Source organism: Sciurus carolinensis, chromosome 4, assembly GCF_902686445.1.
Source record: "Sciurus carolinensis chromosome 4, mSciCar1.2, whole genome shotgun sequence".
In the NCBI taxonomy this organism is placed as follows: domain Eukaryota; kingdom Metazoa; phylum Chordata; class Mammalia; order Rodentia; family Sciuridae; genus Sciurus; species Sciurus carolinensis.
In genome coordinates this window covers 5134950-5277766 of record NC_062216.1, presented here as the reverse complement: position 1 = coordinate 5277766, position 142817 = coordinate 5134950, and the positions used below count along the sequence as shown (strand labels likewise).

At 48.1% G+C, this 142817-nt stretch overlaps 3 protein-coding genes across 8 annotated transcripts; 1 reads left to right on the top strand and 2 right to left on the bottom strand.

Moving 5' to 3' along the window:
- Window positions 1–20610: 20610 nt before the first annotated feature.
- On the bottom strand, window positions 20611–22223 carry LOC124982234 (proline-rich extensin-like protein EPR1). Its single transcript, XM_047548539.1, has 3 exons — window positions 22203–22223; window positions 20933–21844; window positions 20611–20868 (listed from the first exon to the last, which is right to left on the bottom strand). The coding sequence occupies exons 1-3, from the start codon at window positions 22221–22223 to the stop codon at window positions 20611–20613; spliced, it is 1191 nt and encodes a 396-aa protein (XP_047404495.1).
- A 5167-nt stretch (window positions 22224–27390) lies between these two features.
- On the top strand, window positions 27391–56432 carry Xkr5 (XK related 5). 4 transcript variants are annotated; one of them, XR_007108377.1, is made up of 8 exons: window positions 27391–27460; window positions 29249–29432; window positions 36774–36958; window positions 37954–38163; window positions 39667–39836; window positions 45712–45823; window positions 49268–51388; window positions 52300–56432. XR_007108377.1 is itself a non-coding variant. In XM_047550277.1 (7 exons), exons 1-7 carry the CDS (start codon window positions 27403–27405, stop codon window positions 50386–50388), a joined length of 2040 nt encoding a protein of 679 aa, XP_047406233.1. In that variant the 5' UTR covers window positions 27391–27402; the 3' UTR covers window positions 50389–56432. The 4 variants fall into 4 exon arrangements, 3 of the variants coding, with proteins under 3 accessions (XP_047406233.1, XP_047406234.1, XP_047406235.1); XM_047550277.1 differs by having other exon boundaries at window positions 49268–56432; XM_047550278.1 differs by lacking the exon at window positions 27391–27460 and adding an exon at window positions 28476–28733 and having other exon boundaries at window positions 49268–56432.
- Window positions 56433–88642: 32210 nt separating this feature from the next.
- On the bottom strand, window positions 88643–141691 carry Agpat5 (1-acylglycerol-3-phosphate O-acyltransferase 5). Of its 3 annotated transcripts, none has more exons than XM_047550211.1 (8): window positions 141122–141691; window positions 126471–126540; window positions 121390–121505; window positions 119787–119876; window positions 107540–107630; window positions 95668–95826; window positions 92842–92965; window positions 88643–91114 (listed from the first exon to the last, which is right to left on the bottom strand). In XM_047550211.1, exons 1-8 carry the CDS (start codon window positions 141338–141340, stop codon window positions 90832–90834), a joined length of 1152 nt encoding a protein of 383 aa, XP_047406167.1. In that variant the 5' UTR covers window positions 141341–141691; the 3' UTR covers window positions 88643–90831. The 3 variants fall into 3 exon arrangements, with proteins under 3 accessions (XP_047406167.1, XP_047406168.1, XP_047406169.1); XM_047550212.1 differs by having other exon boundaries at window positions 88643–91149; window positions 141122–141690; XM_047550213.1 differs by lacking the exons at window positions 126471–126540; window positions 141122–141691 and adding an exon at window positions 124010–124079.
- Window positions 141692–142817: the final 1126 nt, after the last annotated feature.

The window sequence follows — 142817 nt, the reverse complement described above, 5'->3', positions numbered from 1 at the left end:
CCGTGGTGTCCTGCACATGAGCTGCAGCCTCCTCTCCCAACGCACCTGACAGCGTGACCGCAATGTCCCAGGGGCCACACGCATCACCCACAGGCCTCTTCCTTACCAGTCTGTCGGCCCATCCTGTGGTCACGTTCTGCCGGCTCCAGGCTCTCATCACACCAGGGCTCAGTCTTCTTTGCTACTAGAAATGGAGTCTTGAGAGTCTTGAATTAATCAGATGAGTGCCCATTCCACAAACCCCAGCCCAACTCAGAACAGACCCTGGCCACCCTGATCCTCCACAATCACCCCGCTTTTGATGCCAATATCTGCATCCCTTGCGGTTTTCCTGAGAAAATCAAGGTGCGTGCACAGAAAGACAGAAGCCCTTTCAAGGGAACACTCCCCAAGGCTTTGAGGCTGTGGCTGAGCCCTGCAGAGGGTGGAGCCATGGCAGGCTGTGGACCAAGAGGGACTGCAGGCTGAGTCAGAGGGTGGTCAGATGGCAGAACCCCTCCTCTCCTCAAGGAGATGAGGCTCCCTCTCTCAAAGTCGTCAGCTCATGGCATGAGGTCCATGCACACAATGCAGGTAATCAGCTGTGCTGAGCATGCACCAGTGACAATGGGTTTTCTACAATGTTCCATCTTCTACACCAGGTGATTAGACATTGGCAAAGGCAGAACCACAGCAGGGTTCTGTCTGTGGAGAGAGTGCCCCTCCAGGGCCCACCAGAGCTTGGAGGAGCACAAGGCCCCTCCAGGAACATGCCTGTGACATGCACCCTGCCTGGCCCACAGACAAGGCCCCTCACTGACCACACCCCAGGAGACAGACCCACTCTCCCTTAGTCATGCAGGACCAGGAGACAGGCATCCAGGGTCCACCACACCACCAAAAACACACAGATATCCAAACCAGCCTGTGCGTGGATGAGGAGTACCCTCAGATGTAGGAAGAGGAGGACATGAGACCTGAAAAGCCTGACAGTAAACAGGGATATGAAGGGAAAAGTTCCCCAGAGCTCAGAATCCTTAGTGTGCTATGATTTGTTTTAAGAAAACAGCCTTCCGTGACAGTCATTCCACATGAGGCTTTATTTGCTCTCACAGCTACGGCAGTCCCGTTAGATATGGGCTTCTAAAGAGCTGTGACCCCAGGCAGACAGAGTGCAGTCCCCAGCTGGTCAGGGCCCAGACCTGGGGAATTCACAGAACGAGCTGAAGAACGAGGTTGGAGCGGCAGAACTCATGGTGTTTGGTCCTCCCTACTGAGGATTCTTTATCTTTGGACTCAAATGTGAGTCAAAAATATTAGAGAACAAAAAAATAGCATCTTTACTGAACACGTATATATAGAATTTTCTCTTGTCATTGTCCCCTAAGAAATGCAATATAATAACCATCTGCAAAGCTTTCATGCTGTGCTAGGTACTGCAAGTAATGCAGAGATGATCTGAAGCATCCGGGAGGAAGTGCAGAATTTTTATGCAAATACTGTGCCATTTCCTACAAAGCACTTGAGCGTCCATGGATTTTGGTGTCTGTGGGGGTCCTGAATTCAAACTCCTGGGGACACCAAAGAATGACTCTACTTGGGGATGAGAGGCACTCCATGCAATGGGTTGTTATTAAACACCAGGACCAATCTCACAAAATAATAATGAAATACACAAAAAGGATGTGCAAAAATCTCTGGAAAGCATTTCAGTGATAATTCTGTGGTGAAAATAAACTTACTCCTTACTTTTTAAGTTTCAAAATAAACCATACCCATGCACAAGTGTTTTTATGGCTACAGATTGGAATATAATTGTTAATGATCTGACACCTCCAAGCATAACCGACAGCAGGTAGAGGGAGACGGGACAGAGAGATGCAGGCAAGAAGGGGGTTGGCATCTTGTTGTGACAGCTCTGTAATCAAGGGTATTTTCTAAAGCCGTAGCCTAAGAAATAGATGTGAACGTAAGTCAAGTGCCCCATCACAACATGCTGGTGGACAACAGACAGCAGGCGTGGGTGATCCCACAGATTGTATACACAGTGTGTGGTACCCATCTCGGCTGTGTAAGTTCCCTCTGTGACATCTGCAAGTGGAATCCCCCAGTGACGGATTTCTCACACACGTCCCCTTTGTTAAGCAACACCTGACGGCATTTATTTAGAAGCATAAGTGAAGGCACTAAATAGTTTAAAAGTGAAAATATACCTATCCCTTTTGGATGCAGGAGGGAAGGGAGGTCAGGTTGTGTCTTAGTCTGTTTAGGTCACTATAACCAAAAAAAAACAAAACTAACTGAGACCTTAGCCACACGTATTGCTGAGCACAGTGGCCCACACCTATAATCCCAGCAGCTCAGGAGGCTGAGGCAGGAGGATCTCCTGTTCAAAGCCAGCCTCAGCAACTTATTGAGGCCCTAAGCAACTCAGTGAGATCCTGTCTCTAAATAAAATACCAAAATGGGCTAGATGTGGCTCAGTGGTTAAGTGCCCCTGGGGTCAATTCCTGCTACCAAAATTTTTAAAAAGTACTACCCCTCTGGAGGCTAGCAGTGCCTCTCCCAGGACACGCTTCCTGATTCACACACAGCAGGCTTCTGTCTGTCCTGATGGGACACAAGTACTGTTCTTCAAAGACACAAGACAAGGGAGCTCCCTGGGGTCTGTTTCTCAGAGAGCTCCCCCCGCCCACTCCTCCCTCCACACCTGTCACCTCCCAAGGCCCCACCTCTTCCTCCCACCACACCCGACTGTTCCCAGCATGAACGTGGGCATCATGAACATTCAGCCCACGGCAGGTAGGATTGACGGATGCTGGTCCTCGGTGTGCCAGCAGACAGCGTTTAGAGTGAAGGAGTCACAATCAGAGGTGCAAGAGTGCCCCCGTGTCAACTCTTGTTAACCTTATTATGTCAGCATGTCTTATTCCTTGATATAAAAATAAAACATTTTCTTTAAAAAAAAAAAAAAAAAAAAAAAGAGGGCTGGGGAGATAGCTCAGCTGGTAGAGAACTTGCCTCACAAGCACAAGGCCCTGAGTTTGATCCCCAGTACCGCAAAAATAAAATTAAATTAAAAGAAAGAAGGAAAGAAGGGGGGCAGAGTGAAAGCAATGGCTGGTGGGGACAGGGGACAACTGCTCTGGTAACACTTTTTAGATTTTCAGTTTCATAAACTACACATATTACCTGTGTAAAGTTTTGCAGAGTAAGGAGTACGGATTTTAAAAGCACAACACGTCATGACTCAGATCAAAGCCGTCATGCTTTTGACTGAGGGTGACCACGCCCGTGCAGCTCTCTTGGAGGATGCCCTATTCCCAAGAAAAACAGGTTGAAGTCCTTAGGGCATGTCCAGAAGCTCACGATTTCCTCCCCCACGGATCAAGCAACGTGAGGTCGCAAAACACATTTTCCAGGCATTTCTGGGTATCTTCTGGACCAGACTGTCAAATATTTGTGTGCATTCTCCCCATTATCTACCCAAATATCACTGTCCCATGAGTCAGTGCTAAGATGCCACCATGCACTCCATCATCCAGGTCTCAAAGAGCTGGCTTTTCTGCTGCTCCGACTCTGGCACAAGTCTGACTCAGGCATGAATCAGAACACCAGGGCAGGCGGGGAATCGTGCCTCTGGGGACTCAGGAGACTTCAGAGTTGAAAGGACAATCACGGTCTGCTCTGGTGTGTGTGCCCCACCAAAACCCATGTTAAAATGTACCATTGCTGGGTGTTAAGAATGGACTTTAATCCAGCCATGGCATTTGGAGGCAGAGCCTCAGGGAGGTATTAGGTGAAATGGGTCCACAAGGTTGGGGTCTTAATTCAATGGGGCCGAGGTTTTACAAGAACAGGAGAGCATGCATCAAGGATGCTCTCAAAGTGCAAGGCTCTGTGCTTCCCTGGGACTCTGCAGTTGCCCACCAGCAAAAAAGTCATCCCCATATGCAGCCACCAGATCTTGAACTCCCAGCCTTCAGAATCATGAGTCAAATAAACTTATTTTTTATAAATTTCTGAGCTTGTGGTCTTTAGTTTTTGCCACAGAAAATGAACTAAGACAGTTGAAGCCAAAAAATGGAAATCCTGGGCCTGAGTCCCCACCCCACCACCCACCTGTGGTGGCTTCTTGGACAAGCGCTTACAACTCTCAGGCTTTTAATATTCCTCTCCTAGAGTCATGGCAAACACAGTCATTAAAGCAAGTATTTCTGAGGCTTTCCTCAGCAAACTGGGTCACTGATTTGACTGAAGCAATATATTAGGTCACAACTGGAAGTGGTTTCCTCTTCCAAAAACTGGTCATGGCGTCTCAGTCCCATTCCGTAGGTTTTAGTAACTCTCAGTTGCTAACGAGCCTCCCCTTGGTCCTCAGCCGTGGGACTGTCCGTTCAGGAACGTCCTTGCTTCCTATTCCCAGTTCCCCACGCCCGGTGGGCGAGGCCAGGCTGCAGGCTGCTAGGAGGTAGGGACATCGCCCGCCTCACTCCTCCTTCTTCCTCGACTTGGTCCTCTGGGAAGGGGGTCCTAAAGTTGTCCCATCCAATGGGCCATGTCTGCAGGTCAGCAAGGCTGGGTTCCGATGGGCTGCTGACAACATTGCTCCCGACAACAAAGCCCGTCCAGGTGTCCCCAGCTCCCAGTGAACTGCACTGCTGGCCCCAAGGCCTGCTTTCAGCAGGTGGGATTGAGGCCGCCGGCTGCTTTCCGTCACTCTGGCATCCAGACCCACCAGTCTCGCGGCAGTGGTCACAGGAACCCACCCATTAAAGCCACTTGGTGGGACTTCTTAGCACCAAGCATTCATAAAGCGGGTGCAGATACCGCTGGCCAGTAGTGTCAGTGGAGGGCTACTAGGAAACGCGCCACAGCCGTGTCCGACACAGCGCCCGGCACTCAGCAGCTCTTGAGGAAGGGCTGCAGCCATTGGAATGCATGAGAGATGGCCATTGACTGAAATAAGTTCAGGTTAGTGTCTGGGTCACAAAGTGAAAACGTAAAATTCTAAATTTCTCTTAGAGGATCTGGACTTCCGACAATGTATCTGTAAAGTCCCAAGTACCTGTCCCTGCTGAGGGTCACCCAGCGTGCTCTCCAGAGGAGGTGGCCCTCCACGGCGCCACAATCCCTGCCTGGGAACTCTGGAAGGAGCTCTCCAGGGACCCGCCAGCCTCCCGCCACCTCCCCTTGCAGGTTCACAAGATCCATGTCTTCTGTGACGGACACACGCACTCCAGTCCAGTCCCCCAACACTGCCATTAGATTTTTATTTTATTTTACTTTATTTATTTATTTTGGTACTGGGGACTGAACCCAGGTGCTCTTTACCCCTGAGCCACATCCCCGGCCCTTTTTATTTTTTATTTTGAGACAGTCTCACTAAGTTACCTAGGGCCTCACTAGGTTGCTGAGGTTGGCTTTGAACTTGCAATCTTCCTGCCTCAACTTTCCAAGTTGCTGGGATTACAGGCAGACTCCATGGTGCCTGGCTGGCCATTAGATTTTTAAAGGTTTCTAAACTCATGGGTGTCCAGGGACAGTAGTCACTGTGGTTTTGCATACCAAGGTAGTACCAGCCATCCTGGGCCTCTCAGGCCCAAATCTCAAATATTCCCTAGGCATTTGCACCTCTGTTGAAAGTCAATTTATGTCTTTAAATGAAGATATATACAGAGATAAATATAGATAGAAAGATCTCTGTCTTTGAAGTGATTACAGATCCTTTTGTAGATTTTTTTATTGTCATCTGAAAGCTAGCGTTTTGTGACTACATGTATAAAAATATTTTCCCCCAGTTTTGAACTGATTTTCATTTCCATGTGATATTTTTTGGATAAAAGAAATTTCTTAACCTTAAGTTAACTTCTCAGCCTTTTTCTCTATGATTTATACTTACATCTTAAAAAAAACACCCTTTCCTACCTTGAGATGCTCAAATCATACCTCGTTTTATTCAGATGGATTAAAAGTTCTGCCCTCACTTCCATACCCTTAATCCATTCAGACTTGATTTTCTTCCCTTTCATATGTATTCCTAATCTGTCTACTATAAAAAGTGGGTTGTTATTGTAATTGACAAGGAACAAACAAATTCAAACAGGGTAATTATCCCATGCTACATATGCCTCCTTAGAAGTAAGACAAAATAATGCAAAATCATTTCAACGGTCTTGAGTTCTGTTTGAGGTCTGAGAAGTGAGACGTGCGTCTTGGTCACCTTCCTGTTAGGCAGTTAAGACCTCGCAGGCTTTCCACAAACACGTGAGGGTCCAGCATGTCCCAGGAACTGAGCTGCACTAAGTGTCAAGGACACAGAGTAAACAGTAACAAAAATGAAAATTGCTTTTCTTGGAGAATTCACTGGATGTGAGATACTGAGTAGTAAATGTAATTTCAGGTTGTCACACAGAAGGCAGCTGGCTGGGGACGTGGGCAGGGTTTTCTGCAGGCAGTGGGAGCGGCAACTGCTACAGACCAAGAAGACTGGGGGGTTGGAGGAGGCCTTGAGAGCAAGGCAGACAGATAAGGGAGTCTGGGGACCGGCCACAGCTCCAGGGGACAGGCACATCAGAATGGTCTGACCTCACTGCATGGAGGGTCCTGGGAGGGTCCACCACTGAGTCACGCTGCCTCCGGAGCAAAGCAGCCTGGCACGGTTTGCCAGCGATTCTGCACCCTTCTCAAGAGGCCAGCACGTCGCAGCCTGACCAACGTCCTCCACCAGGAAAGGAGGACCAGCAACAGACCCACTGCCAGCAGCCCACAGAGGGCGCAAACCCACACAGGGAAGCCAGGAACATCTCCTGATGGTCTGCAAACACATGTCCCCTTTCCATCCTGTGCCATCCTCCTGTGTGTCAAGACTACTTCTTATGAATCTGGGAGAACAGGTGACACTCTGGGGGGACAGGTTTCCAAAGCCCCAGCAGACAGCTCTGATGTTTTGGAGGGTAGAGGGCCAGAGAGGTGACAAGGCCTGGAAGGATTTCTATGGGGGAGGCAACACGATCAGGCGTGAATCTCACATGGGTTATATTATGGGATGGACTGTGCCCTCAAGAGACATGTTCTAGTCCCAACTCCAGTTCCTCATGTGGAGACAGTCTTCAGAGGCAGAATCCACTTAAAATGAGGTCATTAGAGCGCAATGACATATGCCCTTATAGGAAGGGGAAATTTGGACACAGACAGACACAGGCAGACGCAAGAAGATGGGAAGACTCGCAGGACCACGTGGCTGGACGGATGCACCTAAAAGCCGGGAAGACCAAGAAGGTGGCACACACCTGAAGCTAGAAGAGGACCCTTTCCCAGAGCTCAGAGCGCATGGCGCTGATCACACCTCATTCCCTGAGCGCACTGAGGACATTCAGACCAGGGTCCTGAGCCTGCCCACCCTGGTTCACCCGTCCATCCCACAGAAACCACAATGCAGACTCAGGCCCACAGTCCCTCACTCCCTCTGCAGGCAGACTGATCCAGTGGCCCCCATGTGTGGAGCACCCCTCTTCCTGGAAACTCTTAGTAGCAAAGTGTCTTTTCAATGGCAATCATATGATCTGTTGGTAGTACCCACCTACTGCATCGATCATGCACTGTATTTTAAATAAGAAATCTAAGTCTACAACGGCATCCCCAGAATCTCACAGTCTTTGGAGACACCTAGAAGACAACTGGCCATCTAGGGACAGCCAAAGCCTGTCTCACCCAGCTGTGCCATCCTCAAGGAACCAAAAACTGAGCAGTCATTTCTAAGGTCATTGAAGTATTCCAAACTCACAGCTCCCTCCAGGTCAAGTGGCTTCAGGAAGACATTTGAGGCTACTGAAGATGATGGATTCCCCCCAACCAAGTCCTAAAGGCTTTGTCCAAAGGCCATAGGAAGCCTATGGATTTGGTGGGGAGGTCCTGCCAGCCTAGCCTTTCCACTGGAACCCAGTGGAGAGCCCCCAGCTCGTGCTGCCCCTGGGAACAGCGTGGGGCTGTTCTGAAGGCAGCTGTCCACCTGTCTGGTCAAGATCAGAGGTCATCCCTGGGAAACAACACACAGAACACCATAAGTACGTCTCCCTGAGGCTGGCCGTGCCCAGGAACCTGGCAGGGGGTGAGTGGGAAAGTGGTCCAGTTGTGGGGAAGCAGAAAAGACCCATGGAGTTAGGAGAGCTGCACCCTAGTGCCCGTGAAGCTGGACGCCACAGTGCTGCCCTGGGATGGGGCGACTCTAGGTCCCTGCAGGCCCTAAATCTTCATGGGCTCTGGAAAGAACACAGAGTCACATGTCAAGTGATTAAAACTTAATAGCTATAAACCAAACTATCAAACTGCTAAATAAAATGTTGTATCCTCCTACCTTGAACAAATACACTTCCAAAACAACTTGCAAGGCCAGGTAAAATTTAGAATCCTTAGACTCCTGAAAGTAGAATAAGCCAATAAGGGGGAGTGGGGGCCTAGGCCTGTTCCTCTTTCTACCCCCAAGGCTGTCCCACTGGGGTCTCGTGTGCTCCCACAGGGACTCTTGGCTTGTACCTCTAAGCTCCGCCCACCCTCCCACCAGCCAAGGACATGCACCCTGGCAACAGGGTCTCTCCTTGAGGGTCAGACCAGGAAAGAAACTTCTGAAGGCCCAGGAAGAAGGCAAGCAATTCTGAAGTCACAGGAACCTAGAGAATAACCTAGAAAGGGAAAAGAGACAGAGGTGTGGCCAGAGAGGAGACCTCTTGAAACCAGGCCCCAGCAGGACCCCTCTCACCCAGGTGTGCAGCTGGTCCAAAAATGGGAAAGCCCAAAGATGTTTCCAGCTGGCCCCCAAAGTTGAATCCAGAAAACTCCCAGGTTAAGAGAGGGAGCTCAGGAAGTGGAGGACCCAGGTGCGGTGGGACCAGAGCCCCGTAAGAAGTGCGAGCATGCCAACCACAGCCCTCCTGCTTGTTACCAAACTGCACACTCAGGCGTGTGTGGGTGGGCATGGGTATATTTGTAGGCATGTGCATGCATTGGCTGTGCATGCATATACATGTGTGTGAGCATGCATGTGTGGATGTGTGCATGCCCACGTGAATACAGTATTGTATGAATGTGTATATGTGTAGAGACACGTGTGCACACACTAGCATGCATGAGTGCGGGTATGTGCACATGTACCTGTGTGGTGTGGAGTATGCATCTACCTGTGTAGCAGTAGGTCGGGAGCCATTTCCCCTCCCAGGAACCTGGTCCCAGATTCCCCTGCTGGGCTGCCTCAGCGGCCGTCTTTAAAAGCTGAGCTCTGTGGTTCGGTGGGCACCGGGCTGTGATGGAGGCCACTGCAATGCTTCATGCCCACGGTGAACCAGCGCTCCACGTCAGCCTTCTGGCCGCTGCCACCTGTGTTCTGGGCAGCAAGCTGAAAGGCCAGCCAGATAGGAGCCGAGGCCAGGCTTCGGGCTCACCCTCCGAAACTGCCCTGGCCTGGGTCTGTGCTGACTCTGCTGCACAGTGGGGCACACACCGCCCTCCTTAACGCCCTCCCCTTTCTTGCCCAGGCGTGTGTTTTCCTAAGACACTCTTCTTGCCACGCCGTGCTGCTGTGGACATGCTCTGAAGTTTCAGCCCTAATTTCTGAGATTCCATTACATATGCTTTTGGCTGGACATATGATCTTGTTTTTACATTTTGGGGAAAGGGGTATGATTCATCTATAACCGTAGATATAATTAGGTTACATGCATGGCTAATCTAACTCAAGGTCACTAACCTTCGGTTGAACCCACTGTTCCCCACTGCTCACCATGTCCACCAGTGGAGGAGCCACGTGGCAAAAACCTCTGACCATGCTGGCAACATTTTTAGTTCCTCCTTGTGTGTCTGGATTTGTGGCCACTGTACTTTGTCACCACGTTCACCACCCCAGGCCACTTCAGGAGCTACCGCCAGGCTGCAACAGATTCCTATTAAAGTTAAAGAAGTCAGGACAACGGGGCCCACACAGACCTGCTGGTCTGGCAGGTCACCCTATGTGGGGCAGCGTGTGGACACCCGAGATGTTTTTAGACAGGTCTCTGGTCTAAAATGGAAGATCGCGTCTTTCATTCGTCATCATTATTAGAATGGCTCTTCTCTTGGCACATGGTATGAGCACATGGGTCAGCTTGTTTTGAATGCTCTCATTAAGCAAAATACAATGTTGGCCACCTGCTGTTCCTCCCAGTGCCTCCTGTGGGCCTGAAGTCCCCTTGGGTCTTGGGTGCCCACCTCCCAGCCTGGGGGAGGCAGGGCAGTGCTGGAGATGCCAGCAGGTGGGTGCAGGACTTGCTCAGGTGATCCTCCCTGCTATGGACTGAATGCTCAAGTTCCCTCAAGCTTGAGCCCTGCTTCCCTGGGGCTGTTGGAATCAAAATGCCTCCCTCTGAAAGCCCTAGCTAGCCGAACCCAGCCACTCAAGGTATCAGGCCTAACCTGTGGAACCTGCAAAGTGGTCTTTGCAGATGTGTTATTGTGGGATTTTGAGATGACATCTTCTGGATTGTCCAGGTGGTCCTAAGATGACCATACATCATAAGGAAGAGTCAGGGGACATTAGACACACAGAAGAGGTGGAGTCAGAGTCCAACAGGGGTCGTAAGTCCAGGTGTGCAGGCAGCCACCTGCACAGGAGTCAGGGAGCTCCCCGGAGCTCTGAAGACAGCATGGTCCCGCCAATGGCTTGATTGGGGCCCAGGGAAACTGGTTTCAAATTCCTGGCCTTCTGAATGCTGAGAGGTTAAATTTCTGTTGTTTTAAGTCCCCCAGTTTTTGACCTTTCGTAGCAGCAGCCTCGGGAAACTAAACCTGAATCCAAACACAGAAGTGACTTGGCATCTGCTGCAAAGAGTCCTGCCATGCACACCTCAGAGCAGAAACAAGGAAGGACGTGTTAGTCTCCACCGACCACTTTCACATAACTTGCACTGTTAGTGGCCTGCAGACTCTTAGAGTCCAACAAAGTGTGCACGAGAACTGCACACCAAACCTGAAGCTGAGGACACCTTCCCTGCACATCCAGGATTCCCACGATTTCTAAAGGAAATCTAAGGATTCCCTGCCTCCCCTTTGAGATGTCGCTTGGCTGACTAGTATGCAAACACAGCGTGGCCCCAAGGCCCACTGCCAGCCAGGCCTGCCCCACCATGGCCATGGGCTCAACAGGAGGCAGGAGCATGTGGAGGCCAGCTTCTCCAGCTTGGAGTCCAGCCCTCACGCCCTGCCAGCCAGCACACCCGCAACAGCAAACACCCAAAAACTCAGTTCAGCCAAGATAAAAAGTAAGGGCAGCCACAGGACACTCACCTGAAGGTCAGGCTGCAGGTTCTCTGGACCTGGCATGGACGAAAAGTCTCCAAGAACCCAGGCAGTTGTAACCAGTGTCTCTCATTTTCAAACCCACTGCTAAAATCTTGGGATGCATTTTTTTTTATACCTTTACACAGAAAAAGAACATTTCTTTCTGTAACAATTGCACAAACATATGGAACTTCACGTCAATGGAAGCCACCTTGCCCGTGGCGACCATTTTGGCCAGGGGAATGTCCTATCTTGTCTGCTTGGGACTAGATTACAGGTTCCTTCTTGTGCAAGCTGGGACCAGGTGTGTGGGATGCATCCATCCCTGGAGCTGGATATGCAGCCATTCCCCCTTAGAATGTGCAGCAGACTTCTTGGCAGAGGGTGGGGGTGGAGCTGCTCAGCTGGAAAGCACCCTGGCTCGGGTTCCTTCTTCAGAATTGGTATCACAACAGGCAATCTTACCTGCTGAGCAAGTGGCCAGGAGCTGTATAAACAGAGGGGCTTCCCGCCAACCTCAGTGGGTCTGTCTCACTACTCCCTTCCTGCCCAGGATCCATGCAGCCCTGTGCCATGAGGACTCCCTAGTGCCTGCTCCTGGTCATCTTCATTCTCTATGTTCCGGTCACCCCAGGTAAGACCTGAAGCCCAGAACACAGCTGGGCATGAGTGTCTCCCGCCCAGGGAATGGTGGAGGAGCTGTTTGGGCAGTGGCTCAGCATCCAGAAATCCATAACAAACCTGACCATGCAGGAGGATCAGCCACAAAATAGCAGAGGAATTCTTTTTATTTTTTAACTTACTGAATCTCTCTTCCCCAGAAACTCCTTGGGCTAAGAATGAAGCCTGTTTCCTGCACCAGGCGTGGAGCATGAATGTGCCAGGTGTTCAGGAAAGCAGGTGTGTCCAGCACTGAGACAGGCCTTGCAGAGAACTACAGGCAGGTGGCCTGCCCAGGGCCACTTCCCATGGGATGTCTTTCCTGGGCAGAGCACAGGGTACAGAAGAGGGCTGGACTTGGGGATCAGAGCTCGCGTGTGTCATCGTCACGCTGTCACTTGTACTATACAAGTACTATACAAGTAGCTCAGTTGTCCTAAATCTCCATCCTGTCCTTTGTGAAACGGCAACAGAGGCCAGAGTGGCAGCGAGCGCGTCGCAGACGGCAAAGGAGGCCCTGCCAGGAAGGCCTCCTGGTGCTGCGCACAGCGGAGCTCGGAGCTCGGTGCGCCTGTCCCATTTGGTCTTCTCTGGCTTCTCGCCGTGGGGCCATGGTCTATCCACCCAGGTCCCCACCCAGTTCCAGGCTGTGGAGTCAGCCCAGTGGCCTCTGAGACCAGTCTGCTCTTTCTTCCCAGTTCCTCCCTGTCTTTTGGGTCCAGAGTGGTTTTTACCAGACTTATTTAGGATGCAGAGGTTCCAATCATGACCCCGCCCTCCCAACCTCTTCCACAGGGATGGGAAGCTGGGTTAAGGGTGGGGAGCCAGGAACCAGTGCCTGGCAGACATGACGGCACCCGACATTTCCAGAGTAGAGCGCTCCTGCAGCAAGAACCAGTAGCAGCACTGCCTTATCAGAAGGGGACACGGGAACAGGATTAGAAGGGAGGCAGTCATCTGCAGAGGGAGTGCCTCGGCATGGTCTGCAACTCAGCGAATGCCACGCTCAACCAAGTAACCGAAATGTGTTTTCTTCTCCACAGGTTATGGCCACTCTATTCTGCAAAATGGTGGTCAACATAAATTTTCCCGTGCAATCCACCAGATAACCTTCAGCTGCCGTCACAGTGGAAGAAATTCTGCAGTGGGTTGTAGGACACAGGAGGACAAGGAGCCTGGAGAACGAGACCCAACGCTGAACTTCCACTCTAAGAATGCGACTGGATTATCTCCTGAAAAGAAAGAAGTGGAAAGGTGCTGAAAAGGAACGACAGTTACTTTGTGTAAACACGTTTGGAGAGATGAGTGTCTAGAGGCTGAGAGAAAGTAACAGGAGTGCATGACCACGCCCACAGGTGCAGAGGCTGGGCGGCCTGAGGCGTGAGATGCCTGTGCACGGAAACGCTGAGGCCTTAGTCACAAACAAGGCCACGTATGTGAGAAGAGAAGCTTCCACGTGCACAACCGTGGGGGAAGGTAGTTTTCTGTGTTTTACCTATGTAGGCGTATGTGCATGTGGGGCTGGCAGAGAGTATTAAATTATGAATTTGCCTCACTTGGCTTTCTCCATAGTGCTGAACTATTTCCTGGACCCTTCAAAATTTATCAGCTGACTAGGTAAGAAACCACTTTCAATTCTTAGCTTAAAACATCACCACCAGTCAGGTGTGGTGGTGCATGCCTCTAATCCCAGCAACACGGGCGGCTGAGGCAGGATCGCGAGTTCAAAACCAGCCTCGGCAAATTGGCAAGGCACTTAGCAACTCAGTGAGACCCTGTCTCTAAATAAAATATAAAAAAAGGCTGGAGATGTGGCTCAGTGATTAAGCACCATCTTTTTTGGCGTGTGATCCATAGTTTGGCAGGTTGAGCCGAGCTCGGGTGAAGGGTTCCTCTGGTCTGGTCTGGTGCGTGAACCTGCTAGGGCTCCATGGCAACGCACCACAGGCTGGGCAGCTCAAACAGCACGCATTCACTTGCTCTCCATCCTAGAAGCTGGAAGTCTGACATCGAGGCACCGGCAGGGTTGATTTGGCCTCAGAAGGCCATCTTTCCCTGTGTCTTCACATGGTCTCCCCTGTGTGTGTGCTTATGTTCAAATCTCCTTTTCATATAGGGATACCAGCCATATTGGATCAGGGTCCACTTTAAAGGTTTCATTTTACCTTAATTACCTCTGTAAAGACCCTATCTAAACATGGGTACGCTCTGAGGTACTGGGGGTTATGACCTCAGCATACAAATCTGGGGCTCACAATTCAGCCCAAAACACCTGGCTTGCTTCCGCATCTGTGGCAGCGTGCACAGTGGCTGGGTGCTGGCCAGCACCCCAGGCCCTGTGAGTTGCAGAGTCACGGGCCTGCCATCATGGGCTCACCCAGGCTTGCTCTCACAGTAGCTTCCAGAGTCCCAACAGAACAAGCGGCAGCATGCTCGGTGTCTGGAGGGCCAAGTGAGCAGTGGCACCTTCTGCTGCCTCTTGTTGATCGAAGCGAGTCTACAGGCCAACTGAGATTCTGGAGTGGGAGAAACAGATGCCACCTGCTGACGGAGACCCTGCAGAGTCACGATGCAGGAGTGTATGGTGGGACACTCTGTGGGTACTCTTTGTGGCCCGTATTGCAAATGACCACAAAGAGTAGCCAGGGTCCTTCCAACCTGGGTGTGGCTTGTGTTGTGTGAGGACCTTAGCTTAGCTCCATGCGCCTTTGAAGACCCCTTAGAGGCAGAGGATTCTCTGGCCAAAAATCCATCCCAGTCAAGGCTGCTCTCTGGTAGGAGTTCTTATTGAAAAATACAATGCATGATGAATTATCAAGGCAAGATCAGAATTTTCTGGACTTCTTTTTCTTCACCATTTATATTGTATTGGCTATTGTTTAGAGAGGAGGAGATCTAAAATATTTTCTCTGGAAAGGGCCCCCAAGGGTCCCAATGTGGACCTTGCCCTTTGCTAGTGGCCTGTGTACTGCCCCAGGTGCCAAGCCTCCCTACACGGGGTAGCGAGGCCAACGAGGGCGAAGAGGGCATTGCCACCCCCGTGACCTCCTCCTCACGGCCACCCAAATAAGGAGATCACACTAAAAACAGAGCTGGCAGAACAAGCACGACCTCAAAACCATTCCCCAACCCGCCAACCCCACTGCGGTCTAAGTGCTTCCTCGGGCCATCTCAGAAACACCCGCCTTTACCCAGGCCTGCCATCTGCACCCCCTAAATGTCCCCTCCTGGCTTTCCTGCTGCATCTTCCATCTGCCTCCACATCCCCAGCACCCTCCCCACGACACGCAGGGCATCTCGTTGCCTTAACCCCGCTGACCAGGAGGGCCTTCCCCCTTCCCCCGTCACCTGACTTGGAGCTAGCCCCTTCCTCCTAATGGGGGCCTTCTCTGTGCTCCTGGGCTATTCGCTGCAGCAGTCATTCAGTCTGAACTGGCAGAGTCCAGAGAGAAGAGAGCTGTCTCACGGCTTCTGCCCAGGGGCAGGATTTCTTTCTTTTTTTTTTTTTTTATTGTAAACAAATGGGATACATGTTGTTTCTCTGTTTGTACATGGAGTCAGGCATACCATTTGTGTAATCATAAATTTATATAGAGTAATGTTGTTTGATTCATTCTGTAATTTTTTTCCCTTCCCCCCACCCCTCCCACCCCTCTTTTCCCTCTATACAGTCCTTCCTTCCTCCATTCTTGCCCCCCTCCCTAACCCTAACTCTAACCCTAACACTAACCCCTCCCACCCCCTATTATGTGTCATCATCCACTTATTAGCGATATCATTCATCTTTTGGTTTTTTGAGATTGGCTTATCTCACTTAGCATGATATTCTCCAATTTTGTCCATTTGCGTGCAAATGCCATAATTTTATCATTCTTTATGGCTGAGTAATATTCCATTGTATATATATATATATATATAACAGTTTCTTTATCCATTCATCAATTGAAGGACATCTAGGTTGGTTCCACAATCTGGCTATTGTGAATTGAGCAGCTATGAACATTGATGTGGCTGTATCTCTGTAGTATGCTGATTTTAGGTCCTTTGGGTAAAGGCCAAGGAGTGGGATAGCTGGGTCAAATAGTGGTTCCATTCCAAGTTTTCTAAGGAATCTCCACACTGCTTTCCAGAGTGGCTGCACTAATTTGCAGCCCTACCAGTAATGTATTAGTGTACCTTTCTCCCCACATCCTCACCAACACCTGTTATTGCTTGTATTCTTGATAATCGCCATTCTAATTGGGGTGAGATGGAATCTTAGAGTGGTTTTGATTTGCATTTCTCTTATTACTACAGATGTTAAACATTTTTCCATATGTTTGTTGATTGCTTGTAGATCTTCTTCTGTGAAGTGTCTGTTCATTTCCTTAGCCCATTTGTCGATTGGATTATTTGCATTCTTGGTGTAGAGTTGTTTGAGTTCTTTATAGATTCTGGAGATTAGTGCTCTATCTGAAGTATGATTGGCAAAGATTTTCTCCCACTCTGTAGGCTCTTTCTTCGCATTGCTGATAGTTTCCTTTGCTGAGAGAAAGCTTTTTAGTTTGAATCTATCCCAGTTATTGATTCTTGCTTTTATTTCTTGTGCTATGGGAGTCCTGTTGAGGAAGTCTGGTCCTAAGCCAACATGTTGAAACTCTGGACCTACTTTTTCTTCTATAAGATGCAGGGTCTCTGGTCTGATTCCGAGGTCCTTAATCCATTTTGAGTTTAGTCTCGTGCATGGTGAGAGATATGGGTTTAGTTTCATTCTGTTGCGTATGGATTTCCAATTCTCCCAGCACCATTTGTTGAAGAGGCTATCTTTTCTCCATTGCATATTTTTGGCCCCTTTGTCTAGTATGAGAAAATTGTATTTATTTGGGTTTGTGTCCGTGTCCTCTCTTCTGTACCACTGATCCACCTTTCTATTTTGGTACCAATACCATGCCGTTTTTGTTACTATTGCTTTGTAGTAGAGTTGAAGATCTGGTATTGTGATACCCCCTGCTTCACTCTTTCTGCTAAGGATTGCTTTAGCTATTCTGGGTTTCTTATTCTTCCAGATGAATTTCATAATTTCTTGCTCTATTTCTGTAAGGTACATCATTGGGATTTTAATTGGAATTGCATTGAATCTGTATAGCACTTTTGGTAGTATGTCCATTTTGACAATATTAATTCTGCCTATCCAGGAACATGGGAGATCTTTCCATCTTCTAAGGTTTTCTTTAATTTCTTTCTTTAGTGTTCTGTAGTTCTCATTGTAGAGGTCTTTCACCTCTTTTGTGAGATTGATTCCCAAGTATTTTATTATTTTCGAGGCTATTATGAATGGGGTAGTTTTCCTAATTATTCTTTCCAAAGATTCATCACTTATGTATAAAAATGCATTAGATTTATGTGCATTGATCTTATATCCCGCTACTTTACTGAATTCACTTATGAGTTCTAGAAGTTTTCTGGTGGAATTTCCTGGTTCCTCTAAGTATATAATTACGTCATCAGCAAATAGGGATAGTTTGAGTTCTTCTTTTCCTATTTGTATCCCTTTAATTTCTTTGGTCTGTCTAATTGCTCTGGCTAGAGTTTCAAGGACGATGTTGAATAGAAGTGGTGAGAGAGGGCATCAGGGGCAGGATTTCTGCACTAACCATCCCACATCCATGAGCCACCACTGCCTTCACCCCTCAAGACACACTCGGGGCTTCCTCTGGGCCCGAGGCAAACAAGGCAAAGGCAGTCCCTCCTCTCAGGTGCTTGCCAGTTAGTGGAGGAAGACTGATTATGAAAACAGTAAACAAGTTAGATGACACGAAGCAAAAGGAGGCAGCTGAGAGCAGTCTGGAGGCGCAGGAGGTGGGGTGCTGTACCCCCGCCACCGCCCCGAAACCCTCAGGCGGGATCAGAAAGTCCCGGGCCACGTCTTCTAGGAGCCCTCTCCCTTCCCCACGTACACAGCCTGCAGGACTTGGGGGAAGTCGCCCTGATGCTGGGCACAGCATGCGAGGCAAAGGGGGTCACTTTATTAATGACCACTCTCGGCAGAGAAAGTGCCCTCTGCCCTGGCTTTGTGCCTGGTGTGTGCCCAGCCCCAGGGGGCAGGAGGAGGAAGGGGAGGAAGACAATTCCTGCCACACCACTGTCTAAAGACTTTCTTGTACACCCCACGACACTGTGAGGCATCGGTTACGAAACGCCACACTTTGCTGGGGATGCTTGGCTGCACGCCTGGTCTGCGTCTGCTGGCCGAGCAGACGCCTCTCGGAATCTCAGGAGCATGTAACAGGCAGGGCCTGTGGAGACAGGGTTTCCGAAGCATTTGGAAGTTACCCAAGATGCTCAAGTACTAAGGATTATTTTAATGAAATTAAAATACATTTACCTGGGTGTAGTGACACACACCTGTAACCCCACAACTGTAATCCCAACAGAGGTTGAAGCAGGAGGATCACAAGTTCAAGGCCAGTCGGGGCAACTTAGCAAGACCCTGGCTCAACACAAAATTTAAAAAATCTGAGGACATGGTTCAGTGATGGTGTGCCTGTGAGTTCAACCCCAGTACCAAAGAATAAAACGCATTTCTTTCCACATTGATTTGTTTTACAAGTATGTTTTGAAGACAGGTTTCCCCGCTTCTCCCTTCAGACTGGATTGGAATGCGTGGTGCAGTACTGCCACCTACTGGACCTCTGCATGCACTGCGGGACTCCTGTGCACACGCCCAAGGTTTGCTGTGAATGTTCCTATGGCAGTGAGTGTGTTGTGGGCCACGCTATACGGGCAATGACCAAACAGACTCCATTCTCCCCTGAGACTCAATGTCACGTAATTCCCGTGGGGACTCCCTGCCTCTGTACCCATCAACAGTTGCCTAGCATAGCATGTTTGGCAACACAAAATGGTAATTCATATACAATGTAAGATTGTTCTCCCCCTGGGTTCCATTTTTCTTGGGCAGTGTACCCTAACAATTGTTTAAGTGTTAGTAACCATTCTCTGATTGTCATAGCAACAGCCACTTATGATCAATGTACTGACATGCTTTACTTATGTATAAAGGGTGTACTCTAACCCCTGGAGGGGGTTGAAGGGTACAGACTTGCAGCCTACCCCTCCTTCCCACCAGCTAGAGAATCCACACCACCAGCCGGTGCATAAAGATGTTTCCCTCTCCTGCTTTAAGATTGACTCAGCAATCTCACCATAAAAGGTGCACCCTGTTTATACATAATATCTGCAACTGCAAACAGTGGTTCTGGTGTTAAGGGGCTCAGAAGGCAACGAGGGAGGATTCCTTCCAGGGCTTGGGGTGGGAACAGGGAAAGTCCTGGCAGATAGCACGGACTCCCTCCCTAGCACCAGCAGAGACTAAAGCCTAGTGGCCCAGAATGGTTCCTTCACAAGTCATTCCAGGGTCATCCCAGGGTTAGCAACAGCAATATGGAAAACACTGTGGTCTTCTTGTCCAAGTCCAGGCCCTCAAAGGACTGCTACAAACTACCAAGGGTTGCAGGATTCTTTACACTCTTGGCAAGGAGTGTAAGATCTAATAACCTACACCTGGAAATTAGTCTTTCAATAAACTGTCCAGCAGAAGGGCCAGGGGAGAGCTAGGTCCAAAAACTGGTTATTGTAGTGCTATTGACACTACAAAAATAAAAACCAAGTACATGTTCAGCTACAGGTAAAGAATCAGAGCAGGCAGGGCTGGGGTGTGGCTCGGTGGTAGAGCAGTGGCCGAGCTTCCAGCAGGCAGTGGGTTCCGTCCCCAGCACCACGCAGACACAGAAAAATCCCTGCCCCCCAACACTGCTGAATACAGAGCATATGCCAATAAAAATCAGAACCAACTATGTGACCATGAGCCCAACTAAGTGGAAAAGCAGAATACTAACTTCAAGGCACATTTTATTCCAATAATGTAAGAAGAAAAGCATGATCAAAGACTCAAAGGTGTATATCTGAAGTTAAAATAACAATTACCTTAATTCTGAAGCACTATCTCACTTTGACCAGACCACAGGACTTTTCCTCAGACCGGATCTGGACTCCTGAACGGGGGCCGCCCCATGCTCTGGACGCACACCGGACTACCGTGCCACTTCATACTGTTGACCTAACTAAAGCAGTAATGTGATTACATTGCACTTTGTATTCCTCTAAATACTAATGGATTTGAGTATGACTTGAATTCTCTCTGGTTTTGGGTTGTTTTCTATAGTAAATTGGGCCTTTTCAGGTTTTTCTTTTCTGTAAATTCCCTCTTCCCACTTTTTCCAATAAATTGCTTATTAGAATTTTTATCAGGGTTAGTACCACATTCTACTGGTGAAAGCAAACCCAAGACCAGCAAGATTCAGGAGTTAGGAAGCAGTTCCACTGCATGGGATGTGCACAGGAAGAGGGGAGAAGCAGAGTGGGGCGGGGTGGGTATGTACACCCTAGAAACAACTTCCCCAGCTTCCAAGAGATTTCCACGAGACACTACCACCTACTCTCTCTTCCCACTTGCTTAACCTCATGGCTGCCATTTGGGGTAGGAGTCACTGTTACCGGAGTCCTTGGCTGAAGGCCCTGGCCCCAGGGGGCCCAATAGACCAGCTCAGCCACCAGCCCCAATATGCCAATCAAAGAGACAGAAAAGCAATGGTGAGGGGCAGGAAAGGAAGAACAGGGACATCTTCAAGGGGCTGGAGGTGGCAAGAAGGAGAACAGAGACAAGGGCAGGTGCTTGCAGGGAGGGGGCTTGCAGGGCAGGGGCTTGCAGGGAGGGGGCTTGCAGGGAGGGGGCTTGCAGGGAGGGGCTTGCAGGGAGGGGTCTTGCAGGGAGGGGGCTTGCAGGGCGGGGGCTTGCAGGGCAGGGGCTTGCAGGGCAGGGGGCTTGCAGGGAGGGGCTTGCAGGGCGGGGGCTTGCAGGGCAGGGGGCTTGCAGGGCGGGGGCTTGAAGGGAGGGGCTTGCAGGGCAGGGGCTTGCAGGGAGGGGGCTTGCAGGGCGGGGGCTTGCAGGGCAGGGGGCTTGCAGGACAGGGGCTTGCAGGGCAGGGGGCTTGCAGGACAGGGGCTTGCAGGGCAGGGGCTTGCAGGGCAGGGGCTTGCAGGGAGGGGTCTTGCAGGGAGGGGGCTTGCAGGGCGGGGGCTTGCAGGGAGGGGGCTTGCAGGGCAGGGGGCTTGCAGGGCGGGGGCTTGAAGGGAGGGGCTTGCAGGGCAGGGACTTGCAGGGAGGGGGCTTGCAGGGCGGGGGCTTGCAGGGCAGGGGGCTTGCAGGACAGGGGCTTGCAGGGCAGGGGGCTTGCAGGACAGGGGCTTGCAGGGCAGGGGCTTGCAGGGCAGGGGCTTGCAGGGAGGGGTCTTGCAGGGAGGGGGCTTGCAGGGCGGGGGCTTGCAGGGCGGGGGCTTGCAGGGCAGGGGGCTTGCAGGACAGGGGCTTGCAGGGCAGGGGCTTGCAGGGCGGGGGCTTGAAGGGAGGGGCTTGCAGGGCAGGGGCTTGCAGGGCAGGGGGCTTGCAGGGCGGGGGCTTGAAGGGAGGGGCTTGCAGGGCAGGGACTTGCAGGGAGGGGGCTTGCAGGGCGGGGGCTTGCAGGGCAGGGGGCTTGCAGGGAGGGGCTTGCAGGGCAGGGGTTTGCAGGGAGGGGGCTTGCAGGGAGGGGGCTTGCAGGGAGGGGCTTGCAGGGCAGGGGCTTGCAGGGAGGGGCTTGCAGGACAGGGGCTTGCAGGGAGGGGGCTTGCAGGGCAGGGGCTTGCAGGGAGGGGGCTTGCAGGACAGGGGCTTGCAGGGAGGGGGCTTGCAGGGCAGGGGCTTGCTGGGAGGGGGCTTGCAGGGAGGGGTCTTGCAGGGCGGGGGCTTGCAGGGCAGGGGGCTTGCAGGGAGGGGCTTGCAGGGCAGGGGTTTGCAGGGAGGGGGCTTGCAGGGAGGGGGCTTGCAGGGCAGGGGGCTTGCAGGACAGGGGCTTGCAGGGCAGGGGCTTGCAGGGAGGGGTCTTGCAGGGCGGGGGCTTGCAGGGCAGGGGGCTTGCAGGGAGGGGCTTGCAGGGCAGGGGTTTGCAGGGAGGGGGCTTGCAGGGAGGGGGCTTGCAGGGCGGGGGCTTGCAGGGCTGGTGGAGGAGGTCTTCCCGGGCAGGACTTGGTCTGGCTGATCCTTATCTGGTACTGGCTCTGTGAAGCTCTGGGCAGGTCATGGTGGCTTGAGGGGGACATTTGAGAAGGCAGGCTCTCTGGGGCAGGAGACAACCTTGGCTTCCTCATGGGGAAACGGCTCCCACTTAGGGAGCAATTACTTGGCAGTAGTTTCGGTCCATTGTTATAAAGCTGCTCGTGAACCAGGATTGTTGGAATAGTCACCTTGGATTACAGGAGTGATTACAGGAGTAATCCAAGGCGACTGCAGAAGACAGTGGCTCAGGGAAAAGAGCTGAGGCGGTAGATGGAGGTGGAGAGGGACAGAATGGAGTTGGAGCGGCGACTGGACCCTTCTCCCGCGGTATTCCGAGCTGAGGCTGTTCTCCAGGACCACTTTCTCCATGACTTTTTTCTGCTTCTTCCAAAACCCTTCCATTAGCTTCAAGGTCAAAGACAATGATCCTAGCTCTCATCTGACCTGCTGCTATCCCAAGACAGAGCCCCACCGTCCAGCTTTTAAATCATTGGCTTTTTAACCTATGAACTGTAGGATACACGTGTAGTACTCAGAGAATACCTAGGGTGCGGAGAGGACGATTTTCTAAAACTTGAAATGCTGACAGAGGTGCAGAACACCACCCTGATCTCTTACCAGCCGAGAAGAGCCTTTATTTTTCGCCCAAATTTCCACATATGATTTCAACTTCATCTTCCGATTCTAGAACATGATAGCACTTCTTCCCATACGCATGTTGGCCACGTGACCCCTTTGATAGGCAACCCTGAAGAAGGGCTGCAGGCAAACACAAGGTGGGGAGGGGGTGGGCAAGAACAGGGCAATGAGGTCGGGAGAGAGGTGAAACTGACGGACTGAAAGGCAGGCCTCGGGACGGGTCTGGTCCAGAGCAAAGGGCACCACAAGGTTTACAGGAGATTCTGATCACCTGTGCTTTAGAATCGAGTCTCTGAAATGAGGAGAGGCCTAGAAGATTAGAATTAGAATCTGAAGGGAGTTGAAATGGAATAGAAAACTGGAGAAGGGGGACCTGCAGGATAAAGAGACATTATCTCCAATGAAATAAAGGAAATTATGATTCACTGTGAAACTGTCAAGAGTCAAAGATGTCTGACTGCATAATTTTGTTTTAGTAAATGAGCAACCCATCCTAAGAGTTGGATAGGTTTCCTTGCTTTGTAGGTCCACCTGGGACCCGCAACTCTTTTTCAAGATGTATATTCTTCAGTGTAGATTTTTTTCTCTGTTCAGTTTTTGCAGGGAAGGAGGGAGTGCACGCCATTATCTAATGAAACGAATAGGGATGGAGAAACAAAGACTCAGTCTAGGCTCAAGGAGAGCCTCTGGAAACCCCTCCCCCAATACAAAGAGGAAGAATAGTCAGCTAATAACTGGTTCTGGAATTCAAGACCTCCACATCCATCGGCACCATGCCTAAATGTCTTTTCCTCCTTGAAAGAAAATGACAGAGATGCTGGTACTAACAGAAGTATACACAGTGTGTGACAATCTCTCCTTGACCCAACTATAGTCTGGCTCCTCTGAGCTCTCAGTTCAAATCTGGGCTTCAACTCTCTGCCCCTCTAGAATCTAATTTTAGCAAGAATCCTGCTGTATCAGTTTAATCAGAATCCCTCCAGTTGAATGTCTGGTTGCTAGGGGACAGACAGATGAGGATGGTGGAAACATCATTAAGACTGATTCTGTAAAATGGGCCCACAGTGCTGACCCCCACATGCTCTTTCCCAAGAAGCCATTTACCTGCAGCCCTACCTGGCCTATGTGAACAGGCTCTGTCACATTCCTCAGCAAACCACCTGTTAACTGCAGGAGAAATGCAAGCCCAAGAAAATGCTGATGGGAGGAACCCAGATTTTTGTGACCAGATTCTGAAACTCTGGGATATAATGACAGTTTCCCCTAACCATAAGATCTATAAGCATGTATGGTTAAAAATCCAATTAGAATTGGCCAGGGGCTGGGGTTGTGGCTCAGTGGTGGAGCACTTGTCTAGCATGTGTGAGACCCTGGGTTCAATTCTCAGCACTACATATAAATAAATGAATAAAATAAATGTCCAAAAAAATTAAAAAAATTAAAAAAAAAGAATTGGTCAGCATGGGCCCAAGGTGACCTAGAGTTGCCATGACAGTGGGGACTTGAAAATTCCATCACCCTCCTCTCAATCAAAAGTCAAGAGTCGGACCTGGTGGGACGCTCTGGAAACTTCTCTGAGATCCCCAATAAAACTGGAGTGCAGGAGAGGCGCACAGTCCCTCTCCTCTGAGAGTACCTACCCTCTCCCTTGAGAGTGTCCCCTTCTCCTTTCCTATCCCTTCAGTAAACCCCTTCCTGTTACTCTGAGCAACGTCTGAAATCTCTGACTTGATCACAAGAATCAGTCAGGGTTTTTTTTTTTTTTTTCTGGAATTTGAATAAATATGTTTATTTGTTTCAACCTTTGACATTTCTTTTTTTGTTATTGTAAATAAATGGGATACATGTTGTTTCTCTGTTTGTACATGGAATAAAGTCATACCATTTGTGTAATCATAAATTTACATAGGGTGATGTTGGTTGATTCATTCCGTTATTTTTCCCCTTCCCCCCACCCCTCCCACCCCTCTCTTCCCTCTATACAGTCCTTCCTTCCTCCATTCTTGCCCCCCTCCCTAACCCTCACTCTAACCCTAAAACTAACCCCTCCCACGCCCCATTATGTATCATCATCCACTTATCAGCGAGATCATTCTTCCTTTGGTTTTTTGAGATTGGCTTATCTCACTTAGCATGATATTCTCCAATTTTGTCCATTTGCGTGCAAATGTCATAATTTTATCATTCTTTATGGCTGAGTAATATTCCATTGTATATATATGCCACATTTTCTTTATCCATTCATCAACTGAAGGGCATCTAGGTTGGTTCCACAATCTGGCTATGGTGAATTGAGCAGCAATGAACATTGATGTGGCTGTATCTCTGTAGTATGCTGATTGTAAGTCCTTTGGGTATAGGCCAAGGAGTGGGATACCTGGGTCAAATGGTGGTTCCATTCCAAGTTTTCTAAGGAATCTCCATACTGCCTTCCAGAGTGGCTGCACTAATTTGCAACCCCACCAGCAATGTATGGGTGTACCTTTTTCCCCACATCCTCACCAACACCTGTTGTTGCTTGTTTTCTTGATAATCGCCATTCTGATTGGGGTGAGATGGAATCTTAGGGTGGTTTTGATTTGCATTTCTCTTATTACTAGAGATGTTGAACATTTTTCCATATGTTTGTTGATTGTTTGTAGGTCTTCTTCTGTGAAGTGTCTGTTCATTTCCTTAGACCATTTGTCGATTGGGTTATTTGTAGTCTTGGTGTAGAGTTGTTTGAGTTCTTTATAGATTCTGGAGATTAGTGCTCTATCTGAAGTATGATTGGCAAAGATTTTCTCCCACTCTGTAGGCTCTTTCTTCGCATTGCTGATAGTTTCCTTTGCTGAGAGAAAGCTTTTTAGTTTGAATCTATCCCAGTTGTTGATTCTTGCTTTTATTTCTTGTGCTATGGGAGTCCTGTTGAGGAAGTCTGGTCCTAAGCCGACATGTTGAAGATCTGGACCTACTTTTTCTTCTATAAGATGCAGGGTCTCTGGTCTGATTCCGAGGTCCTTAATCCATTTTGAGTTTAGTTTCGTGCACAGTGAGAGATACGGGTTTAGTTTCATTCTGTTACATATGGATTTCCAATTTTCCCAGCACCATTTGTTGAAGAGGCTATCTTTTCTCCATTGCATATTTTTGGCCCCTTTGTCTAGTATGAGAAAATTGTATTTATTTGGGTTTGTGTCCATGTCCTCTATTCTGTACCATTGATCTACCTGTCTATTTTGGTACCAATACCATGCCGTTTTTGTTACTATTGCTTTGTAGTAGAGTTGAATTCTGGTATTGCAATACCCCCTGCTTCATTTTTCCTGCAAAGGATTGCTTTAGCAATTCTGGGTTTCTTATTCTTCCAGATGAATTTCATGATTGCTTGTTCTATTTCTGTAAGGTACATTGTTGGGATTTGAATTGGAATTGCATTGAATCTGTATAGCACTTTTGGTAGTATGGCCATTTTGACAATATTAATTCTGCCTTTCCAGGAACATGGGAGATCTTTCCATCTTCTAAGGTGTTCTTTGATTTCTTTCTTTAGTGTTCTGTAGTTCTCATTGTAGAGGTCTTTCACCTCTTTTGTGAGATTGATTCCCAAGTATTTTATTTTTTTCGAGGCTATTGTGAATGGGGTAGTTTTCCTAACTTCTCTTTCTGAAGATTCATCACTTATGTATAAAAATGCATTAGATTTATGAGCATTGATCTTATATCCCGCTACTTTACTAAATTCACTTATGAGTTCTAAGAGTTTTCTGGTGGAATTTCCTGGTTCCTCTAAGTATATAATCATATCATCAGCAAATAGGGTTCTCCCAGCTGGTTTAGTAACAGCCAGCTCCACATGATCACCCCCAAATGGGACCAAATTCCTCACTTCCCACCAGCCCAGGTGACCTCCGGCCAGCCAGGCCTGCCTTGAGCAAGAGTCCTGCTGTGTCAGGGGAGCCAGAGTCCTCAAGCCTGAGGTCTCCTCTTTTTAGACCCCACCCCAACCCCACCCTGCAGCTTGCCTATAAATCCCTACCTTCCCCTGTTGCACTGGGGATTAAGACCGGTTCTCTTTCCACCAGAAATTCCACTGCAGTTATGCTCTGGACACAAGGGTCCCCACATTTATGGCCGTGGCTTGGATAAAGTTGGCCTCACAATGTTAGCAAACGTCAGAATGACTTAATCTACTGACCCGCGGTTTCCAGAGCTCAGGTTTGCAGCAGAGATTCTGCTTAACCTTCAAAGACATCAGGGGAAAGCTTCTGTGCAGATGGAGACTGGGAGGGACTTGGAGGTTAGGTGCCATTGAAGTGCACTGCGTTTTTCTGGCACATAATTGTAAGATTTCAAAGACCCAATTAAGGATTCTAATGCAGTTCCTTCTTCCCCCCCGCCTCTCTCCTGGACCTGCTTTCTGCTGCACTCCAGGAGATACAGAGAAGAGCGCGCTTCTTCTTAGATCCACTTCAGGGGCCAGAACAAAGCGGGACTTCCCCACTCAGAACCTGTCCTTCCTCCCTCCCTTGCTAGCAACTTGGCATAAACCAGACCCCGCCGCGCGTCCAACTGCTCTGGCCGAAATGCCTCCCGCAGTCGGGCCTCAGGCCGGAAACTTCCCCGACTAGGGGCGGCTGGCAAGGGAAGGGGCGGGCGCAGGCGGCGGGACGGCGGGGCAGCGGGGCGGCGGGGCGGCGTGGAGGATGCACGCGGGGCTCCTGGGGCTCTCCGCCCTGCTGCAGGCGGCGGAGCAGAGCGCGCGTGAGTGCTGCGCAGCCTGCGGCTGGCGCCGGCTAGTGCTCACCCCTCCAACCCCCACCTCTCCCCAGCGCCGACGGGGGCGCACACCCCATCCCTGTCCCCTTGGGCAGCCGGCGGAGCGCCACGCACTGTGCTTGCACGGTGGCTCCCCTCCCTGCTTGCCAAGCATGCCCGCCAGTCCTTCGTGGGCGCCCACGGTTGAAGATCCCTTGCGGATGCGTAACCCGCCGCCGATGCATGACAGCCCTCATGGATGCAGGATCCCCGGGCGGTTGCATGACTTTCTCCCCCTTCCCCCACCCATGCATGGCACCTTCCGCGGATGCACGGTTCTCGCACGGATGGGGGGTTACCCCGTGGAAAAGGCGGATGGGCATCCCGCCCCTCCCTCCAGAAAGAGCTCTGGTAGATCCCGCACACGCTTTGCCGAGTGCTGCTGGCTCTAGATGTGCCCCGCCTCTCCCCTTCGGCCCCGCCGGAGCCGAGGGTTTAGGGGACGGAGGGCCCGAAGGACAGTGGCTCCCCACTGGGGTTTGGGAAATGCGGCAGACGGGACCTGCTAGGGAGACCAACGTCGCGCAGAGAAACCCAACAACCGAGTGCAGGCGAATCAAAATGGCCATAACTTTCGCGCCCTTCGCGTTCGAACTTGTAACTCCTACGAAGCGGGAGGGCGGTGCCCCGCCCACTTCCGCCACGCCCCCTGCTCCCCGTCTTCCGGGGCCGGGTCTCTGGGGAGTGCTGGTGGGGCCTTAGGGAGGCTCCATCTTCAAGACCCCCAGGGCTCGGCGCCCGCTCCCAACGCACACCCTTCGGGACCCACCGAGCGCTGACTCGCAGTGTCCCCTCGGGTTCCTGCCAGTCCCCGTGCGCACCCGCTGCGCCTTCTCAGAGCGGCGCTGGAGGAGCCGGGGTGGCGTTCTACCTGAGCACTCTCAATTCCTGCGCTGCAGCAGGGGAGGCCCAGACGGGAAAGGGAGGCGCTGGTTGGCCGAGTGTGTGGCGGGAGGCGCAGGGCGGTGAGACCGCTGGACAGAGCCTGGGATGAGGGAGTGGCTCCCGGGGCCCAGACTCCTCTGCCCAGAGCTGCAGGATTCCAAGCTGTTCCTCAGGGCAGTGCATTTGCCACTGACCTGTCATGACCTGTCATGACCTGTGCCCGTAAACTTTAATACTGTAAAATTCAAGTAACACTAATATAAAAGAACTACTAGGTATTCCTGTGGCTACCAGAGCTGCCGCCTCCGTTGCCAACCTCCTACGATCCTCAGCAGTGAGTAGCGCCGCGGTAGGGTGGTTGCTGACACTTGCACAGCTGTGAGGGCCCCTTTGGAGAAGCAGGAGGCTACAGAGGGACCCGGAGGAAGCACCACGGTCAGGAGGCAGAAGACAGCAGCTGGGATAGAGAAGGCCAGGTTGGGGACTCCTAGACAAGGACTGAGCCCAACGGGGGGGGGGGGCAGTTTAGGACAGGCTAGTGTGGATAAGTTGTGTGGGATTTGGGCTCTGTGGTGGCCCCTGGATGCCTGGCTCCTGGCACTGAGAGGACTAAGGCAGAGCAGTCCTGTCTCCTGGGTGTGGGACAGAGACAGGAGAATGACTCTGGACTGGGCAGTGTGCCTGTCACAGGCAAGTTCCTGGAGGCGCCCGTGCCACCTCTAGAGAAGCAGTCTCTTCCCACCCAGGAGACTTTGTAAGATTTCAGAACACGGTAACACCCTGAAAACTTAAAATATTTACCATACAGTTACCCAGTCCAGACCCTCTGGTCTTTTCTCTTCCCTCCAGGCCTCTACACTATGGTGTACTACTTCACCACAGGACAGCTCTTCTGGGGGTGGCTGGCCTCTTCTGTCCTCCTGCCTGGCTGCTTGGTCCAGGGCCTGAGCTATCTGTGGTTCCGAGCAGACGGGCATCCAGGCTGTGGCCTGCTGGTGGTGCTGCACCTCCTGCAGCTGGGCGTCTGGAAGCGGTAAGAATAGCCAGCCTCCTTCCGCCTCCAGAGGAAGGGGCGAGAGGAGGCGCCTCTGTCCTCTGTCCATATACGTTCTGTCCATAGGTCATGGAAGTTCAGGATCCCACCCCCGCTTGATGCTGACGTCCCCTCATCCAGCATCTCTAACAACAGGACCGCTCCTGGCTGCATCTGTGACCTTTAGAAAGCTTTTTCTTGTCTTCAGCCAAATTCTGTCCTTATGTGTTTCCATCCTTTCGTCAACCTTTGGAGCCAAATAAGGCAGCTCTGTTTGAACACCTATTACCTTAGGCCAGGAAGGTGAGGTAGGTTAAGTGAGCCTCAGGCTAGACAGTGAGCACCCCACACCCTCACACCCCACAGTAGCATCTGTTCAAGCTTTTGTGAAAGGAAGAAGTGAGCTGGGAGCTGGGACCAGTTGTTTTGCCGCAGAAAGACTGCCAGGGCTCGGGGCTCGCTGGTGGTCCGCAGCCTCCTCTGCAGGCAGGGTATCATTTCTCCCTGGAGCATCTGGATGCGGGAGTGTTCAGGAGAGGTGTGGCACTGAGCTTACACACATGGCACACTCCAGCTCTCAGCAGCCTCCATGAACCCACAGGGTCGAAGGGACTTTTGAGCAGAGTTCAGGGACCAGGTCAGGAAAGCCTGTAGCTCAAGTGTTTATCACAGGCTACGAGAGTTCAAGGGTTCCAGGTGTATTTAAGGAGCCCTTGCCAAGCGCTGCTCTGTTCTGGGGGTTTCTGCTGTCATCGTCACTGTCCCTAGGAATTTCTCCAAAGGCCCTGCAACAAATGTGTGGTGGGGTCTAAGGTAGGAGCCCCCGTGTCCAGAGAGAATGTGTGCAAGGACCCTCAGGCTGAAGTGGAACGTGCCTCTGAGAAAGCCATGGGGCAGCCACCGCAGCGTCCCAGGCCCCAGAGTCGGGCCTCTGTGTCAACAGGCACCAGGAACACACCCGCAGCCGTCTGAGAGGCTCTCAAGCTGGGCCTGCATGTACCGGCCGCCCGAGGAGGACTGGACTCTCAGGAGTGGGAGGCAGCAGAGAAGCCTCCCACTATGGGCCTATGAGAGACGATTAAAGTTGCAGTGGACGCATTTTCCTATTTACTTGTTAGTTAGGAAAGACTAGCTTACTGAGAAAATTATTTCCAAAGACATAAGTTAGGCTGATGGGTTGTGTTTCCAGACTTCAGTTTGTGGCCTGTATTAATGCTTGGGCGTGGGGCCTGCAGCCTCTTCTGAGCACTACCCAGCGTCTTCATAGCCTCCCTGATCAGCCTGGCCTCGTAATAAGACCAAGAGGGCTGTGGGTCTCTTCCTCACCTTGGCCGTCGTAGCCATCAAGTGTGAGGTCGCGAGGGCAATGACCCATCAAAAGACTGAACCAGCCTTCCCGTGAGTGAACACTCGAGGACCTAAAGGAGGGTTGTTGATCATGTGGTCGCTCAGGAGAAGCCTTCCAAGTCATTGTCAGGTGGATGTGCCTTCTGAGGCTCTGTGGGGAACCTCAGGCCCACCGCATCCAGCACCTTCCTCAGCGATGGGGATGCAAGAGACCCGTGGCATGTCCTGCTTCATGGTGCTGACATTTGACAGTGGACTCCACCCTCTTGTCTTCTCCTGGGCTCTCAGAATCTCCATTACGGCACTGCTGTTCTGATATGTACTGAAAATTAGCATGGGTAAGTGAAGGGAGACATGAGAATTAGGAACTGGGAAGGACAACTAGTGTGTGTCTCGTCATTATAAAGAAGTGAAGGTAATCAAAGAAATGTACACATGATTTAACAGAACAAACAAATGAAAAAGGGGTGGTGGGAAGAAACAAGAAGATCCAGGTAAAGGGGCCAAATATTAGAACATAGGATAAAGCCAGAGTGCACTCTTTTTAGACACGAGATGCAAATTAGGTTCTAACTTTATGACAGCACAAGCATCAGAAACTACCCAGTTGACAAGGTTTCTGAGATTTCAAATTAGCCAAAATTCAGAAATCTGCTTCCTCAGCAGGGGGACTTGAAAGTCAGAATAGAAAGAGGAATTCTTATTCTGAAGCTAGCACTTGGAGTGCTCACATAGCAAATGTGGTTAAAGTAGTCTTGTAAAGCAAATCATTTTTAAAAATCACAGTTTGGTAAAAGCACCAGTAGGCGGCGCCAAAACAGTGGTAATTTTGCACAATCCCAAAATGGACCAAAATGGACCTCAGGAAGTGACTCCATAAGGAAATGCGGAAGAGCCTTCAAAAACAGAAAAAGCAGTAAAAACAACCCTCTTGAGGTCAAGTTGCTTATAAAAATTCAGGGCTTTAAAACAAAATTACTCCACTTTTTAACAAAAATAATACAAAATATATTCACGTTCAGTCTGACTGTTGAAAACCTGACAGTAGCAGCTTTTTTAAACAAAGAGTTTCTTTTTTCTTTTGGAACTTTTTGTTTCCATTCTACTGCTATATGTTACCAACATCTTTTTAAAGCCTGTAAATTCAGTTGGAAACTCAGTATAAAATTGTAAAAGAGTACCTACCGAATCTCTTCGGCATGCATTCTGGCTTAACAAATTTTATTAGAAGTGAAAAGTTCTTAAAAGGAAAGATGAGGCACACTTTAAGGGTATGTAAGACAAGCTCAGTATAGATGGGTGGAGATTTATTACTTAAAAAGTACACAAAACACAATCATAGTCAAAACCTTGAACTGTTGACTGACAGCGCTAATATCCCCAGGAATGTCACATTGGAGAGAAAAATCACTTATTCTCCTAGTGGGCCTATGAGAGACTATTAAAGTTGTAGTGGACGCATTTTCCTATTTACTTGTTAGTTAGGAAAGACTAACTTACTGAGAAACTTATTTCCAAAGACATAAGTTAGGTTGATGGGTTGTGTTTCCAGACTTCGGTTTGTGGCCTGTGTTAATGCAATCAGGAATCCTGGACCATCATCCACACGGCTCAGTCTGCTCAGAGTTTAGCCGTTCATATTAGTAACTCGTGTGTGCCTGAGGGACTGCAGACGCATACTTAAGTACAGTGTCTGAGGCTGAATTGGGAACAGAGCTGAAAATGTTATTACCAGCACAGAGAGGGGTATCGGAAATGCCCAAGAATCAGAGGATCTGCCCTCCACAGGAAGCAGGAGCACCATCCCTGCACCGGCTGGGGTCTGGTCCTGGTCCCCGGGTTCTCACCGTTGTGGGAGGGGAGGCCACTCTGACCCAGGAAGCTGCCAGAAGAGGCGAAGTCTGTTGTCAGTATAGATCAGAGCTCTCTAGAGTGAGGAGTGTGCAAGGAACCCTTGGTCGTGGTTTGAGGAGACTGGGAGAGTTGAGCAAAGGAGCACTGTGCTGGGGGAGCCCCGGAGAGAGGCCCTCGCCACAGGCCGAGGCAGCCAGCACCCAGGCCAGAACAGGTGGGGGCCTGGGGTGGTCTGTGGCCAGGACAGCTAAGGTTGGGTCTCAGGACCAGGTGGCCAAGCCTCTGCCCCTTCTGTATCACCCCAGCTTTCCCCGGGGCTCCCCAGTGACCTACTTTCGTGAATCCTGGGAAGCTGCCCTCCCACAGCCCCCCGCATCCCATGGGGACCCTGCCTCAGCAGACCCCAAGAGCCTTTCACCGCTTGGCCCCAGCCTTGTGTTCCACCAGACTTCATGGTTCCAGATGTGGACCGTCCCCAGTGCCCCTGCTGCCGTCCCGTGGACCCCACACGCTCCTGTAGGCTCCCCCCCTCAACTGCCCAACCCGGGCCTTCCCATCCTCCCCCAGGAGGCCCTCCCAGGACTCGGGTTCCTCCTCCGCCCTCATGGCTCCTTCTGGTGTTCCTCCCTCCAGCCTCTCACATGGGCTCTCTTTCACGACGGAGGCATGAGCTCCTAGCAAACGGCGTTCATTTTCCAGGTTACCTTTGTTGGTTTCATGTTTTTTCTTAACGTGGAGTTTGTGTCAGGAATCGGAGCTTCAAAGACTCAGTAAGAGATAAGTTCACTCCAGGGCCTCAGATCATGGAAAAGGAAAATTGTTTTCCCTAAGCAACTTTCCTGGGCCCTCAGCACCGAAAGTAAAACCCTTTCAAAGAGGACCCCCCACCTCCGGCTTGGACTTAGCAGTGCTGGCCAAAGATCAGAGTCTGCCTGTCATCCACGGAGTCTAGGGAGCATCTCTGGGAAGCTTTCCCGGGTGGCATTCCAGGCACATGAGCTCTGGCCCAGCAGTTGCTCGGCTGAAATCCCGGCCAGTGTTTCTGAACTTGGACAAGACAAGGAAGTTCTGCTCCTACGTGGAGCTATGGGGCACTATGCCCACACAGCAGGCAAGTGGTCACCCCGAGGGAAACTCACATCCATAGAACCCCCAAGTGTGACCAGGGAGTGGCATCGTTGTCAGATATTCCCTGTGTCCCTTTGGCTGTGAGGAGGTGACCCATGCCACTTGCTGTGGCCCTTTGGCTGTGCGAAGGTGACCCATGCCACTTGCTGTGTCCCTTTGGCTGTGAGGAGGTGACCCATGCCACTTGCTGTGTCCCTTTGACTGTGAGGATGTGACCCATGCCACTTGCATGGCCCTTTGGCTGTGAGGAGGTGACCCATGCCACTTGCTGTGGCCCTTTGGCTGTGAGGAGGTGACCCATGCCACTTGCTGTGTCCCTTTGGCTGTGCGGACGTGACCCATGCCACTTGCTGTGTCCCTTTGACTGTGAGGATGTGACCCATGCCACTTGCTGTGTCCCTTTGGCTGTGAGGAGGTGACCCATGCCACTTGCTGCAGCCATTTGGCTGTGAGGAGGTGACCCATGCCACTTGCAGTGGCCCTTTGGCTGCGAGGAGGTGACCCATGCCACTTGCATGGCCCTTTGGCTGTGAGGAGGTGACCCATGCCACTTGCTGTGTCCCTTTGGCTGTGAGGAGGTGACCCATGCCACTTGCAGTGGCCCTTTGACTGTGAGGAGGTGACCCATGCCACTTGCTGTGGCCCTTTGGCTGTGAGGAGGTGACTCATGCCACTTGCTGTGGCCCTTTGGCTGTGAGGAGGTGACCCATGCCACTTGCTGTGTCCCTTTGACTGTGAGAATGTGACCCATGCCTCTTGCATGGCCCTTTGGCTGTGAGGAGGTGACCCATGCCACTTGCTGTGGCCCTTTGGCTGTGCGGAGGTGACCCATGCCACTTGCTGTGTCCCTTTGGCTGTGAGGAGGTGACCCATACCACTTGCTGTGTCCCTTTGGCTGTGAGGAGGTGACCCATGCCACTTGCTGCAGCCATTTGGCTGTGAGGAGGTGACCCATGCCACTTGCAGTGGCCCTTTGGCTGTGAGGAGGTGACCCATGCCACTTGCTGTGTCCCTTTGGCTGTGAGGAGGTGACCCATGCCACTTGCTGTGTCCCTTTGACTGTGAGGATGTGACCCATGCCACTTGCATGGCCCTTTGGCTGTGAGGAGGTGACCCATGCCACTTGCTGTGACCCTTTGGCTGTGCGGAGGTGACCCATGCCACTTGCTGTGTCCCTTTGGCTGTGCGGACATGACCCATGCCACTTGCTGTGTCCCTTTGACTGTGAGGATGTGACCCATGCCACTTGCTGTGTCCCTTTGACTGCGAGGAGGTGACCCATGCCACTTGCAGTGGCCCTTTGGCTGCGAGGAGGTGACCCATGCCACTTGCAGTGGCCCTTTGGCTGCGAGGAGGTGACCCATGCCACTTGCTGTGTCCCTTTGGCTGTGAGGAGGTGACCCATGCCACTTGCAGTGGCCCTTTGACTGTGAGGAGGTGACCCATGCCACTTGCTATGTTCCTTTGGCTGTGAGGAGGTGACCCATGCCACTTGCTGTGTCCCTTTGGCTGTGAGGAGGTGACCCATACCACTTGCTGTGTCCCTTTGGCTGTGAGGAGGTGACTCATGCCACTTGCTGCGGCCCTTTGGCTGTGAGGAGGTGACCCATGCCACTTGCTGTGTCCCTTTGGCTGTGAGGAGGTGACTCATGCCACTTGCTGTGTCCCTTTGGCTGTGAGGAGGTGACCCATGCCACTTGCAGTGTCCCTTTGGCTGTGAGGAGGTGACCCATGAAACTTGCTGCGGCCCTTTGGCTGTGAGGAGGTGACCCATACCACTTGCTGTGTCCCTTTGGCTGTGAGGAGGTGACCCATGCCACTTGCTGTGTCCCTTTGGCTGTGAGGAGGTGACCCATGCCACTTGCTGCGGCCCTTTGGCTGTGAGGAGGTGACCCATGCCACTTGCTGTGTCCCTTTGGCTGTGAGGAGGTGACTCATGCCACTTGTTGTGTTCCTTTGGCTGTGAGGAGGTGACCCATGCCACTTGCTGTGTCCCTTTGGCTGTGAGGAGGTGACCCATGCCACTTGCTGTGTCCCTTTGACTGTGAGGATGTGACCCATGCCACTTGCATGGCCCTTTGGCTGTGAGGAGGTGACCCATGCCACTTGCTGTGGCCCTTTGGCTGTGAGGAGGTGACCCATGCCACTTGTTGTGTTCCTTTGGCTGTGTGAAGGTGACCCATGCCACTTTACAGACAGCTTTTAGAAGATTAGAATAGCAGGACAAGGCTTCTGGGTAGACTTATGGGAAACAGTGAGAAAAGAGCATTTCTAAGTCTTTTTCCTGGATGTGGCTCCTTCCCCAGGATGGTGGCCCAGGCAGCCTGGGGTCCTGCACCACCCAGTGCTACAGAAGTGAGAGGGCTCCGCCCTTCTGCCGCTTTCCGTGTGCCCCAGGCTGCCTGGCAGCTGTCCATCTCCCTCCACCTGCCTCAACCTGGTTTCCACACTCCACCTTGAGGACATGCTGTCTCTTTCCGAGCTTGTCCTGATGCTCCTCCCACCGTTTGTGCATGCGTGTGCGTGTGTGTGTTCTCTTTCTTGCCATGGGCCCCAAGGGTGAGCAGCCCCCACGATTCTGCCCTTGGACCTGTGCTGTCTACACACTGTCTCCTGCTCCACTTCCTGCCCTCGGCCGGAACTGTCATCTGGGGTGGTGAGCCCCACTTCACCTCCGGCAGCCCCAGTCCTCTCCCAGAGGTGGGGGTCCCCAGTGCCTATCGTTTCTGAAGAAGTTCCTTTTCTTCCCAGCCAGTCCAACACCCACAATGGGCTTCCTCCTTTGGTAGCGTCCCTGTGCCCTGTGCCGGCTTACAGCTCAGCCACCTGCGACCTCCATCCAGGGCACACCATTAGAACTAACATCTTCACCTTGGAGTCAGCTCGCTGATGAGTCTGGGTGACGTTGATGAGTTCCTAGGGTATTCCGTAGAAGGTTGCCTTTCTCTGAATGAAAGGGGGCGTCCTGTTGAGTTCTGCCACAGCGTCACCATGTCCCTTGCTCTTCTTCAGGCACTGGGACACAGCATCGACTGCTCTGTCAAAGGCAGGGGAGGCTCCCCACTGGGGACAGCTGTGGCTTCAGGAGGCTGACCTGTCGGCCCTCCGACTCCTGGAGGCCCTGCTGCAGATGGGACCCCACCTACTGCTTCAGACGTATGTTTTTCTAGCCTCAGACTTCACAGATGTTGTGCCAGGTGAGTACCCTTCACTGCACAGCTCAGACTTCAACCTCCCAAGGGGACCAGAACACAGGACTCTTTAGCAGAACCCTTCCTTCTGAGATTTCCCCTGCCTGGGAGAATCAGGGCATCCTGTGCTCACCAGCCCATAGGGCACTACAGTTGGCCTTTGCTTGGGGCAATGCTGGGGGTTAGGCTGTAAGGTCAGAGCAGAAGATAGAAATTGTGCAATTAAGATGACCCCAAAAATACCCTGGGAAAATGCTTCTCAGCGACATCAATGCATCCATCTTCCCTGTGTCTTCAGTCACCAGAACAACTCCAAATGCAGCCAGAGCTGACCCCAGAGGCTTGCCGAAGCCAGGACTCAGACCCCGGAAGATGCACGTTCCCCCCCCCACGCTCCACATTCTCTCCCTGCTTTCTCCCTCCCTCTCGGTTGCTCCTTGTGCCCCTCCTGTCCTCACCCACCTCCTCCCTTCGCCTTCGTCTCTCTCTCCTTCCCTCTCACTGAGTGTGTACACTGCACATGCGTAAACTAAACGCTCAGAAGACAGGATTCTTCCAAGCACCTTCTCTGAAGGGCCTGACGCCATTCATGTTCTGGTTAGTTCTTTTGTTGAGCCTCCTTCACATGATCGAATGACCAAACAGCAAAGTACACCTGGGAAGGAACCACATTCCGAGCCCTTCAGGATCTGCTTTGTTCTAAACAGAACTTAGACCAGAGGGTTTGGACCAGGGGCTGGGAAGTTCTTCCTAAAGGACTTACAGAGGAAGAGCCCAGGCCTTGGGCAGTGGAAGTGCTTCCTGTGTCCTCATGTGTTCCTGGTACAGACTTGTGCCTTTGTGCACAGGTTACGTTACCACCATGGAGGGGCTGGACCAGCGGTACCCTCTGTAAAGCTGGGTTTTAATAAGAGGTTATATGTCCCATGAAAGAAATGAAGCCCCGCTCGTGGCTGTTGGGAGCTTGCGGGGAACGCTCTGTCTGTCTGCTTCCCTTTCAGGAGTCAGCGCCCTGCTTTCCTGGTCCTCACTATCCTGGGCCCTCGTGTCCTACACCCGTTTCCTGGGTGTCGTGAAGCCAGGCCACCATGTCATGCCATGGGCTGCCCTCCTCTGCCAGCAGCTCTGGAGAATGGGCATGCTGGGGACCCGCGTCCTGAGCCTGGCTCTGTTCTGCAAAGCGTACCGCGTTTGGGTTTTGGTGGTTGGAGGTAAGCAGAACTTGTGCTCTGGTCACCTACTGCTGCGTGACACATGCCACAGAACTGCATGTCTTACAAACAACTGTTGATGGTCATGAGCCCCAGGTCTGAGGCTGGGTGACGCTGCCGGTGGTTCCTGCTTGGGTACCTCCTGTGTTGCAGCAGGAGAGCGGGTGTCTGGATTCACCGGGGAGACTGAGGCAGGCTGGGTGCAAACACGTGGCCTCTCTCTTCCACAAAGTAGCCTGGACTCATCCCTGGCAGCTGAGAATTCCAAGAGAGGAAGTGGAACCTGCCATTCCTCTTAAAAGCTAGGCCTAGAACAAGCTCAGTATTGCTTCCGCTGGGCTCTGCTGGTCAGAGCAGCCACGGGCAGCCCAGATCCATGACCATGGAGGCGCAGGCTCCAGCTCTTAGAGAGCCCTGGAGTGGGAAGGAGGGCACGAGGCTTCCTCTGGAGAGACACCACCATAGCTTACAGATCCCAGCCTCGGAAGTCCTAGGGCTCCCTGGAGCACAGCACTCCGCAGAACACCATGCTACATTTCCAAGGACATCTTCCTTAGGAAAGCTGCCATTCCAACCGGAGGGAAGGCTGGGGTCCCATTGCCCTGACCCAGTACAAAAATATACAGGTTATACGATGCTGCTTAGAGTCTGAAAGTGCTCCATTTCCTTTGAACGCTGAATCTTGGACATTGTCTCTATCTGAAATGAGACAGCTCTTCAGAGCCCCAACCCTTCCCCAACCCTCAGTCCAGGGGCACACGATGAACAGTGATGACAGGGAGTCTGTCTGGCCCTGCGGACTCCTGAATGGGGTCTGTGTGTCTCTGCCAAGGACAGCAGTCTCCTCTGGTCATCAGTGAATACACTCTGCGAGAAGGAACAGTGTACTCTTGTTTTAAGAGAACTGGAGGCATTGAGAAATATTTGGCCCTTGGGCCCAGAACAAACATTTAATACAGTTATTGGCAAAAAAAGATCATTTTTAAAAATGCACTCCAAAAGAGAAATTATGTTTTATTCATCCATTTTAAAATTCAGCTTTAACTCTAGAAGGATATTACTCATCTTAAAATATAGGCATAAAAATCATAGCTGGACCACATGGAATTCTTCCCTTTGGGTATGGAGGGTTTTGGCTCATGTAGGAACAATTTAAAAATAGTATAGTCGATTTTCTGACTGCCTCCTTAAAAATTTTCTGGAACCAAAAAAGCACAGTACATAATATCTGATAAGTGCCACGGAAGGCAGCTACTTTTTGTTTCCGAGTTTCCAAACTAGGCCAAGTGCCCTTCAAGAGGCTCCAATGAGGTGATAGGTGCAGAGACAGAATGGCGGGCTGTGCCTGCTCCCCCGCTCTCTTCTGGGTTCCGATGTCTCTTCTCCGATGCTGGGTCAGGTGCAGCCCAAGCAGACAGGAATGTTTCCAGGCCTGGCTTCTGTATTCTTGCCCCTCCCCGACCTCTCGCTGAACCCTGACCGCCACGGCCCGCCTCTCCCCAGGTGCACACTGGCTGGTGATGACGTTCTGGCTCGTAGCCCAGCAGAGTGACATCGTGGACAGCACCTGCCACTGGAGGCTGTTCAACCTGCTGGTGGGGGCCGTGTACATTCTCTGCTACCTCAACTTCTGGGACAGCCCTTCCAGAAACAGGATGGCCAGCTTCTACTTGGCAAGTGCGATGGCGTCTGTCTTTAATCCTAGGTCTCCCAGAAATGGAGTAGCCCGTGGTGCGGGTGAACCTGCGTGCACAGGAGCATGCGTGTGCACATGGCTTTTTAAAAAGGACTAGCGTAATGGGTGGGGAAGTTCTAAAAGGAGTTAGTCTTGAATGGAGATGAGGGGCTATGAAAATAGTAAGCTGACATCCAGGTGCCACCACAGAACTCCTGTGGCACAACAGGGCGTATTTGGTGTGTTCTCTGCCATCAGCTGAGGGTCACTGCTGTCCCTCTTCACCCAAAACGGTCTTGTATGTTACCTCGGTCTTTACAGGTGTTTATCGCTGAGTTCCAGGCATGGACCTACCTAGGGTGATAATCTCAAAGGTGGCCTAATGTCTGTCTTCAGGTCGCTTCTAGTCCAGCAGAAATTTCTACCCATTTTTTTTTAAATCTATATTGGTAAGTTTGTACCTCAGTAACCAAATAATAAGCAGAATGTGGGCAAGTCAGGAAAGAAAAAACTGGAGGACCAGAGACACTTTGGGCCAGAAGGCAGAGGTCAAGTTGCATTGTGAAGAGCAGAGGAGAGAAAACAGCCCAGAGGTGCAGGGCACAGGCTTTGAAGGCTAAGGAGGTGACAGAACACCTGGGTAGCCCTGTGGGTTACTACCCAGAACTCACGACCTCTGAGTCTGTTCTCATCTGCACATTAGGAGCAGGTCACCTGCCCTTCAGTGCTCCTGTGACAAATAAGAACCATCTCCTTTTCAAGAGCCCTGTGAAGATCAAACAAAAGATATGCATAAGTAGCCTGGCACACAGTAGCCTTTGAATGGCGGCCACTGTCAGGAAGGCATGCAGGGAAAGCAGAGCATGGCCTCCTGCTCTACTCAGGGCCTGTTTGGCTAGCGACCCCAGGAGCTATGGGGCCAGGGAGAATGCCAGGACACAGATGCCACCAGGCCTCAGCGTCCACATCGGGGAAACCTAGAGTAGTCGCTGGCAGCTGATGTGGGAGAGCAGGGGAAGCACATGCTCACGTGCAACTCAGCAGGGAGAACACCATCAAGAGGCGAGACCCCATCTGAGCCAGGAACAATTATAAGGAAAATATAGATGATAATGACCTCCTGGCTTCCCCCGGGAGGCCCAACTGGGCCTCAGACCTCCAGGAGCCCTGGTGTGGTCCGGCAGCCATGATAAAGAGCTGGGGTCTTCCAAGAAACTGAACCAGCATGAAGGACCCCCTCTCCAAACCCCAATTCTCATGACCAAGTCAAAGATTTCAGACATGTCACTCAAAGTAACAGGAATGAGTTTATTAAAGGGTAGGAAGGGAAAGGGCACCCTCTCAAGGGAGAGAACAGGTCCTCTCAGAGAAGAGAAGGACAGTGCACCTCTCCTGCACTCCAGTTTTCTTGAGGATCTCAGAGAAGTTTCCAGAGAGTCCCACCAGGTCCACTTCTTGACATTTGACTGGCAGCAGGGTGACATCAGACTTTCAAGTCCCCACTGTCCTAGCAACTCTAGGTCACCTTGGCCCATGCTGACCAGTTCTAATCGAATTCTTAACCATACATTCTTTCAGATTTTGTGGTCAGGGGGAGCTATCGTTATCTCCCAGAATTTCAGGATCTGGTCACAGAACTCTCCTGGGTTCCTCCCGTCAACATTATCTTGGGCCTGCATCTCTCCTGCAGTGAACAGGTAGTTTGCTGAGCACTGTGGCATGTCCTGTCCACTGAGGCCAGGCAGAGCTGAGAGTAAATTGCTTCTTGGAAAAGAGAGCTGTGGGGGTCGGGCCTGTGGGCCCATGTAACAGAACCATTCTCGTAACCTCATGTTCCCACCATCCTCACCTGTCTGTCCCCTAACTGCTGTGAGGACCCCAGGGGCCCTATCTGCGAGGCCTTCAAGGCCATGGCTCCCAGAAGGCCTCAGCGGTGGTGCCTGTGCACTGCCACTGTCCTCCTTTTCATTTACTTCTCAGTGACTCAGCTGTCCCCGGGGCAAGGACAGTGGTGGCTCCACTCCTGGAAGCCCATGTTCCACCCCTAAGCATCTGAGGGGAAGGCCCAGGCCGGGCCCAGGCGCTGCAAGGAGGAAACAGATGGGAGCAGAGCGCCGCGGGCGGGCGAGCCCAGACTTGTCCTCTTCACAGTGGACAGACTCACAGCCTCCCATCAGCTGGCTTGAAACCCATGAGCACAGAGGAACCCCGCCCAGAGGCACAGGACCGCCAGGTCAGACACTGACCGGGATGTACCCAAGGCCAGCGCCAGGCCCTCTCCCCAAAGCCCCTTCTCACGGCGCCTGCTGACGCTGTCCTCCTGGTGACCTCTCGTCCCCGGCAAGCACTTCCATCCTGGGTGGAAATCCTGAGCCCTGCCCAGCAGAACGCTACTCTTTTTGGGTAAACCATATTTTGTTGCCAAAGAAATAATTAATTCCACTTACTTTTCTTTTCAACCCTAAGGAGCGGGACTAGTGGCTTGTAGTAGCTCTGATTTCTATGGCTTCGCTCATAGTGGAAACACGCCCCAGTCAAACGAGTGGCCTCTGGAGTCACTCTTTCATTGACTCACTCAACAATGTATGAAGTGTTTTTCCCCAAGGTCCTGTGCTGGGTCTTGTTCGCAGCCTCCTGTGGCTTCCTATTCTCCATTGGTAGTGCCGCCTCTGCACAGAGCTGCTGTGCACCCGCACTGCTCTGAGCACAGGGGGGCCTCATTTCACCCATGCCCCACAACACTTGCTGAGCTAAGACCCATTTTGCAGATGAGGAAACTGAGGCACATAAAGGGGAACTAACCTGCCAATCAGACAAGGGGCAGCATTCAAATCCATCTTGGCCAGTCCTACAGGCCACCCTGAACCAAAAACCCAGTCTGCCTGACAGAGATTCAGGATTGTTGGAGTTGGAAAGGGCTCTGGGGCCTCTGGTGTGGCACTCCTCAGCCTGGCTGGTGTTCAGAGACCCAGGGGCTTTTCACAAGTGAAGACCCAAGTGAAGGTCCCCAGACCCTCCTGAGAGATGCTGCCTCCATGGGTCTGAGTGGGGCTCAGGAATCTGTGCTTTGGAAAGAGCTGATGATTGGCCCACTTGGAAACACACACCTGTCTTCACCGTCTCCTCCAGAGGAGGAAGCCTGCCTCCAGAGCATTATTTTAAGGTAATAGCCTGGTTTAACCTCATTCAAGGGCCCAGAGTTTATTCCCACAGCACATGCACAGCTCCCTGCACATGCTGGAAATGGAATGAGACACCACGTGAGAAGGTCCCATCTCAGTGGCCCCAAATACACACGTGAACCAACACAACCACACTGTGATCAGAGAAGCAGCATGCCCGCAGCCCCAGGGAGTACAGGAAGCGGAGAGACAGCAGACCTGGGTGCCCTTGGTGAGCGGGGAGGGGTCCGGGCGTCAGGCAAAGCTGCAGAGAATGGGGAATCCAGTGCTGAGGGGCACGAAGCCAGAGGCTAGGCGAGGGCAATGAAGAGCTGCACCCGGTTACTGCAGTAGGAAGAGGTTCTGGCGTGAACTGGCTGATTTGTGCAGGGGTGACTGGGAACACTCGAGTTATTGGAGAGGCACTCGCAGGTCCTTGAGAGAGTCCTGGGTAGTAGAAGTCTACACCTCAGAGGGCAGAGAACGGATCTGCAAGCTTCCTTGTAACTGCTGTAAGCGGGTGAGGACCCTTTCTGCCCATTACCAGGTTTTGGCCAGCACAGTAACTTCTGGCAGCTTTGTGCCTTCTTGGGCGAGATTTCAAGATCCTGGGTCATCATCCCGGGATGTGGCCTTGAACTGTAAGACACTAGTGTTTGCTCAGTTCACTTCCTGTAGGGGCTCCGGGGTGGATCCATTTGTGCTAAGGGCCTGCTATTCTCACCAGGCTGCAGTTTGTTCAAAGAGAAGAGATTCTTTGTCAGTGGTTTTATGCAGCTTGTTCACTGTTGTGGTAAAAAAAGAAAGAAAGAAAGAAAAAAAAAAAAAAAAAAAAAAAAACCTTATCCAGAGGAATCTTAGAGGAGGAAAAGTTTATTCAGCATCTATAGTTTCAGAGGTCTCAGTCCATAGACGACTGACTTCATTGCTCTGGGCCCAAAGTGAGGGAGAACATCATGGTGGCAACAAGGAAGAGAGAGAGCAGAGAGAGCTCCACTCACCCGGGACAAAATACAGACCCCCAAGGCATGCCCTGGTGACCTGTCTCCTCCAGCACATCCTACCGGCCTGCAGTTACCACCCAGTTACTCTGTATCAGTGGATTAAGCCACTGGTTAGGTTACACCTCCTATGACCTAATCATCCACCTCTGAATGTTCTTGCATTGTCTCAAAACATGAGCTTTTGGGTCGTGTGTTAGAAGGTGACCTTGGAAAGGGACATCAGGGCTTAATGGTACCCAGGACCACCTGTGCGTGGGGAGTGGGGACTTGACCCTGAAGTTAAGGTGGGGTATTTCGAGGTTCACTGGGAGGAAGGACGATCTACAGGCTAGATGGGTTCCCCTGGCAACAGAATGCAGGAGAGACTGCAGAGCAAGGCTGAAGGCAGAGGGTGCCTGGCCAGAACCACAAAAATGGCAGGAAAGACAGGAAGCAGGTGGGGGTTTGAAAGAAGTTTAAGAATCTGAACCAACAAGACCAGACATCTGGTAGGAGGAGAACATAAGACTCCAGGTTTTCCTCCCAGGCTGCTGGCAACTCCTCTGGCAGTTGTTGAGACCCAGCCTACAAGCCCACAGGTGGGGTGAGGCACCTTCTCAGGATTAGTAAGCAGCTCCTGAGACTTTTTAACCCTTGCGTTATTTGAGTTTGCTAGAGTTAAAACAAAGCCAATGAGTCCCCACGGCGAGACTTTCGAAGACTTTTTGAGCGTATCAGTATTATAACTCTGTTTTCCTATGTCTTATACTCAGTAGTTAAGAATACAGATGGTCCCCGACTTTGATTCTTTGTCCTTGCAGTAGCAAAACTGCACCCATGCCACCCTTCTGTCACTTTAAATCAGTACTTGGTAAGTTATGTGAGACCGTCAACTCTTCACTGTAGACAGGCTTTGTGCAGATGATTTTGTCCACGTGTGAGTAGGGTAAGGGTCCTGAGCACACTCAGGTCAGTGAGGTTGGCTCTGCTGTGGTGTTTGGAGAAGAGGTACATTAGACTTGTTTCCAACTTGACAACATATTCAATTTGCAGTGGGTTTATTGGGAGGCAACCCCATGGCAAATCAAAGACCATCTGTATAATCTTGAATTATGTGCTGTTTATTTACATAGTCTAATAAAAATCTACTTTTATATTTAAAAATTAGAAACAAGTCGCTAAGCCAGCCTGGATGTGGGTGCAGAGAGCCTTTGGAAGAACCCACCAACCACAAGTTTCCAGCCAGGGAGACCCCCTCCCCCGCCACTGAGTGGTTGCAAAACGGATTAACCTTTAAAGATACTCCTGTTTAAAGAAAATTTCCAAACTTGTTATGAACGTCTGTGACTCTAGCTTATTGGAGCTCAGTGGCACCCTGAGCTCCTTTAATTATTGTGTTACCATAATGAACATGGTCCGTGCTGCACTAGCCGGGGGTGGAGGCACACAGACTAAGATGAGAGGCCACCCAGCCCCACCTACCAAAGGGAACCCCCACAGCCGTTCCAGTGTTTGCTAGGCTTTTGTGACTCTGACATTTTAATGAGCCACGCTAGGAGACTCTCCCTTGCAGAGAGGTTCCCCTGAGGCTGCCGACCTGGCTCTGCTTCTTGGGACCACATTAGTCTAGGAGCCCTGGGGACGGCAAGGAAGAACTGCAGATCCCAGGAAGGGGCGCCCTCCCTGGGATGCCCCTGACAGGCGTGGTGTCTCCGCCTTGGTCCCGCAGGTAATGCTGCTGGAAAACATCATCCTTTTGCTGCTGGCCACTGACTTCCTGCAGGGGACATCGTGGACCAGCCTGTGGACCGTCGCAGGGGTCTCGTCTGGGTTTCTGATAGGTAAGATCGCTGTGGCCTTCTGTCCAAGCCTCCTCCTTAACGTGGTTGTCTGGTCTTTGTCTTCGCGTTGGACCCAGGATAGGAAACTGAGCTCAGAGGTGGAGGGTGGAGACAGACAGAGCTCACTGTGCTGTGGCAGGAGGCCATCCCCCAGGGCAGGAGAAACAGCTCCGCCCTGTTGTCCTGTCTTGACTGCTGGAAACTCGCGCAAAGCTGGGCCAGCCCCTTCTCACCAAAATGCCCCTCTGCCAGCTCCCTGTGGGCTCCTGTGGGGTTAGGGCGATTTCCCTCTCCTCCCTGCCCTGGCATTGCCATGCCATCTGCAGCAGAACAGGGGCCTCCTGCTGGCCACGGCCATGGGCACCCTGGTGTCTGTAGCATCTGCACTTGGTTGGAGAGGATAGCCAGAGGATGGGAAGAAACTCCACACAACCGGGCAGTTCTAAGTGGCCGAGCTGCAGCAAACCCAGCTCCGTTGCAGGCACCGGCACCGTGACCGGGGGCTTCAGGTACCAGTCACATTTAGTGAATGGACCACAGGGATGTCCCTGCCGTGCCCACATGTTGACCTTGCCTCCCGGATTGGTGTGAGCTCCACCGGGCTTCATCCTAGCGTGGAGAACAATGCCTGCCTGCCCTGCGCCCCACAAGCCTCTCTGGGGCCTGTGGGGGACTGTCCAGGACAGCCACCGCGCACGGCACAGGCCCAGCGCACAGGATCCCCGTGGTCACTGCCAGTCTTGGCCCTGAGCTCCTGCCCACACCCATGCCCTTCCTCTGCTCACCTGCATCACAGCTCTGGGGTTGGATGGCCTGTGTGAGTAGCCATGACTGGGGGAAGGAGTGGCCTTGACACAAGGCGCTCGGAGGTGGGAGACCATTCACAGCACAGAAGGTTCCTAAATCTCGGGGCCGTGACATATACGTGAGAGCGCCCGCCCTGGGCCTTCACTCGAGTCCTGAGTCCTGGCTTGGCAGAGAGGGCGGCTGGGCCAGCCCTTCCTTCTCAGATGAACCTTTCTTTTCAGATGGTTGTAGTTTTAATCGTGCAGAGTTCCTAGACCCATCACCTGTGCCCACCCTGCAAGCTATAGCAGTCTCACAACCAGGACAGAGTGTGACAAGCCCAGACACAAAGACCCCCACAGTGCCCACTTCCTCTCCCCCCGCTACCCCCGACTCCTGGCCAGCAACCCTCGCTCCACCTCTGCACACGTTCCACCTCTTCAAGGATATCACCTAAACAGATTCCTGGATGGTCCTGTTCCCTCGGCATGCTTCTCTGGAGCCACCCAGGGTACACGCACCAAGGGCACCTGCCCTTTTATGACTGAGCCCTATTGCACGCATGTCAGGGCCACAGTCGTTTTAGTCAGCTTTATTGCCGCTGTGACCAAGTGACCCAACCAGCACAACTGTAGAGGAGGAAGAGTTTATTTGAGGGCTCACAGTTTCAGAGGTCTTAGTCTGTGGACGGCTGGCTCCATTCCTCAGGGTTCGAGGTGGAAGAGTGTGGCAGAGGGAAGCAGCTTGGAGAGAATCTCCACTCTCCAGATACAAAATACATACCCCATAGCCAGTCCCCCCACCTCTCCAACACACCCCACCACTTCAGGCACCACTCAGTTAATCCCTATCAGGGGATTAAATCGACAGTTGGGTTAAGACTCTCACAACCCAGTCATTTCTCCTCTGAACCTTCTTGCATTGTCTCACACGTGGGCTTTCGGGAGACACACTACGTCCAAACCATAATGACTGTTTGACCATCGCCCTCTGAAGGGCATCTGCATAGTCCTTTCCAGCAGCTTCGCAAGCAGGCCTTTTGTTGCTAAGCTGCTCTGTGTGGACGGATGGCCTGTCGCGAGAGCAGCAGGCCGTCAGGCAGGTAAGAACCTGCTCCTGGCACACGTCACGCAATCCTGTGTGCCAGGGGGTGGGGTCCCGTGGCAGGCGGACCAAGGGCTGCGCCAGCTGTGAGTCTAACCTCTCCTTTTCATGTTCTGGTTCAGGAGAGGCACAGCAGAGTCCTGTGAGCACAGGCAGGGCCCAGCCAGAGGGGGCTGCTCGTCGCTTTCCCACTCAAGGTGGAGCTCAGGCATCCTCAGCAGGAAGAGATACAAAAACTGAAAAGGAAAGGAATTTTGTGAGCCAGCTGTTAAACACAGGCATTATTGAGAATCAAACTGTATTATGTACACACCTATAATCAAATACACTATATCCAAGCTGATATTAGTAAACATGAAACAAAATGGAAGGGAGGGAGGGAAGGAGATTTGTAGTCCAAAGGGCTCAGGCTGGAAAGTAGACAGTTCAGCTCAGACCCAGCACCCCGCTTTCCTTCTTTCTCTCAACAAACATTTATTGAGCACCTACTGCCTGCCAGCCTGGGACTACAACCAAGAACCAGCAAATGGTATGGCCCTGGAGAGACTTTTCACTGAATTGGTGTTCTAAGGACTTCTGTGATCCAGCAGCTTACTTCGTCTTGGGTCACTTATTGCAAAAGAAGGTGACCCTAACTCCCTCCAGGCCGTGTGAGAATCTAAAGCAGTGAGCAGGGCCCACTGCAGAGGCCACGCTGAGCACGTAGGGATCCCGCCCCGTGTCCCCGGTTCCACGATGACACCAGCGGCCCTTGGCCCTGTGTCTTCATCCCTGGGAGACACACCAGCAGGTCTGGGCAGCATCCTCGGGCTCCTTCTGGTCCTGTCACACTGCCCTGTCCTGGCGCCCGCAGACGCTTCTCCCCAGCACTTCCTTCGGTCTCCTGCGGCCGATGAGGAGCCGCGGGAAGCTGGGCTGTTGTGTGGGAGGCTTACTGGAAGGCTCTGTAGGAGAGATCATCGCAGCAGTCAACGCTGCTGATCAAAAACAATGTGATGAAGATGTTTGTCACAAAGGAAGCGCAGCTGCTGCTCCTGCGAAGTCCTCCGTGGGGCTTTTCGGGAGCAGGACCAGCCTGGCCTGCAGCCTCTCTCTCCCCAGCTGGGCACGGGCACTGAGCTCTGAGCGCACCTCCACCCAGTGCTGCCTGAAATTTCTTCTAGACGTGTCACAAATTTACACACCTGTGCACATTCCCACACGCTACACATCACACACTGAACATCCTCTCACCCACCACGCACACGTACACACGGGTACGTGCCACGCACACATGTACACATTCACACCTGAGCACTCAATGGGAGCTGGGCTCGGGGAAGAAGGCCCAGCGTCAGTAGGAGTCGAGCTGTGTTGTTCCAGTGGAGGATGAGCTGCAAATTCTAGAATCTGCAAATCCCCCCAGAACGTTCATTTCTGAGGCTCCAAATAGAGCCTCATTTGGGATCCCAGTGATATTGCTCTACTCAAAATGGCCAGAACCCGGAATCCCAAAGCACAGGGGAGATGCAGGACTTCAAAGAATGCAACCTGGAACTTTTTTTCTTTTTTCAGGCAGCGTCTCGCTGGTTATTTATTACAGCCTGCTACATCCAAAATCCACAGACATCTGGCCAGGCGTCACGAGGACATGCGGTGGCACTGCGGAGAGTGACAGCCCAGAGCAGGAGGCTCCTGCATGGGCCACAGCTGCAGCCGTGGGGAGGCCCGAGAGCGCAGGCCCGCGCCACACGGGAAGCTACGTGCTGGCCAGCTTGGAAAAGCCCCCCAGCCCAGAGCAAGGCCCTCCAGAGGCAGGCCTGGGGGACCCAAGCTCCAGGGGGGAGTCCTTCCTGAGTCACCACCACTGGCTGCTGGTGAAACTTGCCCTAAAAACAGGAAATGTGTCCAAGATCAGTGCAGCCCTTGGAGAGGACAGCTCTGGCTGCTCTTGTCCCCTGGCCCAGAGGTCCAGTCAACACTGCGGTCTGCAGGGGCAGACCCTGTTTACTCAGAAAGCCCCTGCATCCTCCCCCCATGACCTTTCAACCCTAGAGAAAGGCTGCAAGTTTGAAGGGGCCCCAAAAGCAGAGATGGAGTCCTTGGAAACCTCAAGTTACGTCTCTTTTACCAGCGATCATCTGGACAGTGTGCCCACCCAGAAGCCATCAGCTACATGTGGGGCGGACAGCCTGAAGGAGGGAGTCAGGGCTGCTGGTGGGCAGCTGAGAGGAAGCGAGGGACAGGAGAGTGCAACACTGTACTTCAGTGCCGCCACGGAAGAGGCCGTGTCCTCACGCCAAGAAGGCAGCCCCATGACCCTGCAGATGGCCCACTCTAGGAGGATGCTGGGAAAGAGCAGCCCTGCCCAGCCTCCCTTGCCCCAGCCGGGCACAAAGCCCTTCCCCATCACCGTGGCCAACATCAGCCCCATCCTAGGTGCGGGCCCAGGCAGAAACTTCTGCCCCGGCACAGGCCTCCCTGGAAGAGCCCCAGGTAGCTCAGAGTGTGAGGAGTGGCAGGAGCTGGCAGAGGACCTGAGTCAACCTGCCACCGTTGGCACCCAGATGCCATTGCCAAAGATGAGCCTCAGATCTGCCGAAGAGCCCTGCCTCACGTCCACCCCCAAGTCCGAGTCCATCCAGAGGGACTGTAGCTGCCCAGACATGAAGCAGGAGGCGAGCTTTTTCATCTGAACACGGCCACGGCGGGTGGGACAGGTCAGCAAATGGGGCCAGCCACCAAGGGCCATGACAAGAGAAACCCCGCTTCCAACATCCTCGTCCTTGGACGGGACACTTCCTCCTCTGGCTTCCCACCTGCACCCTGAATAGTGGGAGACCGGGATTGGGTGCCTTCCAAAATCCCACGTGAACATCTCCTGTGGCGCCTGCATGGGAGATTCTAGCATGGTGGCCGGGGTGGAAAGGCTCCCAGGCAAAACTGCCTGCCTCCTGGGAGCTGTGTGATCCCTATTTTCTTTCTTAGAAAACCTATTTTATCCTGGGTTCTTGTTTACCTTTTCCTGACACTGAGTGCTTATTCATCTTTTTTTTTTTTTATGTATTCCAACTGCATTATTTCTTGGAAAGGCATAGCTAGAAAATGCAAACTCTGGAAGCCGATGAGAACTACAATACCTGTAATCAACAGAACTACACCTGCAAATGCCATTCTGAGATCTCCAGGTGTCTTTGGCCGAGCATAGATAGTATTTTTCATTTAAGTCCCAGGTCTCCTTCCTGTAGGCAGCCAGCAGTTCTCTGTCTGCTTTATATCCCATTTCCTTTATCTTCAAACACTGCTTCCTTCTCCATTTCAAGTGAGAAATTTCGTGACTCAAGTGCATCCAGCGAGAAGGGAACCAATGCACCCTCGTGACTCTTTCTTTCTAACTCTTCCCTGGAGGCCGTCCTTTGTGGGCAGGAATTGCCGTCATTTCTCCAAGCCTTTCTTCATAGCTGGCTAAGGAAATCCAATCATAAACCACCTAGAGAAAGGTCACAGGGAGGACTGCATGCTGCTTGCCTCCAGGTTCCGGGACAGCATCAGAGCCCCTAAGAGGAAGAGAAGGATCACTCAGACAGCCTCACTCAGGCTAAGGCCACACAGACATTTTCTGCTGTGAGCTCTCAGACCACCAGCATCCTCGTCACCAGCCACGTGAGCTGATCAGCAGAGAATTTGGGGCAACAGGTGAATATGAAGAACAGGGAGTTTGTAAAAGAGCCATTAGGTCAGAGTCATAGTCACTGTGCCTCACAGCATCCGGCTGTTCCTCCTCGCCCAGGTTCCCACCAGCCGGGTGAGAAGAACACGGCCCCTCAATTCCTAACCCCCTCCCCCTCCCATTCGTCCTCTGATGCTCAGCTCCAGCGTGCCTCTAGAGAGCCTGGCCCTGCCGGCCTCCGCACCGGCCTCTCCCTGGCTGCCTCCCTGGCCTCTGCCCTCACTGATCTCTCCCTAGGCTGGAATGTCCTCCCCTGAGTGCTGGTTACGAGTGCCATCCCCACTTGGAGCTCTGGAACTTCAAGGCCCAGCACAGTGCCTGCGACCATTCAGGAAGAATTAGCGAACTGGGGAGGGCTTTAGTCATGGACTGCGGCACTGCATCTTGGCACAGGGGACGGGTGGGTACAGGGAATTCCCTCCCCTGTTCAAACCTCCTAGACCTGGGCAGCCTGGGACGACAGCTCGGCTCTTCCTTCAGTCGCTCTTCCTCCGTTCACGTGGGGTAATAGCCGACTGGACAGGCAGCAGTGCCCGGGAAGCAAGGGTGGCCTGGCGGCTCAGGGCCTCCCGGAGGCCTCCTCCCTTCCCAGCCTCGGAGCACCCTGCCAGCAGGGGAGCGGCTGAGAAACCACAGTCACAGAAGGCCAACAAGTGGACAGAACCCTGCCTCCTGGATGCTGGTCACTGGGATCCCAAAGCTACACCAAGAAATTCAGTATGTGCCCGTGATGCTCGGGGAGTAGGCACAGCCTTGCGGAGCCGCCTCTGAGATGCTACAGGGACCTGCCGGGCTTGCTCTTCAGGAAGGACTGTCTGCCACCTTTGGGGACGTAAGGGCTGTCCGGTGGAAGACTCACTGGGTTTTCTTCCTGCAGGGCTGATGTGAACCACCAAGAAAGACGAGGGCTCCGTGCAGGATGTGCACGATAGGATCATCCGGAGGTGAGCGAGACCATCTCGGAAGACAGGGTGCATCCCGCTGGAAATGTGCGAAGCCCAGTCAACCCCGGAGCAAAGACCAAGGAAAACCTGGCCCTGTGACGCCGGCGGCTGTGTGAGCAGTGAGGAGGACTTTCAGGTCTGTTCTGGGAAGCCTCCCTCCTCCAAAAAGGAGGAGAATCCGAGAATCGGAGTGAGCCCTGGAGACCCGAAGACCAGCAGCCGGCTCCTTCCCTCGGGAGCCTTGCTGGGGCAGGCTGTGGAGTTGTCCAGATTGACCGGCCCGATGCAGGGTGTGCAGGGCTGCACTGGGATCTGCCGCTGCAGGAAGGTTCTCCGTCATCAACACATCTAGCATTTCATACCCTCCGAAGGCTCCCTGGGGCTGAACGCTCACCGCCGGGGGGCGACCTTGCTGTCCTTCACCCTCATCTCTGTGGTTGAGATCCGTGGAGCAAGACTCTGACATCTGGAGACAGTTGTGCCAAGACCAGGAGGCAAAGACCACCGGGAAAGGACCCACTGGGTGAGGCTCATCTTCCTCGCGGAAGAAGAGCACACCCCACGGGGAACGTGGGACATTTCCACAGAAGGACTGGGGAGGACTTGCAGGGGCTCGGCCTTGGGAGGGTGGACTTGGGAGGGTCTGAGGAGCAGGACTCGCTCAGGACGGGTGGGTTCTGGGACTGGGTGTTGCAGTGGGTCTCGTGTATAAGAGGGCGACTGGAGCAGCAGCAGCTGTGACTGGAAGGAGGCAACAGCCTGCTCGAAGAGGAGCGGGGCTGTGCTGTGCGTTGCACGCAGCCCCTGCTTCCCCCTCACTTTGGCCCAACTCCAGGCAGCCTTGCCTGGTGCTCGGTGAGATGCTCATTGTGTCTGACCGAAGACCACCATGGCCAGCCTGTGGCCTCAGACCACTCCTGGAGCGCGGCACGAGGCCTCTTCTGTCTCTGCCTGTGTTTACCAGGCTCCCTCTCCTGCGCTGGACCACAGCCCAAGCCACAGGTCTCCCAGAGAAACCGCAGCATCACTCTGTCTGCACCCGAGCCTGGGCGGGAGCTGACCTGAGGTGGACAGGCCGCCCTTGTCCACAGGGCAAGTCGAAGCCAGCCATAACAGTCTTAGAAGTCAGCGTCGTGAGCCTGCCGTCCAGCTCTCCAGAGGCGATGCCAAAGCCACACTCCTGTGGTTCTTCCTCAGCATCATGGAGGAAGGGGCAGGGGTGGCGCTCTGCTTTGCCTCGCAGATCCCTCGGGAGAGAGGCACCTGCCCGCAGCATGGTCATCACTCCTCCTGACCGTGGGCACTGCTGCCTCCTCCCTTCCTCACCAGGTGATCTGCCGGGAGCTGAGGCCTCTGCTGGACTTTGGCTTCTCCTTCCCTTACAGCCACCACGCTGACTGCCCACTGCCTCCTCCCAGTGCCCCACCCCACTGTTCTGCTGCTTCTTTGCCCAGACTGGCGCTGTGGGTATCCATCCCCTTAGGCTGCATGGAGGACGTTGGACGGCAGAGTTGCTCCCGGGCGCTGGGACCTGGCTGGCTGTTCCGCTGGGCTGCTATGTCAGGAGGTGGTCGTCACCGAGACCTCTGTACTGGGTTTGCTCTGAGGGTGTTTATCTTACACCTGCTGCCGCACCTGCCTGGTCTCTGCATTTTCAAGCCTTTCTGTTTTAGTCAGCTTTTGTGCTGCTGTGACTAAAAGACCCCAAAAGAACAATATTAGGGGAGGAGGAGTTTGTTTGGGGGCTCATGGGTGTGGCAGAGGGAAGCAGCTCACAGGATGATCAGGAGGCAGAGAGACGCCACTCACCAGATGCAAATATAGACCCCAAAGCCACGCCCCCGGGGCCCCGCCCCCTCAGCCATGTCCCACCCGCCTTCAGTTGCCACTCAGTTAATCCCATCAGGTGATTAGTCCATTGATTAGTTAAGACTCTCACAACCCAATCGTTTCTCCTCTGAACCTTCCTGCACTGTCTCACTCAAGCTTTTGGGGGACACCTCACATCCAAACCATAAGGACCTCACTTCCTCCCCCGTGAGGGGACACCTGGTCTCCCACAGCTGCAGGCGGTAGTCTTCACCTTGTTCCTCACCACCATTCCTACCAAGGCAGGAAAACCCAGCCCCCAGGACCTGCAGGAAATTAGCTGATTCACATAACTTTCCACCATGACCCCGCTCTCCTTGGGGAAGGCTGTTTGGTGCAGCTGTAGCCGCTGTTGAGACCCAGCAGACACCTCCTGTGCGGGACTCGGCCCGGCGGGTTTCCTGAAGGACTAGGAGCGGAACTTCTGAACAGCCATTTTGGACGCGGGTCTCAGTGGACAACTCCCCACTTTCAAAGTAGGGGCTCTGACACCTCAGAACATGACTGTCTCCCTCTCAGCGTTGTGGAGGCGAGTTTCCAAAGCCAAGGAAGACCAGGGGCACCCAGTTTGCTGCCACCCACCTGAAGGACAAGGCTCTGGCTGCCACTGGGTCCCACCTGAACTGTGTGTTGGTGAGGCCAGCAGCCGACCCACAGGGACAGTGAGAAGCAAGGAAAGCCCCGTGCCCTCTCCCCAGACGCCACCGTGGCCAGCCCCAACCAAACGCCGGAGGACCTGGAGCTTCCCATAGCTCCCAGGCCCAGCACGGGCAGCTGGGCAGAGGGTAACTGAGAATCACTGTGGGGTTGCCACATGAGATGCCCTCGGGTGCCGAGACACACTGGACCTCTGCCCCAACGGCCCCATGCTGTGGCCTCTGGTCTGCTCCACAGAGTTGTCCTTAGTCCTGGAGCACATGAAAATAAAAGTTTGCTCTCTGTCCTTTGTAGCTCTGGCCTGCTGGTTGTATCTTGCTGTGGCCTTCATGGGCATAGCCACATTACTCAGTTTAGATCTTCTAGGAAGCAGGAAAAGCAGAAGGGAAGTTGTGCACTGCTGCCCTCCTACACAACAGAAGCAAGCCTGGAGGGAGGATCTGTCTGAAGACCTTTCTGGCTCTCCAACACAGGAATGGCCCCTCAAGACTTCCTCTCCTCCTTTAAAGGTGGATCCCTCAGCTTTGATGCATCACAAATAGCTCAGAACCTCAGTGACACATGCTGCTCAGGCCAGGTCTGTGAGTCATCTAAGGGGCTCTTCCCCCGGCTCCTGGGGCAGTGACCAGGTCCTCCTTTCTTCTAGAGGGGAAGGTTGCAGATTGCCTGAGGAAGGGCAGCAGGAACACAGGCACAGGACTCACCAACCCAGCTTCCCTGCCGGGACCACACTCCTCCCACAGAGGTGGGCAGAACAGGACCACCCACAGGGTGGCATCTTCCCTTCACTGGCACCCTGTTTCTCCATCATATGATCCCAGAAATCACAGTCATCTGAGCCACAGCAGCAGAAAGAATTAATGCACAGTTACCACGGGCCCTGAACTTATGAATCCAGAAATGGATTCTAGTCATATGCTGAAGGTTATTTCTAAATCCAGAAGGAGGTTTAACACTCATGTCCCAGAAGATCTGCTTTTATATATCAACAAGAGTTCTGATCTACATTTTCTCTTGCTGCTCCACAGAGTGGGAAAGAGGCCCTCAACCCCACTCAGGCCCCAACTCCTGAGAGTTCATGATTCTCACAGAACCTCGAAAGGCAAACAGGACGTCTGAGAGATCTGTGGAGGGAAATAAGCTAGAAAGCAGGGCCCTTGAGGAATGGCTCTCCTCCACTGCCTCTTTCATCATAGAGAAGAGAGGTTCAGTCCTGCTGGGGGAGATGTGGGGCGTGGACCCTCCCCACAGCCCCAAGATGACTCCTCAGCTCTTGCCTCCAGAGGGCGGCAGACCCGCTACCCCACCAGGTGAAGACAGAGGCGTTCACCTGTTTTCCATAGCATATTCTGCTACCACGCACAGGAGGCCTGGCCTAGGGTCGCTCCTGAGTCCTTTCCTGGATCCCATCTCCAGCTAAATGTTGACAACGTTAGGGTTTTTAAGCACCCCCAAAGGATTTTCCTTTGAAACTCAATCTGGTTTCTCAAAGAAAGAGACTATTAATTTTCCGTCTTGAATTTGATTCTATCTCTATATATTATACATATACTCTATTTCTATATATTAAAATATATTTCTATAGTAAAATGTAACATATTTCTATATATACATATTTCTCTTTAGGATGACTGGCTGTGCTGGCCTCCCCAGGCCCAGGGGTTTCCTGGGATGTGAGGTGTGTAGAGTTGCAGGCCAACCGGAAGGGCAGTCACCCTAACAGGAGTTAGCGCTGCTCAATTTTCTTCTCTCATGCAGCCCCCAAATCAGAGAAGAAAGAAAACATTCCCTGGTTTAATGTGGAGACGATGCAGTTCACCAGGGTCAGCCTTTGCACTGAGCAACCCCTGTCCTCACCATGGGTCTCTCCAGAATCAATGTGACTCATGGCCCCTTGTGATCCACAGCTACCGGAGCCAATGTAATCACCCACTTAGCCTGCAGCATTGCCTTCTCTGAAGTAAAAGCTATAATCCGGATTTTAAGTTAACATCTCACAGGAGGAAATCTCCCATGGAAAAATACCATGGAAAAGTCCACACTGATACGTTCATTATGGCAAGGCTATAATTACAGCATCGCCGTCAGGGTTTCCATTATACGTGGGGTCTAAATCTTGGTGGAGCACAATTCTTTCCAGCTGGAGTAACACGGACAGGTTTTCAGCTCATTGGGGATTTTTCCGAATTGTTTACACATTGGCAAGGCTGAGGATAGGGAAAGGAAAGAGGGGGAAGATGAGGCTGGGAACAGAATAAACAGTGGGGATTTCTGTTCCTCGTGTGTCCTGTCAACTGAAACTGGAAGAACACACAGGAACATCCCACCGAGGCTGATTAAGGATATCATCCAACTCCACTCTAAGAGTTGAGGTTTTAAAATGACACTTTGTCTTCTTTTGTTTTTGTTTTTTCAAATGTAGCATTAGATAAAAGAACCAAGATGAACCCTTCTTTCCCTCCTACATGAAGCTTGACCCACCACTGAAGACATGAGCTTGGGGCCGTCTGTGCCTCAGAGGAGAGCAGTACGGGGAAGAACGCAGTGGGAAATGGGTCTCTTTCTAGCAAAATCTGAGATTGCAGAGAATGACTTCATCTTCCTGAGCGTCTGGCCCCTTTCCTGCTGGCCTGGCTTGATAGTAGATTTCTTAAGCACGTCCTCAAGGCCCAGGTGTGAACTGTCTTACCAAGTGGCAGGGTCCTTCTGTTCTTTCCCAGGTCCTCAAGCTGATCCCCCGCCGTCCTCCGGACACAGTGGAGGAGAGGCTCCCACTGGTCCACCGAGGCCAGGGAAGAAGGGGTGCCTCCCCCCACTCCGTCTCGCCCAGTGCACTGCACATCTGCGGGCTCTCCAGCTTCCTTTCTCTGAAGGTTTTACAGTCCTTGCTCCAGCACCAAAGATCTCTTGAGGACACTCGCCCTCATCTGTTGACCTTGTCCAGCATGGGGGTGGGGGGGACCCTCCTGCATGGAGTCTTTGGGGATGGGGACACAGACCTTTCTCAAGACTCACAGGGGGGCCAACAAAATGACCAACACAGCTCCTCAAACAGCAGGAGTGCCAAAGGTGTTGGTCCCTGCCTTCCCCTCACGGGGCCTGGGGACAGTGCTGAGGGGATCTGCTCCAGCGGTCGTGCGTTCTCAGTCACAGACACTGCAGTGAAGGATGAGGCCTTACTTGGATACTCAGACCCAACTTTCCATTCTCAGACATGTTAAGAATTTGGAGGTCATTCCGCATCTTTTTCTGCAGCAGTCAGGAAGTAGCCTGATTAGTCTGAGGGAAAGAGGTGAGCAAAGGTCCAAGATGAATGCAAGGGCATGAAAACACCCAGGGTTGCTAGCCGCTGCTTCTCAGTAACTGTCAACTGTCCTGGGTTTGGGTGAAGCGCCAGATGCCTTCCTGGTCAGCACAGACTGGCACTGGAAGCGGCAAACAGCCCACTCTTTGTGGCGGTGGAGTCACGCTGACATTTTAAAGTATGAAGCTGCCACAGATCTTGTTGACACTCATAATGAAGACACTGCGATGAGCTGTTGAAATAGCGCAGCGAGTTCCAGCTCGTTTTGCTCCTGGCAGCCCGGGGGCCGAGCCGCGCACGTGGCTCTGCGGAGCCGCGCCGCTAGGGGGCGCTCCAGGCCCTCGCCGGCGCTCGCGGCCGGGTTCTGGGCTTAGCTGGGGCTCCGCCGCTTGGCCTTTGAAGTGCAAGTGTCGGGGGTCCAGCCGCTGCTTTCAGTCGCACACCGAAGCGCAGGCGAGCCACGGAGCTTGTGGAAAGCTGAGCACACGCTGGACGTTTTGCATTCCCAGCAAGCTGCCGACCTGCCCCAGTTGGAGTTCCTTTAAGGTTCTATGAAGATAATGAGGTATTCAAATGCAGCTATCCACTTTCTAATAAAGGAATAGGCGGGAGTTCCGTTTGCAACAGTGAGCGCCCTTACATTTGAAGTTAGTATTGATGAAACATCAAGTGAAGTTGCCCTTCCAGGAAGCTGGGCTTGCTCGCTGTGGGGCTGGACAGGCACAGCTCCTCCCGCACTCTTTACAGCAGGGTCCAACGAGCCGGGAATTACGAAGGCTCCTGTGGGCCTGGACCTATTGTTGTTGTCATTTAAGAGACAGGAAATAATCTGCTTCTCCTCAGAGAATTCCACAGTGGCCTCCCACAAGAAGGGCCCTCAGCCTCCCTGGAGAGGCAGAGGAGAGCTCTTCATTCCACGAGGTGAGAAGTGGCTCTTCTCAGAGAGTGGGATAATGTTTGGTCCTAAAAAGGAAAGGAGCCACAGGCCATGAAAGACCTGGAGGAACCGAAAAGCGGTCACTCGGAAGAAGCCCATCTGTATGCTGCACAGTTCCAGCAATTCGACATTCTGGAAACGCCGAAACACAGTGAACTCAGGCCGGCTGGCTGCGGGGCCAGCAGGAGGACACCTGAGCAGATGGAGGCAGAGGGCTGCTAGGCAGCGGAGCCACTCTGCATGTCATGGTACGCACCTGTCCAGACCCACAGTGGCACCAAGAGTGGCCCCCAGGGGGCCCTGTGACTCTGGGGACAATGACACATATGCGTGGGCACACAAATTGTCACAGCCACAGTGCTCTTGTGGGGATGTAGGAATGACTGTGAGGACATTGGGCAGGCCTCTCCCCTTCTGCTCAGCTCGATTTTGCTGTGAAACTAAAATTTCTCTAAAAACCAAAATCTACCATTTTTTGAATCATGCTTCGACAGTCCTGAGCCAAAACCCCGTCTCATCTGTCGGGGTGTTTGAGCAGTAGGAGTGCCATCACCTGGGCCAGGGGCCAGGACGCAAGGCCCCCACCCCGGGCCTGCAGTGAGAGTCGCTGACGCTGAATGCCACACAGTTGGCCCGTCTCAGGTGCACGCCGTGGTGGCTCCGAACCTGTAGGATTGCGTGAAGAGGGTCCTGGCTGAGCTGGGCACGATCAGGAGAGGACCTGGCTTTCTCTCAAGTCGTCTATGGTTAGGACGCCGGCCTAGGCGTGAGGGGACTTGGTTTGCTTTCCTGCTGTGTCACTGACTAAGTGTGTGACTTCAGCAAGAGACCTACCTTTGTGTGGGAGGGAGATAATGACAGCCCAGCAGTGACGGAGCGCTACGCGCAGGTCTGAAGGAGCTGAGGCCCGGAACACTCTCTACCGAGCATCTGACCCCCACTGAACACACCAAGTGAGTGGGCATTTCTCTGGGTGGACGGTCCCCGGGCGAGGCAGGCAAGCCCTGAGTCACGACCGGCACAGCTACACAGACTCGCGGCTGGTCTCAAGACGTCTGAAGTCCCTCAAGAGCACCTGCAACGCCCGCTGGACAGCCTTTCCACCCTCTCCTCCCGGGACAGGGACAATACCCCCCTGCACCCTCACAGGGCTCCCCGTCAATCACTATGGCAAGAACGTTCCCACTCTACCAGGCAAACGCACAGCTCCACGGGTCCCTCTGGGTCTCAGGTAAACTAAAGGAGCATAGCACTTTCTCTAGTTTGAAAAAAAATGGTTCAGTTCCCCCTGGTTTGGAGAGCTCCTGACGTGCTTCTTCTTGTTTTCCTTCATACTTGGGGACAGCGGGAATGATGCATGGCCTCGCCACAATCACAGGGCACTCTCCAGCGGACTAAGATATATTTACTGAGAAATTTTTAATAAATAAACCACAGCCTTGAACCCATGTGCCCTTATAAACCAGCTGGTTCTCATGGGGAGAGTTCCGGAGTTTTTATGGAGCAATACTATGTTCTCATGAGAATTTTATTAGAAATCAGAGACTTGAAATGCATCAAGCAGGAAATTTATGAGGTTACATGGGAAACATCCTTTCATTTTGTCATTCTGGGTTAATTTACTTCTTCATATTATGTTGATTTACTTTGTAAAATTTAGTCATGAACATTATTCTGAATTTCTCAGCAAATTTCAGCCAGCTAATTGATTTCCTGAACTTTTCACTTTCCATTTTTACTCTTAAAGTCAGATAGATCATTATTGATCGTCTATAAAAGAAAGTCCCCGGCTCTATGGGAAACACAAATGACGACTCAGAAATGAGGCCAGCAGGTCTTGCCGGACCCAACGAATAAACAAGAAGCTTAGTGGGAACCACGTTTATAGCCGCACACCATTCTTTACCTCTCTAACTTTTCCACTTAACCGTTTCTTTAACTGTGTTTTTGAAATTGTGTTTTGTGAAGTACCCAGTTAAAATTTCACTCACACCCCCTCAAAAAAAAAAAAAACCCCGTTGTTTATCATCATGTAACCCGACTTGGAAAACGGCCCAAACCCAGAATAGATGTTTGCGCGGCCGAGGTGCGGGCGGAGGAAGCTCCCTGACACAGTTCCACTCTGGGCCGGGTCCAGCGTTTCATTAGTCGCCTGTGTTAATGGTGTGAGAACGTCACCAGGCCAGAGTGGCCTTGGCTAGAGTGGAGAGAGTGGGGGAGACCCAGGATCCGGCCTCCCGTTAACTAGCTGACCCCTTGCCACTCTCTGAGCTCCATTCCAGGGTACCAGCCCCAAATTAGGTATTTTTCCTTACTCTCTCAATGTAGTCCTTCAGTCGAAACTGTACTTTTCCAGCAGGACCCTTGCTTTGGGGGGCTGTTTCTGGGGCCCAGTTGGTAGGTTTTGGTTTTCTAGCCACCGCTCCCAAAGCTCCTGGGCATCTCTTTTAGAGATAAAATAATGCAACGAGACATAGTCACCGGTGGGCCGCACACTTCCTGGTCCCGGAGCTTGAAACCAGCTGCCCTGCTCTGGCTCCACTGTTCTTTGCACTGATGGAATTCAGTCATCCTGTCAAAATGCAAGCTGACGATCCTTGTCACCAGTAACTCCTCTTCCCCACATGCCAGGCCCTGGGCTGCTGTGTCTGCAGCAGCACAATCACCACTCAAAACAGGCCCTGCTGTTCTCCCATATCACAGATGAGAAGCGCGAGGCTCAGAGGGGCCTGAGCAGGGGTCGATCGTACCAGAATGCGCAGCCTCTTCCCTGCTGGGCCCAGACACAGACAGCTGACAGAAGCTCTGCCCTTGGGCCACCTGCTCCTTGACTTCAGTTTCTTACCAACAAGAACTCAGATCCCAGCGACTGCCCAGTAGAGCACTGGTGTGCGTTGGAAGGAAGATGCCGGGATGACACGTACCCACAGGAAAGGGGCTCCCTGTCACCCAGCATCTGGGACATGCCAAGTGAAACCACTAGGAGGTGCTGCATTGGCCAAGCACGGAACTCTGACAGCACAAACACCCGAGGATGCAGAGTGAGGATGCAGAGCTAGGGGGCACTCACTCTGCGCTGGAGAGAACGCAAGATGGCGCGCTCTGGGAAGAGATCTGGCAGGTTCTTACAGTGCCCAGCACACTCTCACCTCACAATCCCTCTCTCATGCTCTTTGTAATTTACCCAAAGGAACTGAAAACTTACGTCTGCCCAAAACATGCCTGTTTATAGGAGTTTGACGTGTGACTGCCAAAACTGGGAAGCAACCAAGTTGTCTTCTAGTTGATGAATGGATGCACAAACTGTGGTACATCCAGACAACAGGGTATGACTTAGTGCTAAAAAGAAATGAGCTATCAAAGCATGGAAAGATGCAGATGGGGCTGGGGATGTTGCTCTGCAGTAGAGTGCTTGCCCAGCATGCACAAGGATTCCCAGCAGAAAGAAAGGAAGGGAGGGAGGGAGGGAGGGAGAGAGAGATACGGGGGTCGGGGGGGGGATACGGGGTGGGGAGAGAAGGAAGGAAGGAAGGAAGGAAAGAAAGAAAGAAAGAAAGAAAGAAAGAAAGAAAGAAAGAAAGAAAGAAAGAAAGAAAGGAGGAAGGAGAGAGACATGGAGGAAGTCTGACAGCAGATTATTACTAAATGAAAGAAGGCAATCTGAAGAGGCTGCCTGCTGAGTGGCGGCAGCTACATGGCATTCTGGAAAAGGCCAAGCCACGGAGGCTGAAAACACCAGTGGCAGCCAGGGCTTGGGGGAGGGGTGAGCAGGCGGAGCACAGGGTTTCAGGACCGTAGGTATGCATCACAGTGTATTCGTCCAACACCAAGAATGAGCCCTGGCGAAGCCGTGGATTCGGGGTGACTGACGTGTCAATGCAGCTCCATGGACTGTGATAAGGATACGTTCTGGGGCAAGGGGTGTTGATAGTGGGGAGGTCCAGGGAGCGGGAGCAGAGAATACATAGGAAATTTCTGTATTTTCTGATCAATTTTGCTATGAACCTAAAACTACTATAAAAATTTTAAAAAGTCTTCAAAAAGTAGAACAGTAACAACAAAAGAGATGACCTGGATTTAGGAGACCTTCATCCAGCTGCTCTGGAGCAGAGAACTTTGTAACAGGATTTCACCCACCATAACAAGCATCATACAAATCCAAACCCATCCTGTGGTCAGCACACCCGCCTGCCCTCCACCCTCAGGACAGAGTGTCGGTAACAAGATGGGGGACGATGAGGGGGCTTCCTGGTGGAGGAGGCCTGTGCAGGATGTGAATGTGGCTCTGGCAGGACAAGGAGTTGGTGGCAGGGTCCTGAGACCCAGGTCTTTGCCCTGGAATTCTGCCTGCAGATTCTTTCCCCAGTTGGCCTCTTGTTCCTGAGAACTGTTAACAAATTGGTTTTCTTCCACCTCTGTGGTTTGGGGGCCGGCCAAGGAAAATACCCACTGCATACAAACCAGCCTCCTAGAACATGCCTGGAAACGCAGAGCAAACTCTGCAGCCAGCCCCCACAGAAGCCTCGCCCAGCCTCCTCTGGATGCCTGGAGCCCCAGGGGCAGCTGTTGCTGCAGCCCACCTTGCCAGTGGGGGCAGCCTCTGTAGCACTTGGAGACAGCCGTCAAGTCCGTCAGGGCCTCCAGCCCGAGCCTAGACGTGGCCAGCCACACAGTCTTCCAGGCTTGGGAAAAACCTCGGTCCCCTGGGAAGAGCTCCGGAGGGGCACCATCCACATCAGAGGCAGGAAGGTGTGGGCGGCCCGGAACACGGTGCCACAGGGCAAGCACAAGTCCAGGAGGCTCTGGCTCCGCTCAGGGTTCTGCTGGCATCCGAAACCCAGAGGGGCGAATGGCTTTGGTCCTGTGAGAGGGAGGAAACTCACCCATCCAACACGAGGTTCCCAACAGGCGCCTCCAGACTCGCCGCCCGGAGTTCCCAGGGTCTCTGTCGCAACCCAACTGGGAAGGTGACTTCTAAACCCAATGGCGCTAACTTACTTTCCACCATGTGATGAGCTAAAATTTGTGTCCCCAAAATGCATCTGTTGAAATTGTAACTCCCAGTGTGCTGGGAGGCTTGGGTCAGGAAGGTGGAGCCCTCAAGAATGGAGATAATGTCCTCATGAAGGAGGTCGCAGAGAGCTGCCTCGCCTTCTACCATGTGAAGACACCAGAAAAAGATGCCACCCAAGAACCAAGAAGTGGGGCCTCAGCAGACACTGACTGCAAGTGCCTCGGACTCGACAGCCAGCCTCCAGAACCGTGAGACATGAACTTCTGTTGTTTATAAGCCACCTGGTCTATTGCCCTTTGTCATAGTACCACCAACAGATTAAGACACACTCTCCTGCTTTTCCCCATTTCCCCCCTGGGCCCGCATGTGTTGAATGCCACCCAGGATGCATCCTTTTATTTTCATGGAGACGGAGTTCTGGAGACGGAGTTCTGAAACATTTCTAGAGCCAGAAGCAAGGGGGTACAAGGGAATGAGCAATTGTCCACTCTCTTTGAGGAAATTGAGACCCAGGCTGAGCTGCCTTCGTCCTTGGATGACCAGGATGTTACAGACTGCATGAATCCCTCCTGTCTCTGCCCTACTTTGAAAAGATCAAGCCAACTGTGAATATGTGGGTCAAGTCATCGGGCCTGGAATTCTGAGCCTGATGGAAACAGAAAACAGCTTCATCTCTGAGTAAGATCAGAAAAGTTGGCTTGGGTCCAGCTAGATGACTGAGTTCTCCGTACTGAAAATTAACCTATCATTGAAAAGACGTCTCTGCTCCAAAAAGACCAAGTGTCTGAGCACTTGGCCCAGGGGCTAAAGAGTCTGCTGAAACGTGGGCTCCTGGGAACCAGGCCCGTCTGCTGTGGCCCCCTGGACCCCTTCTCAGTCCGTTAGTGCTGTGGCACAGAAGGCCACGGCCTGGGGAACGGACAGAGCAGACATTTATTTGGCATGGTTCTGGAGGCTGGAAAATTCAAGGTCAAGGTGCTGGTTCAGTGTGGGAGGAGGACGGCGTCCTCTGGCGGGAGGAGTGCTGTGTCCACACGTGGCAGGAGGTAAGGACGTGCGGACCCAAACGCTGAGGAGGCCTCTTCACAAAGGCCTCGCCCTCGGGGAGGGGCTGGTCACCTCTTCCAGGCCCCCCTTCCGTCACTGCCCCGCTGGCAACACCTGGATTTTCGAGGAGACACCTTCGAGATGATGGCCCAGGACGCAGAACAATGCCTAGACTCTGGTGACATTAAATTCATTGAACAAAGCCTTCCGTGTGCCCAGAACACAGGTGCCCACTGTTGGGCAGAACATCCAACCCTGGCTTATTTCAGAATAAAGGTTTGCCCATCTTGTGTGACTCATTAAATTCTGTATCGAAAATGAAATCGGAATGGTGGAAGGACAACACCATACGGTCCCCTTTCACCCCGTACAGAGAGGAAAACTTGCCAGTGGGACCATCCCGCTGCAGACCCTCTAAGGCAACAAGACCCCAGTGATTTCTCTTCAGCACAGTGAGCCCAGTGAGGGGCCTCCTGGAGGAGGGATCCAGTCCAGGAAAGGGAAGCCAACTGAAGGTCCCAGGATGGCTACCCCAGGCCCAGGGCTGGACGGCCCACCCCATGGCCGGAAGACAGGACACAGGTTGCTGATAGGACCAGAGCCTCTCCCTCCTGTGTAGACCAAGTAGGCCAAGCTGTGACCATTCACGTGAGACGTGAAGGCAACTCTAAACCCCTACAGGAGTAAAATAACCGTTTTCTAGGTGCAGGAGGAAACCCGCCCACTAGCTTCCCTGTGAATCTGCCCTCTTTGCTCCAAGCGGGGCTCCTGTGCCTTGGTGGAACCTTGGCCCTCGCTCCCTAGCCCCTGAGGCGTCTCCCTCAGCATTCACCCAGACGCTGGCCCCTGTGCTTCAGAGGAAACTCCCGCTGCGCTGGAAGACGGGCCGTCTGAGCGGAACTCCCTTGAGGTCCCGTGGTTGCCCTTCCCGCGGGCACGCATTGTCACTCGCCTTTTGCCTCCTGTCCCTTCCTTAAGACCTGCCCCCTGCCCTGGTCTCCATGCCTCCCGCCTCCTCCTTGTCCTCCCATGAGGAGTCCCCTCCCCTTTCCAGATGCCTCCCCTGAGATCCCACGTCCTCCATCCACAAAGGCGTAATGCTTCCTGCGCCAGCCACCCCTCCAGCCACCTCGTCACCCACTCCAGCTCACCCCTGCCCTGGCCTCCATCACCCCTGCCCTGGCCTCCACCCTCCAGGCTCTTCCACCACTCAGCGCCTCCAGTTGACCTGGGGACTCGTTGATCTGGAAGAGCCTCAGAGGCCTCTCATCCAGCCCTCTCCTCAAGACCAATGAAGGTGACACACGACCTGAGTAAGGTCCCCAGAATCACGGTGGGCTAAGGACAGGCACCCTGATCTCCTGAACCACTCAGAGGTCTCCTGGCCTCACGCACCCCCCACCCCAGGACCCCAACAGGGGAGCACCTCTGAAGATACCCCCAGAGGCCACCCCAGCCTCACTGCACGCTAGAGCACAGCTAGCGTCCTCCCCAAGTCTCACTCGGCTCTCCTGCTGGGCTTGATGCCCCTGCCCACCCCCAGGATGAGGCCCCTGCCCACTAGGACCCCACCACGGGAGCCCTGTCTCCCTGGGCCAACGCACCCAGCCCACAGCTCCCGCTCTCCTGGAACTCAAGGCACAAACCTCCGCTGCTCATTTCCTGCTACTCTCGATATTCCAAGCCAAGCTGGAGCGGCGGGCCTTCCTACCTCGTGCTTCCGTGATGGTCACAAAAGCAGTGCATCCGAGAGGCCCACCCTGCCTCCATAGTGAGGAACATCGTCAGGGCAAAGCACATCTGAAACCACCTGAAGTCCGATCGTTACTGTGTGGCACATGAGCCTTTTGTGATTTCCTTTAAACAGTCTCGCGTCCTCTTTCCGGGGGCGGATTCAGTAATCCTCTTCAAATTCCTTAGCATCCTTCTAAAGTCCTGCGTTAAGGACCTGTTAGGTTTGGTCCTGTAGAAGACACATGGGACATAGCAGCATCTGCTTGACAGCGCAGGCCAAGGTCCTAGTGCCTGTCTGGTTGGTGGCACTTTGCTTGTTAAAGAAAACTCTCTCCGTGGGAGCTGTTTCCCACTGTGAGGACTCGGGTCTGTCCACAGGGGCTGTGTCGGGGAAAGCCTTCTCTTTCTTTCCTTTACCACAGGTTTCCGTGTCAGTCCTTAGGCAGAAAAGAAAGGCAGTTTAGGGCAGGTTTCCTGCATCCCAACAGATGGCATAACCTCTGAGCAACAGCATGCGATGGCGTTGGTAAGACACCATCTTGGTGATACTTGGCGATGCTCAAGGTCCTTCCTCATCATGCTTTCACATTTCACAAGAAGACACTATTTCCATTGGAAAAGTAGCTTGATACCCCTGAGTGCAGGAGGGAAAATATCAACCTCCAGGAGTAACAGAGCAAAGAAAAGGAAACCCACTGGGTGGGCACCATGCTGGCCTCTGCTCACTTACCTGCCCCAGTCAGGTTCCTCTGGCTCAGTGTGTTCACCAGGCAACCAGCCTGAGGCCAACACGTGGGAGCCGTTCTCTGCGTTTGGCATATTAGTCTCCACGAACGTCACTTTTCAAAGTCACAAAACCAAGTTGAACCATGACAGTAGCAAACTCCTCACTCAGCGGCAGCTCCTGCCCTCTGGGTTGCTGTGCCCTCCGGGGCAGAGCCTGCACTTTGCTGAGAGCCGTGTGCTCAGCACTTGGGGCAGGACAGGTGCTCTGATTCCAGGCACCACTAGCCCCCAGGCCCCTGCGTACAGGTCAGGGAAAGGCTCCTGTCCGGTGGATTTTAGCCCTTCTCCCCTCTGCAAGACGCCTGCTGCAAAGCTCAGCCCACACATGTGGCGGCCCTGACTCTCATGACTGCACCCCACTCACAAGAAAGCTAGATGTCCATCTGTCCCTGCCTGGACTCCTACAGTCAGTTCTCGGGCAGCTGGTGGCACCCTCTGCAGTCAGTGGTCACCCGCGGGGCTCAACTTTCCACCATGTCCCCAATTTCAAAGGCCTCCACAGGGCCTGGGATCTTGTCAGAGATTCACACAAACAGGACTTTGAATTTCTCTCAAAACCTACCCAGAATACCCTCCTGGTGGAGGTGTGGAATGGAGTCGTGTGAGCAGGGACCGTGGCAGACGGCAGGAGGAAGGAGCCGCTGAGGACTCTGAGTCAGGCGGCAGCCGGGGGAGGGGATGATCTCTCTGACCCCCGTCGCCAGCAGCAGCATCTCATGGGGGTGTGAAGGCCGCTGCACTCGGGGCTTCCCAAGCCCTCCTCGGCCACCCGCAGCGTGCATCCTTTCTGACCGCGGATGGAGCCGAGGTGCAGCTGTGTGGCCACTGCTCTGCGAGGCCTTCTGGAAGTTCTGGTGGTTCCTCGACCTGGAGAATGGAAAGCTGGAGGAGCGAAGGCACCACGTGGCCTGCTTCATGCCTGGGGACTGCGTAAGGAGAGCCCTCCAAGGCCAGCACGGGGCAGCTGGGGCGGGGAGCCGAGAGGAGAGTTCACTCCTTCCCCTGGGGGAGGACAAGAGGCCATCAGAACAGTCAAGGCTTGATGGGTGTTTGTGGGGAAGGAAGGCTAAATTATCCAGGTGGCTGTAACTGTCTAGACTCAAATCCTGGCTGTCCACCTCATAAAATCCTAATCGTGGCCATCGCTGATTGAGCCGGGCACCGTGCTGAGACAGGACGTGCCCTGTGTAAAGGGAATCCTCAAGTTGGTCATGTTATCTTTGTTTTAAAGATAACAAGACTGCCCCTTAGAGAACTGAGGGATTCCCCCAAGCTGGCTGCTGACAGGACCAGAATGGAGCCCAGATTTGTCGGGTGTCAGTTCCTATTTCCTGCTGGACCCCCAGCCTCTCCCCAGGGTCCCTGTACTCACTCCCTATGTCCCAGATACTTCTCCCAGCACCTGCCAGCACCTGGCAGGTCCCCACGGCCATTCTCCTCTCCCAGGTCTCCTGCCTGTTCCCATCAGGCTTTGCCGAGTCTTTGAAACTCACTTAGGAATCACTGCAGCCCAGGCTGAACAGAGACTCCATGCAGGCAGGCCCAGGCATGCCCACGCTCCTCCACGGTCCAGAAAGATGCAAGAGAGGCAGAGTCCTAAATCCCATCCACACCACCCCTCTCCGCATCGGGTGGCTTCATTGTGGGACCCCGTGGGTGTGGGAGGTGGCACTGGAATGTCCCAGTAGTGTCTCCAGAGGGAGGTCTGCCTGGAGGGAGGACGCTGGAGTTCACTGGCACCCAGTGGTGTATAAGACCAGGTCATCGCGAAGGAGTTTGGGGAGAAAAGAAAAAAACCGTACATGAACCAGAGGGAGCAGCTGGCAGCAGGAAGCCAGGTGTGAGTGGGTCCCTGAAGTCCCGAGAAGTGTTTGCAGGGTCCCATCACCCACGTCAAACACCGAGGGTGAGGCATGGCCCAGGAGAACTGAGCAGCCCACGGATCCAGCACGCAGGGTCTGCCCACCTCAGGGACGGCAGTTTGGGCAGACTGGTTAGGATCCACCAATGTTGAGCAGGCTCAAGAAGGAACCAGAGCAGAGTGACGGGGTCCCCAACAGGAGACCCCTCTAAGGCGTTTTGTGTCCAAGAAGGGAGCTGGGGAGCAGCAGCTGGAGGGAAGGAGCTGAGAGGAGCACAGGAAGGAAAGCAGAGGGTGCGTCCAGGGGTGGGCTGGGGCGGGAGGGAGGGGGACAGGAGGTCGGAAGAGGGAGAGACTGCTGGGGGTCGAGAGGCCTTGGAGCCCACCTGCACAAGCCTCGGTCAGCCAAGAGCATGGCCCAGTCGTCCACAGACACAGAAGAGGAACCCGGGACAGTGAGCAGGAGGTTGTGGAAGTTCACCTTGGACTGTGGTCGGTCAGTCTAAGGTGTCACTTGACTGGGTAGAGGATGCCCCGATAGCTAGTGACACAGGCCGCCTGGGTGTATCTGGAGGGTGTCTGGGGAGCAGACTGAGCCAAGACCTGTCCTCACCAATGAGGCTCCCACACCCCCAGGGCAGGAAGAGAGCACAGAGGAAGGCGAGAACTCTCTGCCCGGGCTGGGACAGCCTCCAGCCTGCCCTGCGTCGTCAGGCCTGCCGTGTGGCTCCAGCAACACAGCAGCTTCCCAGGGTTTCTGGCTTCCCAGGTTTGCAGGCGGCAGGTCACAAGACTGATCAGCCTCCATGATCACACAGGCAAATTCCCGAAATAAACCTGATATACGTGCCTGTGCATGTGTGGAGTTGTGTGGATGTGTGAGTGGTGTCTGTGTGTGCTTCTGAGTGTGTGTCTGAGGACGTACAAGTAAGCCTTAGTGTCGTGTCCATGTCTGTGTCCGTGTGTGTTTGGGTATGGTCGAGTGTGTTAGCGAGCATGTGAAGATGTTCAGGTGAGGTGCATGTGAACATGACTGGCTGGTGTGTGCTAAGAGCGTGTGTGCGTGAGGGAAAGTGCGTGTGTTTCAGTGTGAGTGACGGTGGACTGGAGGGGCTGGGGGCTGGGGTCCAGGCTACACCAGCAATTCCTGGAGCCCGAGGGCAGGGCCTCACTCAGCACGTGCGCACATACACACACACACACACACACACACACACCCAAGGCAAAGGCACAAACAGCAGGAAGGCAGCTGTGGGCCTGGCACGGGACGTCAAGTGGGAGTAAGGGGAGGTAATTAAGGAAGGGGGCGAAGGCATGGGAGGCCATTAAGGAAGGGAAGTGGAAAAGGCTTCCTGTGCGTGGGCGTCGTGCTCTGCAGCAGACCAGGGCCACTGGCGGCCTCCCAGGGAGTCCCTGCGGGCCTGTGGGGGTGGCCACTGGTGAGCCCGTGGCCCCTCGCCAGGGCCGGGGCTGGGAGATGGCCTGGGGGGGTCACAGCCGCCTTCACCTGCACCTGCTGTGCCCCGGCCACAGCTCAGCCCCCCCGAGCAGCAGGCAGCAAGCGGGAGAGGCTCCCCAGGCCTGCCCAGAGGCCTCTGCCAGGGCAGAGTGAGTGTGCATGTGAGTGTGTGGAGTTGTGTGGATGTGTGAGTGGTCAGCCAGAGCAGGCGGCCTCTGCCTCTGGCTGGGTTGAAAGCCAGGGTCAGTTCCTGAGACTTCCCTGGGTAAAGTGGCCCGGGGTGCTGGCATGGGGACTCCTCACCCGTCCGAAGGCTGCAAGGCTGAGGTCCGCTGGTCCCCTCTGACCTGTGAACGAAGTGGTGAAGAGCTGGTTCATCAGCGCCCACCGCTGCTCCCCACCCCCGGCCACCTCCCAAGGGACGGAGGGAGCACGTGCTCCGGAGCTGCGCCCTGGCGCTCCTTGACTGGCCTCTTTTGAGTTCCGTGAGCTACAGTAATTTTTAGGGCAACAGTGTTCTTTCTAAATGGCCACTTTGGACTAACGGCTGGCTGCCCGGGAGGAGCCGTGGAAAGGACACAGTGCCCTAGAGCATCCGGGCCTGGAGGTGAGCATCAGCCAAGACTCACAGGAGCCCGAGTGTCCCACAAGCCAGGCAGATGCCCATCATGGGGGTGGGTCCACACAGGGGGTCGGTCTGCCCAATGCAGTGTCATTGCTTTGAAAGGAACAGAAAGGCTGGCATGCGCTACGTGGATGGAGCCTACGCTGTGTGAAATAAGCCGGTCACAGCGGTCACATGCCGTGTGACTCCCCTGTGTGAGGTGCACGGGGCAGTCAAGATCACAGCGGCAGAAATGGAAAGGCTGTTGCCCAGGACTGGGGAGCAGGAGAAGTGGGTGGGGAAGACAGGAAGTTCTGCTGAGGTCGTTCTGCTGAGTAGGGACGCCATTCTCAACACCACAGAACTGAACATTTAATCTTGGTTAAAATGGGTAGTTTTATGCTGTGTCTATATGTTACTGCAGTTTTTAAAAAGTAAAAAAGAAAGATACATTGTTACCAGTCTTTGAGGAAAGCTCCTAACAGTCCCAGAGCAGAAGCCAGGAAGCAGGCTCAGTACCGTGCCCACAGCAAAGGCCAGGTGCCCATGGCTCGACAGATGGTGGGTGCCTAGCTCCAGGCTGCAAGATCCTGTGTGGTCCCCATCCCAATCCCTTCCTCCTGAAAGCCACAGTTTCCTCCCTGCCCCAGGCAACACAGCAAAGAGAAGACTGGAAACTTTAAGAGCATGAACGAGATGTCTGCTTGCACTTATCACAATAAAAGCCCTGGCCCTCGAGACCTACTCTGTCAGTTACTTCATATGTATTCTTAGTGTTCAAAACAAGCCTGTAAAGTAGGTATTCTTGGCTCTCATGTCTAGAGAATGTTCTGGAAGAACTGTAGTGCCTATGTTGGAGCTCCAACCTTGTAATATGGCCTCATTTGGACAGTCTCTGCAGAGGTCAAGTTTGATGATGTAATCCGTGTGGACCCTCATGCAGTAAGCCTGCTGTCTTGTAGAGGGCAACGTGGACACCAAGACAGGCACACATGGGGGAAGATGATGACCAGCGACCCGGGGAAAAGATGACCATCTATCAGCCACAGAGAGGCGCGGATCCAGGCCTTCGCTCTCAGCCCTCAGGAGAAACCACCCCTGCCCACCTCTCTACTGCAGACTCACCTCTACTGCAGACTGAGAGGAGTCGGTTCTGCTGTGCCAGCCACCCAGTCTGAAACGCGGTCATGGTGGCCCTAGCAAACGGACACAGCAGAGTTGAGCCTGGAGGGGTGAAGGAATTGGCTGGGGGCCATGAGCCAGCGGGCTGCAGGGCAGTGCTTCACACCTGGGTCCACTGGGGGGTTGACTGATGCTCAGCAGCTATTTCCTGGGCAGGGGCTGGGGGCCCTGATAGGTAGCTGTTGCCAATTATTGTGTGTAGACACTCATACCATGGCCCCCAGTGTGGCGTCACTGACCCAGGAACTCGGAAGAAATGTACAGAGTTGACACCCAGCTCCCAGGCGGACACGAGCCAGCACCAGAGCAATGCTGCCCGAGGTGGGCCCAGCGAGGGCTCACGGGTCCTTTCTACCCGTAAGCTGCAGACAATGGTTGTACAGATACGGCTGTGGAAGGCCCGGGAGAGAACTAGACCTGGCGACGTTGTGACCTCGTACAAGGTCCGCCCTCTCCACTTCACTGGTGTTATTTATTTGAAACAATAAGGTAGAGGGGACAGGGAACAGAAGCCATTAATAAAACAATTGAGTGAGATGACCTATGCCACTTGTTTTGGGGGTCAATAAGTGAGCCACTTAATAGCTTCTGCTGTTAAAAGCCAGTATCCTTCGCACACTAGGTCGTATCATGAGGAAACAGTGACTCTTTTGGGTCATCTTGAAATGCTGTCACCAAAAGTCGTGCCCATGGTGCTCAGGGGACTTCAGCATCCACGGCAGCTTTACTCGGTCTTCCAAGGCTGGGCAGGGAACGCTCCTGGGAAATGTGGAGGTGTCTCTGGACACTCCCATCTTCCCTCCTCTACCACGGCCTGCTGTCTCCATCTCCATCAGCTTCCCCCAGGAAAGTTTCCCGCCAACCTCCGTAGGTGCCATGGTTCCCATACCTGTGAAACCACCTTTCCTTAAAGCCCCACCTCCTTCCGAGCAGGTCTACAGGGAAGCCGTGCCTTGGTGCTCCCACTGCAGGCGTGAGTGTTCTGGGGGCAGCACGCCGAGTCTTGACCCACAGTTGACTGACATTTGTGTGGGGGAGTCAGTGAAAGTCTCCACTTCTCTGCACAGGAGTTTTCAAGGTGGTGAGTGAAAACCATCCTTACTGAAGTTGGCCACGCCCAGTGTGGGTAAATGGACGGCCACAGGACAGACCGCTCTTTCTTGTGGGTGCTTAGCAAGGGCCTCACTGGACGTGGAGGTGTGTGCAGGAGAGAGCTGATGTGGTGGTAACACCATACTGGATCCAACAGACAAGTCTCGAAGAAACGGTGGGCAAGTGGGTGCTTGCCAAGGGAAGTCAAGGTCCCAAGGAAGCAAGTCCTCATGTGTGGCTTGGGAAGAACAATGCACTGTTCTGGGTGCTGTGCAGGATCCTGCCTCCGGAAGCTCTGTGTGACCCAAGAGCACAGGAGCTTCACCAGGCTGGGGCGGCGTGTCAGCTCGGCCCTGTCTAGTCAACGATGTATGTGACTGCTGTGTATCTCAGGGGCCAGGGAGCCTGTGCAGGAACGTCCCCCACCTGCAGGCACTGTGTCCATCCTAAATGTGGACACTGGCTAGGCAGGGCGTGGACAAATGACAGCGGCATTTGCCAGGGTGCTCACACCCTTGCCAACGGCCCTCCTAGCATGGGACACCCTCACCCAGATGTGCCTGGGAGAGGGAGAGCCCACACCGGCTCCCCCATCTTCTATCCTTCTACTTGATCCCTCAGAAAGTATACAGGTAAGACCAGGGAAGGCCCAGTCCCCTCGGTTGCCTCCAGATTGAAGAGGTGTTGATCCATCCCCGTGGCTTTTGTTCTATGATGTGGGATGACTTCAGGGCCTGAACTGGGGGTGCTTGTGATCCTCAGGACATTTCTGTGGATTTTCCTGCATGGTGCATGTTAAGTGAATTATGATCTACTATGAAGATTCTATTTTTATAGAAAAGGCTATACTTAAGCAATAAAATATTTTTATCTGCAATTCATAGGAAAAAAATTCAATACAAAAGGTAGAGCTTTACCAGGCTATTGCCTGTCTTAATGTAATTTCTTCTGTATCGAATGCTTTTAAAACTTTTTAAAAGTTTTATGTTTATTGATACTCATAATAACTGGAATTTGACCAATAACGTTTTCCCAGAGATGGGCACTTAGGGACCTTAACAGATGGATATACAGATATATATAAAAAATCAGAGTTAACATGTAGGTCAAATTTTTTTTTCTCTCTCCTCTTGAAAGGAGGGCAGAGAAAACACTGAACAGATATACATTTATATAAATCAATGATTATTTGTAACAAAAGAATCCATAATTCATTAGCAAACATTATTTAAAAGCACCCTATGCATTTTAAAAATGAATGGCTAATATTTAGAAAGAAAACAACGATTTTCTAACTTACCTGTTTTGATTCATCTAGAAAACTGCACGTGTGAATCCTGTTACTGTACAGATTTTGGTCTGCAGGGGCAGCTTTCATGTTTATCTATTTTCATAAACTTTACCTGAAAATCCATTTAATTGCATTAACTGTTTTTCTTTGGTCCAACAAATTTGCTACACATAAGGATGGTTAATTGGACCTAAGAGGACCTCAACTTCTTCGCTTAATTCTATTTTCAAATTAGGATTCTTTATTAAATCAATTCAGTCGTACCAAAATCCGTACTCATTTCCTAGTTCTGCCAGAACAAAGTAGTACAAGTGGGCCGACGTGGCTCCTCCTGGCTTCTGGCTGAGCCAGCCCAAGCACTGTGCCCACGGGGCACCTGCGGCCTTCACATCAGCTAGCCCTGGGCCTGCGTTCATCCTATGCAGACGGCACCACTTAGGAGCTGGGCTTTTCAAACACAAATGCTTATGCCAGCCGGAGCCTCTAACATCCTTCACTGACCAGGTGATAGGGGTCACTGTTTGCATCTAGCCATCCTCCTGCCTCAGATTTGACCCAGAATCCCTCTCAAAGGTGACACTTCCGGACCATTCTGGGACTGAGAATCCGGCGGGTGTTTCAGAAGTCCCACTTGCCAAGGTGCTCACACCTGGCCTCAGACCCAGCAGCAGTCACACCGGTCGGTCACACACTGCCTGGCCAAGCAGACGCCAAAGGAACAGGACGCCATCAGGCCGGCCCGCCCTGACAGGCACAGTGCAGGCTTCCCGGGCATCCAGATCTGGGCTCTCCCTCCTCAACACTCTGCCTCCTTCCTATTCAAGACGTGGAACCTGACATTTTAATTGGTTCCTTCTGTACCTAATTATTGCCTTCTAGAGTTACTGGAACGAGAAGGTGTTGATCTGACCTTAGGGGGTCTTTATTTGGGATCTCACAGTTCTGAGACCAAGAATGTGGCCATACCCATGTGGGACTGGGCCGAGGGTCCCCACAACCCTGGAACAGCCTAACTCAGAGTACCTGCCTCTCAGGAACTGCCCGCACTTCTTGCCTCCCCAGTGGGAGGAGTCAACAAAGTTGCTACCTCCCAACACCAAGGGCTCAGTCAGGCAGAAGTACACCAGGTCCGGTCCAGCTCACTGGGCTTCCTCCATTGCTGTCTGGCTGTGTGGCCTTCGTGTCCAGCTTGGTAGGTATATCCATGTTTCTCCAGTGCACATGATGCAATCCAGGACACTCTCAGGAGAAGGACTTACTGAACTCCCTATTCTCAAAAAGAAATAGACATCGAAAGTTTCAGAGAACTTACTGGAAATCTCTATAAATAGACTAGCTCGTACCCATACAAACAATGTGGCCAGGCACCAACTCCCCTTATGGAATAATTAGGATGCGTTTGACATGTATTTACAAGTTGCTCTAAAGGTTGGTTTTGGTTCTTATGGTTTCCACAATTCCTTTGTAATCTCAATGTCACCAACGTGCCAACCTTTTCCCTTCCAGATACTAAGATGAAGTACGGTGCATTCTTCCTCCTATCAAGCGACTGAGAAAGAAGACTTTCCCAAGATCACAGTTGGTAAACAAGCAGGAAACCCAGGTTCTCTGGTCTGAATCTGGTGCTCCCAGAGGTCCTTTCCACCCCTCCCTGGTCCATGCGGCCACCGTGGCATTGGCTATGTCACAACACCACCAGCAAGACCACTGAGCCTGCTGCATACACACCGGGCCTTCCAGGTGGAGTCAAGCAGCTGGTGTGGGAGCTCTAGCTGATACCAGATTGGCTTTTGTGGTTTTATTAGGGTAAATTCCTTGATGGAACTTTGAGGAAATGAACCAGGAAATGTGCCTGATGGTCACGAGATGCGAAGGATCCCACTGCTGTGATTTCCCCACTCGCTGGGGTTTTTCCATGTGGGAGGAAAACTGACCCCTAAGCCCAGGTTTCAGGTTGGTCAGAGGCCAGTGGGAACTGTCCTCTGAGCACTGCAGACATCACAGATGGAACATCTGCCTGAATGGTTCCGTCCAGTCCCGGAAGGGCAATCCCTGACAATCACACAGCACCCATCCGCCCCGCCCCGTCCCAGGAGGGGCCTTATCATTTAATGACTCCCCACAGTTGTAAATTGTAAATTTCCCTTTCATTCATTTGCTTGTTACATTTAGGAAGAAGTTCTTGAAAATAATTTTTAATGAAAACCTAGTTAAAGATTAAGAATAAACTAGTTCTTGCTATTTCCCATTCATGGAAAAACCTGTTATTTAAATCAACAGATTTCCTTGGGCTTCTTTGAATGAGGGATGTTGTCTTCAGATGCTGTGGTGGGAAGAAACACACTTTCACATGATCTGAAGTTTGTGCACTGCGGTTTTGAAATCCCCAGATGCCATAGGACTCAGAGATCAGTGTCTCTGTGGTCACTCTGCACTGCTCTTGGAACCTGTCTTCAAGCTTTGTGCCTGTGGCGAACACCTTTCCTCTGGTACCCAAATGGAGAACAGAAATATCTAGTTTTGCATGGAGTGCAAATGGATCCCTGCACCTCCTGTCAGCTGAATTGAAGCCCATTATGGCTGGGACACCCTTGAGAGAGAGGGATGTCCTGGGCCACCTAAAAGGTGGTCACATCTCATTTGGAAGAGAGGCCTTCCCGGTGTGTGAGACCACAGCCAGCGTGACTCTGGCCGAGTGCGGTCGGCCACACACAATACCCCAAACTCCCCCGCGCACCAGCCATCTGTCCCCCTCCCATAGCGCCTCCTCCCTACACCCAACCCCACCTGTCAGGGCCTCCAGGCAGGGGGATAAAGCAGTAGGCCAGGGCCTCAGTCTCAGGAGGATGGAGCAGGTAGGTGTCCTCACCTGACCATCAGCGGCCAAGGGGGACCAGCCCTCCGGCCATCCTCCACCTGCAGAGGCCTTGGTGAGTTGCTTCCGCAGGACGAGGCTAATGGAAAAGTCAGGTTCTGTGCCCCCCTCCCCCCGTAGTCAGCAGGGGAGAAAGGAACTGGGGCGGGGGACACGGGAATGGCACAAATTCCCCTGAGTCAAGCCAGGAACACGACCCACAGGTTCTCTTTAAAAGCAGGGCCCAGGATAGAACGAGGACTTCAGCTCTATCCTGACCGGCGATGGCTGCAGTGCCCTTTCCCCAGAGGGCGGCCAAACCTAAGGACGATCCTGAAATCCCAGTGCTGAGCGCCCACGGGGTCTGTTGTTCTTGCGGCTTGTGTTGCTCTTTTGATGTTTGTGTTTAAATTCGTTCCTTGGGCTGGGGTGCAGCTGGGTGGCCAGCTCTTACCTAGCATGTGTGAAACCCAGGGCTCAATGTCCAGCACCAAAACCAAAACCTCATTAACAACTGGAACCAATACCTACTCAAAAACCAGAACCAGCAGCTTCTCACTGGCCACGAGGTGGTGCCAAATCCCTGGACTGTGAAGGGGTCTGCGTGCCCCCTGAGCTGGAGGCATCCTGGGGGGCAGAAACCAAAAGGGAGTCAAGCCCAGAAGAGAATTTCAAAAGGAACAAGGGGGAGGGGACAGGTGTAAACGGACTAAATCTGGAAGCCAGTCTAGGGGTGTCACTGCCTCTCCAAACAGCACCCCCAGAGAAAGCCGCCCTCCACCTGAGCCCCTGGAGGGCCCCAGGGCCGCCACCCCCTGCCACTCCCTCTCTCAGGCTTGGTCCAGGAGCCCAAGTCCGAAGCCGGCCGGCCGGTTTCTGTTTTTCCACCAGGGTGGCTTTTCGGGCTGCTCCTTCCCCTGCAGGAAGCTGGGGCTGTTTACGGCCTCTGCATCCACACAGAGCCTTTTCCCACCGGACAGGCCTGGAGACAGCAGCCCCGCTTGGCTGGGGCGCAGTGTTTATGAGGCTGGTTGTAAATCCCTCAGTACCGCAGGCGGGCGCAGGCAGACGGGGCCCTCGTTTAACCTCGTTCCACCTCGTTCCACCGTCCTGTGGAAGCTGACTTTCCGGGCATGTTGCTGTGACTTTTGACTTGGGGCATCCCAGGCCGACAGGCTGGCCTGGGGCTGTTGCAGGAGCTGGCCAGGAGCAGGCCTGTGACTGACATCCTCAGGATGCTGGTGGTCCCAGAACAAACAGGAAGACCTGGAATAAGAATAAAGACACAGCAAGCCCTGCTTCCCCCAAAATCAGGTGTCTCAACTCTGAGGAGCTATGATCCTTTCATGAAATGAAGGATACGTTTGCTCACCCCTTAAAACAGGCTGAGGCCTCACCCAGGCTTTCACCTGCCTCTGAAGGAAAACGAACTGAACCGATAATACCCAAGTTCAGGGGACAATGGCAGGGGCAGTGGGATGTGAGTGACCTTCACCCAGCATGAAGGTCAAGGCCAACATTCCTGTAAGGAAAGACAGTTTAGCACAAGAAAAACAAAACATTTATTTAATTGAAGATTTGCATAACACAGGAGACTTCCGAAATGGAGCCCCATAGCCCCAGGGAGAATGATCTGTTTTGATGAAGTGCGTGCCTGGACCAGAGTCCCACCGAGGGCCCCCAGGCCTGTCTGCCTGAGTCTCCGGGCCGTCAGCCTTCCTTCCACATGACCTCCCACCTATGGCAGGGCCCGCTGCACGGGGCTTTGAGGGGGAAGGGAAAGAGTGACCTTTCTAGCTTCCTGACTCGCCTTTCTAGTTTCTTGTTTTCCTGACTCGCCCTGGGAAGAGAGTGGAACAGAAGACAGGAAATGGGAGATCAGAAAGTTCTCCTTGCTGGGCCTTCCAGTCTCCCTCAGCTGAAAGCACTCAGCCTGGAGCCCCAGGCCGCTCCAACCCTCACACGGTCCCAGGCACCCAGCCACTGTGAACTCAACCTGTGCCAGGGGAGCCCTGCTGTGAGCCACCTCCGACCAGCTGCTGCGCACGGTGGAGAGCACCTGCCTCCAGGGCAAGGCGCACCGCCAGCACCCGTCACCTGGCGCGCTCACAAAGCGCCACTGACCAGGCGACGGCAACAACTGAGGTCTGCTGCTCAGAGCACTGGAGGTTGGGTGTCCAGCGCCAAGATGGGTGGACTCCACAGGTGGCTCCATGCCTGCATGCAGGGCAGAACACAGAGAGCTCTGGAGTCCCTTCTTCTTCCGAGAAGGGCCCTGATCCCACTGATACCGCCTTTTACCCGGTGACGAGTCCTGCTTCCTCAGGTGTTGAAGTATAACGCCGGAGAAGCACGCCGAGGCAAATGTAGAGTGGAAAATGCAGCTTTATTAAAGAAAAGGAAAAGCAGACTTCTCCGGGTGGAAGAAGGGGACCCAAAGGCGGAATCCGTGGGATGAGCAAATCTCGTTCTTTTTATGGGTTTCATTCTCCCATTCTTTCCCCTTATCTCTTCCCTTCCTGCCTGCGGGATTAGGCCTGGTTTTGAAATGTAAAAAGCGAACGGATGGGGCAGAGGGAGGGTCAAGGTGTCTCAGACAGGCAAGGGCCCAGGGGGCATTGATTAGCACCTTCTTGCCTGCAGTCTCTGGCAAGGGCAGGTGAATTTGGTTATCAATGGGTTCTGCAGGTCCTTGACATTCCATTCTCCCATTGTAGTCTCCAACTTCCAGAGGCAGATGGCTTGATGGCCTCTATTTTCTTGATCTGACCCGATTTCCTATATCTACACTAACTGCCTGTCCCCAATTCTGGCTTCACCACCATGAGAGCCCCGCCTTTGTGACCTCACCTAGCCTTAATTTCCTCCAGAAGCATCGCCTTCTTGGACCAGCGCACTGCGGCGAGGCCTTCCACACCTAAGAGTGAGGGACACCACACACAGTCCTCAGACCCCTGTCACTGGGGATTTAAGGAAGGGCTGCTCAACCAGCTTCAGGGGCAAAGAAACCTTCAGGGGAGACTACTGGAGAGGCGGGTTCTGAGACATGAGTAGGAGCTCCCAGGGGAAGTGCGTCGAGGAGCTGCCTGCGTCTCCATCTTAATTGTTCAGACAAGGGCATCGAGTAAATCAATCATTCAAGGAAGCACTTAACTCAGCCCTTCTCAGCAGCCCTCTGAGGATGTGCCCGTCTTTTAGCTGTAATAGATTTTAGGATATCTCTAGACAGACAGACGAACACTGAACTGCATTTAGAATGTCAGGGGAGAGCGGCATATAGATTCTGGCAGTGTTAGGGTGCAAGAGATTTAAAAGTGTCCAGGCTGCCTCAGTTCAAGTCTGCCTGGCACAGGCTCAGTGTGTACTTGGCCATGAGGAAAGGGTTCCTGAGTGGGCCTAAACCTAGGCCTGAAGGGGGACAGGGGGCAGCAACACTCGGGCGGGCACTCCCCAGGGCCCCCGCCGGGCTCAGAGGCAGAAGCAGGCAGCAGGGAAAGCCCACACTCCTGATAGAACACCTCATACCCGGTGCTCTGTGTTCTCTGAGCCCAGGGATGGTCTCCTACAGATCTCTGCACTGCTTGCTCAGGCTGCCACGACAGACGAGCAAAAACCAGGGCCCAGACAGCAGAAATCTGGAGGCCAGAGTCTTGAGACCAAGGTGTCAGCAGGGCTGCCTCCTCCCGAGCCTCTCTCCTTGGCTCCTGGATGCCCATTTACTTGGGTCCTTGCATGGACATCTCTGTGCAGGTCTGTGTCCAGAGTCCCTCCTCTCACAGGGACCAGTCATCTGGATTGGACCACCCTTAGGACCTTATTTCCCCTAGTGCCCTCAGTAAAGCCTCATCTCCAAGTGCGGTCACATTTGGAGGCACTGAAGATCAGGCATTGGGGGAGGGACGGAGGGTAGGGCTCAGGGGTAGGGCTCTTGCTCAGCCTGCTGTGGGTTCAGTTCCCAGCACCAGAAAAATTCAAAAATAAAAATAAAAAATAAATAAACCTGGGGAGAGGCAGGTCATCCCTTATCCTCCACGATTCCAAAACCGAGCATGAGCGCCTGGACAATGGGTTTGGCGGGTGTGTCTCAGCTCTCCCAGCTTCAGGCCTGGAGAAAAGGGCAGCCTTGTCAAGGACATTTTGAGGACCAGAGGATCAGGGAAAGCCTGGGGGCCAGGGCCGGACGAAGGCTGGGGCCGGGTTCCAGTGTGAGGGGCGACCTGAGCCCCTGGGCTTCTGCAAGCTGCTCCTCTTGGGAAAGGCCTGGCCAGGGTCCACTTGACACCCACTGCCTGCCCCGGGAGGGAATCAGGCTGCCCTGCTGTGTCCCCAGTCCTGAAGGTGCCTTGCAGAGAAGGCGGAGCCAGGCTTCCTTGAGGCCTGAGGCCTGAGCCTGCCCCAGCGGGTTCCCCCAGCAGACAGAAAGGTCAGCCTGCGGTCGGCTCCTGGTCCTTTCTGGACTCTGGGGTGGGAAGTGGCGAGGATCTCTGCTTGTCCCTGTCACCTTCCTGAGGAAGATGCTTGGTAAAGAAGGAGGATGAGGCCCGGGCTGGCATGGAGAGGAGCTGTGCTTTGCACGGTGATGCCTGGGGCCTGCGCAGCCTCGCTGTGACAGGAGGGCCCCCCTGCTTCCCACCCCCAGCAGGCAGGCCGTGTCCAGGTCACACATCTGATGGCTTCGGGTCAGGGCAGCGGGTATCGCTTTTACAGCTGAAGGAGGCCTTGAGGATTTCCCCAAACTACCTGCTTGCCCGTGGTGAGGGACAGTGGCCCAGGGCAGTGGGGGCCTTGCCGAGAGGAGCACAGACCGGAGCCAGCCCACAGCCCACGGTGGCCTCTCGAGGCCTGGCCTACGAGCAGCCCGTGGGCTGGGCACAGCAGGGAGACCTGCACCTGGCGCGGCCCCTTCTTCCGTGACTTGGATGGATTGTCCAATCTGTGAGTTCCCGTCCCTCAGCTGTCAACTAGGACAGACTTCTACCACAGCGGGTCTCCTAAGGAAGGACAGGGCGATGCCCACCAAGCCCATGCCTGGGCAGCTGAACGCCGGGCACACACCCATCCAAGTCACTTCCTTCTGCTTTCTGCCCCGTCTCCAGGCAGCCTTCCCACACCCTGCCCCTGCCCGGTGCCCACCGCACACTGGCACCTCCGCCTCCCAGGCCTCGAGCCCTTGGGTCACCTGCCGCTGCTGCCAGAGGAGGAAGGCCCGCGTCCACCCCTGAGCCCAGCCGTGGCTCTCCTGCTTGGGCTCTGTCCCCGCACGGCTGCACCTGCAGGAGACTCGGTTTTCTGTCTGTAAAGTGGGAACCTCGGTGCCTCTTTACACAGTCAGGAGGTGGCATGGCCACGTCAGCTCTGCCACTGGGTGCCAGTCCACTCACGGCGACACTGGGGGCTGTTCCAGGCTAGCTGGACGCCCCTCTTCCCCACACAGCCCGCTTCTCCCCAGGCACCAGAGCTGTAACACACGGTGTGACTCTGGACAGGTCTCTAGTCATTTCCTGGGCTGGTCACACAGCTGGCCTGTGCGCTGAACTGGTGCTCACACCGAGTCGGGGCAGAGCCCGTGCCAGGGCGTGGGTCGCTGGCTCTGGGAAGGCAGCAGGATGCTGCTGGTCCTGGCACCCAGGCCTCAGCAGCCCGCAGGACACCCTCAGAAGTGCCCTTTCCCTGTCGTTCAGGAAGATGCCCAGTGAGTGCCGATTCCCCGTCCCCCCGGACTGAGGCAGGCCGGGGGCTGGGTGCGGGGAATTCAGCACCACCACACGCCCACCGTGCTTTCTCCCGTGGCACGTGAACACCCAGAGCAGCCTTGAGGGGAAAAAGGAACTGCAGGAGGCAGTTGGGCTGGCGGGTGGATTCTGTGGCCCGTCCTGTGGGGCGGGCATGGTGGCCCTCCTGGAGAGTCCCTGCCGGCTCTCCAAGCAGGGCAGGCGGCCACGCGCACACGCTCCCTCCAGGTGGGGGAGGAGAGCCCTGTGGCTGGAGAGGTGCCCTCGGCCGCCCCCATTTTGCTTCTCTGAACCTCAGGCTTCTCCCCACTGGTGCGGAGCCCCTGGCTGTGAGCAGCAGGAGGCTTGGGTGGGCACGGGTAGTGCAGAGTGCCCCCTCCGGTGGGGCGGAGCGTCTCTCCAAGCCTCGGATGACAGGTGGGGCAGAGGCCTGTGCCAGTCCCAACCCCGTGGTCAGAAGTCTCCTTAGGGAAGCAGTTTTCTTTCTGTCCTTGAGCGGCCACCAGGGGGTGGCAAACCATCGCTGGTCCAGGGGCTAAAACATGGGCTTCCAGCTCATTCTGCTTTCAGATTCCGTAGGGACCCCCGCTTCCCTCCAGGGCCTGCTCCCCAGCCACGTAGTGTGTTGCGACAGCCCTGTTAACAGGCTTTCGCCTCTTGTGTGTTTATGCCTCTGGAGTAACCCTAGCAGCTTCCTTCACCTGCAAGCCTCTCGGCTGCCCTTGGAATTGAGCCCCGAGAGCTGGCTCTGCACTGGATGTGACCTCAAGAACACTGGGCAACAGGGCACCAGGCGGAAACACGGGCTCTGGGGTCAGATGGGCATTCAGGCCTCAGCCCACTCCTGACCCGCCGGGTGAGCTGCCTCTCCAGACTCACTTCCTAACAGCAGCAGCCCTGAGGCCTGCAGAGGACAGGGCTAGTTGCCCAGGCGACGGACGATCCCTGCTCCAGACCCCAAGCCGCCTCCGGCCTCCAGGCCTCAGGAGGAAACCTGAGGAGGGTCTAGGTTAGACCTGCTTTCTCCCCAAACCTGTTTTTCTTTAATGTCCCCACAGCAGCCGTGGCTTTCCTAGAAGCCACTCACTCACCTCTGGTGCTGGAGTCATGGATCCCTGAGGCACCTCATGGGAGAAAGGAAGTGCACCCCCACCTTCCCGCCTCCTCGCCACAGGCGCCTCTGGGGCAGGGAATTTGCTGCTGATTTCATGACTCTTCACCTGTTCCACCAACGTCCAATCATCTGGCTGGTCATTTGCCTGGAATGTCAAGCAGCTCAGTTCCACCCCAGTCTCTGCAGAGCAGCTCCCCACCTTCGAATGAGAACATGGGCTCCTGCACTTGCCTGAGGGCCCTGTGCCCCAGGTTCCCAGGTCCTCAGACCCTCAGCAGGGCAGAGCTGCCTTCAGGTCAGGACACTGGTGACAGAAGGCACACACGGCTTTCCCCACCACACAGCAGGACTGGGTGTCCATCCACTGGTCGTCCACTCCTTTCAACACTCCACCCAGTCCTCACCCCGGGGAGGCCACTGAGACAGGGAGCCCGGCCTCCATTCAGCAGAGGCACAGGGGCAGTGGCAGGTGCCTCTCAGTTTCGCTTTTGGATGGTGAGATTTCAAAAACAGTAATAAACAATCATCACCAGATGTTTGGGGACTCTAGACTACTTCAGAGTCACGGTGAAAACTAGACTCTAGGTAAAGGACCTGGTGTGCTGTCTCAGCCAGCAAACACTCAATAAATGACAGTGATTCTAAGTAGTATTACTGGAGCACTTACTTGAATTCGGGTAAGGCCGAGTGGCTGAGAATTTCAGTAACTATTGACCAAAGGTCATGTAAGGCCCAGAACTACCCTAGTCCATCAGAGTCGGGTGCGGCCGGCACGAACATGCCTATCAACACTGCAGGTTCCTCCTTTCTTCTGTGGTGCTGGGATTGCCACACTGAGCCAGCACTCCACCACTGAGCTGCGTCCCAGTTCAAATAATTTATTTATAAGAATGAATTTGTTAAGTGAGATGGTAATTGGGCATGAACAGATACTGAGGATCACATGGGATGTACCACATGGGATGTACCACTTACCAAATCAGCAGTCTTTGAATTAAGTGAAGCTTCAAGAGGCTGGTCAAGACCTTGCTGGGCCTTTGGGAGAGGGGAAGGTGGCCAGCAGCACTGCATGGAGGGCCTTTTCAGGAAGGGTGCCCTGGCAACTGTGCTCATCAAAAGTGGAGAGAGGTGATTCAGCAATGCCAGGCAGACCCTGGACTGTAGGACACACACCATGCGCACCTCATATCTATGGAACTGGATGTACAGCTAGTGCATGTGTAAATAAGACTCCTTATAATAAAGTCTGTATTTGATTATGGCAGTTCACCTGGGAGACGCCCGTCATCCTTCTGTCTGCGCCCACCAGCTCACCAGTGAGACCTCAGTGCCATCTTCTGCTGACTCGGATTGGTTCTTCCTTTGCAATGTCCTTCCAGCCCTGTTCCCGATTTTACCTCTTCACTGAGCCATTTAGGAATGTATTTTCTGTGTATTACCTAAAGGGCCAAAATTATTGGCTAGATTACCAGAGTGTTTTTAACAATAACTGGGGGAATCCATTTTCCTAGCTCCTTGTAACTTTCAGCTGCACCAAGGCTGGGAACGCCATTCTCTCACCATTGGCACCCAGCACCCTGCTGGCAACAGTGGTTCTGAGGCCAGGGAAATCTATCCCAGGGATTTCCTTTGGGAATAATGAAAGGAGCAGACAGAAGTAACAGAATTTTAGTCCCTATTACAGACACATGCAAGATCAGGTTCAATAGTCACTATTTGGAATGAGTGTCATGTGACATTAGCTGGCTACATTCACTGAGATAAAGTCCAGAAGAGGGTTTTCCAATTCCTTGAAGATTTTACTGATTCCACTCACACCTGGAAAAGAGATCAAGGGAAAGTGGCAACATATTTAACTAGCAATTGTAGCATAGTACGGAATCACCTTTGACTATTTCTAAATGAAATCACTTGACATTTTTTAAATTTGGAAAATACAACCCCCACCCATTAATACCCACTGAATACCCAATGCGGAAGGAACACATTTCCGTGTTCTCCTGTTCATGTCAGAGTTTGTTTCTTGTTGTGCATTACCTTGAACACCAATTCCTGGATGACCATTCCACTGTGATTTTTATGTCACTTATTAAATGTTTCTTGATTGTGCCATTTACTTTAAAAATAATTAATTGACTGTGGACTACAGAAAATCTTTACATCATATTTAATCTGACATAACCGATTAAGCTAAATGTGAAATACAAATAATTTGTATCTATTATCTCTGTAGATTTGAGTATCCATTTGTTAACATTTGTATGTATTAAACACTCTTTAAGCGCTTACTATGTGCTGGGAATTGCCAGTTTGGGGAATTAAAAATTGGGACAAAAGTCCCTGTCCTTTAAGTCATCTTGTATACTGTGTCTGTCCAACAGTAATACAAAGCCAAGCACGTAGCCAATATTAAATTCTCTACTCATTACTTTTAAAAAGTAAAACAGGTGAAAGTAATTTTAGTATATGTTATTGAACACAATATTCCCCCCCAAAATTATCATTGAATATAAAAATTATCATTGAATATTACTGAATATAAAGATTTAATAGAGGGCTGGGATCATAACTCAGTGGTAGAGCACTTGCCTACCATGTGTAAGGCACGGGATTTGATTCTTGGCACCACATAAAAATAAATAACAGTATGGTGTCCAGCTACAACTAAAAAATTTTAAAAAAAGATCCATAGAGTATTTTATATTGATCTTATCCTTATTTTTCAGAATCTGGTATACACTTTACACAGGAGCACATCTCCCGTCTCCAGGGTTCTACAGCCCTGGAAACGGGCTGTGGAGGTGGGTGGCTCACATCCTGAGAGCAGCAGGGAGCTCCACGTGGCACAGCTCAGCCCAGTGGCAAGGCCTGTGGAGGGGTGAAGAAGGAGCAGTGACGGAGACAGGAGGAAACCACCTGGTCGACTAGCTGGGGCAACAGGTGGCAAGGCGGCAGAAGACGCCCCGGGCACGAGGACCAGGCCGGGAGACCACCTGGGAACCTGTGCTTCTCTGAGGCTCAGGGGTCCACAGACGATTGGTCTGAATCACATGTGGGACCGGCCGAAACTCCAGATGCTCTGACCCCAGACCAGGGCTTAATATTAGTAAGGTTAAAATTCACTTTTACTACAGACTTGCAATTGAACAGATGAAATATTCCGGTAGGCATTTCTGTCTTCGCAAATGTGGGTCTGGTATACATTTAGGACTTACTTTGGCAAACTTCTATTTCTAATTAATAGTCAATCTAGTTAAACCATTTGATTGACACAAACCTACTCAGAAAATGTAAGTATAAACCGTGTAATATTATACGTATAAAGGAAAACTGGTACTACTCCAAATTTTTTAAAAAATCACACAGAATTGAAACATGTGAAATAAACCATTAGTATGTAAAACAACTAGCCAGACTGCCCATCTGCTCACCAGCACTGCTAATTTTAAGCACTTGACATGTTTCGCTGAGATCACCTAACAATTATAGAACTGCTGAGCAATTAGTGTCGACCACACATCTTATTAATAACATAGATGAATTTTTACAAACTATTATACTGCTTTGCAATTTTTGGCATTTCAATTTAGTTTTTAAAAGCTTGGCTCAGTAGTTCATAAAAAATATTATAGTTTTATAAATTCAGAAAGCAAGTTCAATCACTAAGTCTATCTTCTGTAATAGAAAACAGTTGGTGAATATTTGGGTCACAAAATGTTAAAACAGCAAAGACATTAGAGAGAGTGAAAGATTTTACTTTATTTTTTACTTTCATCCAAACACACCCTTTGCTGAAAAACATAAAAGCATGCACAATGATGGCATTCTTAAAAAGGAAAAAAATAAGTAAAGTAAGCTGTAAATCATCAATAATACAATGAAAGCTTAAATGACATGTGAAAAGATTTATAGGTAGGCATACGGTTTTTAATTTTAGAAACAGTTAATTCAAGTCAATATCAATACATGTTAAGTTTCTGACTTTTTAAACATTTTGATACAAAAATGTTTCCAACTCCCGTGTTTTAGTGATCTTTTGTGAGAAGAGAGTTAAGTACAGTCCTAAGAAACACCATATTCAAGTGACCTTATGAAGGTCACTTTGCCTTGTTAAAATCAGTTATAATCCACATAATTCTAATGGTATTGTCTCTTAAAATTTAAATATGGAGCATATCCATGATATTCCAAGTTCCACAACTTAAATTCATTTTGATCTAATCAGAAATCAGCTCTAAAATTAAGACTGTTTAAAAAAAAGGATTTAACAAAGACATGGGATTAATTTAAATTTCACTTTACACGTAAGAGAAAAAGGCAATTCAGCAGGAGGACCTTCTCACAAGTATGACCCAGGCCTCCATTTGCAGTGAGGCTGACTGTCTTCTGTGGGAATATGGGCATATGGACGTTTTATTCACAGACGTACCAACGAACAGAAACCGATTCGCACCACGCTACTCTTCAAAGGTATTGTATGAGATGGCGTATTCTCTGGTTTGGGAAAAGTAACGGAAGACAGTCAGACAAAACTTCCCTTGATTTTTTTTTTCCATTTTGCTTTTCATAATTCAACTGGTGTGTGTCATCTGGGTCACTAAATAATTTTGCAACAAACATTAACCAACAGAAAGCAGAACTGTTATCTTAAAAGACCAGTAGGCAGTCGTATTTAAATCACAACATAAAAACAGAGCAGATCACACTTTAAAAAGGTCTTCTTCCATGGGCTATGTCTTTCCATGACTGAAAACTGTGATTTGGTTCCTGGAAGGTAGCTCTTATTCTCACTCTGTAGCTCCATTAAAACCATCGGAAAAGACCCAAATCCACGCAGTCCTGATGAATGATGTGATGAAGAGAGTTCTTGACACTGAACAAGGGCGAGATGCCTCTGCAGGAGTCCAGGAAGCTCACTCAGGAGGCCTGGAGAGTTCACCTCCTAGCCAGGCCCACGGCTGGCTGCCCGTCGCTGCTGGTCTACTGTGCAAGCTGTGGATGGAGCAGCACCTCTGAAGGGGTCCCAGAGAAACGAAGAGGGCACAGTGCAAACTACCAAGATAGCATAGAAATGGTGTCTGAATCGAACAGTTTGCTAAATCAAGGAGAAAGAGGCAAAAGGCACATGCTAGCAAATGGAGTCGTAATGTTTGTGGGCTCCAATCATCTCAAATATCTGTGGACTCCGGATCCAAACAAGGCTCACAGTAATTACTGATATAAAAAATAACAGGAAACAATGTTTTCAAGCACTTATGGCACAGATGTTGGGAAGTACTAATAGTGTAGCTTAAATCTTCAAAAGCTGGGCAATTTCAAGTTCTGTTGTAATTAATCAGTCGCAATTTTAACTTAAACTTCATTCTGATATTTGATACATTATTCTCTTATGCAGAGTATAGGGTATGCAAATTAAGTGATTTCAATAAATATTAGAAACATTAGTTATTTTTCAATATAAAGTAAAATCAGCTAATACCACAATACAATAAAAACACTCACTGAACAGAATTTCTCTCCCCATGAACATTTCTTGCCCTTTTCCTTGAATGTCTTCATACTTAAATTCAATTTCTTTCATGGGTTTGCAGAAAGTAAGAAAAAGCCAAGTATTGCATAGCTGTAAGATACTAAACAGTGATAAGAGTTTGGAGCTATCAGGTCGTAAAAAAACTGGAAATAACAAATATAGTGAAATATGCTGCAAATTAATGTTAAAAAATACAGCCATCTGAATTACAAAACAATGTCAAATTATACGATCCTATTAATCTTCGGAAGCTGACATTAGCTCACAGGAGGCTAAGGAGCACATAAGCTCCACTGGGCTTTTACTAGAGCTGAAAACCATGTATGTTTGCCCAAGATCATCTGCATATCGGCTTTAGCCACAAATTCTATCTTATCCAATGTTCAATCAACAAGGCTTTATTTACACTTGTTACTAAACTCAGGAAAAGCTGATGCACTGTGTGGCCAGCAGTGAGAGGAGAGGCGGGCAGCAGGCTCTGCCCATAGGCTCACGCTCTGATGCTGACCCACAGGCAGCCCAGCAGGGTCCCACAGAGCCACGTGTTCACATACAGCTTCCTCCCCACCTCCGTCATCAGCAAGCCAGCGGTCATTCCACTCAGGATCAGCAGTGACGGCAACGTCTTCTTGAGACTTAGTTTGGAATGAATACATTTCCCAGGAAATTTGTTTCTTCTTTCTGGATCCGGTGAATCAAAGAATTCTATGAGCAACCTATAGCCAGAATGAAAACCACGACAATTGACAGTGTCAGTTTAAAGACACTTCAAGGATCTAGGGGGTTCCCAGTACATGTGGAGAAAGTCGAGCTCCTTGGAAAATAAGGGAAGAATGAGATTTCTAGCCTCCTATGCTTTATATATCAATTTATATGCTACGTATGATTGCATTTCATGTATGACTTCGGAACATCTGATAAGGATGTTTTTGTTTTTATACCAACTCACAGGGAACGGCTCACTGCAGCTTCTCTCCCTCTTCCTTGCAGCTCCTATCATACCGCACAACCAAGAAAAGACCAGCAGTGCCTATGATACACATGGAGAGTCCGAACAAAGCCCTAGTTCCCAAAGAACTATAAACACAGGTAAAAGAAGGAAAACAACAGCATTTTCCCATCTTACTTAAAACATGTAAGGTTCTAATAGCAGAACACAATACAATAATCTCAAACACAAAAATTCAGGAAGGAAAAATGCTTCTATTGCCTTATAAATTTCATCCCTAGAGGTAACCACTGTTTTAAAATGTCCAGACTCATCTTAAATACATATAAATATCTATACCACAAAATAAATGGGATATTAAACATTGTTTGGTCTTTTATTCTAAAAATAGATTTTCATATCAACATACATAGATGTTATTTATTAAAGTTCTCCCATAACCAAAATGGCCCTGAATCACTAGTTCAATAAATTCTGTCATGTATAACTATGCATCAATGAAATACAGAAAATGCTTTTTAATGTGGTCTTAGTAACTGGTACATCCTGTAACTAATGAACCCATCCCCCCCCCAAAAAAAATACATATATATATATAAAAAATGTTTAAAATATATCTTTAAAAAATAGGTTATGCTCCAGAAACCATAAAACTTTAACTTATAGCAAAACGAACAGTAAATATCCTAAAGTATTCATTTGGAAAAAATACTTTCTTGTAACAAAATACAATTTCTAAATATCACATCTGAATTAAAGAATCACCTATCACTCTTGAAAAGGAAACCCTCAACTTCCATTGAACTCACAGACGGAGAGGCTGCCTGCCGCAGCGAGGCTCCCTCTAGTTTGAGGCATGGCCACTGGCTGCGCAGCGTGGCCTTAGCTGGGAGTCACCTGAGCGGATCCAAATATGCCTGCAGTTTACTAACAGGTAATTCTGAGCAAGGTTAAATGCTGTGCTATCAGTGTGGACAAAAACGTGGTCAAGGCCAGAAACTGTTCAGGCTCCAACATACTAACAACACGGAGACATCCTCGCCATCAAAATGTCCACTGCCCTTTCCTCTTCCAACAAACACACCTGCACCATGCCCAAGAACACAAGAGGCACAACCCTCTCTTCGCACAGCCCTGTTTGTGCGCCACAGGACAGCGGCTGCTCCTTACACAGGAACACCACCTTATCTGACCTGGGAAAGCAGACTTGGCATCTTATACTCTTCTGTTTCCTTGAATTTTCTATCTTAGCACATAGTTCAGGAAGCACCATAGATAGGCCCACCATAACAGGTTTTTATAAAGCAAAAATTGAAACATGAACAGATATGCATGGAATAAGATTTGACTTGAGTTTATAAAAAGTATTCTTAAGATAATAAAACTCTTTAAATTGGTTTCAAATTATTTACTGTTGTGAAATTTAAGTTTCTTAAGTGCAGGAACTGTTGTTACTCACTTATCTTTTATCTCAAAACGTTCATGAAGCCATCTTCTCATATATTCTTGTTCTTCTGGGACATCTTTTTTGTCTATACGATCAAAGTGAATATGAATCGCTGGACATTCTTTGCAGAGAAATTCTAACAAAGGACAAAAATATTTCACTTTTTGCTATTTTAGAACTCATGGTTATATAAAGTAATTCACAATGAAAATAAGATAAGGCAAAAAAAGGGCTTAAGAAAAACAGATTATAAACTGGCAGTTTGAAGTTTCAAGATGCAGTGAAGAGATGTTATTTCCAAGTCTACTATAATATATATAAGTCATCATTAAATCAATAGCACCATATGTTCTTTTCATACAACAACTTTTAATTCTCTCAGCATCCTAGGAATAGGAAGGTGGACCCTAACTAGAAGTCCACCCCATCCCTCTGAAGGGATGCCAAGATGCTGATCACCATCAACTCACCTCCATACCAACCCCTCTCCAGGACAGCAACTGTTCCACATGGTCACTGCCATTCCCCTCCAGACTGGAGGCTTCTAGGGCAGAGGAGTTCATCTGGTTCCCTACTAAACCTAGACCTCCCACCCCGGTGAAGAGCTGGGCAGGAAGTGCACCTAAGAGTCCTCTCTTCTGGGTGCCAGCAGACACAGCTTCTTGTCACTGACTACTCCACAGCCCCAGTGGAACAGGAGCAGCAGCTGCTTCTCCTCTGTGTCTTGGCCACTGGTTTCTAATTGCTGGTAATCCTTGATTTCCTGATCCTTGCCACATGTTAACAGACTACCCTTGGTTTGGGAACCAAGTTATTACTATGAAATAGCTACAAGCCTTAAATGACAGTTATTTTGAAGGCCTACTAAAATGGAAAAAGAGATGATCTCTTTTTGTCTGGGCTGCACAAGGGGTGAGCTGAGTGTGTGCTGCAAGAAAGCCCTCCAGGCCCAGGGGCTCCCCTGCAGGTGGCTCTCTGTGGGAGACTCGCACACACTGATGTTCCTTAAAGAACAAGGACGTAATTCATTTAAGACTATGTTCCCTGGGCAGGTGTGCAAGCAGGAGGCCGAGACCTTTCTTCTCAACTTGAAAATGTGTAAACACATGTGCTAAGAAATGGTGAATCAGCCTTGCCCAGTCTGAGGAAGACTTCAGGCTTATCTGTAAAGAAGCCTTCACTCTCCTGAGTCTGCACACCTCCCTTTCTGCTGGGAACTCTCTGCAGTGGCTCTTTATTTCTGTGTCAAGCCCTAGCAACATGCAGCACTTAGGTCATCAAAAATACCTAAGGAGGGGCGAGCAGGTTTTGATGGCAAGGGAGATGCAAACCATGTAATCTCTCCAGTGCGCAGGTATACATGTGGAATACTGGCTCAAAGTGAGAACACTAAATCTACAATGTACATGCATTGTAAATTTGAAAGACATTTTCAAAACAACTGTAACAGAAGTTGTACTACATTATGTCCCAAAAGCAAAGCATGAATGTGCGGTGAGCAGGGCGCAATGGCACAGACCTGTAATCCCAGCGGCTCAGGAGGCTGAGGCAGGAGGACTGCGAGTTCAAAGCCAGCCTCAGCAACTTAGCAAGACCTGGTCTCAAAATAAGTTATTTTAAAATGGGCTGGGGATGTGGCTCAGTGGTTAAACACCCCTGGTTCAATCCCCAGTACCAAAAAAAGTATGAACTTGCCTGTTAGACTTTAATCTTACCCACTGATCATGTAATCATACCTTGGGATTGATGTCAATGTGACAGATTTTTAAAAAAATGTAGTTAATTTGCATTTGTCTTATTATGAATAAAGTCGAACATTTTCTCTGTGATGTTCTTATCTATTTCTTTTGAGTCATTGGTCATCTTCTCAACTTGTAGGATGGCGAGTGGTGCCCGTGCTGGGTCCACACCACCAGGGCCTCAGGCTGGGGGAGTGACCTCGGTCCTCACTGACTTCTCAAGCTCTACTCACGATCCTTTATCAGTGTTTTGCTGCAACGAACAACGCTATTCTGCGAAATTCCTAAGCACGTCAAATTCCAAGGAATACCTTAAAGGCAGGCTTAAATGCAACACGGGCTCGTGGTGTGTTTGTTTTGGACATTTGCCTTCAGGAGAGCCCACTGGTGCAAACTCTCTGACAAGCTGACCCAACTTTAAACAGCTGTCGTGGTGAAAGGCACATTCACCAAGAGAGCATTCGTTCTCTCTCTAGTCTAGCTCAAATGGATGCTCTGAAAAGGGACAGCAGCTCCACGCTTCCTTGTTTATACATTTCCCATGTTCAAATTTCTCTAAAGTCAAAAGTATCTGGTTATATTTACCCAAACTATTCTGCCCACTCAAAATTCTTTTTCTTATATATGACACAGATAATAGATCTAAGTCCTTAAAAAGCAGCATGTTTGAAAAAGAAATGTCACAAATTCTTCTTATCAATGATAGTAAATTTCATAAGTATCCTCTGAAAAACACAATTAAAGATTAGCACTGACCATCAACGCATACCTTGAATTACTCAGGACCACTCTACCCCCACCTTTCCTTTACAGAGCTGTCCATTTTTGTATATGAGCTTCAGGTGGCAAGAGGCTGGTTAAAGACTTCCAAAAGAATAACATGGCAGCCAAGAAGTACCAAACTTAGTAGGCAAGTGAGATTTCAACTGGGGTGGATTAAGAGCATCTTGAAAAAGACACCAAGTCCACAGAATGAAAGAAAGCACACTTGCCTATTTTAGAAGAATGGTGATACACTCAATAGACAGAACTTGCGAGTGTTGTATGAGTACTGATTTTCTAGCATATGAAAACCTAGCATATGAAAACATGAACTTACCTGTCATGGACGGTGATTCTTCTCGCTGTCCTTTATTGTCTTTCCATTCGTAAACCACTGTAACGTCATAAATCGCATCTAAGTAGTTCTTCATAGAATCAAAAGCAACGTAAGTTGCCTTTATTCTTGGTGTCAGCACATGCTTTAATACTGGAAGGCCTAAAAAACAAGTCAATTCAGTGTGCCACGAATTAGGAATGCAGTAAAGTTTTCCATTTCCACAAATAGACACGACAGGCAGGCACTAATGCCATAACCTCACACCTGGGCTTTGTCTGAGGAAGCACTCCTCTCACGAGCTACCTTCTGCTCAAGTGCACACTCTTTTAATACAAACCAAACACCTACGGGCGCAAGATACCACATGGGAAGCTTCCAGAAAGCAGGTCCTCAGAAACCCTGGGCTTTCGTGTGCCCTGCCAAGTGCGGACACTGGGATCCTCACTTCAGGCAGCTGCATAAGGAGGCAGCAACTTGCCCACGATTACTCAAGATGTTTGAGCAGCACATCTCATAATTAATGACCCCGAGTCCACAACTGTGCCTTGGCACTATCTCAAACCTCAAGTCATTATTGCAAAAGCAATTTTATAGTAACCAATGCAGATACCAATCAGAATTTCAGTGGAGGAAACAGAAAAAACAAGGTATTTTAAACTAACTGCTTCAACTTGAGCCCAACAAATTGGTATCTGATTCTGCTTCCAAGAAACTATATAAAGGCCCTGAGCCCTAAAAGAGAAAAACAGAAGCTGTTCCGTCAGCTCTTTCTGGTGACGGTGTCTGTTCTTGGACCGACTCTGGAATTTCCTCATTTTCTACTCAGCACTGAAGATGACCTACCCATCTGATCAAGTTTCTACCTCAGGGCCTCTTGTGGTGATTGAGTATAGCTGAAAATTTGTGATTAGTATTGTACTGTGGAAACATTATAAACAAACACATTTCGACAGAATACCTTCAGTGATGAAGGTGGGAAATTTTGTGTTTGCATACACAAATGTATGGATTTAATATATATCATCTCACTTATTCCCACAAATCAAGAATCTGAGGCTCAGAGAGGTAAAACAACTTTCTCAAAGTGAAAGAGCTAGCAAGACCTTATTACATCTAGTTCAGTACTTTTCTACTCGAGTACTAACTGTTCTAAAACCATAATCATGTAGGTTAGATATTAATGAAGCAACAAAACTTACATACCTACAGCACATGGAAGAATGTCTTCAATGAGATATAAAATATTCTCAGAATATAAAAATTTAAAAAAATTTTTAAATCACTTCTTTTCTATTGGTGAAAGCTTTAAGAGAAAAGACACTGGAAAGAGACCAAGATGGACGTAAAGAATGTGGGAGAAAGTCACGTGAGCAAAGGAGAAGAGGGGAGTCTGGAGCGTCTGAGGAGCTTGGCACCGAGGCAGGTGGAAAACACACCGCAGGCATCTTTCTAGAACTCAGAGTGACAGCTGAGTTACTCCTACTAGGCTCTCTGAGAATTCCAGGATTTGAGGCTGAAAGACAAGACCTAAGCTTATAAAAAGAGTTTAAGTTTCAGAAGTATTTTAAGGTACCGGGTCATAGGCAGTGGGGTTCTGAATTAGGAATGAAGCAGTGCAGACTGAAGAGACAATGTAGTCAGTGGTTCATATACTACATCAAGCAAATAATTGAATGTGGTCATAAAGGAACAAGAATAAAAACCACTGGGTTTTTGCCCTAGAATGTGTGGCTAAGGTCATGCTACCAATGAGCACCAGGCAGAGATAAAGAGGGGGCAGGTAGAGAACATGAGTTCAAACTGAGCAAGCTATGTGACAAGGCGCGCTCAAGGTAGTTGGGAAGATGGTCTGTAAGTGGCAAGTATCAGCCGGAGACAGACATGTGGGAATCATCTGACTAGATGTGATGATTTAAGAAATGGCAGTGGCTATAGTTGAGAAGTGACAGAAGAGGAAAAGGCAAGAAGTACAGACTTAGGGAACATGCATGTTCTTTTCAGTAAAAGATAAAATGCTAACAGAATAGGAGAAGCCAGTTTTTTTGTTTGTTTTGTTTTTTTAAGTGAGAAAAGAAAAAAGCAAAGCAAAGCAAAGCAAGGCAGGTCAATATAATGTGTTAGGGTTGGATGTGACGTGTCCCCAGAAGCTCACATGAGAGACAGTGCAAGGAGGTTCAGAGGAGAAGTGACTGGGTTGTGAGAGTCTTAACCCAATCGGTGAATTAATCCCTGAGGGGATTAACTGAAGTAATGGGATGTGGCTGGAGAAGCTGGGAATGGGGGCGTGGCTTTGGGGTATATATTCTGTATCTGGAGAGGGGAGTCTTTCTCCTTTCTGATGATATGAGCTGCTTCTTCTGCCACCCTCTTCCGCCATGATGTTCAGCCTCACCTCTGCCCTGAGGAATGGAGTCGGCCTTCTATGGACTAAGACCTCTGAAACCCTGAGCCCTTAAATAAACTGTTCCCCTCTACAATTGTGTTGGTCAGATCATTTAGTCACAGCAGCAAAGAAAAGTTGACTAAAACAAAATGCAAAAGCCAAGGGAAGAAAATGCTCCAAAGAGGAGGTTGGCTACTCTTCTGACAGAGGATTAATATACAGAATATATAAAGAACTCAAGAAACTTAACACCAACCCCCCCCAAAATAATCTAATTAATTAATGGATAAAAGAAATAAAAAAAGTCAACATCTCCAGCAATCAGGGAAAACGCAAATCAAAACTATACTGAGATTTCATCTCACTCCAGTCAGAACAGCATTATCAAGAACACAGCAATAAATGCTGGAGACGATGTGAAGAAAAAGGGACACTTAGGCTGTGGTATTGTAGAAACAGAAACCAGCGTGGAGTTTCCTCACAGACTAGGAATGAAACCACATATGACCCAGTTGTTACACTCATTATTTATTCTAAAAAATTACCATCATCATATTATAGTGATACATACAATACTCATGTTTACAGCAGCACAGTTCACAACAGCTGTCATGGGACCAGTCTGACGCTTGTCAATAGGTGAATGAATAAAGAAATGTGGTATCACACACACACATGCTAGAGTTTTACTCAACCTCAAATAATGAAATTAAGTAGTTTGCAGGAAAACAGGTGCAACTGGAGGAAAATCATGTTAGATGAAATAAGACAGACTCAGAAAGTCAAGGGTCCTATATTTTCTCTCCTATGTGGAAGCTAGAGAGAGAAAAGGAAGAAAAGGTGATCTCATGAAAACAGAAGGGACCAGAAGAATAGAGACTGGGAGCAGAGAAGGTAGCGAAGGGGCGGTACTGGGGAATGAAACTGGCCAAACTATTAAAGTCCATGTAAAAATACACCACAATGAACCCTTTTGTTGTGTGTGTGGTGTTTTTATTTTTTTTGGTTGGGTTTTTTTTTTCTAATTTTGATTCATTGTACACAAATGGGGTACAATTTTCATCTCTCTGGCTGTACAAGAAGTAGAGTCACACCATTTGTGTGATCACACATGTACACAGGGTAATGACATTTGTACCATTCTATGATCTTTCCTTTCCCCTGCCCCCTCCCCAGTCTGGTTGATTTTTGATGGTGCTAGGGACTGAACCTACGGATGCTCTACCACCTGGCTACATCCTCACCCCTTTTTATTATTTATTTTGACACAGAGTCTCACAAAATAGGCCAAACTGACCTTGAACTTGCAATCTTCCTGCCTCAGTCTCCCAATTAGCTGGGTTAACAGGTATGCACCACTGTGCCAGGCTATTATATATAATTATAATGCACCAATAAAAAATTTAAAACTATACCAAATAAAAACTTTGTAAGAACATTAGAAATTAAAGGAGAGGTGTAGTTACCTTTACTAAAAATATATATACTGGAGTATTTATTTCCACAACAGTTAGAATTGTTTTCGGATTATAAAATGGGGTCATTCATACATAATGTCAAGTTACATGGAAATTAACAAAGAGGAGCACATATCACATGAGGTGACATACTGTGGAAATCACCATCACGTTAAAATGGGGTGAACTCCTGAGAATAGATGGAAAGGCGGCCCAGTCCCTCTGAAGGTGGCACTGGGGGCAGCAGGGTCCTGGATGTGCAGAGGTGGGGAACGGACCACCGTGGTCTTCCCGAGCCGCACTGCGCCAGGGTTAAGAGTTGGGCAGAGAGCAGAAGCAGCTGTGAAGCGACGTGGGCAGGCAGAGGAGGTGGACTCGAGAGCACGGACGCGTTGCAGCTGCCACACCCAGGAAGAAAACTCCTCTCCAAAGGGAGGAAGCCAGAGAAAGACAGTCCAAATCAAGATTCAGAAAGACACAGTGCACTCTTGCCAAAGGAACCTTCTGAATGCAAAGCCACCTAGAATGTGGAGGGCAAGTCTGTGGAAAACCAAAGAGGTGGTCAAAAGGAGGAATTTGGGGGGACTGCCAGTCCCAGGGTCCTGGCTCAGCTGAAATCAGGACCAGTCACAGAAGGCAGTCATTAGCGATTTACCACGCTGTCAGCTGCAAAAGGGAGAAAGCACAGGGTTACTGACAGCTGAGACACAGCTGGAAGGGTCCACCCCACACTGGGGACTGCAGAGGGTCACACAGACAACTGGATGAGGGGCAAACAGGAGCCACAGGCCTTGAGAGAGGGCAGAATTACACCATAAAGAAAATGAACCAGGGTCAGAGAGAAGAGGGAAGAGGAAGAAGAGTTGGCCAATCATCTGCAGGACCATGGGTCCCAGGAGGATGAGTGTGGAGCACTAGGTCAACCAGGACCCTGTGCAGAAAAGCAGGTGTGCTCCTGGGGCCTCCCAGCAGGCCAGAGCAGCTGCCAGTGAGGTCCAGAAACACCGACAACTCAACGGCCAAGGGTAAATCCCTTGTTTCAAGCCATCAAGTTCATGGTAAAGTTAAAGCAACAGGAACAACCCACTCATATATCCATCAGGATGAGACAAAGTCCTTTCCATCGGATACTGGGCAGTAACTTTCTTTTTTAACATTTGTCAAACTGGTCTTTGAAAGCTGGCATCAGAGTGCTTGTTTAATTTACATTTCTTTAACACTTGCTCAGATGTCTGAATCACTCATATCTCTTGAATTTCTTATCAACACCATTTTCCATTTTTCTACTTTGCATTCTTCATAATTAGCAAGAGCTCTTTTCATACTAAATTGATGTCATGTATTAAATGTATTATTAGCTTGCTATTTGCCACCTAAGTTTGTTTATGTGATATATCAGACATAAAACTTATTTTTATTCAGTCTAGAAAAAATATTTACCCTAGCTTATTCCTTTGTTTTAAGGGTTTTTTTTGGGGGGGTGGGGGTCGTTTTGTTTCGTTTTTAGTACCAAAAACTGAACCCAGAGGCCCTTAACCACTGAGGCACACCCCAGTCCTTTTCACTTTTTATTTTAAGACAGGGTCTCACCAAGTTGCTCAGGGCCTCGCGAAGTTGCTGAGGCTGGCTTTGAACTCGCAATCTTTCTGCCTCAGCCTCCTGAGTCACTGGGATTACAGAAATGCACCACCACACTCAGTTTGTTTTATGTTTCGAAAGAACTCTCAAAAGTACACAATTGCCAGAATTATTCATAGGATGAAAGCTAAGTTCCTTAAGTGTGGAGGAATTTTGAAACCACAAATGCAATAACGTGAAAATTCTTGGTGCAATCATTCCTTGGCATCCATGGGGTGCCGTTCTGGAACTTCCTGCAGATACCAAATTCTGTGGATGCTCAAGTCCTCATATCTGAGGGCTAGTACCTGCACAGAACCTACACATCCTCCACACACTGTAAAGACCCTAGACTACTTACAGTGCCTGACACACAGCAAATGCTACATTCATAGTTATTATAGTTACTGTTCAGGGAATAATGAAAGGTCTGTACATGCTCAGTACAGACACAATTTTGTTTTTTGCAAGTATTTATGATCTGCAACTGGCTGAATCCACAGATGTGAAACCCACAGGGTTAAGAGTTGGGGCAGAGAGCAGATATGGAGGTTAACTGTATTTGGTTTGCTATCACAGAGACTTCACTACATTTCTGTTTCCTATTACTAGAGCTCGATAAGTCTAAGTATGCCCATCTTTACTACCAAAGTGGTAGAAAACACAATAGGGTTTTAATTTCTTACAAAGCACTTGAAAGCATCAAGTATCAAGGAAACTCAGCTGAAATGGACCACTTCACAAAGCAGTACCTGATGTCTAAAAGAGCCTGGTAGAGAGTTCTCCTCACCACCCTGCTCTGCGCTCCTAGCGTAGGTGTGTAACTGCCGTCAGTGTTTGCTTGTTCTTCACGAAACTCAGGCATAAAATTAAGGTTTATGAATAAATATTAGATCCACGTGTTCTAATTGTAATGTAAGAGTCTGACTCAAATCTCCTCTATTTTTTTTGTTTTTTGTTCATTTGTTTTGGTGATATGGGGGATTTAACCAGGCATGCTCTACCACCAGTCCATATTTTTACTTTTATTTTTAGACGGGGTCTTGCTAAGTTGTTGAGGCTGATCTTGAACCTGAAATTCTCCCAGTCTCAGTCTCCTGAGTTGCCGGGATTCCAGGCATGCACGACAGTGCCCCAATTACTACCCTGTGAAACACAAGACTACTGCTTAGACCAGAGATTCTAGAACTTAAGAAGTGTGTGGGCCTGGCCCTATGGTTGCCCACTGAGTAGAACTGTGGGGCTCTTGAGAATATGAATTTCAAACATGTTCTTAGGCAGCTCTTGCTGAGGGTCCAGACACCACTTTGAGAATCACTGAGAATTCTGAATAGGACTTGAGAGCATCAAAAATTCACAAAAGGGCAGAAGAAAGCAGTATGAAAAGGCAAGAGGACTATTACTAACACCACTTGTTCTGTTAAAAATGTATCAGATGGCATAGGAACGGCCTCAAAGATGTAAGTCGAACTCTCCCAGTTGCTGAACATCTGCTGCGCGCACAGGATGCCCAAGGAGACCGCTCTTCCTCCGTGGAGAGCAGGAGTGACCAGTGCCGCCCCTGCTGCAGCCTCTCCTCAGACAAGAACACCACACACAGCTACCAGCTGGGGTGCTGCTGGAGAAGCAGGACGCAGAGGAGTCGCAGCTGAAGAACCCGCCCAGGCGCAGGTCAGGATCCATGGGGGGCAGACAGTCAAATGATCCAGGGTTTCTCAAAATCACTACGCATACAATTTGAAAGCAAAAGCTTTCTCACTCCCTTTCTTTGTTCCTACTGTTTTTTCAATAAATGACTAGCACAGAAGAATAAAAAATTCAAGTCATACAAAGCTTGAGTACAGCCTTCTACCATGGTTTCCCCCCACTTTCACATTCTGGACCATTCATAATCTTTGATTCAATACTAACTGACGCTCATGAAACATTCACTCAACTGTCTTTCCTATTCTTGTCCCTCCTCCCTTCCCTTCAATCCCTTCTGTCTAATCTACTGAACTCCTATTCTTCCCTCCCCCACCCTTACTGTGTGTACACATAGAATATACGACCTTTGGTTTTGGGGGATTGGTTTACTTAGCATAACAGTCTCAAGATCCATTCATTTACTGGCAAATGCCATAAAGTCATTCTTTTTTATGGCTAAGTAGTATTTCATTGTGTGTGTGTATGTGTGTTTATATATATATATATATAATTTTATTTATCCATTCATCTGTTGAAGGGCACTTAGATTGGTTCCACAGCTTAGCTATTGTGAATCGAGCTGCTATAAAAATTGATGTGGCTGTGTCACTGTAATATGCTGATTTTAAGTCCTTTGGGTATATATCGAAGAGTGGGATAACTGGGTCAAATGGTGGCTCCATTCCAAGTTTTTTGAGGAATTCCCATACTGCTTTCTGGAGAGATTGTACCATTTGCAGTCCCATCAGCAATGTATGAGTGCACACTTTTCCCACATTCTTGCCACCATTTACTGTTACTTGTATTCTTGATTGTTGCCATTCTGACTGGAGTGAGATGAAAACTCAGTATAGTTTTAAACTGTATTCTCTAACGACTAGAGATATTGAACATTTTTTCATATATTTGTCGACCAGTTGTATTCACTTCGGTGAAGTGTCTGTTCAGTTCCTTTGCCCATTTATTGATTGAGGGTTTTTGGGGGGTATGAAGTTCTTTGAATTCTTTATATATCCTGGAGATTAATGCTCCATCTGAGGTACAGGTGGCAAAGATATTTTTCCATTCTGTAGGCTCTCTTTTCACAATCTTCAACATTGTAAAAGCTATATACATTAAACCCAAGGCCAATATCATTCTAAATGGAGAAAAACTGAAAGCATTCCCTCTGAAAACTGGAACAAGGCAGGGATGCCCTCGTTCACCTCTTCTACTCAACATTCTTCCTAAAACTCTAGCCAGAGCAATTAGGCTGAAGAAAGAAATTAAAGGGATACAGATAGGAAAAGAAGAGCTCAAATTATCCCTATGGGCCAATGACATGATCTTATATTTAGAAGACCTAAAAAATTCCACCAGAAAACTTCTAGCACTCATAAATGAATTCATCAAAGTAGCAGGATGTAACATTAACACCCACAAATCAATTGTGTTCCTATACATCAATGATGAATCAGCTGAAAGAGAAATTAGGAAAACTACCCCACTCACAGTAGCCTCAAAAGCAAAACAAAACAAAAACTTAGGAATCAATCTAACGAAAGAGGTGAAAGACCTCTCCAATAAAAACTACAGAACACTAAAGAAAAAAGTTGAAAAAGACCTTAGAAGATGGAAAGATCTCCCAAGTTCTTGGATAGGCAGAATTAATATTATCAAAAGTGCTATACAGATTTAGTGCAATTACTATTAAAATTCCAATGACATTCTTCATAGAAATAGAAAAAGCAATCATGAAATTCATTTGGAAAAATGAGAGACCCAGAATAGCCAAAGAAATCTTTAGGAGAAAAGTGAAGCTGATGCATCACAATACCAGACCTTAAACTGTACTACTGAGCTATAGAAACAAAACAGCATGGTATGGCACCAAAAAAGACATGAAGACCAAAGGAACAGAAATGAAGACACACAGACAAGCCCACATAATTACAATTATCTCATGATAGACAAAGGTGCCATAAACATACTTTGGAGAAAAGATAGCCTCTTCAACAAGTGGTGCTGGGGAAAGTGGAAATCCATACGTAGCAGAATGAAATTGTTAGTCCTTCTGTTTTATCCCTCAGGCTCAGCTACTGGTGTTTGCTATCACCAACAGATTCACCTGTACTGGTCCCTTCCAGCCATTTCTAAAGTTACCAGTGATGACTTACTAAATACAGATTACATTCCAGGCTTTGTATAAATATTGTGACTCTCACAAAACCCATATGATCATTGCTGCTTTACGAGGAAGGAGATTGAAAGAAAGAAACTTGTCCAAGGTTATGAAACTAATAATGAGCTTAGGAAAGTCCAAAGCTACTGCTGATGTCCATCCAGGCACAAATACGGCCAAAGAGTGAAACTTGATAAATACCAAGAAGAAAAGTTGAACAATTTAACAAAGGGGCCCAGTGTCTCCCAGCTGATACAGACGCTCCATGCATGACATGAGACATGCTAGCAAAGTCACACTGGACTCTCCACGTACTTTCTGGAGTGAAATAGGACCACAGTTGACCATGTGGACAGAGATGAGCCAATCTTGCTGAGCCCTGCCCAAGGCACAGATTATGAGCAAATAAACAGTTGTTACTGTCTGAAGTTACTAAGCTTTTGGATGGTTTCTCACCTAACATCAGCTATCTGAAAAAAGAAGAGTTAAGATTTTAAAGTATGGCAGTAATTATGGGCATGGAGAGAAACAAGGTTTTCTGCTCTATCAGATGTTTGCTTGAAGAAAGGGAAGAGTCTAGGATGACTCTGGTTTGGACTGAATGAATCACTAAGATAGGAAACATGAGTGCGTGTGTGAAAGGACAACCTACCTTCAACACACTGACTCCGAGATGTCGCTCTGGACCAGTAGGTGAAGCTCTCTAGGGGGCAACTGTACGTACAGGACTAGAATTAGGCAGAGAGACAGAAAAAGGAGAGAGCTTTCTGTGAGTCATCAGTAATTAAACAAAGGATGGCTAAGGCCATGAATTTGGACAAAGACCACTTGAAAAACACAGAAAGTGAAATGAATGAAAGGTCAAAGTCAGACCTTGGAAATAGTGTGTGAAACCGAAAAGAACGAAGAAGAGTGGGCTAGAAAGGAGACTCACGAGGAATCGCTGGAAAATTAGCAGGAGAACAAAGGCTAGCCCTACAGAAGTTTAGGGAATTTGAACAAGAAAGCACCATGAATGTCATATCACCTCACCAGGAGTTGAGAGGAGAGTGAGAAGGTGACAGCGAACACAGAGGCCTGGGCTTTTAATGATAGAGGAAGAGGATGCCAGGAGGGAAATGGGAGTTAAGGGAGGTTTTTATTTTCCTTTTTCAATATGAAAAGGCAGAGACATTGGTATTGCAAGAGAGCAATTGAAATGACAGCCCACGGTGTCCAAACCGGATAGAGAAGGTGGTAAAAGTCCAAAGCCTTCACAGAACCCTCCTGTCCCTGAACCACCCCTTAATACAGGGAGTGTAAACCAGGAGTAAAACACAAAATGTACTGTTACTAAAGACTTCACACACACATGCATATTTATATATAGTGAATGAATAAAAGTATTTTCTCTTAGGAAAAGAGGTTTCTCCTTAACTTGTTTGCATATTATATTTGTCTGAGATTAAATTCAAGTGCTGTGGATTTAGTTAAAATCTAAAGTTTTTTTTTTTTTTTGTATCCCACAAACCTGTGCTATCATAGATCTGCCCCTAGCAACATTATTTAAATGCAAATTAAAATTAAATAAAATTTAGAGTGGTAATGAAACTAAAATCAAATAAAACTGGGAATTCCTTTCCTCTGATGCACTGGTCACATTCTGAATACTCAGAAACCAGATGTGGGTGGGAGCAAACACTGGATAGAGAGGTGTCACTGCTGTTGCAGAGAGCTCTATCCCAGCACTGTCACAGCCCCTGGGACGATGTCACGAATCCACACATGCTCAGTCACGCCTTGTGGTCACACAGGAGAGCTCCTACTAACACGATCTCCAAAGACACCTCTGAGAACACAGCAGGACTACTGCGGTCTGCTGAATCCAACTTGGTTAAACCAGTTGGTTTACTGAGGTACTACTTATCTGATTTTCTAAAATGTAGACTTTAATCCTTTATATCCCATCATCCTATGTGCAGGACACCCACAAAAACTTAATTGGGCACTTTTACAGGTGTCCTACAATGGTATACATTTTTTGTAGGTGTCCTATACACAGGATAATGGACATGGTGAGTTAAGAACATTCCATTGCTGGGGAACATTATACCTTCTAAGTACTGTGAACCAACTTTGAAATACTCTCCAAGAGGAATATTATATTCTAATTTAATTATATACAAATTTGAGGCTACCTGAGAGGTACGTCTATATATTTTAGAGATGAGAAACTGGTGTTTGGTCACATTAGGCAACATGTACTCACACAGTTGATAAAAGAGTGTGGCTTCTGCCTCTGATCTGTAAACCTACAAGAGAGAAGTTATTTCCATAACCCATAACCCACTCAAGTAGGAAAAAAATCACACTTACATATCCACGTACTTAGATTTTAACTAAATCCACAGCACTTGAATATACTCTTAGACATATGCAATAACATGCCAATGAATTTAAGAGAAACCTCATTTCCTCACAGATAATACATTAATGCATTCAACTGTAAGACATATTTCTCCAGGAAGAAAAACTATAAGGATCATTCTCTTTAAAAATTATTTTTCCAACAGTCAACTTTTTACTTACCTTGTTGAGCAGCAAATGCCTGGCTAGCTGAAAGGAGCTCTGTCTGTCCGGGATTATACCTGGTTCCCTCTGGAAAAATTACAAGATACATCTGTGGGGCATAAAGGAAATTTAGTTTGCTTTTTTTGTGTGAGCTTTGTGTTGTTACTGTTAACTTACCAATGCTAACCCAATTACTGTAGGACTGTCTTTGCAAACATTCACTTAAGTCTGAACACAACACGGACTGTATTTAAAATGCAATATTCATGGCAGACCAGTCACTAAGAACCTAAAAACATTTCTAATAATATGGTAGTATTCACTAATTAAAAATTTGGCCATGCAATGCTGACTTGTAATGAAATAACCCTTCCCCTCTAAGAATCTATAACATAACACTGATTTTATTTTTGTATTAATTTTTATTAACATAGTAATTAATTGCACATTTATACTGGTATTCAGTGTATTTCTATACATGCAGAGAGTGTGCACTGACCATGCCCCAACCGTCCTTCTTCCACCCTTTCCCCTTACACTCCAACCTGACATTTTAAAAGGGTCCAAATTTTAGAAATCAATGTTAAGTATCAAGACTAAGTGTACAGCTCATTTGTGGAAAATCATATATATGAAATGAAATCCCCACAATATAAAAGGTAGTGTCTGCATTTCAAAAGCTTTGTATAATATTACTATTTTATATAACTCCTCTAATGCATTTATAAGCAGCTTCATGTTTGTTACATAAGTTGAATATAATACCTATAAATAAATGAGAGTATTGAGTTATTTACTAAGTAATCAATTAGTCTAAGCTTTCATAATTACCTGCTTGAGAAGGTAAAACAAAACATTAAAATCATACAATAACAAACCCTTAGCTTGAGAAGATAGTTGCAAAACTACACTGATATTTTTAATAAACAGTCAAAAGTTCATCTTTTCAAATAAACATTTGGGGTAGGCCCTTGGTACTGAACTGAGGGGTGCTCTACCTCTGAGCTACATCCCCACTCCTTTTTATTCATAATGGAGTGAAATTAGAAATCAATAATAAGATAAAAAACAGAAAAAACCCTAACACCTGGAGACTAAATACACTTTTGAATGATGAATGAATGGCAGAAGAAATTAAGGGAGAAATAAAAAAAATTCTCACAAACAAATGAGAATAATGATATATCAAAACCTCTCTGATTGTATGAAAGCAATTCTAAGAGGAAAATCTATAGTACTGAATTCATGCATTAAAAATTAGAAAGATACCAAATAAAAAATCTAACACTACATCTCAAGATCCTAGAAAAAGAACAAATCAACACCAAAGTCAATACAAAATAGAAAATAATCAAAACCAGAGCCAAAAATCAATGAAATAGAGAATTTTAAAAAATATGAAGGATCAATGAAACAAAGAGTTGGTTTTTTGAAAGGATAAACAAAACTGATAAACCCTAGCCAAATTAACTAAAACAAGGAGAAAGAAGACGCAAATAAATAAAATCAGATATGAAAAAGGAAGTAAACCACAGACACCACTGAATCCACAGGATCATCAGAAACTATTTTGAAAATTTACACTCTAATAAGCAATAAAAACTTGACGATACTGACAATTTCCAAGAGATATAAAGCTCCCTTACCCAAAATGAACCCTGAGGATACAGAAAACCTAAACAGATCAAGAACAAGAAATGAAATTGAAGGAGATCTCAAAAGCCTTCCAAAAAGAAAAGTCTAGGACTGGATGGATTCTCAGCTGAGTTCTACCAGACCTTTAAATACTAATCCTCCTCAAATTATTCCATGTAATAGAAAAGGAGGGTATTGCCAAACTCATTCTATGAAGCCAGTATTACCCTGATATCAAAACCAGGCAAAGACACATCAAGGAAAGAAAACTTCAGATGAATATCCTTGATGAACATAGATGCAAAAAGTCTTAATAAAATATTGGCAAACTATATACAAAAAGACATTAAAAACTGGGCGTAGTCACACATGCCTGCAATCCCAGCGGTTCAGGAGGCTGAGATACAAGGATCACAGGTTTGAAACCAGCCTCAGCAACCTGGTGAGGCTATGAGCAACCTAGTGAGATTCTGTCCCTAAATAAATAAATAAATAAATAAATAAATAAATAAATAAATAAGGCTGGATATGTGGCTCAGTTGTTAAGTGCCTCTGGTTTCAATCTCTGCTTCCAAAAAAACCTCACATTAAAAATATTGCACCATGATCAAGTAGGTTTTGTCCTAGGGATGCAAGGTTGGTTCAAATAAGGAAATCAATAAATATAATTAGCCTTAAGGATGAGAATAACATAATTATCTCAACAGATACAGAAAAAGGATTTGGCAAAATACAACACCCATTCATGTTTAAAACAATAGGCAATAAGTAGGGATAGAAGGAGCTGACCTCAACATTGTAAAGGCTATACATGACAAACCCAAAGCCAACACCGTACTGAATGGAGAAAAACTGAAAGCATTTCCTCTGAAAACAGAAACAAGGATGTTCACTCTCATCATTCCTACTCAACATAGTCCTTGAAACTCTAGTCAGAGCAATCAAGCAGGAGAAGGGCTACAAATAGGAAAAGAAGAACTCATGACATAATCCTATATTGAGAAGACCCAAAAAACTCCACCAGAGCCTTCTAGAATTGAAAAACACATTTGGTAAAGTAGCAGGATACAAAGTTAACATACACAAATCCACTGCTTCCCTATACTCCAAAGATAAACCTGCTGAAAAAGAAATTAGAAAACTATTCCATTTACAATAACCTCAAAAAATTTAGAAATAAATCTCAAGAAGGATGTCAAGAACCTCTACAATAAACATTATAGAACACTGAAGAAAGAAGTTGAATAAGACCTTGGAAGATGGAAAGACCTTCCATGTTCTTGGACAGGCAGAACATTATTAAAAAGGCCATACTACCAAAAGCATTCTACAGACTCAATGAAATTACCATCAAAATACCAATGACATTCTTCACAGAATTAGAAAAGGCAGTTCTAAAATTCATTTGGAAAAATAAGAGACCCAGAACAGCTAGAGAAATCCTGAGCACAATGGATGCATCACAATACCAGACCTCAAAATATACGACAGAGCTATATTAACAAAACAGCATGGTACTGGCACCAGAACAGAAATGGAGAGCTAGGGAATAGAATAGAAGACACAGAGATAAGCCCACATAAATATAATTATCTGATACTAGACAAAGGTGTCAAAAACATTCACTGGAGAAAAGACAGCCTTGTCAACAAATGGTGTTGGGAAAAATGAAAATCCCTATATAGAAGAATGAAACTTGACCCCTATCTCTCACTCTGCACAAAAGTCAACTCAAAGTGGATTAAAGACTAGGAATCAGAACACAAACTCTGCAACTTCTGGAAGAAAATGTAGGTCCAATGGTCCTTAACAAGACTCCTCAAGTGCAAGAAGTAAAACCAAAAATCAGTAAGTGGGATGGCATCAAATTAAAAAGTCTCTGCACCACAAAGGAAGCGAGCGTGAAGAGAAAGTCTGCGGGGTAGGAGGAGACCTTCGCCACCTGCTCCCCTCAAAGGGCATTGAGGACTCAACACACTTGACACGACAAAGTCAAATGACCCAATTAATACATGGGCAAAAGAACTAAACACTTCTCAAAAGAAGAAATACACTGGCCAAAAATGTTCGACATCTTTAGCAATCAGAGAAATGCAAATCAAAACCACAGTGAAATTTCATCTCATTCCAGTCAGAATGGCAATTATCAAGAATACAAATAATAAATATTGACAAGGATGTGGGGAAAACATACATTCATACATTGTTGGTGGGGCTGTAAATCACACAGGAAAGCTGTATGGAGACTTGTCAAAGAAATAGGAACGGACTCACCATATGACCCAGTTAACCCACTCCTTAGTATAGACCCAAAAGATTTAAAACCTACATACTAGCACCAAAGAGAAGAAAAAGAAGGCTCAAATCTTCATCATGTTGGCTTAAGACCAGACTTCCTTAACTAGACTCCCAAAGTATAAAAAATAAAAACAGGAACCAATAAATGGAATAGATTCAAACTAAAAAACTTTTTCTCAGCAAAGGAAACAATCAATAATCTGAAGGGAGAGCCTACAGAGTGGGAAAAAACCTTTACCATATGCACTTCAGATGGAGCACTAATCTCCAGAATTTATAAAGAACTCAAAAAACTTTACACCGAGAATACAAATAACCCAATGAACAAATGGGCTAAGGAACTGGGCAGACACTTAACAAGATTCACAAGCACTCACAGATACATGAAAAAAATGTTTGACATCTCTAGTAATAAGAAAAATGCTAATCAAAACAACCCTAAGGTTTCATCTCACCCCAATTAGAATGACTATTATCAAGAACACAAGCAACAATAGGTGTTGGCGAGGATGTGGGGAAAAAGTTACACTCATATATGGCTGGTGGGATTGCAAATTGGTGCAACCACTCTGGAAAGCAGTGTGGAGATTCCTCAGAAAACTTGGAATGGAACCACCATTTGACCCAGCTATCCCACTCCTTGGCCTATACCCAAAGGACTTAAAATCAGCATACTACAGTGATGCTGCCGCATCAATGTTTACAGCAGCTCATTCATAATAGCTAGATTGTGGAACCAACCCAGATGCCCTTTGATAGATGAATGAATAAAGAAAATGTGGTATATATATACAATGAAATATTATTCAGCCATAAAATTAGGACATTTGCAGGTAAATGAATGGAGTTGGGAGAATATCATGCTAAGTAAGATAAGCCAATCCCCAAAAAACCAATGTTTTCTCTGATAAGTGATGATGATACATAATGGGGGGTGCAGTTAAGGAAAGAAGCAATCAAATTATGTGGAGGTTTTCTGAAGTCTGATAGGCTAAATTTTTGTTGAAAGAACCAGTGATTCTGTTCTCCTCTGTGATGACCTTCCATTTTTTAAAAAATCTATTTTCAAGATAAGATACACCATGTGAAACATGGAATACTTTATCCTCTAATGGAAAATTAACAACTATTTACATTAAAAACCTAGTCAAAAAGAAAATGGCTATATAATTAGAGTTTTAAATCGTAACTAACCACTGAACCGGACTTCCTCCATGCATTGGACAACTTAATTATCAGAGGAATGTTATGAAAATATCAAGCACTAAGTGGAGGATTCTTTTTTTTTTGGAGGACTCTTATTAAGCTTCCTTCCCCTCTGCGTTTTAAAAATTCTATCTAGTTTACTAAACAGTTTTCAAAGCACATTCATATAGCAATAATATCGCAGAACTTTAAAAACAATTGATTAGCTATATATTTTATAATTACAACCTTTCCTTTATCTCTGCCTTCTGTTCTCCAAACTAATCTAATCTAGCAACGTTAAAAAAACTTTTCAAGTTCTTTACAATTATAATCAGAAACACTCACGTCATTCAAAAGTCCATCATGTGTTTTCAGAGAAGCAAGTACCACATGTGGCAGGGCAGAGAGCGACCTCTTCCCTCGGTGAGCTCGCTGCTCACGTGGCAGGGCACAGTGGCCTCTTCCCTCGGTGAGCTCGCTGCTCACGTGGCAGGGCACAGAGTGGCCTCTTCCCTCGGTGAGCTCACTGCTCACGTGGCAGGGCACAGAGCAGCCTCTTCCCTCGGTGAGCTCGCTGCTCACGTGGCAGGGCACAGAGTGGCCTCTTCCCTCAGTGAGCTCGCTGCTCACGTGGCAGGGCACAGTGACCTCTTCCCTCGGTGAGCTCGCTGCTCACGTGGCAGGGCACAGTGGCCTCTTCCCTCGGTGAGCTCGCTGCTCATGTGGCAGGACACAGGGTGGTCTCTTCCCTCGGTGAGCTCGCTGCTTACGTGGCAGGGCACAGTGGCCTCTTCCCTCGGTGAGCTCGCTGCTCACGTGGCAGGGCACAGAGCAGCCTCTTCCCTCGGTGAGCTCGCTGCTCACGTGGCAGGGCACAGCTCACTGCTCACGTGGCAGGGCACAGAATGGCCTCTTCCCTCGGTGAGCTCACTGCTCACGTGGCAGGGCACAGAGCCGCCTCTTCCTTCGGTGAGCTCGCTGCTCACGTGGCAGGGCACAGTGGCCTCCTCCCTCGGTGAGCTCGCTGCTCACGTGGCAGGGCACAGTGACCTCCTCCCTCGGTGAGCTCGCTGCTCATGTGGCAGGGCACAGAGTGACCTCTTCCCTCGGTGAGCTCATTACTCACTGAGCTCTGGAAGGGCTACACGTATGACCAAAAACACTCATTAAGTCACACAGACACACACGTGAGTGTGGTGGGTAGGACAATGCCTTCCCTCCTGGGAGGACCATATCCTAAGTCCTGGAACCTGCCAACGTATTGTGTGACATGGCAAGAGGGTTATGAGGATTACTCGTGGACTTAAGACAAGATTATCTTCAACTAACCAGAAGGCCTACTATAATCATAGAGTCTTCGAAATAAGGATGAGGGAGGGAGGCTTAAGAGTCGGAACTAGAGAAACTGCCCATGAGGACAGACCAGGCCAGCCCCTGCTGGCTCTGGAGATGGACGGAAGTCACAAGGTAAAGAGCGCAGGCTGCTTTCAGAAGCTGGGAAGGCAGGAGCATGGGCTCTCCCTGGAGCCGCTAGAAAGGACCATGGTCCCACCAGCACTTTAATTTCAGTCCAGAAAGACTCATTTTGGGCTGACTTTCAGAAAGGTTAAGAAAATAAATCTGTGTTATTTTAAGCCAATAAGTATGTGGTAATTTGTTACAGTAGGAATAGGAAACTAGGACAATTAGTGTAGTTTGCGAACATGCTATTTAATACTAGCTAACAAATTAATAGTTACTAACAGATTTAATGAACATGGAAACTAAAGTTTAGTAGTGACTTATGTAAAATAATAAAGCTTAAACAGCAGATCTAAGATTTAAAGCCAAATCTGATGCCAAAGGAAAACTCTCATCTAATAGGCTGCTGCCCACTCCAGAAAGAAACGTGGAAGAGAAAGCTTTAAGTCTCCGTATTTGTGGTATGAATTTTACTAGTTTGAATTCTAACTACATGACTTTTATAAATTATGTAGTTATTTTTATCATAAATCTTTCACTTCCACCCAGAACCAATAAGTACCTGGTGAAAGAACTATCCCAGCAACAATTATGGAAATTATTTCTTAATAATTTGTAATACAGATGCATTTTTTTCAAACGAAATTTTGCAACCTCTCAAATAATACCAATATTGAGTACAAACTGATGTAGTCACAGATTCCTCTGAGAAATACTAAGTCATATGAAAGATAACTTGATAAATACCATGTTAGTTACTTAACTTTCACAAACAAGAGTATAATATCTGCTTTCATCTACATTCTAAGAAGTCGGACCTCAGTCACACAGTGATCTGACACGAGCCTGCCAGTCATTAACATTGTGCTAGGAAGACACAAAGTGAGATTCTTGCCCTTGAAAAATGGTTCTTTTGGTAACCCACAATGAAGAACTGAACTATCTGAATCAACCTTCCTATAAAAACAATTTGAAAAACTAGGTATAACATCATTCTCAAAGTATCAAAAAGCTGACAAAGCCAGGCCTAGAGGTACACGCCTATAATCCCAGCAACTTGAGAGGCTGAGGCAGGAGGAAGTTCAAGGCCAGTTTCAGCAATTTATCAAGACTCTGTCTTAGAATCAGAAATTAAAAGGACTGGGGATATAGCACAGCGGTAAAATGCCTCTGGATTCAATCTCCAGTGCCAACAAGAAAAATGAAAAGGCTAACGAGATAATAGTGAGACCAAAATCGAGCAAACATGGTAAAGCAGAAGTAAACACAGAACAGAACTTTTGTCTCAAAAGATTAAATTCAAAAGGCAAGAGGAGCGAAAATCAAAGATCAGAGCCTTCTGTTAGAAAGCTGCCGACAGGCCCGGAGCGAAGGTGACACCACGCCTGTGGTGGCCTCCCTGGAGCAGAGAGAGGTGAGCAGCCCTGGCTGAGGAGCCCAGCGGGCCTCCAGCTCAGTACTGCAGAATGTGGCTCTGAACAGGCCCAAATTAGAGGAGCCTTATGGTGTCCAGCTTGTTTTAGGCACAAATATCCCCTGGAAGAAGACAGTTTCATACTAGGCTTCAACTGATTTCTACAAATAATTTTCCAAATGTAATTAGCAGAAAACAAAGATAACGAGTGCATGAGGAAAGCAAGTACCAAGAGCAAGAACTACTGGAAAACAAGACTCAATGGACTCTAGATGCTAACTGACCAAATAAATCTTTTAAATTCTGCTTCCACTATTTAAAGAAATAAAAAGACAACTACTCTAAGATTTCATCTCACTCCAGTCAGAATGTCCTTATCAAAAATACAAGCAACAATAAACGCTGGTGAGGATGTGGGGAAAAAGGTACTCATACATTCCTGGTGAGACTGCAAATTGGTGCAGCCACTCTGGAAAGCAGTATGGAGATTCCTCAGAAAACTTGGAATGGAACCACCATTTGACCCAGCTATCCCACTCCTTGCTTTATACTCAAAGGACTTAAAATCAACATACCACAGTGACGCAGTCACATCAATTTTTATAGCAGCTCGATTCACCATAGCTAAAATATGGAACCAACCTAGATGCCCTTCAACAGATGATGGATAAAGAAAATGTGGTAGATATACATATGATGGAATATTACTCAGCTTTAAAGAAGAATGAAATTACAGCATTTGTTGGTAAATGGATGGAATTAGAGAATATCATGCTAAGTGAAATAAGCCAATCCCCAAAAAACCAAAGGCCCCAATATTTTCTCTGATGTGCAGATGCTAATTCACAATAAGGTGGGGGGACAGGGAAGAATAGAATTACGTTATAATTAGGTAGAGGGGAGTGAAGGGAGAAGAAGGGGCATGGGGGTAGGAAGGACAGTAGAGCAAAACACACATCATTACCTCATGTACATGTATGACTGTATGACTGCATGACCGATGTGATCCTACAATATGTATAATCAGAAAAATGAGAGGTTATACTCCATTTATGTATAATCAATCAAAATGTATAAATGCATTCTACTGTCAAGTACAAATAATTAGAATTAAAAAAAAAAAAGGCCCGAAGAATAAAACAGAAATAATAAATCTGAAAAAAGAAAAAACACATAGTACTTCATACAATGAAAAATGCAATGATTTTAAAAGACAGGAGTTAAATAGACTTGTGGCATGCGGGATTACGTCTCAACTGAAAAAGAGCTGCAGTAAATACACGTGAAATCTGAATACAGACTGCGCACCAAGAACTGGTGCGGCACCAGTGCTTCTCTCTCAGGTCTGACAAGCGCATCAGGGTTAAGCAGGAGATCATCACCAGATGCCTCCGTGAGAGCTGGGGGAAAGTGCACTGCGAAGTTCTGTAAGCCTGGAATTATTCCAACTTTTACAACTGATTAACAAGCTACAGGAGGAGTCTTCCAACTAGTGTGCACAACACTGAAGCAGTATTGCTCCCAACCCTACACCAGCACCAACCACAACACTGGCCAACGTGTAAATCCACAACTCCAGAGAGCTGAAGGCTGCAAATACCTGAGGAAAGGGCTCAAGGGGGAGAAGAGATGCAAGTACTTGCTTACCTAGGAAAAAGCCAGCGCAGGCCCCTAGAAAGAATTTAATTAAAATTGTTACCAATTTGCAAAGGCCAAATGTGAACCAGTAAAATAGAAGAACCCCTGATGGCTACAGGCACAAGGAGAATTCACCACAACTGGAAGGAGGGAAGGAAGTGAGGAGGAAGAGAGAAAAGACAAAGGAAGGAAATGACAAAGGGGAAAAATGCTGGAGTCAGGAGGCGAATGGACATAGCCCTGGAGTGGAGGACTGGCCCTGGAAGGCCTCCCAGCCTCACGCAGGCCCTTCCCTCTGTGTTTCCCATGCAACAGCAGCCTTAAATTGCTGGAAGAAGAGCAAGAAAATTCTGCTATACTTTAGAAGTGGTTGAAAACAAAGGAGAACAAAGAAATAAGTCTCAACAGAGGGAGGGCAGGACGGCCTCCAGATTCATGTGACAGGGGAGAGGCAGGGTCAGGGGAGCTGCCCCCGAGGCCTTCCCCAAGACAATCAGAACAAAAATACTCCTCCCTTCCCTCCACTGGATCAGCAGAGCTCAGCAATGTGTGCCACAGCACTGTAGGGAGAGGGTGCCTGAGGAAAAGTCGAGCGCGGAGGGGAAACTCCCCAGTAAGATACCCTCCATCCTGAGCACCAAGGAATGAGAGCCACTGCAATCTGAAGCCCCCCAGAAACATGACCAAAGCAAAACTCAAGCCCAATACAACTGCTGGATGGATGGACTTCACCCCCAACACAGGCAAAAAGAAAGGTGCAACCATTTCCAAGTGCTGGTATGATTTGCCTCAGTGTCTACAGACCCAAGATACTAACTTTCAAAATCTTAGGAGGTGTGAAAATGGCCAGATGAAAGCAGGGTCTGGACACAGGGCCACCAGAAGTACTGGTCTCAGACAGGCAGACACTGGAATTACAGTCAGAGGACTTAACAGCAACAAAAAGAGGCAATCAAGGTTCTGGAGAAGGTGGACCAATTTCTCAAGTGTTGACATTCAGCACAAAGGGAAACCATGAGACAGAGTCAAAGGGAAATGCTAGGAATGGAGAGCCAGGTGACAGATGAAGAACGGTTTTAACTGGCTCGAGTACAGACCGAACACCGTCAGAAGGACCAGGGAACCCGAAGGCACATCAGCAGAAGTCAAACGAACTGACACAGAAATAAAAACAAGAATCGGGGAGGGCAGCAGTAGGACAAGGTAAAGCATCCAAGAGCTGTGGGACAGATCAAAGGACCCAACACACTAGTAACGGGAGAAGAGACGAGAGCAGGACAGGAATGATGTTCAAAGAAATACAGGCTGAGCATTCCTAATCCGAAAATCATAAATCCAAAATGCTCCCAAATTCAAAATTTTTGAATACTGATATTACTCAAAAAGTTTCAGATTTTAGAGCATTTGAGATTTTGATTAGAGATGTTCAACTGGGAAAGTCTATGCAAATATTCCAAAACCTAAAAAATCTGAAAAACTTCTGGTTCTAAGTATTTCTGAATCAGGCATACTCACCCTGCAACAAACAAATTTTCCAAAATTAATGACAGACACCAAACCATAGAGCTGAGAGGAGAGGAGATAAGAGGAATGGACATTTTAACATGTAAATCCATGTCTTTAAATTTACAATTTTTAAAAGTGCACATACATATTTCCAATTCAGTCTGTCTGTTGGGGATCTACAGGGACCCTTCCCCCATGTCAAAATTCACCACGCTGAGTGAAACTGAAGCCCCTTCTCAAACGCCTGTCCTGTCCTCCGGAGTGCGCTGAGCAGAATGAAGGGCCACTCTTCACCTCGTTTCATTCCATCCCCATCTGCCCAAACTGCACGCAACCTCCTCCTGCACAAACGCCCAGGGAACGTTCATGGGAAAATGCTCACCCTGGCACCACACGGGCTGACTGGGCAGAATCCCTTCAGCAGGAGCTCGGGGAGGTGGCATGCAAGAAGAGAGGTGAGAGGGGACAAGACAAAGAAAAGAACTCTGCCCAGGAGCAAAGTTTCAGAGCACTTGGAACGCACTGAGAGGCAGATCCTAAGAAGTCATGCCGATCACGCTGCTTGTCCAGGAGAGTCATGGGAAAAGTCATTTGGCAGCAATTAGCATTCTTCAAATATAAGGTCGAGATTCTTGCTTTTTTTTAAGAGCAAAGTTTTGGAAAATAATATTCACATTGAATGCAAATATTCATACTCCTGGTTTTTCAAACAATTCAGTGTATACATGAAATCCAAATTTATACCCACAAGAAACAGTGGCTGCTTCTAGTACCAAATCTGATATACAGAAGACAGGAGTTCAGTGAGCTCTGAGGAGCTCAAGCGTAGGTTACCAGCATACCGCCATTTTCTATTTATAGATTCCAAAAGACATGGAGTGTTCTTTTTGTTCCTCTTTAAGGTCAACACTGACAGCCACCAGGAAAGGACCTAATTGTCGGCAGCAATCTTTCTGACGGCTAAAAAGAATCACTGACCTATACTTAAGAGTTTTTGTTGCCTCAACGAAACTCTGAATTATTTATTATATATATAGTTGTACACTTTCAAACCGATTCTTAAATGTTAATTTAATTCTTGGATTAATAGTTGAGAGCCGATAAGGAAAAAACCGGCATCCTTACTGGAGTTCCTGCGTTCACATAACTCTGCAGCTTTTTCCTCATATCTTTTTCATTAAATTTGGCACTTCGCTTCACATAGATTCCTCCATGCTGGCCCATGAAAAAAATGGGGAGAAAAAAAGTATTTACTTTTAAAATAACCAACTGCCACAGTCATCAAAGAGGCAACTTTACTCCTGAAGAGTAAAGACTAAATCACATTTCACAGCTTAAGGTATACTTAATACATTCAAATATTAGCACCTAAATAACTTAGACGAAAATTCTGTTCTGACATTATTCCAATAAAATTGCATGCTATCCTATGAAAATACATGAACATTCAGTTTGTCAGTAGTTAACAATGCTTTCTTTCTTAAAAATATATCCTTTAAACAACAACAATAAAATTGATCAATCAGATGGATCTTAACTCCCAATTTTCCACATACTCATTACAGAATCCCAAAAAAGTATCCTCAAAATGTCAACACTAACAACCTTTAGGGATTTGAAAACCCAGCTCAGTTACAGATATTTAAATGGCACTGGTAAGGACTAAATTTTGTTTCCCCAAAACCCATGTGTTTTTTTTTTTTTTTTTTTTGGGTGCTGGGGATCGAACCCAGGGCTTTGTGCTTACAAGGCAAGCACTCTACTGACTGAGCTATCTCCCCAGCCCTCAAAACCCATGTGTTAAAGCACTAACTTCCATGGTGACTATATACGGAGACAGCGTCTTGAAGGAGGTAATTATGATAAGTAAATTAAGGTCATCAGGGTGGGCCCCTGAGCCAACGTGACTGGCAACCTTCTAAGAAAAACAAACACCAGGGATGCAAGTGCACATAAAACGACCAGTGAGACACAGGCAGAGGACTTCAGTCTGCCAGCCAGGGAGAAAGACCTGGGCAGAATCCAGTCTCTCTCACTCATGGATCCTGTACTTCAAGGCCTTAGAAAATAAATGTCCTCATGCTAAAAACTTTACACATTAGCTCATTATTTTGCTTAATCTCTGAGAGATCACTACTTTTTTTTTTTAGTACCAGGGATTGAACTCAGGGGCACTTGACCACTGAGTCATACCTCCAGCCCTATTCTATATTTTATTTAGAGATAGGTCTTACTGAGTTGCTCAGTGCCTCACTTTTGCTGAGGCTGGCTTTGAACTCTCGATCCTCTTGCCTCAGCCTCCCGAGCCACTGGGATTACAGGTGTGCACCACCACACCAGGCACACTAATTGCTTTTATCATTGGTTTCTTAAGGTAATGACTACTGAATTCTGTGTCTTTTAGTTTCCTATCTGATTTTTGTACTTTATAGCACTTTTGCAATTTCTTTTAACTACGTAATCAGTCATGTATATACATACATGACATCAAAAATAAAAATTCTTCAATTTAAAATAAACTATTAAGTGCATCCTAAAACCCATACATTTGGGCTGGGGATGCAGTTCAGTGGTACAGCGACTGCTCAGCATGCATGAAGACCTGCATTCAATCCCCCACACCACAGAACAAAACAAAAAACACATTTATATTAAGTGCACTTAAACCTTAAAATATTTTTTTAAACTGACACATATGTAAAGGAAAAAGCAGAGGAAAGAAGGTTACCTGAGAAAAGTAAAACCCATACAACGGGAGCCACTTCAGCCCATCCTTGAGCACATAGCGCACATGTCCAAGAGCATTTTGCCTGATGGCCAGGACATCAGCAACAATCCAGTCAACTGCAAAGACAGAATCCATCAGTGCCTCCGGCATCCAAGTCAATTCCAGCATCCCTCTACACAGACCACAGAAACAGCCTCTTCACAGCACTGTATTAGGAATATGCTGTGAAAATAATTAGAATGCTTAAAATTACTTTAAATAAATCCCAGATACTTAAAAAATTTAAATTGGAGGGGGGTTTGGACTTCCCCCCAATTCTTGAAACGTTTTTTATTTCAAGGATGAAACACAAAATCACAAAATACCCAGTAGTTCAACAGCAGTATTTTACAAAAAATAAGCTGAGCTTTTTAAATTAAGGCTAGAAGACATATTTTTCTTTTTTCATGAAAAGGGGAAAATTATAAGCAGAAAATGCTAAAGAAACTATCAAGGGTGACTAAATATTCTGAACATAATGTTCAACAAAAGGCCAGGGCACTTTATTAATGAGTTTTTGGACACAGTACTAGGTTACACTGATACTCAGAATGTCTCAAGTGCCTTACAACTAGGCTAGGTAGATATGTGCTCCTTAAGTAACCAAGGGATGAGGTCCCCAATAGCCATAATTACACGGCTATGTTATTACCAAAGGGCTGCAACCAAGAACAAAGCCTGAGCGAGCTGACAGCAGCAGCAAAGAAAGCCTTCCCTGAAGCCGTGAGCTGGGCTTCCGACAGAACGCTGAGCGGCAGGAGCGGGGCTTGCCAAAGCAAAGAAACAGGAACCAGCAAACTGGGTGAGGAGATGGTAAACGGAGGAGATTAGAGGACAGGAAATGAAGACAAATCAAGGTGTCTTGAGAACCAGAGAAATCAGGACTTCAAAGCCCATGGTTGCAAATTGCCTCTTTTGGTAAGAATGGAAGCGTAAAAGTGAAACGTGAAGAAAACTTCTAGTGTTAGCAGATGAATTCAAGGGTGTGAGAGTTAAAAAATATATTTGTTAAGAACCTGTGGAAAAAATATAGTTCTAGCATCACAAGCATATCCGGGGCCATGGAAATGAGAACAGATGGAGTAAAGTAAAAGAAAAAAATGTTTTAAAGCCTAGGAAATAAATCTGGAATTTAAAGAAATCAGAATAAAGTTTTAACAAAAGGGGATAGTTTTCCACAGGTTACAAGATGACTAACTCTGTCACATGAAATCCTTTAGACAACGCACATACTACCTCCATTATCCCAAAGATAGTCATTTAAACACTAAAAATTAACCTTCTAGAAAAATCTTATCAATTACTATAAATTTCTCTTTTTAATTAGGGATTATCACTCACAGGTTACCTTGCTCTTGTCTTTAAGACTTACAATTTTATGTATAAATTATGTTATAGATCCTTATGTACTGATGCCTGCAAAGATTTCTGCCTATGTTACACAGTAAAAGGCAGCTGTGTCTATTGGTCTGAGACATCTACACTAACTAGGCTACCAACTATGGTTTTTTTCTAAGGTACACAACTTTCTATAGAAGGCTTCACTTTAGTCCCTTCTAACTTAGATCAAATAAATCGTCACTGAGACAGAGTTCTTTGAAATCATATCTAAAAAACACATAACCAATTCTGTTAAAATTGTGCCTAATTTCCAAGTAGATTCAATACTAAGAACTAATTTGATATGGCTCTGTATGGTTACCAGGCTGAAGTACATCATGGTACATATTTAGAGGGTATGAAGTTAAAAACCAGATTTGGCATCTTTTCCTGAAACAATAATTTTTTCAAGTTTGGGAAAGAATAAATATATCTTTTGAAACAAGCATGGTTATGCTGTGCACTTGGATGCAACTTCCAAGAGCTGTCATAAGAAGGTACAAGATTTCCAAAATATGTCATGATCCTAATAAACTGCCCTGAGCTATGCCCTTAAACTTGAAAATTTTTGTGGAAAAGTTTAAGAACCAACTTAAGCAATCAAAAGACACAAGCTTTGTGGCATCAATATTTGCTACTGAACTGTCTTGCTGCTTATTCTTGGCTAGGTTTCAGATAGGTGACACTAGATTACAACTGACAGAATAACATATCCCCTTTGTGGTAACTGCTCATATTTTGTGTTCTGGCATAATCAGTTTAATCTGGCTAAGTCAGAATTCTTCAACAGTGAACTAAACAAAGCAGGGTCGGGCTTCCTGATCTTGAGGAGAGGTGTGGAGGGCCTGAGGAGGGGCAGAGACCTTTCATCTTCCTCAGCTCTGTCATTCTGTAACATTAGTTCCTAACTCACAAAGGTCTGTTGTAAAGAGATGCTGCATGTGAAGCACTTATCTACTATGGTGCCAGGCCGTGCAAACGGTTAGCTCTTATCCTCACTACTGCTGCTAAATGCCACCCATAAGCCATACACACTACTGGGATCATGAGATAGCCTAAATGTAAACCGCCTAAAACCTCAATCAGTAAAGAGTACACCTAAGCAACAAGCCTCCAAGAAGTTAAGTAGTCTGTCCACACATGCACAAGAACCAGGGTCCTTGACTTCAAATCCCATGTCTACTTATGACAGTTTACTCACCACACGTGCTGTTACTCAAGGAAAATTGCCACCTAAACCCAGAAAAGGGGAGCATTTGTGAGATTAAACACATAAAACAGTGTTAAAAGCAGATAGTTCAAGAAGGATGAGGAAAAGGAACAACCATTACTGTATCTTTGGTAACTCTGGAGAGAAATAAGTTAACAGAAACTAAGAATGTAGAGACAGCAAGGACATGCCAAGTGAGAACAAGGGAGGAAGGAGGAGACTCATTTAAATGTCAATTCTATCTGGACATCAGCCAGGAAACTCATTTGTTCTGGCAGGCCTCAGAGAGGGTGAACTAGAAAGCCCAAGCTGAGCAGTGGCCCTTGAAATGTTCTTTCTGCCAATTATATTTCAGAGATATTTAATTGTTCCTTTTAATATCTTCAAAAGCATTTTTTAAAAGGGCACCTACACACAAGAAGCAAAAGAACTAAGTCTGGCTAGGCTCTGGAAACCTCTGGAACCAAAAACTACATGCAGATTTTATGGGTGCATTTTTCTGGGGGAAGGTTCCATACTTTCCATTCCATACTAACTAAAGCCTGCAATTCTAAAGTAATTTAAAATCATCCCTCTGGTATGTCCCCAAGTTGGGCATTTTTAGAAAGCATTCAAAAAGCAGCCTTCCCAAATTCCAAAGGCTGGTCGTATCAGGACCCGGTGCTAAAGCAATATAAGCAATTGCGAGGCGGGAATAGAAGGAAGTGGCTCTCTAGGAGAAACGGAACCTTTCAGGGTGGCAGAGCAGGGAGTTCAAGTTGCACACTACATTCAATCCCAACACAAAAGCTGAACTGTTTCAGGTACTGTTTTCACAGGTGTTCTCCCATCACTTCTCACCCCGGAGGAGATTCATGTAAAGGCCAATAGAGCAAGCTTAAAATGACTCCTCACCACTGCCACCTCAGCCTCAGGACCATTCCCAGTACTTACTCCATGTCAGTACTAGGACCACGGCTCTGCTAAGAGCAGTATCTCCACTAAAACCTGGAAAAGGGGAAGTTGGCAGGACACTGAACAAGGAATTTCAAGAGAATCCTACTAAACAAAGAAAATTACACGTCAAATTAATGACTGGGTCAGTAATAATTAGGAAATGTGGGGTAAATTATGCTATCATAGGCCATTCCCTATGCTAGGTCCATGAATTTTTTTTTTTTTTTTTTTTAATTTGGATACCTGAACCCTGAAGAAATCTTCCTCAGCAACAGGATAAGAAAGGCAGGACTTATATCAAATAATCTGAACCAGTCCCATTAAATTAATGAAGTTGGAGAACATACACAGATAGGTCACGATTCCTATCCACTCCTGCACCTCCAGCTCTGGTCCTAGGCATCTGGATGCAGTCATGAATATGCTAAACTGAGAAAAATTCACTTCAACTGCAGTCACTTTCTACACTTACCTAAGGTACAAGTAATGAAAGCAACAAAATCACGAGGACAGCTGACTGGTAAAAACCAAGGAAAGCCATGGGCATGCATGATCTTTTTCAAAAAGAGTACTACCACTGATCGGGTGGTTTTTAGCTTTGGGCATACTGTATTTTTTTTTTTTTTTTTTTTTTTGTGGTACTGGGGATTTGAACACAGGGCCTTGTGCTTGCGAGGCAAGCACTCAACCAACTGAGCTATATCCCCAGTCCCTGTATTTTTAAAAGTAATAAAAATGGAACTTAGGAAGTAGGTATCAAAAGCAGCTACAGGTTTTAAAAATATGGAGATTTGTGTTTTTTGACTGACTTATTTGGAGAAAAAGTGCCTTAACCAATGTCACTTTCCTGGTTTTGATATTGGACTACAATTTTATAAAATATTATCATTGAGGGAAACTTGGTAGGGGGTTATGGGACTTGATACACTATTTTTACAAATTCCTGGTAATTATTTAAAAATGAACAGCTTTTGAAAAGCACCTTGACCTAATTCAAAGTCTATTGGAGACCAGTCTCCTGTGATTCCTCTGACGGACTAGCAAGCTGGAGTTAAAGCAAAGGCATGTGAAGGGCCAAAAGGAGGTAGAGACGGGACCAATGGGAACAGAAGGCCATGATCAGCGAGCAAGTGTGCAAGTTACACACCAGCCCAACTGCACAGGCTGCAGCCAGGAGTACATGGGGTGTGCACACATGACCCGCCCCACACACTCGCAAACAGCTAGGAAAGAGAAGAACGAACAGTCTAGAAAGTTGCTCCAAGGAATAGGAGGAAAGCCAGCAAACGACTTACTTACAGAGGAAGAAGCTCAGACAAATTCAGAACTTTCTCATTACCGACTTTCCAAAAAGTAAAATCACAGAAAAATAAGACAAATAGAAAATTTGCATAGAAAATGCATGTTTTAACAACTAGAAAAAGACCCACTTCATTTACATATATAAAAATATTATTGTGAATACCCATGTACCATTTGTAGAAAAACCTAAGTCTCATGCAAATGAAATACAAACCTGTGCTTTGATGATTTGCTAAATATATTATATTTTCTTTACTTTTTGGCAAATCTCCATATAGCAATATCTAAAAGATAAGACAAAAAGAAACATTACTTTGATATTTTAAAAAACGTACTACTGCAATATACAAACTAAGACAATGTGAAAAAAGTTGACAAACACATGATGTAAATATACCCATAACTAATGAAAATTAGATTTCAACTCTCAGAAGCTGCACAGACCATAAATAGCTCATGTTTATAAAGCAGACAAATGTCAGGCAGGTGAATGGTCGTAGTGTAAAGCAGAATGATCAACATCCTCAAGAGAAAGTCCACAAGAATTAATTGCTTGCTAGCAATATACAAAATTGTTCGTACCTCTTCCTTCAGATAGCCTGCCAGCTAGTGGAAGAGACATGAACGCGGCGACTATAATGACACATAGCACAAATACTGTGAAAGTACAGTACGTTTTAAAGAACTACAACTGCAAGGCTGTGCGTTCCTTAGGTGTGATTTCAGGAGATGAAAGAAAATGGTCACAAACATGAGGCCGATGAAGCAGCAGTGCTGGAGTCCTGCTGGGGTCCACCAAGCAGTGTCATGGTGAAAACCAGACAGGGGAGCTGGGGAGCTGGCAAGGAGCGCAGAGGGGAACTGACCTGAACGTCCAGTCTTTCGAGTACTATGCAAAAGATTAACACTGTGTTCTGTAGGTACTAGGGACATACGGTCAGGGGATCCGAACTCTGTGTCTGCATCAGCCACGGCAGGAGAAGGGCAATTCAGTTCCCACACGTGGGAGGAGCGGATGCCCTGAGAGCTTCCAATCCACCTGTCCGGTGCACTTCTTAAACCAGGTGGTGGAGAGAGAGGGTTCCTTTTATTAGACTTTCTGAAGTTTTATATGTCTTAAATAGCCCATGATAAATAATTTAAAGAAGCTGGGAGTACACTTCTAAAGACTTCAAAGGAATGGCTGTTAATGGTGGGTTTTACTCTGTTTTTAATTCAGGGCATGAGAGTACCTTGTCATCATGGAGTAGCAAAATTATGAATTAGCTAAGGTTTTTTAGATCTAGTTCATCCACAGGGACTATCTTTTGCTCATGAAACTATTCATTGATATCTTAACAAGAAAGAAAAGGACATTAATGCAATATCTTTGTAGAAAATGCAACTAGGTGACATAAAGTTCCAAAAGTCAGGGACGCAGACTGAGGTTTCTGCCATGTCTGACAACCACATAGTGCTATGGATCTAACAAGTACAAACATATGTCCAAATTTTTAAAATAATGTTTATCAAGGGCATAAATAAATACAGTAAATAAATAAACAAAACAAAATGTTTGATCTGTGCAGGGTTAAGACAGGGTGGGATTCCAGATCGTGAGCCCACTCCCTTAATGAGGAGCACACCTCCTTCAGGACCCTCGGGTACACACTCGATTTAACAGTACTGCAGATAGATCTGCGGCACGTTCAGGTTCCGCTTCCTTGGGTAGATATCCAAGGGTCTTGCAGACAAAGCCTGGCCCTCAAGCTGAAGGCAACACCTGAACCCTCCAAAAGCTCCTTTCTCACCTTCTTGTAGAGATCTATTAAGAAACTTGCTAGGCTGCAGTCTTTGAAGATAGAAGGCAAACAAGCTATTAAAAGGCAGTTTTCACAAGATTACAGATTCCAGTACCAACCATGGGAAACATATCACTTCAAATTCTTTTATAAACCTAAACAAATCTCATTTTAAAGTCAAACAAGCATGTGAGGGTAGAGAAGAAAGCACAAAAATTAGTACAATCATCTAATGTCTCTCAGTGTAAATGGTGGGTCCAATCTAGGTTTTACACTTAGGCAGGATGAGGAGTACAGAAGCCAAGTTTCTTGTTCAAAAATCCATGAGCAGATAATGGCATCAACAGCTTAAAATTCTGCACATCACCATGTTGGGGGCTTTGTCCATTTACCATACCTCCATGGAAGCCTTAAAATACTACAATTTTCTATTTTTGTTTGTGGATGCAGCATGAACCTGAAAGCTTTGTAGGAAAGGCCATCTCTTCTTAGTAGATATTTCTACCTCTACCAATTAATTTCTCTACCTTTAAAAAAAAAAGAGCACACAACATATATTTGATGGAACAAATAAAGTATACAGACTACGTTAAAAAAATTTGTATCTGTCATCCCTACAAAACTAATAATCCCACCTTGAAATGACTTGCAAATAACTGGTAACTTCAGTATTTTGTTTGATTAGCTCAAAGTTAAATTTGTTCAATATTTAAAATCCAACCCTCAATGATATCTACAGAAAGCATAAACAATGAATTCAACTGGGTAAAATGAACAGAGAAATGTAATTCAACTACAAAATTTTACTACACATGATTATATACCCATAAATATTTTTCTTCCATATGCATATCAAATTGAAAGAAATGCTATTTCCAACTGAATTGCAAAAAATGGTAAGCCTTTGACAAAATAAAGTTTAAAATCTCAAAGTAGGTATTTGGACGACAGCCTCTTCTCTAAGATTTTCCACTCACAGCCTAAACACAAACTGTTTGGAATCCAAGAAATAAGAAGCTACAAAATACAGGAGCCTATCATATTTAAGACTTAACGGATCTGAGATAAAGTAAGTGAAATGGTAAACTAAATCTTAACATAACAGATGTAAACCATTACTAAGTATTTAGATACTGATAAACCAAAGGCAGGAATGTATAAGTTCAAGGCTGGCTTATTGAATATACTCAGTTTTTAAGATCATACATTATTGAGGACAAAAGGATAAATAGGCATTTCACACTAAGAAATATAAAATTTCTTCCATTCATTGAAGTGGAAAGGTTATGTGTTTAAAAGTCTACTAACATGGGGGAGAAGAAACAGTTTTCATTTGAAGAATACAGATTTTCAAAATATTTAATAATCGCTATCTTATTAAGAAGTACATGGCTGAGATAACTGTAATATTTTCGAATTTTAAAAAAGCACTGAAGAACTTAAAAACGTCCAGGCGTACAGACGTAAGCTCGTCACGTGACGCACAGCACACCTGCACTCCCCCTGGTGGCCAGCCCGACAGCGGCCTTCCTCCTTGTCACTGGCTCTCCACCGAAGCCTCTGCACCTCCTGCCAGCACCTGCCGAGCAGCAGCCCCAGCCCAGGCCCACATCAGGATGCGCCCTGCAGACTCACTCACATGTCATGTCCCTCCCGGCCTGCAAGCTCCGGGGTGGCGGGAACAGAGTCCAGGACCCCAGATAGTCTTCAACAGATGTTCACTGAATCACTCAGTTTGACTTTTGTATTTCACAAGTACAGAAAACTGTACCTCGTTTTCAACATAAAATTAGTTTTGGATTAAATGTAGACTTTTTCGCTTTACTTTGATTATATTTTTACATTGTTTTTAATTTGCTTCCAGGACATGTATACCACTTGAAGACTTTCTCTTTGGTCTTACGAAAGGCAGTAAAATGAAATTAAAGTGTTTAACACCCAAGACCTCGAACTATCACCCCCATAGGGGACATAAAATTACATAGAGTTCTTGCTTTGTTTAAAAAATACATTCATTTATTCTCAATAAAGTCCATTGTCCTCCAGCATGTAAAAATTGAAATATGATAAATATTTAGAAAATAAAATTCATTGTCTTTAAATACAATGATGTTGAAAGGAATCATAATATGTCACCTTAAAATATGCCCCTGTGGCCTAAGAATTCAACTAAAGACAACTAAGAAACAGCAGCCACAGGAAGAGGCTTGGCCCCCAGCCCTTCGCCTGAAGGCAGGGCATACATTTCCCTGTGGAAGATGACATGATGTCCCTTTGTAAAACTGTTCCCCTCTCTTTCATCAGGAAGACCAGAAACTGCCAGTGTGAGTCTACATGACAGTCCATACTAAGCCACCCCTGTATGCCATATATCTCTTGGTCACCCTCCCCACAATTTACCACCCACAGTAGCCCAAACTCCCTTTTTCTAGACCCTTTTTCTTTTGCCTAGTCATTTGCTCACAATTTACCGTCCTTTCTAAAAGTCATACGTAGATCTCCTGTGCATGTAGAGATATTAACATCAGTAAAATCTGCATGTTTTTTTCTCCTGTGAATCTGTCTTTTGTCCATGTAATTCGCAAGCACCAGCCACCCAGCCTAAGAGAGCAGAAAAGGCTTTCCTCCCCTACACTATAACAATGTTCAGTAAATAGCACAGGCTTAAAACCATTAGACTTGGATTAACACTTGAACTTGAATCTGAGCCCACAACCTCACCATGAGAATCTGATCTATAAAGTCTTGAACCTCAACACACCTCTCTGTAGAATGAATCCAATAACAATAACTACTCCCGATGGGGCTGTGGTAAAACCCAAAGGCCAGTAAACTACTTCACAAAACATATGGAACATGTAACCTCTCAAAAAAATGTCATATTGCTGTTATCATCCAATACAAAAAATTGTTTCATTCAAAACTGCTCTGTGGGGCTGGGGAGATAGCTCAGTTGGTAGAGTGCTTGCCCTTGCAAGCACAAGGCCCTGGGTTCAATCCCCAGCACCGCAAAAAAAAAAAAACTGTTCTGTGATTAATAGATAAAAGAGTATCTTTCTTTTATTTTTTTTCTCCCCTCTGAGGGAGGAGGGATTCGAACCCGGGTCCTTGTGCATGCTAGGCAAGTGCTCTCCCAACAAGAGCTATTTCTTCAGCTCTAATAGATAAAAGAAACAGCTGTCTAGACTATTTTCCTCTCCCCAGTCTTACTAGCAATGCAGTTGTAATTTTAATTTAAATGACTGTATATACAATTTACACTCTATGCTTCAACCATTTGAAATGAATTGTAAGTATAGTGAATGAATTTTTTAGATGGTTTTGTTGTTTGTTTTGGTTTGGTTTGGTTTTAGAACTGGGTATTTAACTCAGAGTGCTTTACCTCTGATCTATACCCCAGCCCTTTTTTATTTTTATTTATTCTATATTATTTTGTACCAGGATTGAACTCAGGTGCACTTAACCATTAAGTCATATCCCTAGTCCTTTTTATTTTGAGACAGGGTCTTGCTTAGGGCCTTGCTAAGTTGCTGAGGGTGGCTTTGAACTTCTGATTCTCCTGCCTCAGTCTCCCGAGTTGCTGGGATCACAGGCATGTACCACCATGCCTGCCTTTATTTTTTATTTTGAGACAGGTCTTACTAAGTTGCTGAATGCCTAAGTTGCTGAGGCGAGTCACGAACTTGCAATCTTCCTGCCTTAGCCCCTGGAGTCACTGGAATTATAGCACACACAACTATGCCTGGCTTAAGTGTATTTTTAAATGAATTTTTAAGCGTATTTTTATGTTCAAAAAATAGTCATGCCCCAGGTAATGACACTTTGGTCCACCATAGATAGCATATGCAACTATAATAGTGCCCCAGATGATTAATAATGATGCTGAGAAAGTCCTATTGCCTAGTGACAATAGACATCTTAGTGACTGCATTACTCCTGTGTCTGTGGTGATGGTGTAAACAAGCCCACTGTGCTCTGTCATATAAAAGTACAGTCATACGATTTTGTAGGGTAAATAACACTCAAACACTGTTAACGGTCTGTTTGCTATCCTATACTTTTTATTGCTATTTTATAGTGTACTCCATTCACTTATGAAAAAGAATTTATGTTATGCCTTGACAACCCATGTTCACAGCATCAAGGAGTCATATCAGGTGACCACCTACATCTGTGTAAGTACACTGTGATATTTGCACACTGAAATCACTAAATGTCACACTTCTCAAAACATGTCCTTGTTGTTAAGCAACACATGACTATATTACCAGTTAACCGGTAAGAGATTTGTACTATAAAGCATACAAAAACTGTGGTCCTGGGCTGGGGAGATAGCTCAGTTGGTAGAGTGCTTGCCTAGCAAGCACAAGGCCCTGGGTTCGAATCCTAGCACCACAAAAAACGAAAACAAAAAAACTGGTCCTATACTTTGGTCCAATTTGAAATATTTCATTGAACAGTAAAATTATGATGCATTTCTGAAACAGGATTAAATTAGTAAATACTTATTTGGCTAATAATCAGAATGTAAGACAATTATCATATGATATCTAAATCAAACCTCAGAGATTACAAAACTCATATATACATGCATATTTCTTGGTACCATTTTTATTTTAGAGTGTTTTTTTTTCCTCAACTCCTCTGATGTACCAGTCACTGAGTAGGCAATCTCATTTATTGTCTCATTTAGTCTTAAAAACAACAAAAAATATTCCACTTAAGGATGAGAATATTGAAGTTGAATAGTTGACTTGATTAACTTTGGGACACAGCGCAGAAGAGAAACAGAAATTAGACCTAGGTTTCTCACCCCAAGATACTCAAATCTCAACTATGATAAAATTATTAGCTGTAAAATTTCCAAATAAAAAATGTCAAGGCTTCTCATATATTAGCAAATAAAAAGAAACAAAAAAATTTCCTACAGAAATACATATTAAGAATGAGCGGGGCTGGGGAGATAGCTCAGTCGGTAGAGTGCTTGCCTGATAAGCACAAGGCCCTGGGTTTGATCCCCAGCACCCAAAAAAAAAAAAAAAAAAAAAAAAAGAATGAGCGTGAAGCCCCAGGTCAGTGCACAGAGCCCTCCTTAGTGACAAGGCACCCACTGACCTGAATCACCTGCTAACAGAAGCAACAGCTCCACCCATGAAGGACACTCCAGGACTCAGTTGCATGACACCCTTATTTCTAAAGTTCTTTGCTAATCTCTCTATTTTGGTCTTTATCTCACTATACGCTCAGGGGTTTTCTCTTTTAATCAACTTCTTCCTGCACTAAATGATGCGCTACTTGAGGGCAGAGACTGTTATTAATCCAAAACACTAGCACCTCTCTGTAGTTAGCACCTAATAAAACATAACTTCACTCTCTAGGTGTCATCAACCCTCATTTCCTTCCGCTTCTAGAATTCTCACCCCAAGATAGGAGACAGAAAAGTTGTCTTCCCAAATAGCACTTGTGCTTATGCATACATACTGTCCTCTAAAATACCCATGCCTCTAAAATACTCTTATTGTGGGTTTTTATGGCTAGTCCCCAGAGAAACAGGAAACAAAACACACCTTGGAGAACTGCATGAGTTCAAAATTGCAAAAACGACAGGCTTTTACTGACAAATAAGCAAGGCTTTATGTTTCCTGTAGTTCTAGTACTGCTTCTTGTATAGTGCCTCTAATCTTACTCCCGAGGGTGGAGTTCAGGGTTCTTCCCTCTTTATTTAAGTAAAGAATGAAGAGCCTCACTAAACCTGCAGTCCCTGTTAACCAAAACTTGTCCACTCGTAGGGCCATTCAAGTGAGATCCATTATACAACCGCAGAAATGCAGAGTGGCGTTCTCTGTAGAGCACTGTGCCTTTCTGTTAAAAGGGAAAAACCAAGTCAAGTTATTCTCCCCTTTACTGCCAGCTCCAAGAGGTTATAGTCTGAAGTGAGGTCCCATATACACAATAAGAGATGCTAACTTCATGTCAAAATTATGTTACTCTTACATAAAAGTAATCTTGACACTGAGATGGGGTGAGACCTTGATAGATGAGGAACAGCCGGGATTTGAGTGAGAATTAAGCATATAGGAGTCCAAAAGGACACTGTTTAGAGTACTCTGACAAAAAGGGAAGGAAAGAGGGAGGAAGGAGTAGCTGGGCTAGACTAAAACCAAGAAATGGAGCTGAACAGAAATTTAGCCAGGTTCCAATGTTGTGCTTTTGGTGCTTCACATCTGTTCTATCAATTGAGAATTTCTTTTCCCTACACACACCGTTACTATGTTACTTTTACTCTAAGAAAAAATGCAAAGTAGCTCATGACAACTGATAAGCACATTCTGAAGTAACCCCAGCAAAGAATTAAGAGTTCCTTTATCTGTCTCACAAAGTTAATAAATGCAACACGTCAACAATTTCAGATTATTTTCTATTGTAGTTGTCTGTCCTTATTTTTCCTAGCATGAGTAACTTGAGAGTGGGGAACACATTTCAACAAATATAACCATAAAACCTGACGATACTTTGTCAGAACATGGCGACCCTGAAACTAGACTGCCTTGAACTAAATCTTTACTTGCTTGAAGATTACAGGCAGGAACCACCTGTGCCTCAGTTTTCTCAACTGTAAAAAGGGAAGAGCAATGTCTACCTTGCAAGAATGAAAAGATCCACATAATAGAACAATGCTGGAACACAGTAGTATTTACCAAGTGCTGACCCTCCCTTGTTTTTTCATTTCTTTTTCTCAATTCCAATCCAAGCCCTTGTTGGCTCTTTCTAAAACAGATCTGGAAATCTTTCCAACCCTGTGATGTCCACCTTTCTACCATCCAGCCATCACCTCTCACCTGGATTATCACAATATCTTCCAAACTCACCCTTTTTCCAAAGAGAAAACATGTCACTTGCTCAGGGAAGTTTTTTCAAACCTCTACCTCCTCTTACTAGGCTAAACAAACTCACATGGTACAGTAAATTTTAATTATCTTGTTATTGCTTATCTTCCCCACTTGAATGTGAGCCCAGCAAGAGCAAGTACCATGTCTATATTTTTCTTCACCCTTTTGTAACCAGCACAGCTCACCCAGAAAATTGTGCACACACAAATATTTGAAGGATGGATGACTGATTTATTGCTAGGTTCAAGAGTCACTACTGGGCACTGGATTGTCAAGTTATTAATATCAACTTCTGTTTAAGAAACATAAGAAAATCAGTTTCTAATTCTATTGAAGAAGCATCAACTCTCAGTTTCTTCAGTTCCTCAAAATTAGACAAATTTATAAAGGAGGGAAACGCCCCGAGTCACATCTTCCTTTGCTTTCCCTCACAGCAGCCCGGGAGAGCTATGCAGGGTCACTACGAAACACCCCTGGAAGTTCATTTAATGAGTCTGCCCATAGTTTAAGCATTTATGCAAACACCCTTGGAAGAAACCTAAAGTTACACACCAAACCATTTCATACCTGGAAAAGTGTGGGGGCGGGTAGGAAGAGGGGAAACTTTAACTTCCTCAAGATATTCGGGCAGTGTTTGAATGTTTTATTGCCTCTGTGATTTAAAATTCAAAACTAAGACATTAAAAACTTTATACAAATGCAATTTAAATAACTGGTTTGTAAAAAGTGTAAAAACAAAGTTCTGATTACATTTCTACGATCTTCTATCTCACTAAGGTTCCCTAGTTGGAATTGTATTTGCTTGGAATTGTTTGATTTCCTGTATCAAAGGTCTGTACGATTCTGCTTAAGCAAACAAATGCAAAGGCACACCCAAGCCCCCTGTCTTCCTCACCCAGTCAAGCCTAAGGGCAATAGCCATTTAAGGTCTTATGGTGGATGACAGCAGAGGAAAATAAAACTGAAAAGACAATCCATTTACATTCTGTTTATGACTATGAATACTAGGGAAGACTCCAAATACTGGGGCAGAATGTGGAAAGAATTCAGACATGTAATAAGTAAGGCGGGGTTGGTACAGTTGACTTGTATGGTGTCTTCTTCAATCCCAAGTAAATATGTTCAATTCCAAGAGTTCAGCTGCTTTCACAGCAAGATACAGAATGCACATTTAACTCATTAAGAGATCAGAACTCAGCCAGGTGCAGTGGTGTACACCAGTAATCCCAGCAGTTCAGGAAGCTGAGGCAGAAAATGGTCAGTTCAAAGCCAGCCTCAGCAATTTAGTGAGGCCCTAAGCAACTCAGTGAGATCCTGTCTCCATAAAATATATATATATATACATATATATATATATTTTAAAAAATATTTAATATTTAATATTTTAAAAATATTATAAAAAATATTTTTAAAAGGCTGGGGATATGGCACAGTGGTTAAGCATCCCTGGATTCAATCCCCAGTAACAAAGAAAGAAAGGGAAAAAAAAAGTTTAGGATTCTTTTGATGAAGTAGTACTATAAGTTTCTAAATAGGAAGTCTTTTATTGTCTTTGAGAAGCTTGAAAAATGTTTCAGTTAAAATATGAATCACTAAAGAAATTAGGAGTATTTGGAACACATCCTACAAACATCAAAATCTTAGACTTAATTATTTATCTTGCTTTCTGTGCTTTTCAAACTATTTTACCCTTAAAGCAGGTCAACTAAAAAGCTAAGTTTATTTTAAATAAACTAAGAATCTCACATTTAACTGTCACAATATGTTAATACTGGCAAGGGAGGGGATTAGCAGTCAGAACCATTCATGGAAAATACATTTTTAAGTAAATTCCAAAAGCTACCAACTGATTCAAGTGGTAATATAATAGTGATTAAAATACTCATTAGGTGTTGATGAAGAGGTCTGGATCGTATCACTAGACAACTGGTCTGCAAATATCAGTGTTCAGTTCTGTTTTTTATTGGAAAAGAGAATGATTTTAAAAAGAAGGTATTCTGACATTTGAAAAAACTGCAGTTACTTTTCTAGTTTCACAAAACATGTTAAGATCTTCATTATCTATCATCACTATTCACTACTGTCTGCGAGCTACCTCCACACAGCATACATCCAGGATCCTACGGTGGAAGGTCGGCACAGACAGCTTCGGCTCCACGACTACGATGGCAGCAGGAAGGCGGCCTCCACGCCCTTCTCAGGAGTCAACCACTCCCTTTGCTGGCCCCGCTTCCTATTCAGCTTCCCACAAGTTTGCCTTCAACTCTGGCTCGAGGACACACTTGGCTTCTTATTTGGAGTCCAGACATCGCACATTTAAGTTCCTACCTATCCTGTATATTTCTTAGGATATGTGAACACACCCAAATGCCAATGTCTTCACCATATTATGTATAATAAAGTCTTAACACAGAAGTTATATTACCTCTAATTAATCAAGTTTTCAGTTTTGTTTCATTTTGTGGTTCTTTTTTTTTTTTTGGGGTGCTGGTAATCGAACCCAGGGCCTTGTGCTTATAACGCAAGCACTCTACCGACTGAGCTATCTCCCTAGCCCCTCATTTTGTGGTTCTTTTCGAACTTTGTGGGGTATACTATCAGAAGATAATTTCAGAATCAATTAAGAATTAAAAGAACATCAAAACGAATAAAAAACTGCCACTGATTCTGAAAATAAGACAACTAATCAATGCTCTATGGGATATGTGAAGGTAAACACATAATTAAGAAATGAAACTATTACGGAAAATAATTTTAAAAAGTATCTTTAGTATAAGGAATGAGGTCCCTTTTATTCTAGCATGCTAAAGAAAGCAAAGACCTAATGTATTTTTTAAAAAGTAAATAATTCAATAGGACAAAATTAAACTAAGAAATAACAACAAAATACTGAACAGGCAGAACTATGGCATCCACTACTGTCAGGGCTGAAGGGTGCCCCTGAAAGCACATCTCGTTTTAAGTCTGGGAGCTCCTGAATGTGCCCTGACTTGAGAAACTGGTCTTTGCAGGTATTTAAGTGAGAATCTTGAGAGGAGTGACCATTCTGGATCATATGGGCAGACCCTTAACTCATCCTTGTAAGAGAAAGACAGGGAGGCTTGAACCAGAGTTGAAGGCAATGGCACTGGGCTGGGAGACAGCGACCAGAGGGATGTGGTCCCAAGTCAAGGAATGCTGACAGCAGCAAAGAGCTGAAAGAGAGCAAGGCCAGCTCTCCCCTGGAGCCTCTTAGAGGGACTACTACCCAGTCTGCAATTTGATTTCAGACTTCTAGCCTCAGAACTGTGAGAATAAATGTATTTAAGCTCAGTCTGTGGTGCTCTGCTATGGCAGTTCACAAGAAAATTACACACTTAAATCAATGCTTTTTTTTTCTTTTTAATTTGTTTGGCAGTATTGGGGACTGAACACAGGGCCTGGTTCATGCTAGTCAAGTGTTCTACTACTGAGTCGCATCCTCAGCATCCCCCTCTTTTTTATATTTTGGGACAGGGTCTCACAAACTGCCCAGGCTGAAATCGAACTGGGGATCTTCCTGCCTCAGGCGCCACATGACATGCCTGGCTGAATCAATGCCTCTCACAATAGTAAAAAGACTCATGTTGATTTGCAGTGGATCTCAAATTAAGTGGCATGCACAAAATTTTAAAAATTCGTTTTACTTATTCTGAAGGAAAAATGAAGGTATACCTAGTAGAGTGTCAATACTAATGAGAGACTCTGGAAGAACCTAAATAAAAGGATATATAAGTTATAAAGAGTAATTTTAGAAACACTGATTGAAATTTTTTCCTATCTCAAAGATACATATGAAAATAGGGAAGAACAGATGTTTACCTAGACTCCAATGGGATATCCAAGTAACTTGCTGGAAGCAGATTTTCCTGCCAAGAACAGGTAGTAAACTTCATGGACCTACCTTCCTTCAGCTTAAAAATTTTATGCAAAAAAAAAAAAAAAAAAAAGCACCATAACTACTACAAACAATTTCCTTTTAAAATTAAAAGGCATTGAAAAATATTAATTTAAAAAATATTCTGATCTAAAAATGCTTCTTTAGAGTGTATAACCTGAGTTTTATCTAAAAACTTACATCCTCTTAAACTACTAAAAATTTCCTTCTGAAATGAGCCAACAAACAGTATTTTATACAGAATAAGAGGATTACCAATAGACTTGTAAATGAAAGCTGACAATTCAAATTCTTAAAAGCCTGTCAAAAAAATAGAAAAGCTAAAATTTTAATCAAACATCTCCATGACAAAGTTAATGATGAAAAATAATAGATTAGAAATAAGAGTAAGGTGGCAGAATATCCCCATGAATCTTTTTCCTTTTTATTTTACATTTGAAGATAATTACTTATTCCTCTATTGATCTATTCTTAAAGGAAACCACCAATAAATATCAGAACGTAGACCTGCTTACACAGGACACCCAGATTTTAGAAAAAGACTAAAACATTCAAAATACCCTGCTCTGTCACTAAATAGCAAATAACTCTTTCAAAAAAAATTCTTGGTTCTACGTTTTTAATAACTGTTCATAAACTGCCTCTGATGATCAGTGAGCAATTGCATTTAGTATCCCTGACAAGCTTTTATCAAGGGACACTCATTAAGTAAAATTCTGAGTTATACTTAAGGATCAGCAGACACCCTTTCACAAATACATGATGATTATGAATGGATATTGGACTCTTTTACTAGAAATAACAGGGAAAAATCAGTAAATTAAATGTTTTTAAAACCACTTGCTAGGAAATCAAGAATTGGACATTTTAGTCAGCAATATACAAAGTAAGGTGAGTAATTTCAGAAATTCAGAAAGACTATGAAGTTTTACAATTGCTAAACACAAACAACTCCAAAGGCATATTCTACATTACACTGCATAGAACACACTATTTTTTAGACAAAAGTAAAACAACCCACTACAGGTAGAATAAATTTTCCAAGAAGTGAGTGACATGTTCTTAGTTGTCATATGATGTGAAATTAAAAACTTAACCATCATAAAAACCACACTTTTAAACTAACTTAGTGAAGTAAGAGCGCATGGGGCGAACAGATCACCCTTAATTTGTGAAAATCTTAAATGAGGTCCACTCTAAAAGTCACTTGCCAGGAAATCATGATCTGGAACAGTGATTTTTCTTTCTTTCCCAGGAAACACTTAAAAGATGATGATTTAAGTGGAGGCCCTGGCCTTTCCTAGTTTCCTTGCGCACAAATAATCTCCAAGCGCAGCAAACTCAGTAAGGAATCAATAGTTCGACTGCAAATTCAATGTAGTAGCACCTGACCACAGGATGAAAACAGCTTCTCTAAATGGAAAAAAAAGAAAGGCAATAAGACTAAAAATGATCCGGTACTGGTGTCCCCACCCAACTTCAAGGAGGGAGGGGGTGGAGGAGGCTAATAGCGCATTCGGAATAACCAAGAATCAAGCTCTTCTTTGAAACTGAGAGAGAAAAAATTCACATTTTTATGAGACTTCAAATAACTAATGTTAAGACCTTCTACTTTTGTTTTTCAAGTTTAAACTACATTACACTCTCTATAGAGAAAGAAACAGTAACAGGGAGAAAGCAATCCGACAAAAGATCAGACACACATTTAAACCTAGTCAAAGTTGGAAAGACCTGTATCTACATGCCGTAGGGCTTCTATTGTAACAAATGTATCAATTTCCTCGCCCAGCTCTCCTTTGTACAGGGGAAGAACTCAAGAGACAGTTTTATTTATCCTCCAAATGGTAACATCAGTAGCAAGAGCTCCTTTTAAAAACGCACTTCTGAGTGCAAACGGATCCTGTTCCGACCTTACCACCTTCTTGGATGAAATCCCAAAAAAACAGCCCAAGGCTTGCCCTACTTAAAGTGTTCATCTCACCTACAGTGCCAGGCACCAAGACAGAAAGCAACACCAGTCCGGGGCAGGGGGCGGGGACGCTGGCAGGGGCGGAGGATCGCACTTGCAGCCTCGGAACGACGTTACTACCGCTTCTGAGAGACTCCGAGGACCTGCGAGGAACCTCAAAGTGAAAACGAGAAACTTCCCCCACGGTGGGAGGACCGGTGCTAGCACGTGTTCTTGGGCTGGACCTGCCAAGCAGGCCGGAACGCTCTGAAGCCCCCGGGGTCGGGGCTCAGGTGGACGCGGAGGCGCCGCGGGCGCGGAGGGGCTCACCTGCACCCCGGTGTAGTTCTCGAAGAAGAAGAGCACCATGCTCTGGTAGACCCAGTACAGCCGGTCGTCCACCGCCTGGTAGAAACGGGAGGGCAGGAAGGCGGACAGCAGCCGCCAGACCCCCCAGGCCAGCACGTAGGTGGGCGCCGAGCCCAGGAGCACGACGCCCGGCAGCAGGTAGCGCATGGAGTAGGTGTGGAGCACCAGGGACAGCAGCATCTTCCCGGCTCGGCGGCCGCGGGCTCCGCCTGCCCTCCCCGCCCGGCGCCGGGCCTCAGCCGCGGCCGGCGCGCGGCCAATCACGGCGCGGGGCCGGGCGCGCCGCCGCCCCCTCACCTCCCAGGCCCCGGCCGCCGAGACGCCGAGCCCGCCACCCGCTCCCGGCCTTCGTCCCCAGCCGCATGGGCCGCGCCGCCGCCGGGGCGCGGGCGAGCAGTGCGGGCAGTGCGGGCGGCGCGCTGCTCCTGGCCGCAGCGCGAGGGGACGCGTGGCCCTGTGGGGCTCGCCGCTCAGGAGCGCTGACACCCCATGACCCTCGCCCGTCACCAGGTCCCCTGCCGGGGGCGGGGCTCCGCGGCAATAACACTGCTCCCTATTGGCCACCCGTCACCATGGTCTCCGCTGGGGGGCGGGCCTCCGCCTGGAAACACGCCCTCCAATTGGCCAATTCCTGCGGACGGTTGAGCTGAAACTGCCGCCCGGTGCGCCGGGGACGGGCTCCCGCCACTGCGCATGCTCCCCATCTGGGTCTAGCTGCGGATGCGCCAAGGGAGGCGCTGACTCGGAGCACCCGAGAGAAGGTGGGTGCGGGCCGGAGCAGGGGCAGGCGTGCGTCTGCCCTTCGGTGGACCTGCGCCCCGCCGGGCTGAGCGTCCCTCGGGCTGCCTGGAACGAGCCCTCATGCCTGCGAACCCCTGGAAGGGCGCGGCGGCGAGACGCGCGTGCGTTTGGGGAGCCCCGGGCACGCGCCGGACCTTGTGGGGGCCGCGAACGTTTGTCCAGCGCATGGTGGGAAGGTCAACGAGATGCAGTTCGAGTGGTGACAGTGGGTGTTTTGAGCGCTGTCAGCAGTCCCAGCACGGACAAGTGGCAGGACGCCTTCCGCCCCGTCGTCTACCAAGGCCAGGCCTTAGCGAGAGTGCGCGCGTGTTGCAGAGTTAGGCTCCTTTTTCTTGCATCACAGGAATGATGATAATAACATGTTTGCGCGGTACCGAACAGGATGTTTCCAACAGTTGATTTGATTAGACCTTTTCGAAATTCACTCTTGCTTCACTTCCCCCGGGGCCTTGGTATTTGACTTGTTTCGGTTTTTTGGTTTTTTTTCCCCCGTTTTTAATTTGAAACCTCGTGTTTTCAGGTGTAGTACTTAAAGCCTGTAGCTGAGAAAGTGCCCACAGTTGGACAAACTTCAAAACAAAAAAAGAAACAAATTGAATGCTTACTGAAAGAATGCTGTGTATTCCCCTAACACATTCTTAAGTTGACATGAAAAGTTTTTTTTAAGTCCTAAATTTAGTTGCAAAGGGAATAGATTCTGATGAGTTTTAAGTACCGTTTTGAAAATAAAGTGACTACAAAAACCTTAAATGAACCCAGCGGGTCGTTAGTACCATAGTGAATTTATACCTACCCTGATACATTTTAAATATCCTGAAGCCTTTTACCAGTTGGAAAATTTGCACTGAATTTTTCT

Excerpts from the sequence above, each read along its gene's own strand:
- LOC124982234 (XM_047548539.1), bottom strand. The coding sequence starts at position 22,223 with ATGGACCGAAACTACTGCCAA. Across the intron at positions 21,845-22,202 it reads TGGACCGAAACTACTGCCAA|CCCCCTCCCTGCAAGCCCCC; the intron begins GTAATTGCTCCC and ends CTGCCCTGCAAG. Across the intron at positions 20,869-20,932 it reads TCCTGCAAGCCCCCTGCCCT|CCCCCGCCCTGCAAGCCCCC; the intron begins GCAAGCCCCCGC and ends CCTCCCTTCAAG.
- Xkr5 (XM_047550277.1), top strand. The coding sequence starts at position 27,403 with ATGCACGCGGGGCTCCTGGGGCTCTCCGCCCTGCTGCAGGCGGCGGAG. Across the intron at positions 27,461-29,248 it reads GGCGGCGGAGCAGAGCGCGC|GCCTCTACACTATGGTGTAC; the intron begins GTGAGTGCTGCG and ends TCTTCCCTCCAG. Across the intron at positions 29,433-36,773 it reads CAGCTGGGCGTCTGGAAGCG|GCACTGGGACACAGCATCGA; the intron begins GTAAGAATAGCC and ends GCTCTTCTTCAG.
- Agpat5 (XM_047550211.1), bottom strand. The coding sequence starts at position 141,340 with ATGCTGCTGTCCCTGGTGCTCCACACCTACTCCATGCGCTACCTGCTG. Across the intron at positions 126,541-141,121 it reads AGAACTACACCGGGGTGCAG|ATATTGCTATATGGAGATTT; the intron begins GTGAGCCCCTCC and ends CTTATCTTTTAG. Across the intron at positions 91,115-92,841 it reads CGTTTTGAGATAAAAGATAA|AAAGAAGAAACAAATTTCCT; the intron begins GTGAGTAACAAC and ends CACCGGATCCAG.